We start from the raw sequence: 144,179 nt of genomic DNA, 5'->3' as shown, positions 1-144,179 counted from the left end.
ACACGAATAAATGAGCACCCTAACTTGTGACTGGCCTAAGATTGCGCCAATCGAGCAACAATTTTCCGAGATGCATACGAAAGTAGCGTACCGAGAAAAAAAAAAAGCAATCCGAAGGAGATTTGTTTTCCTAATCCTGAGCTAACAAGTCTAATGACAGGCTTGAAAGTTAATACGGAGGAAACTAAAGCAACAATTTATATACTTGCGAGGGAACAGGAGTTTTATTTTGATAGTCAACTTTGTTAAGTAGTGATCGAGATCAAGTAGTCATGGATGGCGGACACTATGCAAAGAAGAAACTGCGCAATAGAGAATACGTTGTATAGGGTCAGGGCCTTAGTCAGATGTCATGAAGACCTTTAGTTTTTATCTTTGAGTGTACTTGCACGCAATGCAGGGGAACCAATAATTGTAACTAAAAAAATAAAGATAACAAATAACGTTTGGGAAGTACAAAAACATGCTAAAGTCACAGGCCTCAACGTAAGCTGGAGGAGACGCTCCATATAGGAGCTCCATTTTCGGCATTACGCACTACAGGATCTTCGTGGCGAAGTCTCTTGACGTCGTTTTCACGAGAAGGATCTGAACTGTGCCACCGGCGTCGACGGCAAGCTGCAGCTTGCGCTGCGGCTGCTGTCTGCACAGTGGTCTGCTGAGCCCGATGTTGCCTGGTTGCAGCCGCGCGCGCAGCTGTACGATTCGCTTCTTCAGCAGCGGTTCGAACTTTGCGAGGAGGCGCCATAACGTGTATACCGAGGAGTTAGCACAGGTATCCAGACTACGTGGCGCACGTACCACATCCCTTGACCGGTGGCAAGGCACGTTGCTGTTGCCGTTGATGAAGGTGACAATGATGGTTCATTGGCATCCCCTACAGAACAGGTGGGTGAAAAAGAGCCACCTAGCCTGCTTTAGTTAACCAGGTCCAGCTACGCGGAACATGGAATTGCTATATGCAACTGCTACATTTCGAGACACCTGATGGAATATAACGCAACTGCAATGCAAACTTTGTATGTATCAACGCTACGCGGCGCGCATGTCACATGGCACGATACGATGCTAACGTTGTTGATGATTTAATGGTATTCCTATGATTTTTTATATTTATTTATTTATACAGTACTGCGGATTCATGTTCCAAGTAGGGTGGTCGATACAAATACAAGAAATACAAGAGAAACAGCAACGAAAAAAGCAACAATAACGAAGGCTCAGAAAGGTTATTTCAAACTTTGACCACTTGTTTTGATAAGGCAGTTCCATTCACTAATGGTTCTCGCGAAATAAGAAAACTTAAATAGGTCTGTGCGAGCAAAATATGTGGTTAGGGCGTTTTCATTGTTGTGTCGGTAGGGCCTGCTAGTTAAGGGTGACAAATATGTTGATGCATCTAGCGCTAGTTTGTTTTCCAAAAGTTGGGAAAGAAATTCTAATCTAAATTTTTGCCTTCGTGCCTGTAATACGGGAATGCCATTTGCTAATATTAAATCAGAAGGTGAATCAAATGCTGAAAATTTGTTAAAAATAAGACTTACGGCCTTTTTAAAACGGGATGGTCAGAAACAGTCACCTAGATTGCTTGCATTAATCAGGTATGCCACGCATGTTTTTCGTTACATCAATATTTATACAACTCCATAATCTTCCTTTTCTTCCAAGCTTCCCTATCTACCATGTGCGGTTACCTATGCAACTGTTACATGAAGTGCCTCCTGGTATAATAATACGCAACTGCAATGCAAAGCGCGCACGTATAGACGCTAAACCGCGCGCATCTCACATCACAAGGCAAGTGGCATGATGTGATGATAATGATGATGATGATTTATTGGCATCCCTATTGAAACTCGGTAGGGACATAGTCACCTAGCCAGCTTCATTTAATCAGTTGCGTTATATATTTTCTAGCCTTCTCGTATACATCTCCTTAAACTTCTTTTTCTTCGCTAAACCTCCTTAAATACCTTGTACCGCTACCTGTCCATCTGCTACATGGCATTCTACTTGGTGTAATAGTATGCAAGCGCAATGCAAAATATGCACGCATCGAGGCTACACGGCGCACATGTGACATCGCGCGTCTCCTCGCGCGCTAGGGCGCGTTTGTAGAGCATTTTCCCGTGGAATGCTAGCAAGCGCTTTTGGGGTGTGATGCGAAGAACCCTGAAAAAATAACTCCTCATAAACCCTATTGGCGTATACGCTACCTACCCGGGGACAATGAAAACGGAATTCCGTATTATGTGATCATACTTCTGGGCCTCCATGGTTTGTGGACAATATGTATTGCCGTCAGACACGCTGACGTTAACACTCGATCATCAAGGGAGAATTTTGGGGAAAGTGTGTTAGATTCGCCATGTGTATCGATCACAAGCTGAACCTCCTCACTGGATCAATCTATTTAATGAACCGTCACAAATGAAAGATATTTAACGGATTTTGTTCCCGCTTTATGTCCAGTTGTTGCAATAAATAGACTATAAAAAAACGCTGGCGTGACTCAGTGGTAGAGTAGCTGACTCCCACGCAGCAGGCCCGACTTCTATCTTGGCAGGAATTCGGTAGTTTTTTTCCCCGTTCGCGGCGATAGCTGTTACGGACACCGGCGGTGGCGGACACCATCGCCAACCAACCGGCTATTGGAATGAGCCCATAACAGTTTACGCTGTAAAATACGTCGAAGTGCTTTTGGAAGGACATACTGGAATGGCAAATGTCGTGTAACCAATACACTTGCAAAGTAAAGGGCATAATCGCTGTATTTCCCGGAGCTGACTTGCAGAAGTTGAAAGCTTGAAACAATGGCGACCACTACGCACTGAACGTAGTAGAGGAAAATGATTGGTGTATAGGTACGTTGGTAGACAGAAAGAATGCAGCATAGATTATGGATCAAACCCGAGTAGACAATACCTTACATGTGATTATGAGGTGTTTATCTCCGGGATAACTGCAATCTTCCGATTTAAATAAATGTCTAACAGACATGCTCCCATTAAACAAAAAAAGAAAAAACAGTTGAAGTGATCTGAATGAAAAATCCGGCCCCCCCAGTTCCCCTTCTTTTTCTTTACTGAATCAAATTTGTTGCACTTAAAAGAGAAACCCAAATTCTAATGACAGGCGGGACCTAATTATTTATTCCGTTCCTCACATCTGTTTACTTAGGCAGCTGCAGCTTGGTAAAATAAAAAAATAAAAAAATTCAATTAACAATTTTCTAATCATGTGCCCGTAAACAAATCTCAATTCTGTAAACTGCATTTGTTAGCAAATCTTTTGCGGATAAATATGATGTATGAATTTACAGCTTACACAATATAGTCCCGATCTTTACGGTGAAGTTTACTGTGAGGCATTTTGCGTGTCCATCCTTGAACAACGCTATATCGTTGTGGTTAGAGCATATTGCTTGTTTTTCTGGGCGTAAGTTCATCCATTAAAGGGTTAGATTCTCAAATCATAGCTCTCGTGGTACTTGACTGTTCCCTTTCACTACAACGGGCAATGCGTAGTGCTGAGATGCTGAAACTTTAAGGCACAGACCCTTCCAACAAAGGCTCCCTGGACTCAGCACTGGCCTGCACTCGAGGCCTCAGCACTGTTGTAAACACGTGTGAGCGTCTTCAAAAGACCTGTAGAGGCTTCAAAAGTAGCGTAGAGCTCATGCCTCTGTACTCACGCGCTACAACACATACAGGAGGTTCACATAGATTGCCGCACGACTGGTCGCTCGAGACACTTTGCGCGTATTCGCGCGCATCTTTCACGCTCGGAAAAACAGTTATACGTAGCACGTGTTGAGCAACAGAAAGCTGTATCGACAGTTTCTCATGTTGCTCTACAGTTTTGCCATTCACACTAATCATGTAGTTATAACAGTTTGGAAGGTGAATAATTAATTGAGACTAATTATCTAAATAGGCGGAATGCAAAAAATAATCTGTCTCCCGGCGGCGCCAAACAACATTACGTTGGTGCTATCCAGCGACGTAACACTTCCATATTTTAAAATTTTGGCCCAAGTTGAGTCAAGCATACTGTGCATGAAAACAAAGCGCAGCACTAGCGGACCTCTGTTTGCGTATTGCTGCTGTGAATCGCGCGCACGGGTCACCCTCGCATTGCATCTCGCGGTCTCCCAATTAACGAGGCAGTCGCCCCAAACTTCGCTCCGTTTGCAACGTGCCGCGCGAGACAGATTTGTCCGCGCCAGCCGATATACAGCGAAACAAAAACACGTATAGAGCTGCGCTCAAATTTCGCATGGCGGAATGTCGTAATCGTCCGTGAATTTTTTTTTACAGCGAAGCTGTTAAGGGCTAGTTCCCCCATGATCGTGTCCGTGTGTAGACAGAAAACTCCCCAGTCAGTCTCACTGCTGACGGGAGGATGAGAAAACGGGAGCGAGGTGCATTCCCACATTATGCGTGTGAGTGCCCCTGTTTGTCCGGTCCGGGGACGTCGACCGACAGCTTGAACTGGTGGAATGGGCGCAGAAGGCCAAGAAGGCCCAGCGCCTTACTTGAGCCCGATCCCTCAGCCGCCTCCCCCTTTCCCCTTCCCCCTTTCAGTAATGTTTACCACTCCCACGGCCACCACCACCACCACCACCACCACCACCAAAACTCCCCATACGCGAGCCGATCCCGAAGATAGTGCAATGCCGAGCCGACCCGCGGCGGTGTTGACGCGAGCGTTAGGCACTCCCCATACGTGGGCCGATTCCGAAGATAGTGTTTTCGTTTATCCATGACTTTAAAGTTTATAAGAGTCAACTATTTCATGTTGTACTGTCACATACTTTAGGCATTCTTTGAATTCTGTTACCTCACAAAGTCCGCAAGCTCGCTTTTAAAGCATATTGCACATTATATTTTAATGTAGAGGTGCAGGAAACGTGAACTGCTGTTTACGACCCTGGAAGGCTGGGTTTCAGAAACTGCGTACAAGGGTGGTGAGAGCTGAACAAAGCAGACGGTGGCGTAAACGTGCAGGGGTAAGGCCATGACTTCACGCCGAATCAAGGCTTCAAGCCAACCACTGCGTGCAATTACTTTCGCGTAACCTTGCTATACGCACAAGGTCGTCGAGTGGGTACGTGCGCAGGGCCATGGCTGAGGGCATCTTCGTGGCCTCCATTGTCTACGGAAAGAGTTGGATGCGCAGCTCAGGCAAATTCTAGTGTTTTTCCACGCTCTCACTTAGTAACTTTCATATTGTGACGTGCGGGACATATTGGCAAGTGGGTCAAAACCAATTGAGAGGTCTTTATGACTAAGTATCTCTGTTGCTTCAGCGTTTTAAACCTCATCAATTAAGCTATCAAGTGATCTTGCAGGATAATAAGTTCATTTGACTATGCCGTGGCGAGCTGGTGCACTGATGGAAGTCATTCAAGCAATGACTGAAATAAAATAAAACGATGTGGGTGTTCATTGGATAGTGTGTGTGTTTATGTGTGTGTTTGCGCGCGCGTGCGTGCGTGTTTGCAGTGTGCTATAATTTCCCGCAATATTTACCGAAAATGAGCAGTGGCTAATGTGTTTGAAGGACAGAGAACTTCTAACGTGAAGTCGGAAACACAAAAGGACAATGATCAGTTGCGAAGGTTGACCCGTGAAATTCGTGCTCAACATAAATAATCAGGGGCCGAATTTACAAAGCTTTGCGTTCGTAAGTGATGTTTGTGAGTAGATGACCATCTTTGCTGATATTATGTTCAACACCATGATTAGGTGGCATATGCAGTGAGCATGGGTCCAGAATTTCCGCACAAGAAAGTTTAGGTTGAAGTAATGCATATTTTGGGGCGGCTCTGTTCACTGTGTCGATCGGTGCGCTGCTGCCTCTATGAAAGGGTTTCTTTACCTACCCTCTTACGACAATAAGCTGGTCACGTGCTGTCGGAATTTTTTCGATGGTGGTGAAATTTTGTTGGAGTGTCGGCTACCACTGAGGCAGAATAGCTTGAAAATGAGACAGACGTTCCCGAAGCGCTGAGCAGCTCGCAGGAAACGGATCAATCGCGCACTTACCGAACTATTGCGGCAGCATGCACTATGTTCTTGTCATGCCACGTGCGACGCAAACGCGAGACTCGGTGGAGCCGCGCTCAAGCGAACGCACCCAGGTGGCGTGTCATCTTTTCTTTTTCCCTGTTTCGATTCCGGACACCACGCTCACGAAGCCTCGCAGAAGGCCAGGACGCATCATTAAGAGCGCGTGTTTTTCTCGAAGAAAGATGACGTCTCTTTCGTAACAGTTTGCGGCGCGCCACTTCTTCGGGGCGTAGTCCTAATTAAGTGGACAGCTTCGACCGATACTCCGCGCAAGTAATTGGTGATGGATATCTGGTTGCGGTTGTTTACAGCACGGCCACGAAGAAAGCTGGCCTTCTGCGAGCACGAAATTTTCCCATGAACCGAAACTGCGGTCGTTACGTTCATCGATTCGCTGCTCAGGGCAAATTGATGCCGTGGGCAGCTGCCAAGAAATCCTGAGATGCCTCGCGGCTAACTGCCCTTCGTGTTGCAAAGACTTGCTGAACGACGTTGTGGGCACGAGGAAGCGCGGTATCGTGAGGATCAAAGCGAGTACACGCGAGGCCTACACACGGCGTTCACGTGACGTATTGTGAGCAGACACTTCGAAACATGTACGGGCGTAGAAATCGCTGAAGCAAATGACACGTGGATGCTCGGGACAAGCGCACGTGGGCGTTCTTTGTTTCTTTCTTCTTTTTACCACGCGAGTTGTCATATGGCATATTATAATGCACACGTGTTTTCTTAATGTTCAAACACGCGGATGTCGAAACATTACGACACGACATTGTGGATAACCATAAGCGCGCATCGTCACACTATAGTCCACTTTGGCGTAGCCATTGGCATAGCGAGCGCGATCTAGTGGATGCCTACATACCCCACCCTTCATTCCCTCCCCATTCGGCGACCGCTTGTCCTTGCTCGCAAATGAAGGGCTTTATTACTATTAGTTTATCACTCCTCTCTGTAACGCCTCTGGTGTTCAGAGTGTTTTAAATAAATAAATAAATAAAAAAATACATAAATATGAAAGCGTGCCCGCCTTCTTGATAGACAAGCTGCATATGTGGCCTGTGAAGCTTCTTGTCCAAGAATAACTGTTCATCTGTTCAAGGATTTGCTCAAATACTGGTACATGCAGTTGCCAGGAACGCTTATCCTTGAACTATATATTTATATATATATATTAGCAATTAACAAAAACTGCACCACGCCTGTATCCCTTCTCGGGGCCTTATATATATATATATATATATATATATATATATATATATATATATATATATATATATATATATATATATATATATATATATATATATATATATATGCCGTGGCATGACCTTCTGACGAAGGCTGTGCCACGGCCGAAACGTTAAAATACTAAATGATGAAATTTTCGTAAGTGTGCTCCTTCGTTTCTTCAACTACCTATGCACCGGGCCTACATAACCTTTCCTTGAATGATATATATATATATATATATATATATATATATATATATATATATATATATATATATATATATATATATATATATATATATATATGTTCATATATATATATATATATATATATATATATATATATATATATATATATATATATATATATATATGAACGATAAGGCCCCGAGAAGGGATACAGGCGTGGTGCAGTTTTTGTTAATTGCAACCTTATGCAGCCGTAAGATAATTTAAAAATGAAGCCAAGGAAACCATAGGAGAAGTTACTTGTAGTCTTTGATTGACATATAGAATTAAAAAATAAATGAACTGTAAGTGGATGAAAAAAAAAAAAAAACTGACCGCAAGTGCGATGTGAAGCCACGTTCTTGCATTACGCGTGCGATGCTTTTGCCAGTTGAGCTACCGCGACGCCAATTTTTTTTTCTTTATTGCCATATTTAAGAAAACATCCGCCAGCCTGCATAAGGTCAGTTGCATTTACTTATGCACTTTCAACTCTGCAAGGGCATCCAATATTTGTAGCACTTCCTCTTCAGCTATCTGTTTTTTTTTTCTGAGTTCCGTGATATCCTCAGCTAAATGCGCATTAAGTGATCCTTCTTGGGGATCAGCATTTTAGAAATCCATAAGCGGCATCTATATGCTATAAAGACCGATCAGCATAAATGCATCACAAGGAACGCTATTTCTTGAAACAGGGAGAAATCTTATGCCGTGGGCATCTATTAGAAGATCCTTGTACAGTGTCCGTTGAAGGACGTCCCAGTGGAAGACAGTGTTCCAACAGTCAATGAAAACATGCTATACTATTTCTGGTTTCCTGTACAAAAGACAACTCCCCATGACCCAAACATACCTCGTTGTTCGAGCCAAGTTTTTACTGGCAGTGTGTCCGTCATAAGTTTAAAGAAAAATGTTTTGACCCCTGCAGGTACTAACATGTTTTTGACGTTTCAGAACATCGTTTCCTAATTTTGCCTGATAAGTCGATCTAGATAAGGGGACTGGAAAGACGGTGTCTGCCAGATCCCTCTCCTGGGTGCATTGCTTAAGCACACCACAGAAAACCTGCCGATCAGAAACATATAGGAGGATACAACGTCACATAGGTAACGGGATACCCTATACGGGCCGCTTTCTGTGGTGGAGACGACCAATTCTGGTATGGCTCCTGTTAGCATTACTGAGAACAGCTAACATTACGAACAAAAACCTGCTGGTTACCTGTTTTAGGAACAAGTGACTTAATCCCAAAGCCCCTTCCTTGACCTTACGGGAAAAAAATTTGTCGGCGATGTTCGCTCGTACTTGGAATTCCAGACAAATATTGCAAAATCTGTGTGCAATCGCTGGGTATTAGTTCTTGTGCAATACAGCACTTGCAGGACATACCATATTTTAGCTACTCTATCGGGTGTGTATGTATGGGCACTGGTGTTAACACTCATGATGGTGATGGTGTTTATTGGCATCCCCTTTGAAACGGGGCGTAGACAAAGGTTGGCGCTTTGCTTCAAACCTAGCCTGCCTGTTTTATTCAGGTTGTACTACATTTATTCCTATCTAGCCGTCTGTATATGTGATTTCGATCTTATATTTCGTATTTAGAGCCACTATCACTTCACTGCACCATTACCTACACTTGCAATGACTCCGGTTCTATTAATACTTTGCCTCCTTTTATCCCTACCAATACTTAAATCGCGCCTTGCTTATCTCGACTGCTCACCAGCTAATCCTTTCATCTTCGTTTAATCCTAATGATACTGGAAAAAGGACATTCCCTACAAGACTCGCTGGGGCGATATCTTAGCATTCTACTACGATGCGTCAAGTCGTTACCGGAGCATATTTGCTCCGGTATGTTTTTGTCCTGAGACAGTCAGCTCGGGCTTGTCAGGATTGGGGGCTCAATCCCATCGTCCGTGGTCCTTTGCCAAGATTGGATTACGGCATGAATTCGAAGGTAGCTGGCCCATGCCGTCGTCCAACTTATTTACGCTGAGATCGTTGATGAAGTGAAGAACTGTTTCTCATCGAGAACGAGGAAAAAGGGTTTATTTACAGAAATTAAATCAGTCTAACATGACTGCTTGAGAAAAAGAGTATCAGTCCAACATGACTGCATGAGAGAAGTGAATCAGTCTAACATGACTGCTCAAGAGAAGTGTTCTCAGCATTCGCACAAGCACAGTTTTTATACACTCGATCCGCCGGCCATACGAGGCGGCGACTGTTCGTTTACTCATCACCAACTCGCCGCTGCTCTGCAGATCAGTTTACAGACACAAAGACACACACATTCCGAAGCCCAAACGACGGCGTTGGAGGGGTGCCGTTCCGGGAACTATTGACGCCGATCGAGGGTCGCTCGTTGTTTTGCGTCATGCCGAAGCGTGAGAAGCCCCAAAATACGGCTTCCCCACGGCAGCTTGTCCATGCGTGTCAAATCAGGTCCACGTTGGGGAACTCCGAAACCACTGTTCACACACCGAACTCGTCCCGTCACAATGTCGATGGGGCGAGTGGAAGGCGGCGGATTCCAGCACAAAGGCCGCTTCTTCGAACGCCTACCAGCTGCAGCGACGGTGAGGGGGAGATGCGCGTCGTGTCGCCCTGTCGTAACTGTGTGGCAATCTTGTTTTGCAGCCCGCCATTCTTAACAGCGCCTCCATGGCCCGGAAAGTCTCGACTGTCTAGCGTTGACAACCGCTAGGCAGGAAGAGAACGGCTGCTGGTCAGGGGGGGGATTGATGTCTTGGCTCGCAGCGACCAGTTGTGCATTGATGTCACCGCCCCAGAACATCCAAGGACAGGCAACTGCAAAACGAACCCCACAACACGGCTCTGCGCCGAGATGACGTACATTGGCTCTCACTTTAGACTCGCTAGGCTTCAAAAAACATAAGTGCAGAAACAAAAAAAATGCTGCATTTCGCTATGCCAATTTCTGAAGCAAATTCCTGCTGACACATTCAGCAATCATGGAGGGAATCCTGCTAAATGAGAGGGGATCTTTTTCGCTTAATAAAATTAACACTAGTAACCCTAAAATTTAGGCGGGACCCCCAAACGCAGAATTCAAATTAGCCTGCTCAACCCATCCGCATTGCTATGCAACTTTCCCTTCTTATATCTAACGGAGAAGTTGTACTCTTGGAGAGTGAGGCTCCATCGGAGCAAGCGGCCGTTTTTGTGTGACATTTGATTGAGCCACGTCAGAAGACAGTGGTCGGTCTCGAAGATGAACTTCGCTCCGTACAAGTAACACGACAACTTCTGGGCGGCCCAAACCGAACAAGCGCATTCCTTCTCTGAAGCGCTGTAGGCTTCCTCCCTTACATTTAGTTTACGGCTGGCATAGAGGATAGGATGCTCCTCGTTATCGTCGCCGACCTGACTAAGTACCACGCCCATACCTCTGTCGCTTGCGTCGCATTGAACTATGAATTCCTTTGTGTAGTCTGGCGCGCGAAGCACAGGGCGAGAAACCAATAGCGTTTTCAAACTTTGGAAAGCGTTCTCTTTGTCCTTATCCCAGTGTACGTTACTCGGTGCTCCCTTTCGGAGGGCGTCTGTTAGTGGACTTGCCAATTGCGAGTATTTCGGAATGTGCCGTTGATAGCACCCCACAAGTCCCAAAAATGAACGAAGGTCCGTTTTCGGGCGCGGCTGAGAAAATTCTCCAATCGTAGCTATTTTCAGCTCAGCCGGCCGTCTCATGTCCTGACCGACAACATGGCCCAGATAAGTAACCTGTGAACAACCGAACCTACACTTTTCCGCTTTCATCGTTAAGCCGGCTTCAAACGTACGAAGCCTCGCATTCTTGTCGTAATAGACTTTGGCGTTCTTTTGAGCTATTGCCATGTTCTTTCCGACTAGTTCTTGGTTTGCGCTTAGCCGTTCCAGTAAATTTAGCACGTATTCAACTACGGTTGGACTCTCCCCTCTTTCCTCCCACATCTCTCTTAACATTCTCAGTGGAGACCGGAGTGTCCTCCCATACACTAGTTCTGCTGGTAAGAACCCTGTCGCCTCATGTGGAACCGTTCGCAAAGCAAACAAAGTTGCCGGAAGACAGTTCTCTCAGTCCTCCTTGTGCTCGTAACAGAGCGCACGCAAAACTCGCTTAAGCACCGAATGCCACCTCTCTACACTGTTTGACTGAGGGTGATAGACAGAACTGTGTATTAACTTTACCCCGCACTTTTGCAAGAATATGGAAGTCAGTGCGCTCGTGAATGACCCTTGATCTGCCTGAATTTCGGCTGGAAACCCAACTCGTGCAAACACTGTCAAAAGCGCGTCTACTACTTCGGTGGAGCTGAGCTCTTTCAAAGGGATTGCTTCTGGAAACTTGGTAGCCGGACACAGCATGGTAAACAAGTACCTGTAGCCGGATTTTGTTTTTGGAAGAGGCCCTACCGTGTCTATTACAAGTCGTCTGAAAGGCTCTGTTATTAAGGGCACTACCTTCAGTGGAGCTTTCCAAGTCTCTCCTGGTTTACCAGAACGCTGGCAGGCGTCGCATGATCTTACAAAGTTTTCTACATCTTTGAAACAGCCAGGCCAGTAGTATTCCATAAGCAATCTTTCCTTTGATTTGTTTATGCCTAGGTGGCCGGACCACCCATTTCCATGACAAAGATTCAAAAGGTCCTCCCGATACTTAGTAGGTATGACTAACTGATCTAAAATCCTACCCTTTCGATCTCTGTAATGCCGATACAACAATCCTCCTCTCTCATGTATCGTTACGTTGCACCTAGCAATGCCTTCTTTAGCTGTGTCACGTAATTTAGCTAAGCTCTCATCATTCTTCTGCTCAGCTGCCAGTGACTCTCTATCTACGCGTAAGAGTTGATCAAAGTTCTTTGAGGCCGGTGATAATAACGACCCTGTCTCGCTTGTGAGCGCGTCTGCTTGCTCTTCCTGCAGGCTAGAACTCTGACACTAGTGCTACGCTCTCATTGAGCTGGTCAACTGGCAGGCTTTCCTCAACTGTTCTTTTGTCCCTCGGGCCTAGGTCGGATTCGGGTATTGAAGTTATCCCCTTTTCTGCTTCCGCTGGAGGAGCTTGAGCATTTTCAGCCGAAAGCGCCGCGATCTTACGAGCTTGGCCTCGGGTCAATGCCTGTACTATGCCCTCTCCCAGTTTGAGCCCTCTGTCACGCAGTAACTGATTCGAGCGATTCGAAAAGATGTAGGGATACTGCAGTGACAAAAATTTGGAAACTGCAGCCTCAGTCTCTAGCTCCCCGAATGGTCCACTGATTTTGACTTTGGCCATGGGCAGACACGCTGTGTTCTTCTACAACCTGTTTTATCCATGCTACTTCTCCGGTGATGTCATCTACCATCACGTAAGACGGATGGACAATGTCCAGCGTGGCGGCACTGTCTCTTAGCACTCGGCATGGTTTTCCATTAACTTGCAGGTCGTGGAGATATGGACTAAAAAGTTCCATATTCTCATCTTTTTCCTCCACGTAGGAAAAAACTACGCTAGACTTCTCGCAGTTTACAGCTATATGTCCCAGTTTGTGGCATTTGTAACAGCGAATTGGTCTTACAGATTCGAATTTTCTTTTCTGTTCTTTTTGTGCGGTTTCTCCGTTAAGTTTCTCCTCGCTCTTTTCTGCGGGCTTTTCCGCCATGTCTGCAGGCTCTGATCGTCTAGTTTGCGCACCCTTTTTGAACGGAAATGGTTTCCGCGGTCCATTTCGACCGTCCCAGTTTCCCTCCTCGGCGTTCAACTTTCTACGGGTTGCGTACTCTTCGGCTAATTCAGCCACCCTTTCCACAGTGTTTACATTACCTCTGTCTTGCACCCACAGTTTCACAGCTTGGGCGATGGTTTTGTAAAACTGCTCTAGACACATGCATTCAATGATCATGTCTCTGCTGTCGTACGCTTCCGCGCTTTTAAGCCACTCGACTAGGTTCTCCGGATAACCCTCGCTATCTTTCTTGCCTGTGCTCCTAAACCTTTGCCGAAAAGCTTCGGCTGAAAGGTGGTATTTCTTCAAGAGACTAGCCTTAACTTTTGCATAATCATATGCATCCTGCACACTCAATCTGGCGATTACTTCCGCCGCCTCACACGGCAACATAGACAGCAACCGCTGCGGCCATGTACTCGGGCCGAAGTTCATCTTTTCGCAAGTCCTTTCAAAATTGCTTAGGAACAAGCCTATGTCGGTCCCGACCTCAAATGGCTTTAATAGCCTGTCCATGCGGTACGAGTCTGCCTCACTTGATCGACCCAGAGCGCCTTCACTTCCTTGAGACATCTCCAAACGTTTGCTTTCAAGTTCCAGTTGCATTTTTCTTAACTCGCGGTCTTTATCGCGTTCCTCTCTCTCTCGTTTTTCTCTGTCCCGTTCTTCTCTTTCTCTTTCCCGTTTCTCTCTTTTTTTGAGAAGTTCCATTCCCATTTCAATATCTGCCTCACTGGCCTGATTGGAAATTAGCTCCAATAATTCCGATTTGAGCATTTCCTTGCGTACATCTAGGCCCAGTTCCTCACCAACAATCAACAACTCGTCTCTCAGCAGTGTCCTTAACTCCATGACTGCTGTTTTACTGCCTTGATTCTGCTCTCTAAATCTAGCTAGGAAAACACAACCTAGCTAACACACAACAATCTAGCTTCCCTACTGTTCTAAACAGAACAACCACAAAATGAAGCCTAGAGAGTCAAAGCAAAAACCAAGCACTCACCGCAGATACAGCACCATGTCGCAAAGTCCATCTCACCGCTGTCAGCCAGTTGTCAGGATTGGGGGCTCAATCCCATCGTCCGTGGACCTTTGCCAAGATTGGATTACGGCATGAATTCGAAGGTAGCTGGCCCATGCCGTCGTCCAACTTATTTACGCTGAGATCGTTGATGAAGTGAAGAACTGTTCCTCATCGAGAACGAGGAAAAAGGGTTTATTTACAGAAATTAAATCAGTCTAACATGACTGCTTGAGAAAAAGAGTATCAGTCCAACATGACTGCATGAGAGAAGTGAATCAGTCTAACATGACTGCTCAAGAGAAGTGTCCTCAGCATTCGCACAACCACAGTTTTTATACACTCGATGCGCCGGCCATACGAGGCGGCGACTGTTCGTTTACTCATCACCAACTCGCCGCTGCTCTACAGATCAGTTTACAGACACAAAGACACACACATTCCGAAGCCCAAACGACGGCGTTGGAGGGGTGCCGTTCCGGGAACTATCGACGCCGATCGAGGGTCGCTCGTTGTTTTGCGTCATGCCGAAGCGTGAGTAGCCCCAAAATACGGCTTCCCCACGGCAGCTTGTCCATGCGTGTCAAATCAGGTCCACGTTGGGGAACTCCGAAACCATTGTTCACACACCGAACTCGTCCCGTCACAATGTCGATGGGGTGGGTGGAAGGCGGCGGATTCCAGCACAAAGGCCGCTTCTTCGAACGCCTCCCAGCTGCAGCGACGGTGAGGGGGAGATGCGCGTCGTGTCGCCCTGTCGTAACTGTGTGGCAATCTTGTTTTGCAGCCCGCCATTCTTAACAGGCTTCAAGTAACACGGCACGGCCCTTTGTGTTATACAGATTTTCCCTTCCGATTTCGTTCTTGCTGCTTTTGTAAATCTCCATGTTTTTTGTTTCTATCCTTTGCATGCAATTTACCGTCTCTGTATCTCTCAATTTCTTATGACTCCCGGTTGTATATTACCATTTCAATTACCGTGTACTTAATCACCAACTTTCTTGATATCTACCTCCGTTCCGCGCGTGTTCGAGCTTTTGAGGCACATAGTTTTGTACAATTCAGCCGGCCATTTTTTTTTCATCCACGTTCCTTATTAGTTTTTCTTAAAAAATAATTTTGCTCTCCGCGCTTCTCAGTCCTCAAAAGAAGCCCGACCAGCATCACCTTGCACAATTTCAGTTGTGGTTTTACCGCGAGCTTTCAAAGCCAGTCGGCTCACCACCCTTTGGTGAATCGCCAACCCCGACAAGACGTCTGGTTTCTAGCGTAGAACTGTCTCTACGACAGTCAGCACTGGTACCAGTACACTTTTCCAAACTCCTCGCACCACCTCGTATTTATTGTAGCCTCCAAGGGCCCCATGTTTCATTATTGCCGCATTCCGCTTCCCTATCATTTTTAGATTATCTTGGCGGGTGCTTGAGCAGGTATTTCCTTTGTTTCCTTATCCACCCGGATATTTATGTATCTTGACTGGGAATATGAATTCCTCTTGAATTGATACCACGTCATCACTCGTCTCTTCATTAAAGGTTATAACTCCCGATTTCTCTCTGCTAAATTTAAGGCGTAGATTCGGCGCTCCATTGCCACTTATATTCGCAAGTCTCTGTAAACTCCTCGCATTGTCCGCTAGTATAGCACTATGTCGTCCGCATGCATCAGCTGTACTATTGCACCTTTAGCCCCTTACAGATGTAAGGTAGATCAAAACCGAATTCGCTGCTTTCCAGTCGTCTTTCTATGCCCTTAACAATTGAGACAGCGGTCATCCTTGCTCCAGTCATCGGTTCACTTCCACTTCATTGCACTTCCGGCCTTTCCGTACGATTCGTACTCGGTTGTCCCTATACGAGGGGATCATTTTTCAGTTTTTTGGAATTTTAGGAAATCGCCTGGCGCAGTTAACGTAATTGTAGTTCTCGAGCTGGATTATTCAGAGAGGCGGACATCACTTGCATGAGAAATCGAAAGACATATCCAACTCATTAAAAAGTCCTTAATTAATTTACGCCACGTGTTGCAATTCATAAATTGTAGCCGGCGAACTTGCAAGACTTGGAATGAATTTTCAGAATGATACCAGTTTGGAGATATGCGTCATCAACCTCGCCCTAAAGATGCAATGTTATTCCGCTAACTCTTTTTAACAAAACGCTCGTTAATTCATTGAAGCACAAATGTGCCCTTGTATTTCCTTCCATACCTTGGGAAATATTATCTCGAAATTGGTGCCTTCCTGGAGGTTCACTTCAAGTGAATATGTCTAGCCAACTTACCGTTTAAAATTCGACACCTGCAATATGTGGCGTAAAATATTTAATTAGGAACTTAATTAGTGCATTTTGGTCAATTAATTTAATATATGTTTCAGTTTCCCTTTCTAGTAATGCCCGCCTCATCAAATAATTCAGCTCAAGCACAAGAATTGTGCTATCTGCTACAGGCAATTTTTAAAAATTCCGGAAAACTTAAAAATTATCACTCCGTGTATCTCCCTCAACAACTCCACGAAATCATCTATGCCCTGGTGCTTGGGAATATCCTATAGCAACTTCCTGATTAAGTTGCCATGAGTTCTCTTAATATCTAGATATGCTGCAAACAAAGGTATATCTTGAGCTATTGAAGTCTTTATGCATTGCGTTAGTACGCACAAGATATTATCCTCTAAGCCTTGTCTCAACCTATTATGTAGTTTCCTCAATATATCACAGGGCATAGATACTTTCCACTTGTATCATGATACGATACCAAAATACTCGGGCAACAAGTATTGGAGATACAGATACAAGATACTACCGCAATTATTGTATCCGATACGATACTTTCCATTTGTTTCTTAAGATATTTCGATACATTCGCAAATTTCTTATTAGACATGTATACAATGTAGTAGCAAACGCGTATTCACCAAAAAGGTTGCTTGGAAATTTCTATCACTCTGACCAAGCTTGTTTGATTTGAATGAAATGTCTGTTAGTGTCTTAATTTTTTTTTTGTCTTTCTTGCCCAAAGCATATTATTTTCATTCCAAAGCAATTCCTTGGGGTTTGCTATAGCTGCTTAACACGGGAGCTCTTTATACGCTGTGCTGTCAGCGGTTCTTGCTTGTCGCTTTTGTAGTTGACGGGAGTCGCTGCTCTGCTTGCCGACCATAACTTATAAACAAGTGCTAGTCCGTACGTCGTGTGCGGCCTTCGTAGCTTATTTGTATTTCGACGAATTCTTATCATGTAACGTATTCAAAAAATTGCTTCTGGTGCTTGCAGGCAAGGATCACGCACACAAAATAACCGCCTCATGTACAAAACACCCGGAAGCAGCACCATCAACACTTTGGTTCACAACAGCCAAACTTGCATCCAAGAGATCCTTCAAATCACTGATGTGCGCAAGCCATTCGATGCAAGGTAACCGCATTCTTGTATTGTTCAGACTTTGTAAAAAGCTTCACGCAAAAGAAATTTGCATAACGACACTACAGCGGCTTCAGAATTTGCGCTAAGGACGCCGCGCGCATTGGCGTTGCGCAGCCCAGTACGGTGGCTACGAGAAAGTGTCATGCACCGACGTAACTAAAGAAAAAAACAACAAAAAACCCCCAGAAAAATCAAGACAACAAATAGTAGGCTGCGCGCGGACGATCGCACGCTTGTTTTTGTCGAGACGGCGCGAGCGCCACCACGTGACTCTGCTCCACCAATAGGGATGCGCCGGCCTCATCGCGTGCCCTCGCTGGAAGGCTCTGGCGGAAAAATAAAAGAATGTCGCTGCCTTTTGTTTTATTAGGTGTTTAGTGGTAGCAATATCAGCTTGAGAAGCAGAGTTAAGCCAACATTTACAGCTTCGCACGGCGATGTTGTCATAGTAGTCTCTCGCATATCTTAAGATAAACAATACATTATTTAATGTATCGGAAATACAGCTACGTATACACGGCTTGCCATGTATCATGATACATACACAAGATACCCCAAAGGGTATCTAAGATAGTATTTAGGATACATGTGTCTTGGATACTGCCCAGCACTGGTATATCATTCTTCTCCATCCACTTCGACAGCTCCACTTGTATGGCTTGCATTGCCATTCTCAATGTTAACGGCGTTGCTGTAACTGGCTTCGAAAATTAGTTCTGTGGGATCCCACAAGGGGGAAGAAAGTTCACGAAAGAAAAAAAATTGCCATCCACCCGAATGTAGCACAAAGCTACGAAGGAAACCCATGCCGGTTTTTCAGAAAGAAAGATTCGCAGGTGAGAAAAAAATAGCCCTGGTCCAGGATTCGAACACACACACACACACACACACACACACACACACACACACACACACACACACACACACACACACACACACACACACACACACACACACACATATATATATATATATATATATATATATATATATATATATATATATATATATATATATATATATATATATATATATATATATATATATATATCGCAAGCTCCGTAATGTAGCGGTTGCGGGTTCGGCTCCCACCGGCAAGACGTTTTCTTTTCGTGACCCCCCCGCCCCATTTTCATTTCCTTTTCCTTTATTATTTTCCAAATTTCAATTTCAACTACTCTTCTCTCCGGCTTCATTGTCTGTTGGCTTCATATGCATGGTGATGATTATTGCAGTAGCTGCATCACCCTGTCGGCTGTCCCTACGCTGTCAGGGTAATGCATGTCCCTATGTTTTCATGACAGGATGATGCAGGTACTGCAATAATTACTTCGCGGAGTTATTGTCCATTTTAAAAAGCATGAAGCCCTCTGGTACACGGGGTGCTAGTCTGGCCTTTCTCAGCATGTTGTGGTTGATAGCCTGAGCCTCTGGACACAGTCACTGCAGTTGATGAGCACCCACCGTAGGCGGAAGAGCCAGGCACTTGGGACACGTTCCAGTGTTTTCGGCTGTCTTAGACAAGACCCTGGTTTTAGCAGGTGTCATGCCACCCCAGGATGGAGCCTATGAAGACAACGTTTGCCCAGGCGGGGATTGTTTCTGAAAAGTAAGCCGACCAATTCTCAGTGGGTCAAGGAGCGGGTCATTGGGCCGTGAGAAAAAGCAGAAAGAATTACGCTTAAACTAAAAAGGTATGTTAAAAGAAGAAAAGGAATGCTTACGAGAGTAATCAATATTGCAAGAGGAGAAGAATTTTGTAGGTTGGATATTCTATGGAGAATATACAACCTACAAAATTGAGAAAGGACGTGCTGTGTTGTCCTTGTGTGACGTGGCACATACTCGCTATGGGGCACTGACCTAGAAATGGGTTGTGGAGCAAAAGCTTGCTCTATAGAAAAAAAAAAACGGGGGAGAAAAGAAAGAAAAGTGATGATAATATAGGAACAGTAAAACGTGAATATAAAGGGCGAAATGCTTCCAGCGTTGAATCTGCTGAAATATAGGGGGCAAGTATTAAAAAAGCTTGAATGGCACCAACACATACGCTTTATCAATTTGACCACTTTGAATCAAAGGAAACAACAGCTCTATACAAAACTGCCAAAAAGCCCGTAGTACCAGAGCTGTGTCATTGGTGCTCCGTCTTTGTCATGTGCAACGCTGTTGGTTTCCTTTGCGCCGACATATACTAACCAGCTCCACTTAGCATTTTGTTATATATCTTTGAATTAAAGAGAAAATACTCAAAAGCTGCTCGAATATCTCTGCAGCAGTAATTCTAGTGCAGGTGCTCGGTATAGCTAGGGTTAGTTATGGTAGAGGTAGGAGTCGGCAAAGGGTAGATTATAATAACTGTTCTCGTCGGGAAGAAAAGCGGTCGCAGTACAAGAACAAGCGGCCAATCGTTTTAGTGCAAAAGCCAGGAAAAAGCCAATTCCGTATACTCGTGGGTTCCCGCCTATATCTAAGAACGTCTCGAAACGTTGCGGCGTAACAGGCGTTTTTGCAGCACCTAATAAACGGAGAAATATTAGTGGCATAACTGACAGGGCATAATCTAATATGTCGGACATAATGAGCATGCAAAAGGGCAAACTGAGGCACTCCTATGCTTTTGCAGGATGTAGGGTGGTCATTGTGTACTTATTGCAACTATATTGCAGCTATATATATGTACATAAAATCTAATATTATCAGGATAATGGAACACACGTGTTTATTAAAAGGCAAGGGGATCCCAGATGGCGCAACACTGCAGTCAGTGGGGATAATCGGCATCATTCAGTGATAACTGAAATCGTCTCCGAGTGCATCCATTATTTGACAAGAGAGATAGTTGAGGCATAAGTAGACTCACATGAAAAAAATAAAAACTTCAATTCAGTTAAGCCAGTAAAATGGGCTGGACGATGCTCAATTTACTTTCCTCAATTGCTCCAACGGGTAGTTTTATCGCTTCACGTGTAGCGAATTTTATGCTTAAAGGATGCTTCTTTGTTTTTCTGTTACCTTAGCATCATTCTCTTTAAATAAATGTACAAAATGAGCAGTTTGGCCGCAGATAGGTCTAGCTAGTACATAATCGCAGGCAGGAAAATCTATGGACAATAAGTTTAAAGAAAATGCAAAACATCGTGAAATGTCTATAATATAAAGGAAAACCACTAAGAGATCACGTCCGTGTGTCAAGGAGAAAACAACGAAAAAAAAAATAGGTTATAAGACCACAGAAACCACCCAAGATGGAACAGGTCATGTGAACATGAAGAGAATTCAAATAGCAAAATAACTACTGTTCACAAGGATTTATTCAATTCACTGTCTGCGAGAAAGATCTTGAAGAGGCTTCAGAGCTAGTCTCTCATTGTCGAGGCACGGTCAGGGTCCAAAAAAATTTTTTTTCCACAGATAAATAGCACTACGCCGACGCGCAACTGCGTGAGCATTGTGTTCTTTAGCGTCAACACTTGGTTGAAGCGCTCCTTTTTTTGTCCAAGAGACCAGGGAGGGTACTCTGTAAGAGTCTACTTAGTGGACTGTCCATTGCCGCTGCTACTGATTGGATGCAGCTGTACGAGCGAGGAAGATACGAGCGGCCCTAGCCAATCAGCAGCGGCCGAATTGGACAGACCACTAGGTGGACTCTCACAGAACAGCCTCCCAGGTGGGCCGATGCCAGAGATAGTGCAGTTCACGGTGTAATTGACCATTCGGGTGCTAACCACGCCCGTACCGCTAATTTTACCTGCGACTCATTCTAGCTTCTTGTCTCAGCGATATCTACTTTTTGATACCGTTTGCGACTGGCTACAACACCGCGAAGGTGCGAAATGGCTTTTTTACAGTGAAGCTGGTTACCTCTAACCGCCGTATGCATCCCCCGCATGCGCTCCAGGGGGAGGGGGGAGGGGGGGGGGCGTGGTTGGGGAGGCTACCCTGGCCGCGGCTTACGTCCGTATCACGGCGCGTGGACAGGAATACGCGGGCCGATCCCAGAGATAGTGCAATACCGAGCCGACCCGCGGTGAAGGTGAAGCAGGCTTGAAGCACTCCACCAACTTCCAATAATATCTTGGGTCCAAATAGAGCCTCATAGATTCGGCGTCGTAAGAGAAACACATGTATGCCTTCATGCGCTTTCTTTGTTTTAAATCCTGTTTGAAGAATAATGAGAGGGAGAAAGAGTGTGGCGACGGCGCCCGTGCACGTGGCCTGCGCTTCTGTGGTTATGACGTCACGTGCGTCGGAGGTGCCGGTGCGGCTGCAGCAGCGGTTGCGGCAGATGCATGGGAGGTGCCGTGACTGCGGCGGCGCTTGTGTCGGCGTAGTGTAGTGCCGTATGCAAAAAAAAAGTATGATTTCATAATGCATGCAGCCCATAGATGAAGCCTAAACAGCTTCGCTGGTAATGTGGTGCCATATGAATGTTACGGCCCCACGAATTTAGTCAACAAACGTTGTAACAACATATGTACGCCTAATTACAGATATCATAGCGAACTAACTAACTAACTAACTAACTAACTAACTAACTAACTAACTAACTAACTAACTAACTAACTAACTAACTAACTAACTAACTAACTAACTAACTAACTAACTAACTAACTAACTAACTAACTAACTAACTAACTAACTAACTAACTAACTAACTAACTAACTAACTAACTAACTAACTAACTAACTAACTAACTAACTAACTAAATGAATAAATAAACAAACAAACGAATAAATAAATACTGTGGCTAGCACCATTCTCTGGAAACGCGTGCTTAAATTGCGTCCCAGCATTTTTCCACTCGGCAACAAACTACGGTTCTGGCGAAATTTAGCTTGAATCGCAATCATTTATACCGTGCATTAGTAACTGTCACAAATATCCTGAAACTCGCTGCCGCGAATGACGTGTTTTTGAAATAATTACGTCATTTTTGATGTGTTGCACATAATGTTCACTTAGTTTTTGGTAAGGCACCGATATATACTATATTGGCATATAATTAGAAAGACAACATAACGCCGACCAATTGTTTTGTCGAAGGGCCTAATCGGTGGTCGTTCTCTTGACTATCTTTCTAATATGAATCTACTTCCCAACCGGACGAGATGTCGTTCAATTATTGATTTCATTTCGCTATATTGGCATGGCGGTAATTATTGCCGGATAGGTACGATGAGAAGGTACAAATAGCAAGCGTTGTAATATGAGCAAGTGGAGTAAAAACGTGCATACTTTAGACGTAACCCACCTTGACGTTACAATGCTGTGAGCTTTGCAGAGAGAAAGCGTTATTTAGGCACTGCGTGGAAGCCTGGACTTCAAGATTCAAACGGTTTGGCTTCATCGTTCTAGTTCCTGCCGTACGGGTTACGTAGCTGCCTTGAACCGCAATTTGCTACTTGGCCAGCTTATTCACTGACCTGTGTGGAGTATCACGACAAAACGTTCAGTGAGGTCACATGGGCGATAATTGAGACCGCTACGATCTTTCCTGCTGATTCGCTGATGTTTGGCCCCTTTACACGGTGCAGGAATCCCTATCTTATACGCAGGAGAAACACATCGCTATGTCGCCGCATTTTCGATATCATGAAGCACGCCACGAGTTGATGCGGCTCAGGAGGTCAATGCCGAAAATCTCACGTAATCAAGGAACCACGGCCCAAGTTCCCTAAGAGAAAGAATCAACGTTCGAAACTTATGCAACCACCCCGGCGCTTCTTCACCCGACGCATCCCACCGTGGCGCATCGTCATCTGTCTCGGCGCCAATTAACCGTTTGCCTTTTAACCCCCGCCGGTCGGTTATTGCTCGCGCTTGTAGCACGCTTTAACAGGTCGCCATTCTATAGTACAATTGAGCGCGCCCTGCTAGCGCGCCGGAGGTCTTTCCCAGCGTCGGTGATTGAGGCCTGCCAACCGAGCTTCGCCTTGACCCGGCGATGGCCAAGACGGGAAGAACGAAGGTGAAGCCAGCTGCATGCGTCCGCCTCTGTACAAGTGGTGCGCACCATATTCCCACACAAACAGGAGGTTGCACGCAAACGAGCAGCAGCTTTATAGGCACACACTTTTCCTTGCCGTTCTTTTTTCGCGCTCGTTCGCGCTAGCCTCGCGTTTACCACCAAGTGGCGGTTGAAGGTGAAGGCCACGCCGCGTCAGCACGGGACGCCGGCCCGAATGTATACGCGACTGGGCCGCTAAGGAAGCGCGCGCACACATTGGGGAGCGTGTAATTCGGGTCCGGCCGTGACTGTAACGCATGCATCTGCAGCCGATAGCTCTCACTGTTGAACCCGTTCGAAGGAAGGAAGAGACGCTAGCTACTACGTATACGGCGGCTACTACGTGCAAGCTAACAGCGGCCCTTCTTGGAGCGCGGCGACCGAGAGCGATGCGCTAGCGTCTCGGAGGAGGGACACCATTATGTCCTCCCTCCGTCTTCTTCCTGCACTCTCGCTCCTCGAAATGATGTTGTGGTCTTGGCCCCTCTCGCCGCGTCTTCACTGTCTCCTCCTCCACGGCATTCAGATCACACGCTGCACGAAACGGGGCTGTTCTTGTGTGCGCGCGCGTGTGCTGCTGCGAGTGTTAAGAATGACGTCTTCGCGGTCAGCGATGAAAGGGGGGGGGTGCAGAAAGAGAAAGTGGCAGTCTATATGTATAGGCTACCGGGGTGAACAGAAGGGGTTCGAATAGGAGATTCGGCGAGGGGGTGCATAGGACTTTCCCGGCTCCGTATAAAGGCCGGTGATCCTCCAGGGCACGGCGTCACTTTGTGCGAGCTCTGTACGCAGGTACGAGCAATCCCGGAAAGTCCCGTCGTGGTTACACTGCTTTGCTGTTTCGTCACGCGAAGCCGTTCAAGAGGAATATGGTGAGCATGCGACGTCCACGAGCATTGCACTGGATTATATCACGACGAGGGGCGGTACGCCTGCGGTTAAATTAGTAGGATGCATTGCTACAAGGATGTATGCCACTGAACGCTGTAACACGAGTGTGATGCACAGTTTTGTAGATCTATGAACTTCCTCCGGGCTCTGTCCGGCTACTATAGGAGAAAAGACAGCTCGCTGAGCAGCTGGGAGGCGATGGGGTATCGGAGTTCGAACAACAAACCAGTGATTTGGAATCTCTGTATTGGAGATTTGGACGTAGCTTAGTTTGCACCTCGATGGACGGAATAGCGTAGTGAGCTGCAAAAAACCGCCGCCAGGCTGCGGCGATTTTCGCTACTCTCTTCACTCGGCGCAGAGAATAGCAAAAAAGAAAGTTGGCGAATGAAACCGCAGGAAACAATGCAATCATCTGCAGATATGTAGATGTTTCGACAGCGTCCTACGTGTATCGCATGCACACACTAATGCGCGTCGACGGATGGATAATCGTACTCCTTTATCAATGGCGCAGTTTGCCGCGCTAAATTTACGGACGGGAGTTTCATCCTTATGAAAGCCCGGTGGTTTGTTTAAAGGCATATTTCCTTACACGCCGCAGTTACCTGACTTGTTTTGAAACAATACCTTAACTATCACACAATAAATGGATCGGGATTTTCACGGGGCAGTAATTGAGAGAACGCGAAGCAACTTGAGCCAAATGTACAGAGTGTGACTCACCAGAGCGTTTATTGTAGGAAAAGTCGGCAGCAGTTCACAGATTTCATTTAAAGTAAGAAAGAACCGGCATACTGTATTTACAATTAGCATATTGTGTATAGGAACATATGATAAATGAGGTGTAAAAATTGTATGCGATTTTTCTTTCATTTGTTTAAACAATACTTTCAAAAATCAGTATCGCGTAAAGCGTTATTTGTCGGGGGCCAAGGTGGAGCACAATGTGCAGTGTTAGTACAGTTATCAGCACAATTACGTGAGTGCATGGTTAATTGTTGAAGTCAGTGCGTCGTGGAAATTAAAGAGTGAAGAAAATACGTTCCGTATCTAAGTGTCAACAAATGAAAAAAATTCCATTAGGCGGCAGTTGCGGAAACTATCTTGTAATGTGTTCGACTCCGTAGCTCCATTTTAGGTGCCGCTACACTATGCCGGCCGTCTTCGCAGTGACGACAGTCCTTCTACGCGAATGAAATTTTACGTCGGATCTAGATATAACGCTTACGATGAGTCCGACCAACTCGGCATTGTTTGCTTAGCGAAATATTGATCTTTCACGTAATTCAGTGCCAAATTTTTTATATCTCCTTCCGAAGCCAAACCTTTGTATTTGTGTCCAATATGCGGTTTGTACTTGTGCCGTCCAACACAACTTATTTTCGCCTTGATCCTGTGCGAAGGTCGGATAAATTGAAAGCGACTCGTGCACTAGTACAATACTTGAAGTGCGCCGGCTTAAGAGAACGTTTATAGCGTCCCTGTGTATAGTGCCCATCCCACACGCACTCAGTGCTTACTCTCTCCCTTTTCCCCTTTCTATTCCCCTTTCCCTCCCTCCAAGTGTAGGGTAGCAAACCGGGTGCTCGTCTGGTTCACCTCCCTGCCTTTCCAGTCCTTGCTCTCTCTCTCTCCTTCTCGTATAAATTGAAGTCGTTTAACCATTGCAATAAGACTATATGATACGCTCCCGCTGCACGGCATGAAGTGTACTATGCAATTGGGTAATTTTCAAAAATATCAGAGAATTCTCTACTTGACCTTGCGCCAAGAATTATTGAACGTACGCTGGGAGAACTTCCTATTTGGCACAATTTTATAAACGGTACTGGCAATAAGAATTTCTTTTTATATACAGCGTAAGCAAGACAACTGAGTAGTGTGAACAGCGTTCTTGAGTTAATGTAGATAATTAGAAAGTCTACAGTGGATCTATAAATAAAGGGGCGGAAGTTTATTGCTTCACAACGCTTGAAAGAGCGAACGTTATTGTTTTTTGGATTTGCAGGAGAATATGATTATGACGATGTCAACAGTAGCATAATAACAGTTGAGCCAGCATGAGGATGCACGTAAACATTTATCCGAAATCATGCCAAACTAAAATATACCCATATTAACGTAAGAATAACATTGTTCTGTGCGTTGGTCTTCAAAATGTGGGTAGCGCGAGGGCTCGGCGTTACGAAACTGCTCAACCGCCAGAGTGCAGGTACAAAATCAAAAGAAAAGATGAAAAGAAAAAGAAGGCTCACATATTGATCGGCATCTATACCTTACAATTGCGTTGTTCCTGAATCAAGAGCTGGAAGTTCGTATAATTTTCTTCCTAACTTTTTTCAGGAATGAAAGTGTCTCACGTCACGTCATATGCGACGAGGATTATAAAAATAAATCATTTTTTCCCCATTGCGTCCATTTATTTTGGATGACCTGAAAGCTTGAGGAAATTAGCTATTATGATTCATGCCGTCTTTTAGCGTCAACGGCGGAACGGACGACTGTAGATATGGATAAAGAAGCACGTGCGCTTTTGTGCGCTTGTTTTTCGGTTTGTGCCTCACAAGCTTCCTATGCCAAAATGCGTCACGAGCTTCTTGCGTCGTCACTGTAGCACGCCATTGCAGCGTTTTCGGTCATATTGCGCTCATGCTCTTCACCCGCTCGGTACATATTTGCTAACGCGTTTTGCTGGTGGGCGCGAGGTCGTCGGTTCGGTAACTTGTTTCGGGCATGAACGTTCGTGCACTTAGCCACTGTGCTCGTTAAGAAGCCCCGGATGGTCAAACTCCAACACGACGTAAGCCTCCTAGCCCGTACAGTATATAGGCCGATTAGGGGGAGGTGAGGCCCCATCAGTTCAATGCTGCACACTTGACTCACGGCAGCTACGACAGCGAGTTAACGAAGATTCGCCTACTCTTCACCCCTGCACTTCCTGAACTTCCACCCTACTCTGGCAGACGCTTGCAGCCATTTCTGTTAGCAGTTCTTTCCTTCACTATAGCGTTTCATGACTAGGTACCCCAATCACAGACTTACTTTTCAAATAATCAACGACACTTCGTCGCTGTCAGAAATTGGTATCGTTTTTTTTTGTTGCATTTAGCGTTTTGCGTTCGAATTACTTGTACGTGTACACAGACTGCTGATGAAGTTCGAACCTCCTGAGTTCATCGACGTGTTTGGATGCCTCAGGGCAACGGAAGTACAGGCTTTCAGGAATACCATAGCGCAAGTATCCGGAATAACGAATACATTTAGAGGCGTGCTTGCGTCTACATGCCCAAGTGTTTTTTTTTCGTTTCGTATAATTTATCTTGGTAGGAAGGCGGTCGCTGTGAATGTGTATTCAACCCGAGTCCTCGTACTCTGCAGGATGGCGAAGGCACTCAGCGACGACAATACGTTGCACATCGCGAGTTCATTTACCCCGGAATTAGATTGTCTTATACAGTTTTATTCTACTAAGAAACAAGGGTATAAATGTGCATTTAGTGTTTTGTGTAGTAAAGATTGCGCGACCAGACATCCATTCGAAATGTTTTCAACGCATGTAAATCCTCATCTTTTGTCAGTGTGGTTTAGACGTTGGTGCCAGCAGGAGCAGGCACAAGCTATTCGCGCCCAGAGTTACCATATTGGGCTTATGGATAGCCAGATTGGGCTACTTCTGGTCCGAGTTGGCGCAAAACATTTTCTTTTGGCTGTGTGGATAATTTTGGGATGCATCTGTTTTTTTAAATAATAACCCACTACCTTTTGCAACTCGTCTCTCCTAGAGCGACTAAATAAGCTATGTCGAGGAAAGGGCGGACGCCAGATCATGATTTTAGCGGATGATCATTCGAAGTTGTCCCTCGCCTACGAAATTCGGTGGCACCAAAAATGTAGCGACTCATCAATGGGGCTGCAAATCACCAAGTGCACTGCGTTGCTGACGAATTTAGCATAGTATTGCAGTTGCGAGTGTGTTAATATTTCTATTTATGAGGTGCAGTAGCCGTCTATTTTACTGCGTTTTGTCCTGTAATTTATTGTATTGCTTCGTGTAATGTGATGCATTGTGTTTTTCTTAAATTGTCCCTATCCATAACTATCAAATTGTCATTAGCTGTAAAAAACAAACATCAAGTCTGGCAATTTTGGGTCTATTTATCAATTTCGCTTTTGGCTATATTGTTGGCCTGCTACGCATGCCAATTTGGGGATCTGGGATTTGAGTAGTCCGGCAACCCTGTTCGAGTCTGTGACATGCCAAGCGAAAGCAAAGACCACAGAATATCAAACAGAAAAAAAAAGTTGAAACTTATTTTTTCTTTTGCCTAACGTTATAACTGTTGTTGCAGGGCCCCCTGGTGAAACTGTTTCTTCTAGCCGTTGTGGCGGTGGCGTACGCACAACAGGTAAGACCGATGACAGCAACCACGAAGGACAATGCTGTCGACAGGTGGTTAATAATACAGCATACAGTCATGAGAACTGGTTGAAGGCAGCTTATCTAGCAGTTGTCCGCTTTAAGTAGTAACATACGTTTCCTCATGAGCACTTGCCCTGATAAGCCACAAATCACGCTTTAGAAAAACGCTTGTGTTTACTTATAAGCGCAGAAAAGTACATAAATGTATGTCGATCAAGAAATATTATCTAAAGAACAGTAATAACGCAATAGCCTTAAGGACCTTGTGTCGCTGAAAATCCGGCGTCGGCGTCCCACGTCAACAGTCGTTTCGGCAAAAATTATTCCGAACCATGCAGACCCAACCACACATACCGAACCACGCAGACTCTCTGCCTAGTGCAAAGAAGTTACTGAATTAATTGAATTCTTCAAAGTAAAATACTTCAGAAAAATCGTGAAGTACGACTTACACGCAGCCTACAGACATGATAGCATCGGATTGTAATCTCAATATACGAGAAATCGTAATTCTGTTACGCGAAAACAAAAAAAAAAACCTTTTCCACCGTTCCTACCATTCATATACCGGCCACGGCATCCGATATTTGCGCTCAAATCTCGGACGCCACAGAGTGGCGCGCCCGGTTCCTTTCAACATATCCAGATGGCGCTGGCCTCAGCTGCATCGCAGACAAGGGAACGCAGTCTCCCTTCGTGACAGGAGAGATCATGTCAACAAAGCACGTGGAACGCGCGCAACGTTGGAAGGGGGAAGCGGGAAAGAGCTGTACCTACCTTGATGCGGCCCAAAGGAAAAGCAGGAACGCAGGGGCCAATGCCCCTTGTAAAGTCCAGATCACATAGAAAAGCATGACAAAGGGAAGCAGGGAGAGGCCTCGGCAATAGGGGAAGGCGAAAGGGAGATTTCCGCCGGCGGCTCAAACCTGGCTAGGTGCTCAGAGGCAATAGTGAAGAGGGTGAAAGGTGAAGAATGAGTTGCAGTAGGGACATTCCAGGGCGGACATTGGGCACTGTCATGGAGCGAGCAAAAGCAAAGCTCGCGGAAAGTGCCAACGGAAGCAAGCTTGTCGTAGTAGCAGATGGGCTAAACGACGTCCTAAACTGAGGAGGGACAGGATTAGCCCAGCACTTAACGAAGGGAGTAGACGACTTGAGCGAGCTGTCCCCTCGGGTGCAGCTCGTGGTGCGCACGGTGCCGGTGGTGCCTGTACGTGATAGTTAGGTACAAAAAGCCTTAGTGACTGCTAATGTGGCTATATGGACAATGAGCCGAGAGAGACATTTCGAGGTTGTAGAAGTAAACGGGGAAGTGAGAAGCTGTGGTGGTTTCCAACGAGACGGGATCCACTTCAATCACAGCCTTGTACGAGAAGTGGGCTAACGACTTGCTAGTCGAGTGGTTGCTTTTTCTGGAGGCCCACGGGTGGGGTGATCAGCAAGCCATTGTAGGCAGTGATGAAGAAGGTCCTCTAAGGCAACATCGGAATAGCATCGCTGTCAATAAGATAAAAAGGAGGAAAACAAGAAAGGGAGCTCGCCATGCTATAGGCTATATAAACATGCAGGGCGGCAGAAGAAAGGAAAAGTGGGTAGAGATTGAGGGGCAGAGAAATAGAGAACAAATAGGGGTTATGCGATTACAGAAACCGCACCTTAGAGACTCGGAAGACCCATCAGTAATTGAGAATTATGCTTGGAAAGGGTGCAACAAAACTAGATCGCAAAGAAAGGGAGGGGCAGTCGGAATGCTCATCTATCAGGGAGCCAAGTGAAAAAGTAAATTCAGAATGTCAAGAGCATCTTTGGTTATCATGTGCAATGAGTGTAAAGAAAATTTGTCTGGGCGTAACGTATTTGTGAACTGAAGATAATTGCAGAAAGAACAATCAAGAGTTCGTGGAATGTCTAAGTGCCGCTATTAAGGGTTTCGAAAATGGTGCTGAAATTATCCTATTAGGTGACATGAATGCCCACATATAGGATCTAGATGGCTATACCGACAACGACGGGAAATCAGTGCTAGATCTTTGTGAGCAACATAAGCTCGTTATCGTGAATACAGGGCCTAAGTTTGACACGCAGACCACGTGGGCCGTGGGAAACCGGCAATGGACCATTGATTACTGTCTGATGACATAAGGAATTCATGTAAAGTTGAGAGAAATGGTCATTAACGAGGAAGGGTATAGCGGCATGGGGAGTGAATGGAAACAACTTTATTGAAAATCCTGCGAAGTATAAACCGGGCTCAGGTCTCCAATGGGGGGACTTCGAGACCTTGCCTCGTCGTGGCCTCTCGGGCCGCTGTCCTGCCCACTCTTGTGTCTTGAGGTTGGCGCTGCACAGAGCGGCGGCCGACTTCGAAGCAAGAGCCTCCGGAGCTACTGTCATTTTAGCTGCTATGACGGGGCACTCCCACAACATGTGCGAGAGAGTCGCTCTAGTTGCCTAACATAACTTGTAAAGAGCACTCGGGTAAAGCGCGGGGAAAATGTGCCACAATCGCACCGGACTGGGGAAGGTGTGTGTCGCAGTTGTCTCCAGACGACTGCCTGGCGATGTTTCAGTTTGGGGTGAGGTGGGGACAATATCAGCCTGCCTAACTGGTAGTGCTTGGTGATGTCGTGACCATAAACGCAATATTTTGAAAATGCGATATGTAGTTGGGAAAGAGAGCAAGAAGCAAAAAATGGCCAGCCCAAATGTGAACGCCGTGCAGATAACAAATATAGTCACAAGAGTAGAGGAAGAACTTGGTAAACGGTCAAGCAGAGAGTGGTACGTAATATAGTGAGCTTTTAAGTGTAATAACGACAGAAATACGGAAAGAGCAGCAACATGCTCGTCAGAAAGGGGAAAAAAAAAGAAACCGAAAAGGTGGTGGAACAGAGACATACGAGAAGCGATCACCGAACGACAAAAAGAATCCCAAGAGCATAGGCAGGCAAGCAAAGCGCGGTTGCCGCAGGATGAACGGTCCAGAAAACCGGAATTATACTGGAAGTAAAAATGTATGGTTCAAATACTGATTCAAGCTAGGCTAAAAGGTGAAAGTGAACGTTGGTCGTCAGAAATACGTGAGAGAAAGAAGGCAGCACCTAGAATATTGTGGCACCACGTAAACTTATTTGGCAGGAAGTCTGGAACAATAGAACAACATATCCTAGACGAAGATGGAAACAAATTCGAAGGCAACGCGGCGGTAAACTACATCCGGAAAATAACAGCCGAATTTTTCCAAGGCAATGACGAGGTCGTACTGGAGGAAAAAAAAGGGCTTCAAAGAGAACCAGATGGAAAAAGAGCTAATACTCACAAATTTCAACTAGAATAAAGCCAAAGAGAAAATTACCGTTAGGCTGATTAATCAGCCTAACGGTGATTAATCAGCCTAATGGTTACCGTTAGGCTGATTAATGAACTTGGACCAAAAGCGAGCAAGCTCTGTTGAACGCAGTAGAAAAAAAAAACTTAAACAATAGACGAATACCAGAGAGTTGGGGTCAAAGTAGAATGATTTCAGTTTGTAGAGGTAAGGGGGAGAAAGATAGAATTCACTCATATAGACCATTGACCATTACGTCGGTAATGTACAGGTTAGCAATGTAGGCAATTAAAGCTGCAAGCATGCGCAAAGAATAATGGCATTTTGTTGAGAATTTCAGAATGGCTTCAGAATAGGTCGGTGTCTGGATGATAACTTATTTGTCCTTACTCAGTGTGTTCAAGTACCCATAGTAGAAATGAGACCGTTATATGTGGCCTTTTTAGACATTACATGAGCGCATGACAAGGTAGACGGTAACATTTTGAGAGATATTCTAGAAGGGGAAGGCTTGAGCGACGATTGTATACACATTTTGGGAAAGATTTACGTAGAAAATATAGTTTACACTGAATAGGAAGGGATGACTAGCGAGGAATAAGTTAATACCAACAAGGGACTGAGGCAGGGGTGCCCTTTAACCCCACTGCTGTTTATTACGTACATGGTGAGGAAGGAAAGGGTGCTAGAGGGGCGTAATATTGGGTTTAATCTCTCATAGAGACAGCCGGGTACAGTGGTAGAGCAGCAGCATGCAGGTTTGTTTTATGCGAAAGACATTGTGTTGCTAGCTAACAAGCAAAGTGATATGCAACATCTGGCTAATATCTGTGGAGCGGAAGGTGAGAATATAGGTCTGAAATTTAACATTGAAAATTCATGTGTCATGGTATTCAATAAAAACAGTGAACAGACAGTGTTAATACAGGGCCAGGAAACACCTCGGCTAAAAGAAAATAAATACCTTGGTATAAGAATAAACGTGGGCAAGAGGTATATGGAAATACAGGAAAAAAACAATAACAGCGAAGGGGAACACAAATGCGGCCGTAGTGAAACACGGAGCGCTATGGAGATGCAGTGGGTACGAGGTGTTCAGGGGTATGTGGAAAGGTGTAATGATTCCAGGACTTACATTTAGAAATGCGGTTGTTCGCTTGAAGTCAGGTGGCACAATCAGGACTCGATGTGAACAAAAGGTCAGTGGAACGCCTTCCAGTGGGCGCTCAAACGAAGACTACAAATTAAGCTGTGCAGGGGGATAACGGCTGGACAAGCTTTGAAGTGAGAGAAGCGCACAGTAAAATTGATTATGAAGAACCACTGCGGAATATTGGAGAAAGCAAATGGACTGGGAGAGTTTTCAGGTATTTGCACCGGAAAAACATTGATTCACAATGGCGGAAAAGAACTAGGAAGCTTACCAGCAAGTATGCGACCTGTATGGGGAGCAACATGGCAACAAAGAACGTCAAGCGGAGAAGCAGGGAGGCTGAGATAATCTCATGCATGGCGGCAATGGAAAAGGAACCTGCTATGAGTAACTAGTTAAGAGGAAAAAACGAAATCAGGAAAGAAACAATTTGTGAAAACTGGAAGGGAAGCTCATTACTTTTCAAAGCGAGATCAGGATGCCTTAGAACACGCACTTATAGATATATGAAGGAAAAAAAAGCGTGTGCTTGCTGCGGTAAAGCTAGGGAAACGATGTAGTATGTTTTGTTGGAATGTGAAGATATCTGCCCAGCGTTCGATTTAGTCATCTCTGGCTTCCTTGAAGCCCCTGGGTTCACCGAGCGTAGAGGGAAAGTAAACATGTCCGCCGTAGAGATTAGTAAGTGGCGATTGGAATATTGGTGGAAGAAAACTAGGGAAACGACAAACAACGGAGGCGTGCAAAAACAAAGTTCACAATAGGGGTTCAGAAAGTTTGGTTAATGGGAATCCATCGTTGGTTTCTTTTGTTCCTTTTCTTTTGCTTTTCTTTTTATCATAGCTAAGGCACTAGGCAATATGGTAACAAAAGCTTGGTGGAGTAACCCACCATCCAGTTCCAAGAGGAAAATCTGGCGCTGCTGCGCTGTGGTATGCATGGGAATGCTGGTATGTTGGGACCTTGGATTAACATCGTTCTCGTAGAGCCAGGCAAGCACCGTTGCGTCTGGTACAGTGATTAAATTTATACTAAAACAGCACCTAAAAGCTGTTTTAGCTTGATTATTACACAATACCGTGTTTTGTTTAACTATGAGAACTTGTTATTACATGTACAATTATATGAAACGTGAAAAGTATCAGCGGGCCGCTAAAGTTGAAGGACAGGCGACAAGATTCGTGGTCGCTTTTAAACGGTTTGTCGTTTGTTCTTGCTTTTCTTTGCTTGGTTATGCATGGTAAGTGAGTAAACTTCACTCGAATATGTAATATGCGCGAATGGAAAAGTTTTATGAAGATTTTACATTAAGAAAGTGTTATGTGTGTAGCCTTATCCACGTTTTAGACGAAGCCTCTTACAACACCAGCCAACACAAGCCTTGCAGACACATATACCGCCGTTCCCATGATGGCACAGGGCCCCTTAGGAAACTCCCATAGATGGTGGGGCCAGATTTCCCTCTGGGTGTTATAGTGAGAAACTTTATGATCGCGGCCCACGCAAGAGGCCACGTTAATTAACAGAAAGATCGCCTTCGTGCATAGCGTTCGCCGCCAGCGCTTCCAGCTAAACATTACGGTTACGTAAGCTGCAGTTGCCGGGAAGCGTGAGAAGCAATCAGGAATCTTTGAATGCTATCGCGTTCCACTCTAACGAAGCTTAAGTGTCCTTCGGAATTTTTTCTTATGGTATCTTCGACTGGTCGCCTCCATCCCCCGAAGCAGAGTCGAGCATATCCGGCTTTCCCCGAACTCAGAGGTAGAGGACAAGCGCGCAAACCTAACGTGCTGCTCGCCATCGGAGGAGGAAATAGCAGATGCGTAACCGCGTGACTACTGCCAACGTCCGACGTTTCGCCTATATATTCAGTGCTCCCGGCGCTGCCGGGGAAACCGGCCGACGCGCCGGCGGGACGAGCGTTCGTCGAGCCGCCAGCAAGCAGTGGCATAGGTTGCCTAAGTTACGGTGGACCGTCGCCAACAGCGGTGACGCTGTGCTTTGATGTCGTTGCGGGAAACGCTTCAGTCTCGACGACTGCTCCGACGACAGGGCTCGGAGCGCCTCAGAGCACTCGAAGGTGGAGGAGAGCGATCGAAAGAACCGGCCGAACGCAAGGCGCGCACCCTCTTTCAACGAGCCGAAGACAACGCCGCTCGCGAGAGCGGTCTAGAGCGCTCCGAAACGGCTCAGCCGAAGATGCCATTAGTTTCTTCGCTCAGGGCACGAAATCTACATTTGGAATACCTAGGCGAGGAAGACAGAGACAACATCTGTAGCCTTGCGCCGCTTCTACAGAAAAATACTCAGCGAGCTTAGATTTGCTTAATCATTAAATAAATAAATAAATAACAAAATAAATAGAAACCTAATTTCATGAATCCTCACATGAGCAAGGGGCCGTAATTCGAAGCAAAATCGGTGAATATATTTTGACAAGAAAGATGCCATAATGGTGCAATGGCATCGCATTCGGATTCTTATTTTATGCTTTATTCAACATACTCATCAATGCAAGAGGCATAAAGGCGCGTATTTGTGATGACTTATTGTGCCGCCTCTGTTTTTTATCTTGCGCATATACCAGCGAAACGTGAACGCATACAAGAGGAAGTTCTGCGCCGTCATTACGGGCCTTGATAGCATGGAATAATACCGAAAGGATGCCCGTTGTTATTGCGGGATGTGCCACGCGATGCCGCAGGCGAATGCCGCAGGTACACTTGAGTTGGCTCAATTACCGTCCCATCGCGGTACAGAAATTACGGCGTTGTGGGAGTACTTATCATGGGATACTAGAAAGCCTAGAAATTACATCTATTTTTATCACCCGAAAGCGCTAGTTTTGCTTTATTATCGATTTCACTTTTGTTCTTTTTATATATTCTCTATTGCCTCATCTATAATATAATGGTATGTCTTTCAATTTCTTAGAGGGCCTTGCTTTGTTCTTGGTTGGCAGTGGGACAAAGAAGTGTGTTAATGTCTTCTGAAGTGTTGTTTTTTCAGCAGGTTTCATAACCTCCTGCCGATGAATCAATATGCATTATTTTGGGAATATGAATAGCTCTCGTAGCTTTTGATCGCGACGTTCGCTCGCAACGTCAACTGATAAAGGGAGCTCGTGGGTTCAGTGGGTAACGCTGTATATCATTACTTTATTACTTTGTTTTTTCTCATGGCATTCGTATTTCTTTAAAATTATGGGGTCTTGCATGCCAAAACCACGATCTGATTGCGAGGCACGCCGTAGCGCGGGACTTTAGAATAATTTGGATCACCTGGGTTTCCTTAACGTGCACCTAAATCTAAGTACTCGGGTGTTTTCACATTTCGCCTCCACCCAAATGCAACCGTCATGGCCATTCCTATTCTTCATTCAGTTCATAGTCGTGGAAGGGGTGCCAGGAAATCTACTGTATTTTGAGCCTAAGTACAGAAACGACCGATTAATTACGCAGTCGATAAACAAATAAATAAATAAATAAATAAATAAATAAATAAATAAGTAAATAAATAAATAAATAAATAAATAAATAAATGGAATGCCACTGTTAGAGCAAGAACTTCTCGCGAAATGTTACCGTATTTACCAAAATGTCATATTTTTGCTGATGACATATGAGCTCTAGTGCTCCTAGTTTTGCTTATTTTGCTGCTTGCCTGGAGTCCGTACGTTTCCACTGTTCATTTGAGGATTTCTCCTTTTATCTTTCGAGTCTTCACATTTTTTCAAACTTGATTGCTTTCGTTTTGTTGCCCTTCCCTGGCATGTTCAGTGCTGTGTTGCTATTTATTTATTTGAAATACCTTACACGGCCGCAGGACATTGTGTGAGGTGGCGCCAAAATCCAGTGTATACAAAGACAAAAAACAGTGTCAGAAACAGTGTCAAAACAGCGTCATTGTCAAACAGCGTCAAAAAACAGTGCATACACAACCAGAATAATAATAAAAGTTAAAACAAAGTGCAATATATGGTAAACAAAATTTGAACACATAATCGCAGTATAGAACAGAAGACCAAGCAATGCGAAAATAACAGGAATAAATATGCAATACCAGTTAGAGTACACGAGTAAAAAGAAAGAAAAACAGGAGAGAGAAAAAAAGGAAAAAGCTCAGGTAGCATGGATCAATGCGCAATCCATCGAAGCACGACATAGCACGAGCAGGGCAAACAAAAAGATGGCCAGAAAAGGAAACGAAATGCGTAAAAGAAAATCGGAAGTAAAAAAAAAATTGGGCTGCTCTATTTGCAAGTACAACGCAAACGTGGGGTGATACAGCAATTTTTTTCCCTTTCCCACGTGGATGTTTTCCTCAATGCGGCGATGAAGTGATACGCCAGACAATACCAAAGGCCGCAACACCACACTTGAGGAGCGGGGAAAAAAGTACTTAGTTTGGCTATTAAAAAAGTTAAAATCAGCAAGCACCATAGTAAACAATTACATAAGTACACATAAAACATATAACTATATAAGGTGTACTCCTGCATGCTGGCGGTAATAATTTGATAACCCTAGAAGCTTGTTTGTCATTTATTTACATATTTTAGTTTTGCTTAGAAGGCAAGGGTACATCACTGGTGCCTTTTTGAGGGTTCTTTTCAATGAAGCGTTTGGTGAGAAGTAATCATCTTTGAAAGTGAGAATGAATGAACTCCCATATTCAAGTTACTTTTGAAGTACGAACGATTGTGGGTATACTTGTAACGAATAATCACAGTCCGCGGAGCAAATGCGTTCGCAATAACGTTGAATGTACTTGTGCGCGCTAAGGTAGTAAGCTACTCTCCAACAGCCTTTAGATCGGGCACCGCTTAAGCTAAGCTAACGGCACAGCGTTCCGTTTATAATCAATTTTCGTCACAGTTAGCACGCCGCAGTCTGCCCAAGTTGGAGGGTGTTTATCTTTCCTGGTGACATCGTAAAGTGTTATAGCATTGCAAGCAGAAAGGGATAAACAAGGAGGCACACAACGGCGCACGCCACTCCTTTTTTTGCCTTTCTGTGTCTTTTCTACGTCCTTTTCCAGCTTGTGCAGGTATCGTGCCTTATATGACGTCGTGCTCCCCCCTTTGAACCGCAGGACTACGACAACTCTCCGCCCGAGCCGTACGAGTTCAAGTACGACGTGCAGGACGAAGAAGGCAACACGCAGATGCACCAGCAGTCCAGCGACGGCTCGGGCACGGTTCGCGGCTCGTACGGCTACACGGACAAGGACGGGCTGTTCCGCATCGTCGAGTACATCGCCGACGCCAACGGGTTCCGAGCCATGATCAAGACCAACGAGCCCGGAACCAAGTCCGGAGGATCGGCCGACGCGCCCGTGGAGTCGTCCGCGCCCCAGCAGTAACAAGCCTACGCGCTGACAAGGCGCCGTGGAGTAGAATGAAGGCGTCGAGGGTAGAGGAGGAGAGTATAGGGTAGGGAGTTAGGAATTAGAATCAAACAAGGGGGCGGTTCATTTCGTCACTCCGCCTGCACACCGCGGCGTGACGCAGACTGAGTTGCCTTCAATCTGAAAAACCAGCGCAGTTCTCTTTGTTGCGGCCGCTGTAGGGAGCCTGCAAGCGCTTGCATGTTCAGTCGACCAAAAAAGATTGCGGACCAAGAGATCTGACGAAAATTCGAATATCTCCGCAGCCTCAAAACGCAGCCTGGTATTCCCGTTTACAGCCTTTACTGGTATATGTGAACAACATTGTGATGTATGGCTTTACTGGCTGTTTCTAAAGGCTGCTCGTATATTTCGCATTTTCTGAGACCCTATGGTCCGTAAACATTTTTGGTCGACTGTACGCTCGCATGTATAGGCTCCCTACCGCCGCCGGCCTTTTCTGCGCTAACTGACGGGAATGAAGCGTAGTTTACCGCTTTTTGTTTCGCCCAGGTAAACACACGGAGAGATGCTCAAGTTTTGGGTGGGCGTGGGCTAAGCCTAACGCATGACGTTCGGGGGACTGGTTGCGCTCGCGTGCGGTTCGCCGTGCGTCAATCCGGACTGCGGGAACTCGTTCCGATGCTTCGCCACCCAGCTGAGGTGGCGGGGCGCCCGGTGGCATCCGGTCCGTGTCTCGGTAATAAATGCTTGAGAGTACGCGTGTTGGGCACCGAAATGGCCGAGCGATACCTCGTGCCTGATACGTTCGGAGCCTGCAGCATTTATCACCGACACACAATAAAAACTAGGTAGCAAATTTGAGCGCTTTAGGGGCACTCAGGTCTATAGCGTTTGAGGGCTGGACTCGTTTCCTTCCCGGCGTTCAACCACAGTGCGTTGTGTCGCGTCTGGCGTTTCGCTTCCAAACATGAACGATGCATTCTTATTTTACAGCCGGAGCTGCGTCGACTTGCGCATAGGTTAAAATTTTCGTAAATGCATGAAAGTGCGTTGGCTCTGTCTTTTTGCTCGTGTCGTGCTCCTTAACAATGAGGCAGGTTTTGAAGCAGCCTGCTGCGAAGAGCTGGCGGAGGCAATTGTAGTTCAGGGATAAGGTCGGGCAGCGTCAGAATACCTGTATTCGAAACGCTTCTCTGATCACGAAATGCAAATGCTTTTCAAGTTGGCAGGTTCCATTTAACTGCTAGAGCGTTACATTTGAAAAAAAAAACGGTTACTTGTTCAGCTTCCTGTCTCTGCTTGTAAAATTTAAGCACTGCTCCTAAACGGGTTTTATTTCTCTTATTTTTGTGCAACACGGCGCGCACAGGAAGAGGAATTGTTATGTGATACACGAAGTTTGCCGTTGCGTGTGATCGCGACTGATATTTTTTTTTGCTTCTATTGCTTTTATTTTCCTTTAACGTTCCGCGCGCATTAACGCATGTTTTCTACTGCCAAATGCGACTAACCGGGACAAAGTGCAAGCTTTGTAGCTTTTCGTGCGCGTGATGTGTGTCGCCCTGTACGCAGTGTGGTTGTCGTCAAGAGAAATTTATTTATTTATTAGCGCTTCTGTGATGTCAATGGGAGTATACTATGTCGCTTACATATCTGTGATGTGCGTGCTTTTAACTAGGAAAAAGAAAGCAGTTCCTGTAGTAAGGGTTTATATTGTTTGCCTACGTACTGGTTGTCGCTGTTGTGGTACGCGGTAAACGGGTTCTTGTGGGCACAACTTTTTTCTTCTCCGGGATCCATGAGCGTTATCTCGCCTAACGCTTCTGTTTGCTACAACAGTTTGCTTGCTCATTCATTACGACCGGCACTGCTGCAACATTCCAGCAGATGCCTTCTATGTGGTGATTAACATTGCTTTCGTTCTTTTTGTCGCGGTAGTTACTTTTCAGCTCACCTTTGGTGAAGCAGTGTTCTGTTCTTGGGCCTGTTAGTACGGTTAATAAACTTCTATTTTCGGAAGGTTTCTTTGCCTTTCTGTGTCTGAATCACCGTATACCGACTGGTCCCTGCCACGAACGAGCGCAGAAGCCCGAAGAACGGCGTCGTGCTGTCAATAGGTGACAATGGACATCTTGCTTAAGAAAAATAAAATATAGTAAGAAATGAGTTAATTTTACAGCTAACACAGCAAACGAGTAATTTATATTTAATGCTGGCTTAAAGGATAAAGGTTAGTTGTGACTGAAAAGCATTTACATACATCACTGTCTTTTTCTTTATTAGGGGAACTTAACGAGATATCGGAGCCTACAGGGAACTATCGTGTGCTTTTGCACTGCACAAAGCGCTGCGACCATTAGAAAAATAAAGCGAGATCACTTCCATAGTTCAAGAATTACTAATTTCCTTGGTCAGATTGCAAATGAGGCCTCCGCATATGAGTTCCACATTTCTGACAGAACACTGGTGAATGCGGAAGCAAGACCCTGTCGAGCAAGAAATGCATCATCCGGGTACCCTGAAGATAGTCGTGCATCGGATGCGTACGTTTCACTTTAAAAGTTAAGAAAAACTTCGAAATTTCCATTAAAGGATTGTTCGAAACCATGCTATCGCAAGCACAACTCTGAAAACAAACATGGTATTGCTATGCGAACGAGGGATTAAACACTGAAGGTTATTTACAATGTATATTTACAAAAACAACTACAGCGCCGGCCAGTTCAGCCGGCAGCTCGAGGCCTACGAGCAGTTAGTCTGCTTTGTCGGGCCAACCGCGCGCATCGTCCAAAAGAAAATAAGCACGCAGTATGCATGTAGCAATAGCCCCGTGGCAGACGCATCGTCCTGGTATGTTTAAACATCGGTGCTAAGAGAATAATAACCGCACATGGAGGCACGCGACACGGACAACGTCAGTGGAATGCGGGGCATATGAGGCACTGGCATTGACTGGGGAGGCTTCACACGTGACTGGAGCAACGGCACGCAGCACTCGGTGTGGGCCTGTGTCCCGAGACAGGAGTTTTTCTGACAGCCCAACGTGTAGGGTCGAGGACCACAGCGGTACCGGCGATCCAGGTAAAAAGTGCACGTTTCTGCGTAGTCGATCGTACAAACGCCATTGGTTCTCTTGGGAGGTCAGGAGGCGAGCGTGGGCAATTTCGCGTGCTTAGGCTGCTGCCCTGGTGATGGCGTCAAGTGCATATTCGCTGGCTTCTGCAGTGGCGTATCGAAGGGATGTGCCCAGTGGCGATGTTGGCTCTCGGCCGAACTACAGAAAAAACGGTGAATAAGGGTTAGACCAATTTAATGATGGCGAAACAATTCGCAGTCCTGCCTTCTCTCCACGGACAGAAGCATTTGTGACTATTACTGTACTTATAGGGAGGTTCCCAAGGTGATCATCTAACAAACTTCTTAGGCATCTAATAGGCGGAAGCTTAGCGTTATTAGGAAATATACTATCGATTTCAGCGCTTACCGTCGCCGTAGGTAAATTTGGGAAAACCACACCACTGATTGATACTTGCAATGGTTCTAATAGCTTCTGCACCAAAATCACCTGGAGAAGATGCAGTCGAGACCATTGATTCGCAAAAGAATGCAGTCGGCTCTCGAATGAACACGCAAGTGGAGCGTCCCTGGGGAGCAGCAAAAATATTCAGTAATGTCTGGACAGTCAGTATTCGAAATCGTGTTTGAAGAGAAGGAAGGTGAGTTTCACGATAGAGAATATTACTCGCTACAAATTTTGGAAGGCCAAGACAGAGACACAATGATCCACGTTTTAAAAGAACGAGAGGGCGTAATTTATAGGCAGGACCGTCAGAAAGTAATACGCAACTAAACTCTAAAATGAGGTGGACATACATACAATAAGTCATCAGCAGAGTCTCCCTGCGCATTCCGAATTGACTGTTGCTAACTCTTTTGTTGCAGCGGTGGCGTAGAGGTAGAACACCCGCCTCGCGTGGAAGAGGTCCGTGGTTCGAATCCCGGTGCCGGCAATTTTCCACCGGATTAAAAAAAAAAAATCCGCGTGTTGATAAAATTGCATAAACAGGCCTGGAGTGTGGCCTGATCCCGGTGACCAGAACCGGTAACGCACTCCCTCACCAGAGCAGGATTGGCCACCCTGGTGCAGTACTTGGCCACAACCTCCTATATGAACAACACAATCAAACCCCGGCCCTCAGTCCCCAGCAGCTGCGAAGCAACTGACCACGGCGGCGGTCAGACCTGCGACGCTGCAGAGGGTGCTAAGAATCACTGGCTCCGGACAGGCCGCCATTGGAATATGAACCTGGCAACGTTTAACGCTAGAACGTTATCTAGTGAGGTGAGTCTAGCAGTGCTATTGGAGGAATTAGAGGGCAGTAAATGGGATATAATAGGGCTCAGTGAAGTTAGGAGGCCAAAAGAAGCATATACAGTGCTAAAAAGCGGGCACGTCCTGTGCTACCGGGGCTTAGCAGAGAGAAGGGAACTAGGCGTCGGATTCCTGATTAATAAGGATATAGCTGGTAACATACAGGAATTCTATAGCATTAACGAGAGGGTGGCAGGTCTTGTTGTGAAACTTAATAAGAGGTACAAAATGAAGATTGTACAGGTCTGCGCCCCTAAATCCAGTCATGATGACCAGGAAGTCGAAAGCTTCTATGAAGACGTGGAATCGGCGATGGGTAGAGTGAAAACTAAATACACTATACTTATGGGTGACTTTAATGCCAAGGTAGGCAAAAAGCAGGCTGGAGACAAGGCAGTGGGGGAATATGGCATAGGCACTAGGAATATCACGGGGGAGTTATTAGTAGAGTTTGCGGAACAGAATAATATGAGGATAATGAATACCTTCTTCCGCAAGCGGGTCAGCCGAAAGTGGACGTGGAGGGGCACGAACGGCGAGACTAGAAATGAAATAGACTTCATACTCTGCGCTAACCCTGGCATCATACAAGATGTGGACGTGCTCGGCAAGGTGCGCTGCAGTGACCACAGGATGGTAAGAACTCGAATTAGCCTAGACCTGAGAAGGGAACGGAAGAAACTGGTACATAAGAAGCCGATCAATGAGTTAGCGGTAAGAGGGAAAATAGAGGAATTCCAGATCAAGCTTAAGAACAGGTATTCGGCTTTAACTCAGGAAGAGGACCTTAGTGTTGAAGCAATGAACGACAATCTTGTGGAAATCATTAAGGAGTGTGCAATGGAAGTCGGTGGTAACTCCGTTAGGCAGGATACCAGTAAACTATCGCAGGAGACGAAAGATCTCATCAAGAAACGCCAATGTATAAAAGCCTCTAACCCTACAGCTAGAATAGAACTGGCAGAACTTTCGAAGTTAATCAACAAGCGTAAGACAGCTGACATAAGGAAGTATAATATGGATAGAATTGAACATGCTCTCAGGAACGGAGGAAGCCTAAAAACAGTGAAGAAGAAACTAGGAATTGGCAAGAATCAGATGTATGCGTTAAGAGACAAAGCCGGCAATATCATTACTAATATGGATGAGATAGTACAAGTGGCTGAGGAGTTCTATAGAGATTTATACAGTAACAGTGGCACCCACGACGATAATGAAAGAGAAAATAGTCTAGAGGAATTCGAAATCCCACAGGTAACGCCGGAAGAAGTAAAGAAAGCCTTGGGAGATATGCAACGGGGGAAGGCAGCTGGAGAGGATCAGGTAACAACAGATTTACTGAAGGATGGTGGGCAGAGTGTTCTAGAGAAACTGGCCACCCTGTATACGCAATGCCTCATAACGTCGAGCGTACCGGAATCTTGGAAAAACGCTAACATAATCCTAATCCATAAGAAAGGGGACGCCAAAGACTTGAAAAATTATAGACCGATCAGCTTACTGTCCGTTGCCTACAAACTATTTACTAAGGTAATCGCAAATAGAATCAGGAACACCTTAGACTTCTGTCAAGCAAAGGACCAGGCAGGATTCCGTAAAGGCTACTCAACAATAGATCATATTCACACTATCAATCAGGTGATAGAGAAATGTGCGGAATATAACCAACCCTTATATATAGCTTTCATTGACTACGAGAAAGCATTTGATTCTGTCGAAACCTCAGCAGTCATGGAGGCATTACGGAATCAGGGTGTAGACGAGCCATATGTAAAGGTACTGAAAAATATCTATAGCGGCTCCACAGCCACCGTAGTCCTCCATAAAGAAAGCAACAAAATCCCAATAAAGAAAGGCGTCAGGCAGGGAGATACGATCTCTCCAATGCTGTTCACAGCGTGTTTACAGGAGGTATTCAGAGACCTGGATTGGGAAGAAATGGGGATAAAAGTTAATGGAGAATACCTTAGTAACTTGCGATTCGCTGATGATATTGCCTTGCTTAGTAACTCAGGGGACCAACTGCAATGCATGCTCACTGACCTGGAAAGGCAAAGCAGAAGAGTGGGTCTAAAAATTAATCTGGAGAAAACTAAAGTAATGTTTAACAGTCTCGGAAGAGAACAGCAGTTTACAATAGGCAGCGAGGCCCTGGAAGTAGTAAGGGAATACATCTACTTAGGGCAGGTAGTGACTGCGGATCCGGATCATGAGACAGAAATAATCAGAAGAATAAGAATGGGCTGGGGTGCGTTTGGCAGGCATTCTCAGATCATGAACAGTAGGTTGCCGTTATCACTCAAGAGAAAAGTGTATAATAGCTGTGTCTTACCTGTACTCACCTACGGGGCAGAAACCTGGAGGCTTACGAAAAGGGCTCTACTCAAATTGAGGACGACGCAACGAGCTATGGAAAGAAGAATGATAGGTGTAACGTTAAGGGATAAGAAAAGAGCAGATTGGGTGAGGGAACAAACACGAGTTAATGACATCTTAGTTGAAATCAAGAAAAAGAAATGGGCATGGGCAGGACATGTAATGAGGAGGGAAGATAACCGATGGTCATTAAGGGTTACGGACTGGATTCCAAGGGAAGGGAAGCGTAGCAGGGGACGGCAGAAAGTTAGGTGGGCGGATGAGATTAAGAAATTTGCAGGGACGGCATGGCCACAATTAGTACATGACCGGGGTTGTTGGAGAAATATGGGAGAGGCCTTTGCCCTGCAGTGGGCGTAACCAGGCTGCTGCTGCTGCTGCTGCTGCTGCTGATGATGATGATGATGAACTCTTCGTAATAAACCAACAGCCCGTGCTCCTTCAAACACGATGTATTTTAGGCGTGTCCACCAATTAAGATTTTCTGTATAAATCATTCCCAGATATGTTAATGATTGTGCCTGTGTAATTTTCCCCTGATCGTACTCCAGTGTTACCCTGACGGAAAAAGTTAAGTGGTAAACTACTATGGTACTTTTGTTGACATTTAGCGACAGTTGTATTACCCTAAGCCACATTTCAATCTGATTCAAATACGACTGTAATGCGTTATAAATGCTATGTATATTGCTTGACACACAAAAAAGCGATATCATCAGTGTATACGTTAACCTGCACATCACGGTGTGTAGGAATATGACTTAGTAAAATAATAAATAAAATGGGGGAGAGTATACTGCACATTGAGGAACACCCTTTGTATGTTTGCAACATTGAGGAGAAACATCGTTTTGATAGTAATAGATGTTCGTACCCTCACGTCCGATTACGTCCATGGAATGATATGCTATGACAGATTCACACTTTCAAGTCTGTCGATGAAGATGGTGTGCTCGACACTGGCATACGCCTTCGCAACGTCTAATGTCACTAAGGCCGCGTACTGGTTGTTGCGGCGAGCGAGTTGAATTCGACTCTCCAGGTCAACCTGAGCACACCAAATCGAGCACCCAGGCCTGAATCCTTTTTGAGAGTCAATGTTAGGTTGTCGCCTATCCATCTTTCGATATGAACATATAATTTTCTCACAATTAACTTTACAAGATTTGAAGTCAGAGAAATAGGCCTAATGTTATCTATTGTATACAGGCATGTCCATCGCCCTGCTTTTTAAGTATAGCGGAATTACTTTGGCAATTTTCTAGTCTGGAGAAATCCATGAATTCTGAATTGAAAAATTTATAAACCTAAGCAAATCCTGTGGACACAATTCAAATGTTATTTTTATCGTTGCTGTAATTGTGTGGCCAAACCTAGAGGTGAAGCTGTGGCCAGTTCAGCCGACAGCTAGAGGCCCTGGAGAATATATTCTTCTTCATCGAGGCGCGCACGCGCACTGTGTAAAAGAAACACTTTATGTGAATGTAGCAATATGTATAGGGTTGTGGTCTTATCAATATATGGGGACATCAATAAGTGCGTGTATGTGTGCGTGCGTGCGTGCGTCCTTGTGTATGTGGTGTGTTCCTATGAGTGTGTGTGTACTTTCGGCCAAAAAAAGTAAACAGGTGGCCGGAATGGCTGCAGGGCCACACCGGGGCGCTGCCTTGGGATCGAGGGCGCCGCCGCTATAGCTTCGGACGTCCGCGCAGCGCTTCCCATTCTCTAACCTATCGCGCCGACGCGAAAGAGCGGGCATCACCGTAGCCGCCATTGCGGCTACTTGCGTGATGTTGCCTAAAATTGAGAAGCGGTGGAAGCCGGCGACATGCACTAATATGAAAAATAACGTGAACATAAACAAAACAACAATCAGAACGGGTCTTCGTTCCTTCTCAGTGCCGCGGTTTCATGACCTGCCGCCACCCGCTGCTTCACGACAGCGCCATGTGCTGGACTACCGGCAATGCACGGTCCACTTCGTCGCGACAATCAGCAGCAGCGCAACCGAACGGTGCACTAGAAATTTATCATGCGTGATGAGGCCCCGCGTGAGATTGAGGGCGAAGTCTGGCGACACTCGGGGAACTCTCGTCGTCAGCGCGCGAAGCGAGATAGCAGCGCTCCGGTGTGGCCCCGCCGCTACTCCGGCCACCTAAGCCGTGGTTCGCTTACTTTTTTGGCCGACAGTACGTGCATGCGTCTTTGTGTGTAACACGTGGTAACAGCGTTAACAAAACGCCCAAAATTAGCGAGTGAGCATGCGACCAGCACCCCTGACCACCACCGCAGCGGCCATACTGATCACTGCGCAATGTTAATATTAGTTTTGATTTTCATTTTATATCTTGACAGTGCCATCCTTTGGTCGCATACTTTAGTTCCCGACGCTACCGGCATTCTTAATTGGGTTGCACTGTGGAAGGCACAGCTTTCCGTTTCTAGGTTTGTTGGTTGTAGAGGACTTTTTTGAGTGTATGGTCATGGCCCCCGAGATTTTGTGCACCGGCATGTTTTGCTCCGGCTATCCCATTCGCATAGAGAGAGCATAAGTTGTGTGTGCAGCTGGCTCCTTCTGCGCACCGCGGCCCTCGAAGCCGAGGGCTTTTCGTGCGTCTGGAAGGCTTTCTGGCGCTCTTGTACCATTTCTGCGTCTTGGATGAAACGAGAAAGAAAAATCCTGGCTCTTCCATAATCGAGAGTAGATGTAAGCATGAAATCGGTACCGGCCAAGCAGATTGGTTGGAGATCATACTAGCCAAGATCATAAAATGGGTGTAGCGCATGTTGGCGACGGAATACCCCACCACACTACACCCCACCACACCTCACCACACCCCACCGCACCATCCTGTGCACTGCTCCATATGAACGCAATAGTTTCCAGTCACAGGCAGAGCCTCATTGCAAATATCGTCTCGGCCAAACAGTCATTCCCGGCGCATCGGACGCGCTGGATGCGCCGCGGGTCACACGGATCGCTGGCGTTGAAAAGAGCACTCAGCGCCGAAAGATGACAATAAAGTGTATAGTGCCTTGTATCTGCCTTTAGAAAGTCGCTATTGGAAATGGACAAATAATGTTTCAGCGTCCGAAAAGGTACAGCTAGAGTGATATTATTGTGAACAAACATTAGGAAGAACTCGGAAGCAATATTTTGTGTAACATGTTTGGGAAGTAAGTAACGTATGTAATGCGGTCTTGTCTGGTTGCCCAGATCATCTCGTTTTGATCTCGCAACTTGCCCGGAAGTTCTCGCTTGAGTGCCCGGATAACGGCTCTGGCTCTCGGCTCAAGGTCACTTGAACGTCGCCGACAATGCTTAAATGTCATGCTTAAATATGCTATAGCGCTGCTGTGTGGTCCCTTACTGATGTGGAAATGACCGCTGGAGGTCTGGAGAGATAAAGTGCATGCCGGCGCCTATTTATTCTCAAACGCGTACTTTTTAAAACGCGTGAGCATTTCTACGCCTACCCAACGAGGAAACTCGTCCGTCCGTCACGTAAGGTGATCGCTTTCAAGGTAGGGCCAGCGGCAGCGAGCCAATTGACCTTCGAGCCAACGGACCTTCGGCGGCGGCCGCCGCCGCCGTAGTACGGTTGATCACGGTTGGTAATGGTTCGACGCGGGTGGATAAGGCGCCGAAGACTGCTAACGTCTTATAATGATTCATCAGCGCACCTGGCGCTGCCACTTGCAGTAGTTTGCTTGCGTCATCAATTCACATTGTGTCGCGCTCCGCTGCAGTTCGTGTCGCCGCAGCGCTGTCGTTTATACGGGTCGGATCAAGTTTTATAGCATTGACTGGGCTGGGTTGCGCGGAGATGAGCAAGTGGCACAATACTTACGCATGCTTAGACAACTCCCAAAGGAGCTTATGCGTAAAATTTTCTTCTTTCCACGCACATGCTTTCACTGCATTCACGTTGCACTTGTAGAAGTGGATTGTATCCGAGCTCGTCATGTGCCGGAAACGTGCTGTACAGACACTTTGCAGGTTATATGTATGCTTATCGTTTTGTGGGTGGTTTTAAAAGATCTGAATGATCCACCGCGGTGGCTCAGCGGCTACGGTGTTGCACTGCTGCAGGCACGAGGTCGCGGGATCGAATCTCGGCCGCATTTGGATGGGGGCGAAACGCAAAAACGCCCGTATCCCGTGCATTGGGGGCACGGTAAAGATCCCCTGGTGGTCAAAATTATACTAGAGTTCCCCACTACAGCGTGCCACATAATTAAATACTGGTTTTAGTGCGTAAAACCTCACAAGAATTCAAAACTTTCACTGAGTCACCTGCTGGTGTCGGCGCTTGCTTTCGTCTGTGCAGTTCGCCATCTTGATAGTGCGTGAAGCAACACATAGCATGATCCGCCCACAGAAATTAACCTGCTGCAGTCGCTCGTGTACTTTGATTTAGATGCACGTTAGAAAACCCCAGTGGGTCAAAATTAATCCGGACCCTCCCATTACGGCGTGCCTCATGATTATATCGTGTTTTCTGCCAAGTTTTGTTTCTCGTTTCTTTGTTTTTTCTCTCCGCTGTTCTTTCCGTCTTTAATTTACTCTTCCCCTTCCTCCACAGCAGGGTAGCATATCAGAATCCTATCCGGTTAACCTCCCAGCCTTTCCCATCCCGTTTATATCTCTCTTATGACACGTACACCCAAAATTCCCTCCTCCCCTCCCCCCCGCCCCGCCAATCGCAACAGTAACACTTCGTCGTGCTATTGGAGCAAAAAAATCGCCTGAGTAAAACTTCGTTGTGCTGCTGTATACACGCTCCTTCTCCCTTTTCTCTCCTCCCTTTTCTTCCTTCCCCAGCATAGGGTAGCCAACCAGACTTGACTGGTTAACATCCCCGCCTTCGTTATATCCTTCCCTCTCTCTCTCGTCATGCTAAGTCATCAATATTAATAGGGGCAAGTAAGTATTTTTATTCTAAAAAATTGAACCCTGTTTACAGCCAGGAACCAGTGTTGCACGTATGGACATGCATTAGCTCACAAGCAAAGTAGTTAAATATTATTTACAAAAGTACAGAAAGAAGCCTTGCATACTTCTGTATCTGTCTAGTGTTTCCTTTTTGAGAAGGAAGGAACGGAGGAAGGAAAAAGTGGAGAAGGAAAGGCAGGGAGATAAACCAGCTTAGTTTAACCGGTTTGCTACCCTACACATGGGAGCGGGATGGGGGGGATGAAAGATGGGGAAGGGAGAGAGAGAGAGAGCACATAGCGCAGCACACACACATCGTCCGTTATCACTCTGGTGTGGTACGTGATATCAGTGTCACAGCCGCTTGTCCAATCCAGTCTCTTTCAAAAACCGAAGTAGTCCTTTCGTCGCCTTCAGCTGCGATGTCTTCTGTCAGCGGCATGTGAAAATCGGGTCGAGGGACAATGGTCTATTGTCAAGGTGCGCTAGAACGGATGCCAGGGACTGCCTCTGAACATTATATTCAGGACAGTCGCAAAGAATGTGTTCTAGCGTCTCCTCTCAAAGACGGGCATTGCAGAGAGCGTTGTCGGCCATTCCAATGCGAAATGAGTAAGATTTCGTGAAAGCCACCCCTAGCCATAAGCGATAAAGCAGAGTCGCCTCTCTTCGGCGGAGTCTAGTTGGCATATAGAGATGCATCAAAGAGGGCAGGTGGTATTGACGGTTGCTCCGGTTGGTCTGGCTGTTTGGTGTGCACCATAGAGAGAGCGTGATCTCCAGTGCAAGCACTCGAAGTCTGCTAGCTGCGTCGGACCGTTAAAGTGGTATGGCCTATTGTTGTGCATCTTCAAGAGCTGCCCGAGCGGCATTATCGGCGTTTTCGTTTCCTATGACACCGCAATGACTTGGCAGCCACTGAAACGTCACGTGGTGTCCTTTCTCCTGTGATGTATGCATTAGGCATCTAATATCAAATTCGAGCTGCTTGAATGGCCCCCGACGCAGAGCTGATAGCACAGATTGTAGGGCTGCCTTTGAGTCGCTGAAGATAGACCATTGTCGAGGTGGCTCCCGATTAACGAAACAAAGTGCAGCGCGAAGAGCAGCTAGTTCAGCAGATGTTGATGATGTTGGGTGGTCAGTCCTAAAGGTGATGGTAATAGCTCTTGCTGGGAAAACCACAGCACCCGACGAACACTGGATGTTTGTGGAATCATCTGTATAAATGTGTTCCCTGTCCGCGTACCTCTCGTGCAGAAGAAACAGACACAGTTGTTTCAGCACAGGCGACGACAGTTCAGACTTTTTCCCGATTCCTGGTACACTGAGATGGACTGTGGGGCTGATAAGACACCAAGAGGGTATCGATGGTTTAGATGCAGCGGTGAAGCCCGGGGGAAGTTTGTCGTTGTACTTGACGATAGTTTTAGAGAATGATGCTTGGTGCCTGTCTGAAGGTAGTGCTGCAAGGTGGTGATAGGGGGCACAGGCAAAATGTCGGATGTGCGTTCTCAGGGTTTCCACCGTAATGTGAGTTCACATTGGATGGTTCCGAGCAATCGCAATAGTTGCCTCAGTTGACGTGCATCTGGGTAAACCAAGACAAACTCTGAGTGCTTGAGCTTGTGCTGCCTGCAGAACACGAATATTTGTCTTGCAGGTGTTGTTCAGTACAGGTAGACTATATCTTAAAAATCCGAGAAAAAGAGCTCTGTAGAGTCTCAGCAGTGCGTCTACTGACATCCCCCACGTCTTTCCTGTCAAGTAGTTAAACAACTGGGAGGTTGCTGTCAGGCGCCGTTTCATGTAGGCCACGTGCGGACTCCAACAGAGGTCTTGGTCGATAATTACGCCAAGAAATCTGTGGGTTTGGACATAAGAAATGGTCCGCCCATTGACTGAGATGACATAAGGCGTCATCGGTTTGCGAGCAAATGCCACTAGTGCGCATTTTTCTGGTGATATGCTGAGACCCCATTTACACAAGTAGTTCGCTGTCAAAGTGGCCGCTCTTTGAAGCCGTGCGCGTACCTGAGGAAGTGTGACTGCCGAAGACCAGACACAGATGTCGTCAGCGTATACTGAAATTTTGATGGTAGTTGGCAAATATTCAGCAAGTCCAAAAGAGCGAGGTTGAATAGCGTCGGGCTGAGAGCACCGCGTTGAGGAACGCCCCTGCTGGTATAGCGTCGCGTTTACTTATACGCTATAGTTGGGCCATCGTCGGTTGACACATAGAATGATCTTGCAGATAGGTAACTTGCAATCCACAAAAAGACTCGACCACCTAGGCAACCGTCGCAAGAGCGTCGAGAATGGCCTCATGTAATACGTTATCGTATGCCCCTTTCACATCTAAGAATAAAGCTGCAAATAAACGCTTATGGGACCTTTCGTGCTAACGTACGAAACGAGATCAACTAAATTGTCGATGGAAGAGCGGTCACGTCGAAAACCAGCCATGGAAATCGGATAAATCTTATTGTATTCAAGGTAGAATTCCAGGCGGCCAAGGATCATTCGTTCCATTATCTTTCCTACACAGCTGGCCAGCGCTATTGGGCGGTAAGAGGTGAGCTCTAGTGGGGATGGGGATTTGCCCTGCTTTAAGAGTGGCACGAGGCGGCTTACTTTCCAATTTTCAGGAACATTGCCCTCCTGCCATGAGGAGTTGTAAAGGCTCAACAATTCTATACGCGCGAATTCGCCGAGATAGCACAAGGCCCGGTATGATATACCATCTGGACCCGGAGATGATGAGCGCCTGCAGAGAGCTAGTGCCGCTTCGAACTCCTCCATTGTAGAAGGAAGGTCCATGCGGCAATCACGGGAATGGGGGACGTCAGCTCGGGCTGGAGGATCTGGACGCATCGCTTGGTCTGCGATCCGCGCACAAAAGTCTTCTGCGACATCGATGTCTTGCCGCCCTTGGAAAAGCTCTTGCGCCTTGAATGGAAAACGCCGTTCCGGAAGGCAACGCAGACCTTGCACCGTTTTCCAAACGTGAGACAGTGGCTTGCGGGGGTCGAGTGTGTGGCAAAAGGTTGCGCAACCTTCCGACGCTAATCTATCCATACGACGCTGAATCTTCTTTTGCATCCTCCTGGCTGCCCTAAGCTCATGGATTGATTTTATACGCCGATATCGACGTTCCGCCCGGCGACGAAGTGCTCGAAGTCGCTCTAATTCTATGTCGAAGTCATTTCGCGTGGGAGAGATCGTCATCATGCGAGTGGCGTTTTGCACCGTAATTTAAATCGTTTGCTCTAACCCAGAGGGTAGGCCCTCGCGGCAGGCATCTTCCATCTCAGATTTGAAGTCGGCCCATTGAATCGTCCGAATGGTATTCCGTGGGCCTGATATATACGACAAGCCTTTGATGTTCAGATACGTGGGAATGTGATCACTCCCATGTGTCTCAATATCTCGAAACCACTTCACACATCTGGCGAGAGAGTTGGAGACGAACGCAAGGTCGAGACAGCTGCTGTATGTCCCGCCTCGAAGAAAGGTGGAGCTACCATCGTTCAAGAGCGTAAGACCATAGTTGTAGGCGATGCTTGCTAATCTTCGTCCTCTCGCATTTGTCTTTGTACTTCCCCATGCTGGATGGTGTGCATTGAAATCTCCTATGATGACTCATGGGGCGGGACAAACACTCAAGATATCCGCAAATCTTTTGGTATCGAAATTGCTGGAAGGCGATATATATACACGCCTATGAGAGTAAACAAGAGTTTGTTCTTTTTAACTGTGATGCATATATATTGATTGTCGTCGTGGGGCGCAATTGGTTGCAAAACATAGGTGAGTTCACGACGAACAAAAAAGATGATTTTGCTGCATGCACCATTTGTTGGTGACATGAAACATTCGTACCCTCACAGTCTGATTGGTTTCGACAAGTGGGGCTCACAAATGACGATGAGTGGAAACACATTGGTGTACACATACTGACGGAAATCTGAAATTCGTGATTTTGGCCCTCTGGCGTTCCACTGGATGACGGACGCTGCCTTGACTTCTTTCCGGAAAAATGAGGTATGGGTAGCCATCTTTCTAGCTGAGGGAAGCAAGCACTGGGCTTAAGGCATCCAGCACTTTAAGTGCGCTTCGAGCAGACGGTGTCCCCATGTCCACTAAAAGCGCTCGAATGGCCTCCATGAGAGAACGTAGCACCGAGATGACTTGACGGTCTGTTTAAGGTGAATCATCTATGGCCGGAGAAGGATCCGGTGGGGCCTCGACCTTCTGAGGTTCCTTAGCAAGGGAGCAGCACAGTAGCGTAGGCCATTCCTCTAAAGAAAGAGTCTTTTCTGCTTCCTTCGTGGAAGTGGTGGGCCTTTTCGCGGCGCGACTAACTGGCACCGCAGTGGAGTGGGTACTGTCACTTCGCGCATGCGCCTTCTTCGAAGACGTACGATAGTGTCGACTTCGACGCCGACGCCGGACTATTTCGGCTGCCTCCCTGTGGGCCGAATCGTCTCTGGGCATTTGCTTGAGAACCGCGCGCTCCCTCTTGATGCGGGGACAGTCTTTCGACGAGGCCGCGTGAGGGCCGCTACAGTTGGCGCACTTCAGGACCTTGGCACCGCAGGTTTGTTCTGCATGAGGTTCAGCGCAACGGAGACACAGTAGCCAGTTGGAATACACGCCCTTGACGTGTCCTAGCCTGAAACACTGATGGCCTGGAAAGGGCTTCTCGATGAATGGTCGAACCGGATGTCGGTAATGACCGACTTTAACGTGGAATGGGATACAATCCCCCTTGAATGTTACTTTTACGCAGCGCGAACTCGCAAGGCGGCGCACTTGGGTAATGATCGTGCCCTCGTATGCCGGCTTGATGAGGCTATGTAAGTCATCATTGGGAATGGCAATGTCAATGTCATAAATCACACCGGCTATGGATGTGTCATCAATCGGGATGTTTTCCAAGCACACTTGCGTTGTACACGTCTATGGCGAGTATATTCTTGCGTGGATTTATTCTTATGTCTTTAATTTGATCCAGCACCGCACATTCCAGAATAATGGATAGGGCTTGCCTGTTCTGCAATCGTTGGTTGCCTGACGGTTCTCCCGGCATAAAGATGATGACGTGTGACCAGCGCGCAGGCCTTGACTTCATAGTCCTTGCACTTGCAGTAGTTGACGGCGCTGTGTTGAGGATTTTCTTTTCGCCCTCTTACTCCGGACGGGTATGAAGCCGTCGTCGGATGAGTCGTCTTCCGACATATAGTACAGCGCGGTGTCTTCGGTGTCACTGGGGGGCCAACTCGCTTCCTTGCTGTTGACGGCCCTGATGACTTCTGGCCAGGCGGGCCTCTGGCATGCTCCGCGTCCATGGCCGCAAGACGGGAAGGCGAGACACCTCGAAATTCGAAGATTTCACCAAAAATTCACAGAGCACAGAAATAAGTGTTCTGCCAAGAAGGCACTTCGTCGTCTTCCCCGCTTTGTGAGAAAACGAACAAACCTAATACGGTTCCACACGGCGCACTTTGATCGGGAGGGAGCCAGTTGCGGTCTAAAATTTCGATCCAGATCGAGCTGGATAGTGATCTAATGTGGTCATGTGATATCAGTTAACTCGCATAATTTAGTATGCCAGTACAAAGACAAATATTGAAGTGTTCCTAAAATGTGTAAACGCACAAATATTTGCTTCAGCTTAGAGGCAGCAAACTTGAAGAACAATTTTAAGCATGAAATACTTTTAGTTCCCGTTGTTGGCGACTTTCCAATGACCTTGAGCCAAAAGCCAGAGCCGTTATCCGGGCACTCAAAGGAGTACATCAAGTCAAGTTGCGAGAGCAAAACGATATCATCCAGCATGCGTGCTTTAGCATATGGAAGAAGTGGCTCTCCTTCACGCTCGTCGCAAGCTGCATTTCCCCATCAAGTCGCTTAGACTGCAAAAAGGCTTGAAAATGTTCTGACGACGACTTTCCGTCCTTGGATAATCACAGGAGATTTTAATGCTCATCGCCCACTTTGAAGAAGTGGAAGAACCCATTTAAGAGTCAGGGCTCTCGTATCTTTTGCTTCGGGGCTACCTTTGTATTTGGAGCTACCTGACCCGAAGGAGCTCCTTTGTGTTCATTGAGGATGGTCAAACTACCGACCACTACACCCACCGTGGAGTTCCACAAGGTGGTTTAATTTGAGCCCAGTTTAGTTCAACCTAGCTCTGATTGGGCTGGCGGAGTTCCTGTCACAGTTGGTGAGTCTGCCAATTTACGCAGATGACATTTGCATCTCGGCTTCAGATGTAATTCACTCGCAGGTTCCTCCAAGATTACAAAAGGCTGCAACGCTGACGTCTGCTTATCCTCAGGAACAAGCTCTCACCGTCTGAACAGCAAAATGCGCATTATAGTGGCCGTCACCCGCAAATCAATCACTGGATACCCGGTGTCTATTATTGGCCAGCGTATCTTGTATGCGAGAACTCATCAATTGTTAGGGATCGTTGTCGACCGCGACCTCTCGTGGAGCCCCCATGTATCCTAGTTAAGGAAGAGACTCATCTCGATCGGTCAATTGTGGAAAGCCATCACTGGAAATGCATGGGAACCGTCGGTGAATTTTATGCTAGGTCTGTACAAAGCGCTTTTCATGGGTTTCATGCCTTACAGCACTCTGGTGCTGTCAAGCACCCGGAGGACAAATAAAGTGCTTGAGAGCGTGCAAGTACGTCACAACGTAGACAGGGTCCGAACTTTCTGTCCTCCGTAGCGCAGTGCTATATGTGCCGCAACAGTCACCAAATGACGGGGCTATATTCTGCGATTCAAGGGCAACCTTAAATCACTCTTTTCAGTTCTGCGCCGCAGCCCAGATGAACAATTGATAGCAGTGATACGATTACGCTACCGTCAAGTGGTGGACAGAGGCTACGATATTGTATATCAGTGGCTACCTGGGCAATGCAAAGTTACTGGCGATGAAAGTGCTGACCAAGCTGCCCGTGAGGCACATAGTGAATGTGACAGCACCTCGTTACCATTGTCGAGAAGGGATGCAGCCCGGCACCTGGGTGGTCTTGTCGATATTATTACTCTAAGGAAATAGAACGCACCCGACCTCACTAAACGGCAGCTATATACCATGCATGCACACATGGGATTACAACCTTTATCTGGTTTTAACCGATGGGAAAAGACATTACTGTGCCGCCTTCGAGCAGGAGTTTCTTTCGCAAACGCCTACTCACTCCTAAGTGGAATAGCGGAGAGCCCAAATTGCATTGCATGCGGCGTCGAAGAAACGACCAAATATCTCGTGTGTGACTGCCTCATATACGAAGATAAGACGAGTGCCCTTCGGACAACTTTGGGGCACTTAGACGACTGGCCTTTGACAGAGGAGGAGATCTTAGGCGCACGGCCTCGTGCGCCTACTATGTGCAAGGCCATAAAGGTGCTCGTGCGTTTCTTTAAATGCACCAGCTTGAATGACCGCTTGTGATTGACTCGGCGATGAACGCTTGAGTGTGTGAGGATGCAAACTGTGAATTTCTTTCTTCCTTCTCCTCTTTCGATCCCCTCTCCCCCTTCCCCTGAGCAGGGTGGCGTATCGGACTCAGCCTGGTTAACCTCGCTGCCTTTCCCTTATGACTTCTCCGTCTCTCTTTGACCTTGAACATGGTCACCACCGATGATGCATACCCGCTGCAGACGCTGCGACAAAGTATTTTGGGAGCGTGTCGCAAGGCCTTCAGATGCTGGTCCTTAGGCCCAAGTAACCGACGCTCTTGAAACTCTGCGCGTACACAACGCATAAGATGCACCCCACGCCCTTGATATGCAACTTGAGGGGCATGTTGTTTCAGGATATTGCGTAAACCCTGTACGTTGTTCGCAAAAGAAGGTCATCGCTTAGAAACGTTTGTAAAACTACGGCAAAAGCCATAATTCCGCCAAAACCTTTGAATTTTGGCTACGAGTCACCGATATTGTTCTCCTTATTTCAGCAAATATAAACAATGCGGCTTGTTTTGTTCTCTTAGTGCAACGGGCAAAATAAGTACGGGCTTCATATGAAGGCTCTTTAGAGGAAGACAACGATCATTTAGTAATTATTTACATAAGCCTTAATAAACTTACGCCTGTTAAAAATTCTGGCGGACATCAGCCATAAAGTTTCTCCAATTTGCTTGAAAACGTAAGACTGCTGCTAGGTTTGGTCATCCCAGAGAAGCGGTCAAACATTGTAAGCCTTTAACATAACGCCCACTAACAAACGTCGAAATCAAACAGTGCGAAAAGGAGGGACAATGGACTCAGACAACACGGGCGCTGACTCAAAGCCAAATGACCTGCGATACTGACGAGATTTTGTGCACACATACAAAGGCACGTGGTGTATGAAAGTTGTACAAGGCTCATCAGGGAATCGTGCCACTCACGAATTGTACTTGGTTGTCCGGCAAGGCGACAGAGGCTTAGCTTACGCACGAGTCAGAATGTTTATGCATCAGGTGTGCCTCGACTAATTCGCGGTGTTTTGGTTCTTATAACGAAACAGAAACTTAGTTCCCTGAAACATGGTTTCGCTCAGCTAATGATTAAAATGTCTGGCTAGATTTGAGCGCGCCGATTTATTTACAGCAGTCGTAGTGCACTCTTAGGTGAACATTAAGACAACGCCTCGCTTGTCGGCGCCACACTTTTCCGCACGATATCAGCATGGCGCATATAACGCCCACAGAACAGGAAACAAACAGCCAAGCGTGTGCGGCAGTTCGGCGGCATTACACGACGAAGCAACCGCTAAAAAAAGTTATGCTTGCGTTTGCAGACGTGCACTGTTGTGGATCACTCGGTGGAAAATTGAAGTGTGCAGCTAGCCAAGGTTAGCTGCGTCATGGCTGGTCGCACGTGGCAGTTCATCTCCGCTGGCTAACGACGGGGGAACGCCCACGCGTATAAGGAATACGTCGGAGGCAAACTACATAAAGGGTCCAACAGAGCGCGCATTCGTCGGCAGTTAGGCGGCAGTGAACGCCTGAACAACAACGAAAGATTCTGTGCTTGCTTTTGCAGGTAAGGGGACTTTTTTTTATTGCTATAAGAAAATTGCGGCAGATCGAACGCACCTTTTCTTTTTTTGAATCTACATACAGCGGGGCTCTTTTTAAAGGCAAGAAGGGTGCTAAAATCTTTGTTAATTTCTGCGTTATTGCAATGTCAGAGGAGAGTCATACCGAAGGTTCTAGCTCACACCACGTTATCCACATAACGAGCTGTCCCAATGCAGCCCTTCCGGGTCTCTGCTCGAGTGCGTGCGCATGAGTTTACGCTCACCTGTGCTGTACAATGTGGCACGCGGTGATAATCTCAAATAGCTTGTTTGTGTCATGACGATATAAGCGTACGTACGGTTGTGGCCTAAAAGCAATAGTAAAAAAAAAAGTTTTTCGCCTCGCCTAGTGGTTAGACCGTCGGGCTGGTGTGCTGGGCTACCGAGATTCAATCCTGCCATCAGACACGCAATCCAAAACTTCTCTAGGCGTGAGTTATGCGGGAAGACAGCAGCAGCACATAGCAGCATGATGACATGCATGCTATTTTTGTAAACACAAGAAACGTAGAAATGCTGTCTGAGCGGAAGAAATGTAGTAACCAAGCGAACAAGGTAAAATTCGTGAAAAAGAAAGCACTGAGAGGTCGTGTTAATAAGGTAAACAAAAATAACACCAAAAAGCTATGGGAGGAAGTAAAAATTTAACGTCACAGAAAAGCCAGGTTTCTCAGGTGAACATAGTAAGAAGTCCAGGTGACGTATCAGGTTTCGGAGCAGCAACCCCATTGAACGAGTATGTTGTGACCGCAGTGATAACTGCACTGATACTAACGCACCAATACCTTCCCGGGGCCTGAACGGGCTCAATTTGTGTGCATACCTATGTATGCCAACACGACTTTTCCTAAGCAATGAAAACACGAAGACATAACGAGAAGTAGCTGAAGCCTATTGAATATAGAAAGCCACAGATAAGTCTTTGGCGCTGCATGAAAATTCCGGCAGCCACAACCCAAGATAAACGTGACGTGATGCGAAGCACTGGTGTATGTTTAGAAGAAGGGTTCTAACAAATTAGGTTAATTTGCTGAAACGAAACGGTGACCGCATTTGTAACGTGTGTGTGTGAAATGGATGTGCAGCGGGAAATATACAGTGGTTGCTCAAGATGGAATGTTTGATTACATTGAAGTGTTAAAGATGATTATGTAGATTATGTTACAACATTATACATATGTACAATGCCGATATCTACGTACTGTGTTCTGTCTGTAAGGTAAGGCTTAAAGAGCGCATGAGCTGTCCCACATACGCCGTATTTCTTGACCTTGGAAAAAATAATGGGGTGTATAATAAGGTCAAATACTTTCGAAAAGTCGATGTAAACACCTATTACGATTTCCTTGCTACCAGACGCTTCTATCCAATGTCCACTGGTTCACAGGTTTAATTGGTTTCGTTGATTTGTATACCGTTGACATCGGCGATCCGTTTTCGTTCCAGCAGAGCAACGCAGGCCTCGGATGTCTGATCCGCATGACGACGACAAGCAGCCTCGGCGCGCGTTAACGCTTACGTTCCTCGACCTCGGTTGGGGCATGAAGCTTCTCGGGGCGAAGCATTCTGGCGAGAATGGTCCTGTAAGGCGACGTGTAGACCACTGTGGGTGGAAGCTCTACACAGATGCTATAGGGCGCAATCAAACGGGAAGGAGCGAGCATTTTTTTTTATTGACAGTCCTGACATCACTTACACGCGACTAGGACGTCTAGCGTCAATCGTCACATAGGCTAACGTCAACAATCATCCCTAGTGGAAGCACACTGGCGTGCTTTTATGGGAACTCGAGAGCGGCTGTGTCCAACCACAATTGATTGCACGCTGTTTGACTGACATTTATGGCGCTCTCGAGGCGTTCTATAACTCTAGCGGCTTTCCGAAACCGGTCAGGCAAGATGGCAGAGAAAATCGGGCTACACTCGACAAGAATGAATCCCATTAAAAATGGCTTTCGTTTTTTGTGATACATATGCAGATACGTCAGTTTATCGAATCATGCAGTATTTCGAGTGATGATGTGTGCCTTGTGTGCTGTAGAGGATCCGATTCCGGCGCCGCCGCCGTGAACGTCTGCACAACGAGCGGATGTTTATGTTTTCGGCGCCGGCCTCCTCGGCGTGGAAGGCACGTACTACAAAGTTTCAGTTTCACCGCCGCTCGGCTGCTCGCCGGTCGCTCTCAAAGTTCGTTCTCTTCTTTCTGCGCGCGTCTGTCTGTAGCGGACGCATTTCACACCCCTATATGCGCAGTGTCTATAATACAGGCAATCATGTGCAATAAACAGTAGTTGTAAGTTTAGCGCCCGTCCCGTTGTATGTGTTCTTTTCGTTCTTGTACTTAGCGTTGTTATGGTACGAACGCTGGCTTTCGAGGCGCTACGTCATAATATTTAAATGAGCACACTTAGAGAGTGTGGTGTGGATGGCGCGGTATTAAAATTACTGATGAAACGCTTTGCCCCTATCAGTATGTTAGCATAAATAATAGCGCATATCTTAAAGCTAAAATAAAAACAGTATGCCGCTCTACTCAAGCGTAGGACCGGTGTGTATTTTAGCTTATACAAATGACCTATGTGATATTGCAGCACCTCCTAAGCTAGTAATATTATAGACAATACAAATATTCTCTTCAGCGGCCTATGTGTTCAAGACCTTGAACATCAGGTGACTAATTACCGAATGAAAGTGTCATGTTGGATATAGTGTATTCATGTGCAAAGGAATGTTAGTCAAGCTAAATATGCATTTTTTTGCTGCTACAAGTAAGATAACAAACTTCGGTACAACTGTTGTGTTTTAGGGCAAAAAAGTGGAACAGGTAGAAAGTAAAAAAAAATTCTTACCTGCGTGGTTTCGTGACGGTTTAACGTGGATACATAGAAAAGTTCGCGACAGAACTTTTCAAAACTGTTACAGGTATGTAAAAAAAAACCTAACTGATTGAAAGATGTGTTATACCACGTGCTCTTCTACTCTAGGCCAACATATTCCACTTTGGTACTAGGCATGACTAGGAATTACCGGAAAATATTAGTTGTGCAGAAGAGGATGTGCACTTGAACTATATATAACGGCCTTTTAGAGGCGTACATACAGGAGCACTTTGTAAATATATCAGCATGTAGGGTGTTTTTGTTAGTTGCATGAATTTGTTAAAAATTGCCCATGGCAGAAAGCACAATTCTCACCCTTGAGCTAAATTACTCGGTGAAGCGGCCCATTACATCGACGCAAAATCGATCCTTAACTGAAGCAGTAACATATTTCCAATAATTAGGTTTTAATTAATTACCTTATAGCACGTATCTTAATCTACAAATATTAGCGAGTGGGTTAGCAAGGCATAGCTATTCTGAACGAATTTTGTACATCAGTGGTTTCGAGATTAGCAAAGCAGAATCTTATCTGGTTAACCACCCTGCCTTTCCCACCTCGTTTATATATATATATATATATATATATATATATATATATATATATATATATATATATATATATATATATATATATATATATATATATATATATATATATATATATATATATACTGCCATCAAACCAGTGGTAAGATATGCTTTTTTAAGAGAACGCTGTTTAATCCACTGAAGCACAAAAGTACCTGGAGCACCGATGCATTTCGTCGGGCACTTCGAAAATTAGTATTCAAAACACGTGCAGTCTTGACAACTCATTCCAAGTGAATACGCCTTCCCGTCTCACCGGCTACATTTCCTAAATTGATAAATAAGCGGTAAAGTACTTAATTAAATATGTAGTTAGTGTGGTTACTTATTTGCTCAATGAGCGATTTTCATTCCTCAAAGAAGTGATGGCCGCCTCTTGAAGTAATCTTGTTGAAGGTGCCATCTGCCGCCAGTTTAGTGTATCTGCCACAGGCAATTTGAAAAAGGAAAATTGGTGCGGCTAAAAGAAGAAACACCTGGCGGAGGATATTCAAAACTAAGGACTAATTATGGTAAACAGTGTATAGAGTACCAAATATGTACACTGCTAATTGGTCTAAACAGCTTCGCTGGTACCAGTACCAGGTATACAAATGCCGCCTTCAAGTATACTTTGATAGAACACAACAGCGGGTTTGTATAATCGCAGTTGTTTTACATCGAAGCAGTTAGTGCGATCGGAAATGGTGAGAAACAATATATGCCTGCATTGACAGTTTTCACGAAACAAAACTAAATTACTGACGTAGTTTATACCTTGAGGAAATTTGGTAAATGTTAAGGGTGATATAAGAACAAGTTCGAAATGGCCCATTAATTATGGGCTGAATGAAAGTTGACGCACCTTCGTATTCGACCTGTTTTAAGCTGCTTAATAAAAGTATTACAGTCTCCCAGCTGCCCTGGAAGGAGCAAGTACGGTAGAAAGTCCAAATTTATATGGAAAGGGGATTATGATATGGATGACATGTGCTGAATGTTTGAAGGGTGTAGCGTAATTCTCTGCTTGAAAAAAAATTACTGAGTACTCATTTTCTCGCTATCCATGCGCGATACGAGGCGTGTAGAGTGTTCTGTAGTTGTTAATATTTCCTTGAAGTAGGAGGCATGTTGTGGATGACGTTCAACAAATGCTTACCGTACTTAGTTTAATTACATATTCTGATAAGAAAGAAAATGAAAATGTACGAAGTATGCTTAAACACCTCATAACTGTGATGAGTTAACTTTTCTGCGGAATACAGACGCCGGTTGCTGAGACCGCGCTACATGATCTAGATGCTTTGGAACCGCTCCTCATGGCTCTACAACAAGGCATGATGGCGCTATATTTTGAAAACCAATTACGAAGACCTGCAATAATGCAGTGGAATGCCATTGGCCTACGAGGCCGCCTCGCAGACTTTCGGCAATGGATGTTCAAATACCAGTTTCCCGTGGCTGTAATATTTGAACCAAACGTGGCGCCTTTACTTTGCATATCTGGATATGCGCCATTGTGGTCAAGGAATGACCACAATTTGAGCAAAGTTCCCACTCTTGTTCGCCGGAGTTAAACGTGCCTTTGTAAAGACATTGCTCCATATGCTTCCACGAGTACGTTTGCATAACGCTGAAGTACAAGCTGCGCACATTCTCAGTAATAGGAGGATATATACCCTCAATATCAAGCATAAAGTATTTATACTTGCTGTCCATACTGAAAACTGGTCCGGTTCCCCACATAGTCATCGGCGACTTTAATGCCCACCATCCCAGTGGGGTTCTGCTTCGACGAACGCCCGCGGTAGAGACTTGGCTGACTTCATGCTCAGTCAAGGCTTGATGGTGATCAATGATGGCCCGGCAACATACCTTCGAGGCTCTTACTAAAGCAGTTGTCTTTACATTGCGTTTGTTTCAAAGAGCCTGCTGACTGCTGCACGATGGTGTACTGATCTCGACACCCATGGACGTGACAAGCTATCAACATATATTCAGTTGAAATGGTTACATCCCCCAGCTCCGCACCCTGTGCGTTCTATCGATTGGCCAACATATCGAGAATTTGTGAACACCGCATGTCAAGCCATCCAATCACCATCCAATATTGAAGATGTAATCGCGACAACATTACGCGACACAACAAAACACCTCGGCGCACCTTCACCTAGATCACCTATTGATGACCAGTACGAGCGACTTCGCCCGATACGGCGTTGAGCAGAACGGAAATACAGAAGGACCGAATCACCATTAGACGTCACTGCATCACGCCGGGCTCAGCGCCACGTCCTGCGCCACCTTGACAAGCTCGAAAAACAACGCTGGAGATCATTCTGTAGCTCTCTGGATCCGAGAAAACCTCTCTCTAGAATTTGGAAAATTATGCAAAGCCTTCGATTGGCTCCACAACAGCAGCACCCGTTCAGCGCTGTGGGCATATGGCAAGGCTGGCGTGAAGTTGAGGTCGCCTATGACTTCTGCAAATTACTTGTGAGTTTCTCTAATGATATACCAACGCAATCACGACAGACGTTTCCACCATCTAGTGATCACCATCTCGATGCGCATTTTACTATGCACGAGCACGAAGCTGCGATATCTACTTCCCGCCGGTCATATTATACAGGGCCAGATGGACTTACATGCTCCGCTATTTGTGATTTTGGAGTAGAAGCAGGAGAAATGCTCCTGACGCTCTACAACTCTACGTGGGACACAGCAACTGTGCCTGGCCACTGGCAGTGCAGTCGTCTTGTGGCTTTGCTAAAACCCGGGAAATGCCCACATGATCTCTCACATTATCGGCCAATAGCTTTGGCAAGCTGTGTCGGTAAAGTGATCGAGCGGATGGTACTGAGCAGACTGGAATGGCTACTCGAGAAAAGAGGTGGACTTCCTGATTTTATCAATGGATTCAGAAAAGGCCGATCGTCCATTGACGGTGTGATCGACCTACTATCTTCTGTTTAACAGGAAAAGAGACGCCGTCGTCCGGTATGTGCAATATTTCTGGATATTAAAGGTGCCTGCGACAACGTCTTCTACCATTCGCTTTTTCGACCGCTTGAGGATATTGGAGTTGGTGGCCGGATGTATGCGTGGCTGCACAGTTACCTAAGTGGCTGCACCATTTTCATGTCCACATCGGATGGCGATGCTGATAGACATGACGTTCGCCGGGGTGTTCCGCAAGGTGGCGTACTTAGCCCAGTATTGTTCGATGTCATACTGGCGGGCTTTGCATACGAGCAGCCTGAAACAACGCATATCAGCACGTACGCGGACGATAACTGTATCTGGTAATCTGTGGTCACATGTCCACAAGTGCGTGCAAGGCTTCACCGTGTGGCTACCATCACGGCGAATTACTTGCGCCGTAGAGGCCTACAGCTCTCAGGAATTAAGTGTGCACTGTTGGCATTTATGCGCAAATCAATGTCCCAATATTCAATCGTTGTCGGCGGAACGGCGCCCCCTTTAGTCAACAGCCACAGATTTCTTGGCGTGATAATAGACCACAATCTTGCTTGGACCAAACATGTTCCTGCGCTTAGGGCTAAACTGACCAACTTCATACACGTTCTTCGTGTAATATCTGGACTGAGATGGGGCCCCTTTGAGCGAAGTTTGCTCCAAGTGTACCAGGCACTTTTTGTGGGCTACATACGCTACAGCATGCCTGTGCTATATAACATAGGATCATCTTGTATACGCATGCTGGAGAGCCTTCCGGCACAAGCACTGCGGATATGCCTTGGCTTGCCACACTACACGTCTACTCAAGGCACAATAGTGGAAGCACGGGCTTTTCCAATCGACATATACAGGTCTTGTGAGCCTGTGCGTACCTATCTTCACCTGCTGAACAGACACTCACACCATCCTCTGTCAACACTTCCAAGAACAAACAGTGACCATGGTTTTTCTAAAGCAGTTGCATGTACCGCAAGCATTAAACCTGCCAGGTTCCAGGCCACCAACATCCCCGAGACAGCTCCATCGACATTGCCAAGACCACTAGTGAGGCTTCAGATACACGGAATTATGAATAAATCCCACGTTTCCTCCATTGGCTTGAAACAGCTCACTCTGTCCCATATATTTAAATTATATATAGTGGGACTGTACAAGTATATAGCGATGGTTTGGTCACACCATCTGCCACAACGGCCGCATTTGTCATCCCACAACTTGGAATTACTCGGCGATTTCAATTAGACCACAAATCCACATATACGGCTAGGCACTTGCGGGAATATGGGACGCTGTCCGTTTTATGAGAACGCAGACACCTCATAAATGGACAGTATTCTGCGATGGCAAATCAGTGATGCAAGCGCTAAAATACTGTTTAAAGAAAGGATCATAATGCCTGCTCGTGCTGGAAATAGCCGAACTTCATCACATTGCCGAGTTAAGTGGCCACGTGATCACTTTTCAATGGGTGCCTAGTCATTGTGGTGTGATTGGCAATGAACTCGCTGACGGTGAGGGAAGATCGGCCTTCTCTTCCTCTGATGAAGTGCGGATTGCCCACTCGCGACATGACACCACCTCCATGATCAAGGCACTCATGCAGGATCTTATAAAGGCATACAGAGCCCACGATAACATTCAGAGATGCCTAAATATGATCGACCCAGACAATAAATTCAGTTTGCCCCCGAAGGTTACGCGGAGCAAAACGTCATTGCTACACAGGATTTGGCTGGGCGTTGCTTTCACCCGTCGCTACGCGCACCTCATCAGCCAATCAAACAGCCCTGATTGTGAACACTTCCAGGTGCCTGAAACACTGGAACGCATACTGTGCCAGTGCCCAGCATATATGCTGGAGTGAAGGACGTCAGAAAGTTTCCTAGCCAGCGTTGGCAGGCAACCACTATCGGAGGACGCTATCCTCGGCCCATGGCCTGACACTGCAACTTCAGTGCGTGCAACTAAAATGTTGTTGAAGTTTCTGCAGGAGACCAAGCTAGATGAGAGCGGCTCTAGCACGGCAACTGTCTCACATACATAAGCACTGACCGCTTCTCTTATCATCGTCATCCATCCCAGTACTTGCACTCCCCTTCCCTCTTTCCTAGTGCAGAGCAGCAAACTAGACCATACTATCTCAAGTCGACCCCTCTGCCTTTTCTGTCAATAAATTCTATTCTATTCTTATATATTCCGTAGAAAATGAGTGGAAAGAAAACTTGACTGGGCGTAATGTATTTGTGGACTGGAAATAATTGCAGAGAGAAGAATGAAGAGTGAGGGGAATTCCTAAGTGCTGAGATTAGGGGTTGCGGGATTGACGCCGAAAGTATCCTGTTAGGTGACGCGAATGCCCACATAGAGGGTATAGATGGCTATACCAAAAATTACGGGAAGACAATGTTAGATATTTGTGAGCAACATAACCTCGTTTTCATGAATAAACGGCCTAAGTGTGATGGGCAGACTACGTGGAAAGTGGAAAACCGGCAATCAACCATTGATTACTGCTTGATGACAGAAGAAATTCAGGATAAGTTCACAGAAATGATCATTCACGAGGATATCAGCTTAATGAGTGACTACAAAAGCATTATTTTGAACATGGGATAAGTGGTTGGGAAAGAGAGCAAGGAGCGATGAATGGCCAGCCCAAATTTTAACGCTGAACAAATAACATATATTGTCACAAGAGTCAAGGAATAACTTGGCAAATGGCCAAGCGCAGAGTGGGAATATAGTCAGCTTGCAAGTGTAATTACGGCAGAAATACGCAAAGGTAATCAACATGCTCGTTGGAAAGGAAAAAAATAAGAAAATGAGAAGTTGGTAGAACAGGGAGATACGAGAAGTGATTGCCGAACGACAGAAAGCATCCCGAGACCACAAGCAGGCAAAAAAAGCGCAGTTGCCGCAGGATGAAGCAGCCAGGAAATGGGAAATATACTGTGAAAAAAAAAAGCTCTCTGGTTCAAATACTGGTTCAAGCAAAGATAAGAGGTGAAAGTGAACGTTGGTTGTCAGAAATACGCGAGAAAAAGAAGGCCGCACCTTGAATATTTTACAACCATATAAGCTTATTAGGCAGGAAGTCTGGAACAGTACAACATATTCTAGACGAAGATGGAAACAAACTGGAAAGTGACGCGGCAGTAAATACCATCCGAAAAATAACATCCGAATGTTTCCAAGGCAATGACGAGGTCGTACTTGAGGGGAAAAAAAGAGCATGAGAGAGAATAAGATGGAAAAGGAGCTGGTGCTGACAAATTTCAACTAGAAGAAAGCCAAAGAGAAAGTTTCTAAGCGCACTGCCACAGGTCTAAATGAGGTTCCCGTTAGGCTGAATAACGAACTAGGACCAAAAAGTGGAGAAGCTCTGTTGAAAGCAGTAGAAAAATCTTAGAAGATAGACGAATACCAGGCAGTCGGCGGCAAAGAAAAATGAAATAAATTTATAAAGCTGCGGGTGAAAAAGGTAGAATTAACTCATATAGACCACTGACCATTACTTCGGTAATATACTGGGCAGCAATGCAGGCGATCACATTAAAGCTACAAGCTTCGCCAGAGAACAACGGCATATTGGGAAAACTTCAGAATCGCTTCACAATTGTGGGCGTCTGGATAATAACGCATTTGTCCTTACTCAGCGTATTGAAATATCTAGATAAGAAAGACGAATATGTGGCTTTTTTAGACATTAACGGAGCGTATGACAACGTAAACCGCAACATATTGTGGGCTATCCTAGAAGAGGAAGGCATAGGGAACGACTGTTTGCATTGATTGGGAAGGGATGAGGAGCGAGGGGCAAGTTGACATCAACAAGAGACTGAGACAGGATTGCCCTCAATCCCCTCTGCTGTTTATGATGTGAATGGTAAGGATGGAAACGGTGCTAGAGGGAAGCAATATCGGGTTTAATCTCTCATACAAACAGGCGGGTACAATATTAGAGCCGCAGCAGCTTCAAAGTTCTTTTACACGTATGGCATCGCATTGGTAGCTAACAGGCAAAGTGGCATGCAACGTCTGGCTAATATTTGTGGACAGAAAGGCAATAACTTACGTCTGAAATTTAGCGTTAAAAATTCAGGTGTCTGGGTATTCAATGAAAACACTGAACAGACAGTGTTAATACAGGGGCAGGAAATACTTCGGGTAAAAGAAGAGAAATACCTTGGTATATGGATAAACGTAGGCAATAGATATGCGGAAACACAGGAAAAAACAGTAACAGCAAAGGGGAACAGAAATGCGGCCGTAGTGAAACACAGAGCGCTAAGGGGATGCAGTAGGTACGAGGTGTTTCGGGGTTTGTGGAAAGGTGTAATAGTTCCGGCACTAACATTTGGAAATGCGGTTGTTTGCTTGAAGTCAGGCGGCACAATCAGGACTCGACGGCAACCAAAGGTCAGTGGGACGCCTCGAATTGGGCGCTCACCGGAAGACTACAAATGAAGCTGTGCCGGCTCATATTGGCAGGACAATTTAGAAGTGAGGGAAGCTCAGAGTAAAATCGATTACCAAGAACGACTGAGGAATATGGAATTAAATAAATTGGTTCGGAGTGTGTTCACATACTTGAACGAAATAAAACATTGATTTACAGTGGCGGAAAAGAGCTGGGAAGTTTACGAGCAAGTATGCGACCGGTATGGTGAGCAACATGAAAACAAAGAACGTCAAGCGGAAAGTCAGAGATGCTGAGATAATCTCACGGATGGCGGCAATGGAAAAGGATCCTGCTATGAGTAACTACTTAATAAGAAAGAAACGAAATCCAGAAGAGTGGAGTTCAGCGTTGTTTTTGCGGGCGGCTGCGCGTAAAGGTCACGCGGAGTGGCCAGAAGAGACGCGTGGTTCGACACCAAGACGGCGGCGGAGATTTATAGCCATCGGGGGTGGCGCCATGGTTTACGAAGAGCGCGTAAGCGAGGAAACTGTGAGTCGGGGCTTTCGCCCGACGGTTCGCAGAAGCAGTGCCATGGCTTTGTAGTCAACCCCTCGCCGCTGAAACGCACCATGCCGAGACATTCCGCAAACGGACCAGATGCCTCAATGGGGCGTGCAAGTGTTTTCTGCGGGGGAGTGTGTCTTGTTTGTGAGGCAAGAGACTCGCTGCACTGTATAGGACGTGTGGCAACGGCCTTGACATATTGGAACTCCGGATAGTGTCACCCTAGAGCCCCGTTGTGTGCACACTGCGCGCACCGCAGTGTGATTGGACAAACGATGGGGCGAGGAGGGTGTTGAGAATGCTTTTAGGTATGTGCGGGGCCGTTGGAGAGGATTCGGCTAAGAAAGAAGACGAAAAATTCTAACCTTTGACTCGTAGTTTGATGTCCATGTAAATACTTTCCATTCGATCGCTTGCATATTCTATCTTAATAAACAGTTAACCTCATAGCAATCAGCGTCACTGGCTTGCCTACTGTAATGTGACTTCGCGACATCCGCAACATCTTCAAGTTTCACTCAGTGACATCGAGGTGAACATCAACTGGAAGGAAACAATTTATGATAACTGAAAAGGAAGCTCATAATTTTTCGAAGCGAGATCAGTATGCCTTGGAGCATGTACTTATAAATCGAGATACAACAAGGAAGACGAAGGATGTGCTTGCTGCGGTGAAGCTAGGGAAATCATGGAGCATGTTTTATTAGGATGTGAAGACTTCTGCCCAGCGATCCATTTAGGCACTTCTGGCCTCTTTGAAGCCTTTGGATTCAGCGAGAGCGGGACAATAAACATGTCTGCAACGGAGATTAGTAAGATGCGATTGGAAGATTGGTGGAAGAAAAGTAGGGAAACGACAAACAATGGAGGCATACAAAAACATAGTTCCCCATAGGGGTTCAGAAAGTTTGGTGATTGGAATTCTTCGTGTCGTTTTTTTCCCTTTAGTTTTGCTTCTTGTCTTTAACGTAAGTAGGACATTAGGCAATATAATATAAGGAGCTTGGTGGCGCAACCCACCGCCCCGTTCCTAAGGGGATGCTCAAAGCAGCCATCAATGCATCCAGTGCCTTCGTAATGGAGGCCCGACCTGTCTGCCTGAGCACAAGAATCGCAGCGAAAATTCGCAACAGGTTGAGGTATATGCCTGCAGCAGCAAAAGTGTGGAGATGACTCCGCACATTGTAACAGAACGCCAAAATTTACACTCAGCAAGAATCGCGTAGTGAACGTACACACTCCATAATCGTTGTGATTCAAAGCGCATGCATACATTAACTGCTCAGTGGTCGAGATAAAGTAGATAGAGTTAGAGTACCCGTGGAAAAAGACTTAAGCAGACTCAATTCCAGGTGACATCTATGTAACGCGAAACATTCACGGTTCGATAGAGAACGGTACTTATGAATCATATTACTGTTCCGCAGTGAGCGGTTAATGCCCTTGCGACGTCACGTTGCGAAATGACGTGGGCCGCAGCGAGTGATGTTGTTTGTTGATGTTTTTATGCCCAGTGACGCAAATAGGCCTCAACGAGGTTCATTAAAGAGGGCACAGAACCAGCGTCCCGAGGGGGGCACACATATCGTTTGGGATGGGCGGCACGATATATGAAGGAGAACTACGCTATCCGCCACATGTGATTTATAAAAATTCTAGAACGGTTAAGAATCATCACCCCATAGATAAAACATTTGTAGCCAAGTTAAAGTAAGATTTTGGTGCAATTCTTCCTATATGTGGCATTTAATTCTATTTCATTCAGAGTGCGCTGGTTAGAATGGACGTCGAGATCTCGAGCGAGGCAGACTTAGGGTCAGAGCTCTCAGGGGACGCGCACCTACCAAAGGAAGTGTTCTGCAGACCCCCCCATGTAAATATTCTTAGGCGTGCACTGAACGTTGAATTGCGTTTCTTGGCTACTCACAAGTCCATTGAACCCGAGAGTGAGCTGTATACAAATATTGTGCCACCTACGCGAACGAAATGTTTCTATCACTTGCATCCTCCTGAGCGGCGCGTTGTCTTCGACTTTCAGCCGTCCTCAACGCGCACACAGGAAGACATAGCGCACAGGGAGTTGTGGCCATCGCGAATTACCTCGCCGCCGAGGCCAACTGCCCCAAGCGCGCTGAGGATGGCATCGTTAGTGACCTCCTCACAAGTCCCTTTGAATAAACAAATGAACAAACTAGCGGAATGTTGTTTTCCGGCTCTTGTTTGTGTCGCGTTTCTGCGGCCAGAACATGACGCTGTTTACGCAACTACAAATGTGCGAGGATGAGCTGCTGTACTCGTTCGCTCATAAAACCAGATAATGATTTCCGACGCACCAATAATGTAGCCAGATCACATGAGCCGAGAAGGCAGGCGATCGACTACTCGTGCACTGATGAACCATGCCTTCTTGCCTCACTCGCACCTGAGGGCTTTCTGAGATAATGACACTGGTGAATGATATGAGTCGACCCTTTCTTCGAAATAAACTGGGCGAAGCACTAGGTCGTTCGGAGCAACTACAGCTGTAGATGTGTTGCTAGCAGTCATGCAGTATGAACGCGTGGGTGCGGCGACAGAAAGGGCTTTTTTTTTCTACGTACCGCGAGGCGTTGGTTCTGGTTGATGTAAGGGCCTAGTTTGGCGATTTGTGCCTACTTGAGATCAACGTTTGGCGTCTCTTGTACGGTCGCTTATCTATTTCCGGGAGGCGTAGCACGCGCTGGTGGGTAGCCATAATATGCTCCACCTGTTCTGCGGCTTATATAGGCGGATGAATCATAACGCTGGCACTGCTGACTACTTGTGTAAATATGCAAATGTATACGAGTGGTCGTTGTTCTTGTTCACAAAGGCTGAGGTCGGAGGAACCAGTTGAAGGTGGCCAGTAAGACGTGGACCATTTGACATGGTGGCCGTCCAGAGGAGCGACAGGCGGGGGTCGACTTGAGTATCGACCTAACGTGTGACGTCAAACTGGGAAATGTATCTGATTACACTATATAGCTATCGCTTCACTCTAGCTTCACTATAAGATCGTTATCTTTCTTGTCAGTTCTGCCAACGCCAATCAATGGGGGCTTATAGGTGGGTTGGTTTTAATGCGAATCACTATTTGCTTCTTACACAGCACATAGTGGTAGGCCTTCTTGCCACCTCGCCTTCTTTGCCACCCAATAAATAATAATAAAGAAATGTGCAGGAAACTATCGACGATGAGTGTAATGTAAGAAATTAGTCGAACGCTTCTAGAAAACTATTCGCTTGATTAAAGGATGGTGTGCTTGAAGGCTTATATTTATATTTATCATGATACCAGATGTAAATGCTGCTTCTTCTGTAGTTGAGGTGGTTGAAGCCAGTGACGGCATACGAATGCAGTTGTCGTAGTGCTTTTGTATCCGGGAGACCTTAAGTGCCTTTCCAGTAATTTGCGTATTTCCCTGACCCCAAAATTGTTGCCATGCTATGCACTTTGCGTGTTCTTTCGTACGCGCGTCTTTTTCGTTGGTTTTCATGTTAGCCGACGATGCGCCGATTCGTCTAGCACTTAACCTCGTTGTACTGAGAAAACACGGCGGGAGGAGGAGGGAAAATTTGGTTTCTCGTTCTGCCCTCCTTTCGCCGAGTTTTCTAAATAACCTGCGTGGAGAGAAAGGGAGAGAGAGACGACGACTTCATTCGTCAAAGTGGGGAGCTAAATCATGGGCTCGTCAGGAAGGCCAGATGGCCGCCAGGCGATGCGTGACGGCGAACTTTTCGGCTAGCTCCAGGGCTTGGAGTTGCACGTCAGGGCTGTAGCTAAGCAGCACTTTTTCCCACGATGAAGGTGATGAAGAGGTCAGGAGATCGGGCTAAGGGGCTCTTCCTCACAGTCCCAGAGGATGTGACTGAGCGTATCTAGCTCGCCGCACAGGTGACACTACGGACCTACTCTGTCTGGGTTAATGTGCGAGTTTACGTAGGAGTTCGGGTATCAGTGTATCTGTAACTTGCACCAGGTGATCTTCTCATGGTTGTTTAGTTTACTGTGTGATCCGGGCCTAGTGTGTCGTGTAAGACGGTAATATTGGGTTATGTCATGATATGAGTGCAGGACTTCGTTTGAGGTCTCCGGTTCCAGCCGGCCCTCTGCTCGGCTGATGAAATCCTCGAGCATGTTGGTCAGCCGCTTCGTTCCCTGGATTCTCCGCGTTAGCCGGGACCCATATCAACTTTATTGAGCGTGGTTCTTCTCTGTTGTATAGGGACTGTAGGAGCTTTAGTGTGGTCTGTTCCAGTATACCTCGCACAAAGTTTGTTATGGCAGTTTTGGAGTCGCTCATAACTATAGAGACGTCTGTTGAGGCCACGGCCAACGCAATGGCGGCCTCCTCTGCTTCAGCAGGAGTCGCAGCGCGTAGAGGGCTCGAAGCTGTCTGTGCCTTGAGTCCTGAGCCTGGAATGGCACAAATGGCGTAGGTGTGGGCCCGACCAGAGTAATGGGCTGCGGCGACGTACGCCATGGCGGAGTGGTCCCGTACGTCTTGCGTAGGGCCTGGGCCCTCGCTCTTCTTCTTCAAGCACCTTGTCCTTTCTTTGTTCCTTCTTAGTGTGCTGTCAATGGTGGCGCTTCATCTTTTGAAAGCTCTTCTTCTGCCATCGTGGTGGCCGGCGAGTGTGTTTTTGGGCAGCGATTTGATGACAAACATTGCCCTTATGTCTGGTGGGATGTTGGCGGTGTCACTGCCTGTCGGGGATGCTCTGTGCCCCTTTCAGCGAGGATCAAGGGGCCCGTCTTGCTACCTGTGATGTGCGGTGGACTTCAATGAATTCGTCGATGGTGTTGTAAACTCGCAGTTGAAGAATTTTCTCGGTCGATGTGATCTTCGTAAGCTGAGGGCTTCCTTGTATGCGTGTCGTATAATGCAGTCAAGGTGAGCTCGTTCTGTCTTCTGTAACTGTAGGTGTGGTAGTGCATAGATGAGACGGCTGACGACAAAAGTCTGGACTAGTTGGAGCAGGTTCTTCTCCTTCACGCCTTGGTTACGCACGCTCACTCTGTGTAGTAGTCTCGCGGTCTGGTTCACCGTCATGTGGAGCCAGTCAACGGCGATGCCGTTCCGCCGGTTCTGCTGTAGTATCATGCCCAGTACTCGCATGTGCTCGACGTGGGTTACTGGCTGCTGGTTTATCCGTGTCGTGACGGAACGTGGAGGTGACTTGTCCTTGCTTCGGTTAGGCGGCCGGATCAGGAGGATTTCCGACTAGTGTTGGGAGCACTCTAGTCTTGCTGCGTTCACGTGTTGCACGACGATGTCGGTGGCATGTTGGAGCGTTTCTTCAACTGTGCCACCCGACCCTTCAAACGTCCAGAGCGTGATGTCATCGGCTTAGAGCATGTGTCATGTGTCTAAGCGTGGTTGTAACCCCATCGGGGCCCGGAGCTTACGTTGTGCGCAGCTTGTGCCGCGCAGCGCGGACCTCTGCCTCCGAAATGTCAACGTCCAGCTGTTTACTGGGAGCTCAGACGTAGTGTGGCATGCGCGTGTCGCTCTGTCGCGAGGCGTTAAGGTACTGGCTGGCGAGCTCCGCCAGCAGCTCCTCGTCGGTGCCAGGGTATTGGTGTATTAGTTGCGTCAGCTTCTTGCGTGCCGCCGACTTGGTGTTGCCGGGATCCAGCAGGTATCGAAGCAGGTGCCATGTATTCTTGCAGCCCAGCAGGCCGTTCAGTCGCAGACCTGGCCCCACTGCTGACCTTCCAATGTGAAGGTGTGAGCCTCTATCTCCCGATCGAGCTTCTCTATGCGCGGCCGCAATTGGTTGTTGAGACGTTGGCGCTGCCACCTGCGCGTGATGCTTTCGCACGCTTCCCACATGTGCAGGAAGCGGGAATTCGTCGATGGCTGTTAGCGATGCCTGTGTAGCGTCGCTTGCAAGGAGCCGGTGTTAGAAGCCCATAATAGGCGTACACGTAAATTTGCACGTACGACCTTACACTGATGTTGAGTAGAGTAAATGTGCGTACACATAATTTACATGCGCTGCTGTATATTACGTCGCGCAAGAAAATGAAAACCTACGCCGCGTTGTGGTCACCGTGCTGACAAATCCAAGATGTGCACAACCATGGCAGTTCAACTGCCGGTTGGTGACTCGCACAGCCGCAGCTCCTCCTCCTCTTAAAGTCCGTTGTATATTTCGCAGCTCATGCATACAGCTGACTGCCAAAGTTTTCAGAGCCCGCATCCTCGCTACTGAAACTGGTGTACTGAGGTGCAGTGTGGAGGTCTAACTCTTACGCGCTAAGCTGACGCATCTGGAGAATGCACTGTCCGTGATGAAAAATGATTTGTTTACGGATCGCGTGTTCCGAGAACTTTAGCGATTAGAGCTACATAGATCATTTTGTGGCCTCACAGGCAGCCGGGTGAACGTGACAAAGGTGTGTGCGCATTAGCGATCATTTTCTCTCTTCTTTTCTCTCTATGTTATTGTGCGAAGACTATTATGACCGGGGCTTCAGGATGTTGTAGAACTTTGGAAGACAGCCAATGTTATTCACCCAAATATTCCTGAGTCGACTACAGCTAGGTCTGTTTATAGGGAAGTGCTATTAAACTGATGACTCAGATTGAGTCTCTCTATTAATTTGTTTTTCGTGGAATTCGTTAAAGTAGCAATTTCTCCAAACATGGTCATCCACGTGCACAACTCCGCTTCAAGCATCCCACTGACAAGGCGAAGCTTTAATGCATATGCGTACCTACAGCTGTGGTGGGACAAACCACGAAAAGAAAAAAACATGGATGGGAACGTTTGGGCTGCTATTTCTCCATTCATTTTCCTGGAGGAGCGGGCGATGTAGACAAGGTGGCCTGCACTCTAAACGCAGAAATTACGCAAAGCTGGCCAAACGAAGGAGTCAGTACGCTTGGCTATGAGGAAAGCCGCTATGCCTGGCGAATGACGTCTATAATGTCCCCGCGTGAAAAGACTTCCGACCAAATTGGTGAACTCAGCGCATTGGAAGCTGCTATTATGGCATTTACCCGTCCCCTAGCAAGCTCATACAGCCAGGGAGGGGCCGGGTGTAAAAAAAAAATAAAAAATAAAATGTGTCTTCTTATTCTTTTCGCTTGTGATGATGCACAAGGCGGTTAGCAGGTGTTTGTCCGCACGCATGCTCGAACGGCAAAACGAGAAGTGGAGAAAACGCTGTTCGCATATTGTGACAGGGCTGAGAGGAGGTACAGGTTATATAGCTGCGGATATGGTTGCGTGCAAGATCTGTCGTTGTATAAGGTGCGCTGTTGTGGAATAGCAAACAAACATATTAAGCGTCTAGTGTAGATACAGGGAGGAAGAAATCGTAATTGGAATGAAAATTGTTTCTGAATTTCTGATGAGCTCCAAAGTATCTCCTCATGAGTCATCAGAAATACATGAGGAAGTCAATACGAGGTGCGCTACAGCATTATCTTCACAATGCGCACTCATTCGGTAATACCGGCAAGTTCTTTCTCGAGGAAAACTAAGGAGATTTTCGCGTGGTGCCTTGTGGGTATTGGCTTTTGCATTAGCCTAACGATATGCGTCTTCTTGAGAATACAAAGAAGGTTTTCCTTGTGGAAAGCTAAGGAGACCATATCTGTGGTCCCTTTTGAGTGAAGTTATATCTGTATGCGTTTTAGCATAAGCTTCAGAACAGGCTTTCACTTTAGTATACACATAAGCTTCTTTTGGTGGCGAACTGGGAGAATTTATGTGCTGTGCCCTGCGAGCACAGTAACATACCAGGTGTTTTTTTTTTAGCTGCACCAAAGTTGTTAAAGATTAGTTGTCTATGGCAAATAATACAATTCTAACCCTTGTTCAAAATTACTCCATGAGCTAACGCAATTACGCTAATTACCTTTTTAATTCATTAATAGAGGCCACATATTTTAATCTACGAATTATAGGTACTGAGTTCGCACGGCGCATCCACTTGGAACGAATTCTCTGGACAGCACCAGTTCCAAGATATTAATTTTCAAAGTGTCCGACGAAATGTATTGGCGTTTCACTTACTTTTCTGAGAAACGGCTGTTTTATGCATTGAAGCACAAAGGTAACTGAAACGCGAATGCATTTTGATGGACACTATGAAAATTATTATCTCGGAACTGGCGCTGTCCAGAGAATTCGCTCCAAGTGGATGCGCCGTGCGATCTCAGCAGCTATAATTCTTAGATTGAAATATGTGGCCTAAAATAATTGAGTAATAGTTAATTAGCGTAATTACATTACTTATTCAATTGAAGGTTTTGATATCTCGCAGCAGTAATGGTCGCCTCATCGAGTAATCTATATCAAGGGTTGGAGAAAGAGAGAGAGAGAGAGCGAGAGAGAGAGAGGAAAGGCAGGGAGGGTAACCAGAGGCGAGTTTCTAGTTTGCTACCTGGTACTGAGGGGGATATAGGGGTTGTAAAGACGACAAAGAGCAAGAGGTAAAAAGAAAAAAAAGAGGAAAAAAGGAAGCGGGTAACAAAAAAGGGCGTTCCAATGCCAGGCGTTCACAGAGGGCGGTCGACCTCAAGGAGCGCTGTAGAGCTCCCACGGCCTTCTGATAAGATCTTCAGTCGCGTCGATGTTTCAGGATTATTTCTTTCAACAGAGTCTGGTCGTCCAACTGGTTCAGCACGACAGAAAGTGGTTGTCTCTGCACACTGTACTGGGGGCACCGACAAAGAACATAACGAATTGTTTCCTCACCGTCGCAATCGCCATCGGCTGTGGTGTCGGCCATCCCTATGCGGAACACGTAGGCATTGGTAAACGCGACGCCTAGCCATAATTTACACAAAATATTCGCGTCTCTTCGTAGACGTCTTGATGAAAGGCGAATTAAGAAGATCAGATCCGGGGGGTATAAATGGGCGTGCATAAAATGTGGTTCATTCCACTCTGATGTAGTGCATTGGCGTGCAAGCAGGCGAAGCATCCTTGCAGCATCTGTCCTAGACAGCGGGATGGATAGGCGGTTGTTTTCTGCATGAGATGAACGAGCAGCTTTATCAGCACGTTCATTGCCGATGATGCCACAGTGACTTGGCAGCCGCTGAAAAATTATTTCATGTCCTTTCTTAGTCAAGTGGTGTATGGCTTCTGTGATTTCAAATACCAACTATTAACTATTGCAGCCTTATCCGGGGAGCTACAACACAGGCAAACCTGAACAAATTACTTGTATTATAAAAAAAAGCAATGTGGATTGTTAAGAAATTACCGAGGTTGCATCATACAAGAGAACTATTTTTAGAACACAAAATAGTTCCAGTAACAAAAATCTATGACTATGGCCTCAGCCGAACACTTAAACAAGAACATTTACTTAAAACATCTTTTATTCAAACTCTTTCAGGCCTGAGAAGGCGTGAACAAAACTACAACACAAGAAATAAGGATATGTGGGAAATTAAAACATTTCGAACAACATATGGGCTACAAACGTTAGAACACCGGCTTCCACAACTTCTTGTGACCTATCGAGACAGGATTCTCTAAGTCTAGAAAAGTTTGCGACCGCCACCTATTTATCTTCTTTGCGTCGAGTTTATATTTTCGCGAGTATTTGCGCCTATGCGAGTAGAATTAACACCCGTGTAATGCGAAAACACGGGTGTGCCGAGCAATGGGCGCACGTTAAAAAACCAGAGGCAGTCAAAAATTGACCTGGGGTCTCCCACTGCGGCGTGCCTCACAATCGTATCGTAGTACGTAAAAGACCAGAACTTAATTTAATTTAATTTAAATATTTACCCGCATGAATGTGCAGCAGTGCTGTTCAAGCCGTTGACCGCGTAGTCGAATCAAACGAGCTAACGTCCGCTTGCAATGCGTGACTCATCTATGCCCTGGCCGAGGACATACAACGGAAATGCTCGTGCCCTTTTACCGCGCCGCATGAGAAGCGCAAGAGCCGCCAACGTTGGTTCCTCAATGGTTCTGCACATAACCGTTCTTCCCCGGTTTCTTTTCGAGAAACCGGGGAAGCAACCGACGTCTCTGGCGTGGGAGCGCCCGACAATGTTGTGACTATTGCTAAAGTCTTAATCTCGTACTGAGTAACTTCCACCGGATAAGCGGAAATTTTCGCAGATATGTTGGATTTAGTTGGTTGAACCCCTAGCGAAACAACATTAAGATGTTCCCCTTATTGAAACTGAAGTCGTGCAATATTAAGGGCAATTAGTGATTACGTGATTAAGGGTGACAGTAGCAGCGGTGAGACGGACGACAGAAGGAAGGTCAGCGCTCAGGGGCACTCGTCTTACAGGCGTTTCGCTTTGTAATAGGAACGTTTTGAAACAATCTTTCCCATGACTATCTTTTTTCGTATTTAGGCCGTGTTGGCTGAGCAAACGTTTCTGAAAATCACTATGTTGAAGCCATGGCTTCTTTAGAGTACAATGTAGTCTACCTTCACCGCAAATTGATTATCTAGGCCCGAGAAGACGCTGCCAAAATTCGTGACGTCACAGCGAGATGGTGCGGTAAGTTCAAATTGGCGTCGCCACCCGTCTTTTGATATTGCGCTTTTTCTGGCTTCCAATCCATGAGCCTTATCGGGGTAAGAGTGGCGTTCCTGATACTGCGGAAGGTTAATTTCCTCGTACCGAAGAAATCATTTCTTTCTCTTTAGGTCCTAATACATGGCGCATGTCCTTTTCTGTAGTTCGTCTGACGATTGCTTGTGAGCGCAGCCAGGGCTATTAACCTCTGCACGATGTTTGGTACAGTGCAGGAAAAAAGAAACACAGATGAAATTATAACTTTCTCGGCAATGCGCGTTCATCTTTGTGCCTATATATTTATGGGCGTGGTGTACTTTGATGACCTTATCCCAATAAGTCTTGTTCCGTAAGAAGAAGATTGAACAACAGCGAACCGAATTTATTTAAGTTTGTTGCATTTAAAAGAAGGAAGTTTAAGTCTGGGGACTGAGTGAATCGTGTTTCTTATTTAGGCCATCAATGTCTTACAAAATTTTTTGAAACATTCAAGATTTAAAAAACAAAACAAAACAAGAACATTAACATAGGAACAGTAATGTACCAAGGCTTGAGCTCTGTAACTCCGTGAACGAATAACGATATCACGATTCTTTCAACTACATATTAGGACATGAAGTTCACGTATCCTATGTACATTTCAAGGATACCACTATATTATGAGTTGGCCTTTTGGAAAACACTCGTGAACATCTAAAGTGCGCTTCGCAGCTTAGTTCTCAGGAACATCGGATCATCTTTAGGGCAGACTCGTGCTCTATAGAGCCATAGAGTATACTCACTGAACAACCCTAGCTTTAGTTTCTTTCGCCATACCCGCACCGTCATCCGAGAACGAAACAGTTCATCACTTTGATAATCCATCATCAGACGAACTTAGGTTAAAGCCATCACATGTGCGACGACGAGTCACCTGTGAGTTCAACGAAACACGGGAAAATCTCACGTGCGCCAACTGAAGTCTAAAACCACGGCTAAAACAAAACAGCTTACCACCACAAGTTGCGGGTCGTATTACAGTCGTTTGAGACAAGCCGCTATCAAATAAAAACAATCTATTTAAGTTATAAACTCTTGCCACACGACCAAGGAATGCACAGCGAGCTATTGCTATCAGACTATATGATTCTCACACGCAGCAACTCTTTAAACGGTTTAAGGTTTTAAATATCCATGATTTTTATAATTATCGTTTACTCCAGACATACTGTTCGGCCACAAAAAAGAACAACTCTTTTTACAGCGAGATTTCAGAATTAAGAGAAAATATTGCCGTATACCCTACGCGTCACCATAATATTTGGCACATACCTACACCTCAAAACAACTATGCGAAACAATCGATCACTTTTACTCTCCCAGCTCTGCTCAATAATTTTGCCAACAAATCTGTAGATGTGTCACAGTTGTCTAAAAAAACAATGCGAGATCAGTTCCTGTGAACTATGATGCATTTATTTATGTTTTCGTATATTTTGCTCATTAATGTGAAGTTTTCTTTTGTATTTTGCAAAATGCTTATGTTCCGTTGTTATGTTCCATTGTGCAATCATTGTCCGTGCATATGTATGAAAGCAGTCATTTGCACGAAAATTGTTTCATAACTACTGCTGCTGCTGCTGCTGCTGTGTAAAGGGGCAGCCACCTCGTCAAGCTACTAATCTCAGTAGCTTTTTGTGGCTGCTCCTTCCTTGTGTTTTTGTTTCAAGGAGAATAAAATTCAATTCAATTCAATTCAATTCAATTCAAAGACTGACACGCAGCTTCCTTATTTTCTTGTCGTTGTTCTTGTTGTGCCTTCTACACATGGCCTCACTGGAGGTAACGAGTACAACAAAACAAAAACAAAAATAAAGAGCAAAAATAAACAAGGAACAAAATTCGATATTGTGCAACTTAAGCATAAAAAAATTTGTCGGCCAGGGCCAAGGTAGCAGCGAAGGCCAGAGGGTTCCTGGAATGAGGAGACCTCCCACTGAGAGTAGAACCAGGGCTTATCCCGGAATACTGCTTCCAAAATAAAAGTTTATTCCTCCTCCTCTTCGGCTGCTTGCCTCCGCTACGCGGCCACCCTTCGCCTAGGTTAAAAGCCATGGTTTGTTATCCAAATTTCGGCAGCGCGTGGTGCTTTGAAATCTGTGCTAGCAGCCCGGAGGAGAGGAACGGAGAAGTACTAGCGCGAAGAGGCCCCTTGCAGGAGAGGGACGCCAGCAGAGGTCGAGAGCACGGCGGCGTGATGTTCCCGCTGAGAGGCATTCGTTGAATCCGTAAGGGCGCAGAGCAAGCGTACCTGTGAGTGCTGGAGTCGGTGCTCTTGCATATCTTACTGCGTCGTTTTACAAGTGCTTGAATAAGTGGGGGTAAAAAGGTATTTAATAAAAAAAACAAAAAAAAATAAAGAACACAAGAGCAAAAGAGAAAGAAAAATAAATAAACGAAATACTGGCCTTCGGGCTTAGGTTGGTCTTCCATCTCCTGCATCAGGAAATCCAGGCCGGAATAAATGATATAAGAGAGGGGGTGTCAAAAAGTGGGGGCCGTGAACGCCAGCCCGCAGGCCATTCGGGTCAGTAGATGATATCAGTCCTCTAGGAACGTGCCTTCTTGGGAGGTCTTCTTGTGCAGCAGCGCTTCCAGAGGAGGTGGGGCGCGTCGACCCCTTTTTATTGGAATAGGGGAAGCGTAGTCAGCCCCTACCTTGAGCTTCCTCTTCATACGTCGTTTTCGACCAGTGCACATATATATATATATATATATATATATATGTGTGTGTGTGTGTGTGTGTGTGTGTGTGTGTGTGTGTGTGTGTGTGTGTGTATACACGTACACGAGATACCCAGAAAGAAAAAATGGTATATTATTTCTGAACCAAGCTATGTGACCGCCGAAGCTGAGACTGATGAATGCTGCAGGAGCAGCCCAAGTAATAACGAAGAGGCATGTTAGTACCACGTGGCGGAGAATGGTGCCCAGTCTAGGTACGCGAACATAGCGCGGTCACGACAATTCTTGCTCGTTTCGAAGGTCTTCCGCCTGACGCTTCTTGTACCTGACTCACTTCATTGAACTGTTTCCCCTTGATGCCGCGCTTCCTCCCGACTCCATAAGACGAAAAACAAAAGCTGCAATAACCACCGAAGGTAATTCTTAATGCAAGCGAATATGCGAACACGGACGTTCGCGTTCGAGGCCATATATCCTGTGTTCTTAATCGACACGGCGTTGTCATGCTTCGTAGAAATCTTCTTGAGTTAGGACTCATTTTGGAGGCCTTTTATAGCACCTAGGAAAGCGAAGTTCAGCGCATTATACCGGTTGTTTTTTATATAAATAAGTGATAAAGCTGCAATCAGCTAGATCACGAGAGGGGTAACCGGAGCTCGCAGGGAGAGGCCTCCGTCCTGGAGCGGGCTCTCTGGCTGCAGCTGCTGCTGATAATTGTGATGATTGTACCGATGATGAAGCGATGGAGGACTGGTGAAGCGAAGGGCCATGCGTCAAGGCGAAGGGCAAAGCTTGCAGAAAGCTATCGGCTTTTTAAAAAGAAGTCGCAGTGAGCATATTTAGGTATACCGCTTGTTGTTATGTTGCCTATTTCACCGGAAAACAGAGCCGACAACCAATACATCTGCAGCGATAGTATAGGCAGCTATTTAAGACCGGTATTCTGTATGAGCGTTATCTTCAGCGGTGCGAGCGGCTGCCTGAAAAACGACTGTCTTCCAGCCATCAGAGTGGGAGAGGGAGGGAGGATGGCGGGAGAGGAGACCTCTGTCGAGAGCGCTCCGGCATTGCGGAGGCAAAATACCACCTGCGGAAAAAACGCGCACGAAAGCCGAAGAAAGCTATTTGCAATAAAACAAGGATGTACGCACTCTGGTGGCTGGAGCATTTCGACGAATGACTGCGTTTACCAACGCCGTCAGAAACGCGAACGGCTGCGTGCGCTCCACACGAGAGACATCACAGGTCCGGAGTTCGAAACCCTGTGAGGCCCTGCGATTGCCTTCTTTTTTCTAAAGTCTCGCAAAATACATCGGGATTCCTACGAAAAACACCGGTGGACATCAAAACGACTCGGTGAGTGAGCCCGTGGCAACTACCACTGCAAGAGCGAGCTCGTTAACGCGCCCTGTACTCCAGACAACCGCGCTGCTTTTGGCGCGCGTTTCGAACTGATCGCATTGAAGCAGGATTCAACTAATTATTTGTCTCACCGTCGAAGAATTCTGGCGCCATATTGTCGCGGACTCGGTAGCTAATTCCGAAGGAAGAAAAGCAAGGTGAACGTTTTCTGTCTGCGTACCCTTTTGAGATAAACGACCACTGTGGATCGTAGCTTCAGGCCATGCTTGGGCAAGATTGGCTCGTTCGTGACATACCATCGATGAATCGGGCGTTTGTAGGGGTTGCGAAGGCGAGTGTGTAAGTGTCGTAATTAGGCTGCTATGGTGCTGTGTTCGCGCGGCGTTTCATTGCCAGAAGAGGCTCTGGAAAAGGAGACAGATGTCAAGGCCACGCTCGTTCGCGGTTTTTTTATAAATACAGCATATACTGCAAATATTGTAAACAGCCCCTGTCAACTTCTCTCCGCTGTTCTCCCTAAATCGTCCCCGAGCCCTCCTCCACTTTCTCCATTGGCCGTCTGCTTCTTGCCTCATTACCATTCCTCCCTGCTGGCCGATGTTCATGTGTCACCGTCATCTATGCAGTTGCGTATGCGGTCAGCAGAACTCTCCGCACCATTTCGTTCCTGGAACTCTAGATAAGAAAAGCAAGAGACAGAAAAAAAGAAGAAAAACGCAGACGAGTGGAAAACGGTGACGGGAAGCCGCATATATAAGCGGGAACGCATGCGGACTCTTCCGCGAGTTTACCTTGTACGGGGTCTGTGGGGTTCTTGTCTTCTTTGTTGATAAACGGAAGCGTGCTTCGAGCTTTCGGCTGCTGTACCGGGTTCAAACAAGGTGAGGAGTCCACCTCCGCTGGTGGTTTTTGGTGGTATTCGTATACGATAGTCGCGTGCTTTCTCACACTATACCAATGAAATCGATACTTGGGACAGCTTTGCGTATGCCAGTATCGTATAGGAGCAGTATAATCCCGTTCCTTCCAGCAGTTAAAAAGGGGGGTTCATTCGATCCGCCTGCAGTTTCTGAACCATATACTCGCGGACAACTTTCTGGGGCAATGAAGGCTCCAACTTCAGTCCATGTGTTACCCCGACAAGTAGTCTGGCTGCGTTTGACAGCGCTATCGATTGCTGAATCCGCGCACCTTCCACCTGCGGCGGTTTCGCATTTGCGCAATCGCGGAAGTAAGAAGTTGCGAAATAAGTCAAATTCAACACTCACTGGGTGTGTTATGTCTTATTTGGCTGCCGTGAATAAGACGTTTACGGCGTATCTTTCCCAGCATATGCTAACGTGAATCGAAACGTGGGGCTCCAGTGTTCACAGATCGAGCAGTGTCGCTTGTGTGCGCTTTGCCTCCGCAGCTTTATTTACATTGCCACGGAAGCTTGTCCGCGAGTATATTTCACGAGGTTCCGAATTTCGCGATTCGTTTCGCCAGTTTTAACGGGGGGGCATCCGCACGGCGCCGTTCGTTTCACCCACTGCAGGCGTCGTGCAGGGCAAGCTCCCGGCATTTCTTGCACTCGTCAGAGGGGCTGTGCGGCGTTCTTACAAGAGGCGCCGCGCCGATACCGGACTAGCAGGAACTGGCACTGAGCTGGCGGGAACAGGATCACTAAGCGGAGGGCGAATCGAATGGACCTGAGTGTAAATTAGGTTGCTTAACGGCCGAAGCAAGCTAACGTGCTAAGAGGAGATACGCCTTGTTGGTTGTACGGGTCTGCGCGTCGACCAACTCAGGTACGTACTTTAAAAAAAATATACCTCTTACGCTACCACTGTTTCTCAGAGAAAAATTCTAGCCAGTCCTGCTGTTGGACATATTACCAGCGCAGGCGGAAGACGAATGGCAAATAGTACCTAGGAAGGCCAAGTTTTTTTAATACAGGCCCGGGTTCCATTACCTTCCAGCCAAAGTATATATATATGTGTATCAATTATATATATATATATATATATATATATATATATATATATATATATATATGTATGTATATATATGTATATACACACATATATGCGCTGCAAACGATGATTTTTGTATTCCGATCCCATCGAAAGGACAGCCGCTGCGGTAGGGAAAGAAATCCACAGTGCCGTGAAATACTGAGTGATTAACCACGGCAGGTAAAGGCCTGTCTTGCCTTTCTTTTATTAAATGTTTTGCTAACAGCGAACGGTAGGGTTGCTGAATCGGGGGCGTGACGTCAAGGAGGGTGTATGAGAACAAACAATTTAGGTGTAAAAGCAGGATGAAGGAATCAATTCTGTCGTTTTGAATGCGTTGAAACTTGCCGGGACAGCAGCAGAGACCGCCAGGAGCTGCTCGCGCGCAGGCTGAAGTCTCAAAGCGCTTTTCATTCGTGCATTCTTTACCATTTATTGGCCGATTTTGCTAATGATTCGTTTAATATTGCGATTGGTCGGCAGCTGGTCTTAAAAACAGTTCTAGCTTACGCTGACACTTTTTCTGACTACATGTCTTGATTACCCTCCGGTGAAAACTAGCTCTTTAATTTAAGCTTACAGTAAATAAGCCGTCACGATAAAAAAATCATTATCGCTGGTGGTTTATATTAAAGTTTCGCATCCATCCATCCATCGCTGGTGGTTTCAAAGCATTGAATATTAAAAAAAAAGGCAGGCAGACATGTTCTCTTTGTTATGTCATATGGCTGGAACAAGGCTGATCAGTGTTCATATTAATACATGTTTTCCTGCAATCATCTCGTCCTTCAATCTGAACACACGTTCGAATGACGCGGTAGTATAGTTGCCGTGCATTCAATTTTATGTTTACTTTAGCGCGCATGTTTTGACACATGACCCGCCGCGGTGGCTTAGCGGCTATGACATTGCATTGCTAAGCACGATGTCATGGGATCAAATCTCGGTCGCAGCGCCGCATTTAGATGGGGGCGAAAAGTGAAAACGCCCATGTCCTGCATAGTGGGGGTACGGTAAAGACCCCTGGTGGTCAAAATTGATTCGGAGCCTGCTCCCCAACCCCTTTTCGTACACAGAGCTGTCACAATATACGCCACATTCGCAAAGGTAAGCGCGTCACCGCATTTGGCTCAAGCGGCCGTGGTGTGTGGATCCGCAATGCACTTTGATTGCGACTTTCTGGAATCGAACGAAACTGTGATATTGAGACAGAATATAAGTTCTGTGCTTACAGCACGATATATATATATTGTGCTGTAAGCGCCAGCAAGTGTATGAATTGACAGAGCCTCCCTATATTCAAATAACATAATGCCCTCATGAACAGTATATGCACTGAAAACTTAACACAGGTCACTCTTCAAGGCATGTTCAACTAAAAGAAAGGAAGGACCGTGAGCCCCAGCAAAAGCCCCAAAGAAGCTGGGGCGGAATTCCACACCAAGCAAACTTACGCAGAAATTTTGGCGTAAGAAAACATTGTACAAAAAAGCGTATTCACGAAGCTTAAACTATTCGCAAGATTAGGTTGCTTTCCATGCCCGCCGCTGCAATGAGGATCATTTAATACAATACATATATTCTCTTTTTTTTATATTCTACATAATCCACGATTTGCTCGGCGATATATATATAAATATATATATATATATATATATATATATATATATATATATATATATATATATATATATATATATATATATACTTGGTAGAGCATCGCACGCGAAATGCGAAGGTCGTGGGCTCGGTTCCCACCTGCGGCAAGTTGTCTTTTCATCCACTTTAATTTCCATTAATTTATCGTTTCTTCATTTCACTTATTAAGCACATTGGATTGGATTGGAGACAACTTTATTTATGCCTGCAGTTGGGCGCGCGCGCGCCCCGACGAGGGCCTACGTCATCCTCAAAGTCGCCGTTACTCGGTGCGGGTCTCCGCTCGCCGTAGCCGGCTCGCTGGGTCCGTGCCTTTCGAGCGCCTCGAGGACCTGCTGGACGGCCCAGAGCTGATCGTCTCGGTCGTAGCTCTTCGCGGCTGCCTCGAGCCGTGGTGGGAGTGTTCTTGATTTTGAGGCTTCTGGATATTTGACGCAGTCCCACAATATGTGCGTGTAGTTTGCAGTCTCCCTGCGGTAGACTCTGCACATATCTGTCGGATATGTCTCGGGGTACATACGATTAATCAGTCTCGGGCTCGGTAGTGATCCGGTCTGGAGCTGTCTCAGTACTACCGCCTCCGCTCGACTCAGTCTCGGGTGCGGGCGTGGGAGAGTCCTGCGAGCCAGGCGGTAGGCCTTCGTGATTTCCCTGTAATCTGTCATGCGGTCCTTGGTTCTGAACCACGTCGGACGGTCTGTCGCCGGGGCGCGGTTGGTTAGCGCTCGCGCCGCTGCGTGTGCCGTCTCATTATGGTTCTCATTGCGCCCCGATGCGTCGCCCGCGTGCGCCGGGAACCACTTGAGTCGTACTTTTAGTTCCTTTAGTTTGACCGCTCGCAGTAAGCGCTCAGGCTCCCTGCAGATTTGGCCTTTGGCGGAGTTTCGCACCGCCTGTCTTGAGTCACTCAGCACCGTGTGGCACTCTGCGTCGGAGATGGCCAGGGCGATGGCTACCTCCTCCGCTTGTTCCGCTCCAGCGCTTCTCACGCTCGCTGCCGTCCTCGTGGCGCCGGTTGACGCCTCTATGACGACCGCTGCGAAGGCGTTCCGTTGGTATTCGGCCGCGTCCACGTACCGCCCGTGTTCGTCGTTGGCATGCTGGTCAACGAGAGCCTTGGCCCTCGCCGCTCTTCTTCCCTTGTTGAACTCGGGATTCATGTTCTTAGGCATGGGGTCGATTCTGGTCTGGCGTTGGACCTCTTCGGGGACGGGGAGCTTCATCTCCACCTCGTTCGAGCGTCTAATTCCCAGATCATCCAGTATCTTCCTCCCGGCTTTGGTCATGGACAGCCGCTCCAGTTGAGAAGTCCGTTGCGCTTCGGCTATTTCTTCGAGCGTATTGTGTGATCCGAGTTGTAACAAGCGGTACGTGCTCATGGACTCGAACAGGCCCAGCGCCGTCTTGTACTCTCTTCTGATGAGCACGTTGATTTTGTTTCGCTCGTGTTGCAGCCACCTGTGGTAGGCTGCAACGTACGCGACGTGGCTGATGATGAAGAATTGGACGAGCCTAAGTAGGCTCTCCTCTCTCATGCCAGCCTTTCGGGAAGTGACTCGTTTTAGGAGTCGAGTCGCGTTGGCTGCTTTTGCCCTGACACGGGTGATAGTTTCGCCGTTTCTTCCGTGCTTTTCGATGACCATGCCTAGGATCCTAATTTTGCCGACCTCGGGGATCACGTTGCCGGATTTGGTGACGATTCTGATTTTTTTCGTTTTCGCGTTGTCTGGTCTTGCCTCTGCTGTTTTTGGTTGGTGAGAGTATGAGAAGCTCCGATTTGCTCGGCGAACACCTCAGTCCGGTGCCTTCCAGCTGGTCTTCTATTGCGTCGATGGCGGCTTGCAGCGCACCCTCGATGTGGGCGTCGCTGCCACCGGTTACCCATAACGTGATATCGTCCACGTAGATGGTGTGCCTGACGTCTTCGATGTGCCCGAGCTTCTCGGCCACTCCGATCATTACTAGGTTGAACAGCATCGGCGAAATGACCGGTCCCTGCGGTGTGCCGGTGCTCCCGAGCTTCTTCTCTTGAGTCTGTAGGTCGCCTGCTCATAGCTCGACGGTCCTGTCCGTGAGGAAGTCCTTGATATAGTTATAGGATCTTTCGCCCATGTTGAGCTTGGAGACTTGGGACAGAATCGCCGAGTGTTTCACCTTATCGAAGGCGCTCTGCAGGTCGAGCCCTAGGATTGCTTTGTTGACGCGGGTGCTGCCGCCATCATCAATGATTTGGTGTTTGAGCTGCAGCATCGCGTCCTGCGTGCTGAGGTGCTGTCTGAAGCCGATCAAAGTGGCCGGGTACAGCCCTTCTCGTTCCAGGTAGTCTTGCCACCTGTTGAGCAGGACGTGCTCCAGCACCTTGCTTACGCAGGGCGTGAGCGAGATGGGCCGGAGGTTATCCGTGTCCGGCGGCTTCCCCGGCTTGGGGATCAGGATGGTCTTGGCTGTCTTCCACAGCTTTGGCAGCGCGCCCGCTCTCCAGCACTTGTAGTAGTATTTTGCGAGCTTTTCAATCGAGCCGTCATCGAGATTCTTGAGAGCCTTGTTCGTGACGAGGTCCGGGCCGGCTGCCGACCGGCTGTTGAGGTCGTGCAGGGCCGCGCGTACCTCCTCGACGTCGATGTCATGATCGAGCTTCGCGTTAGGTAGGCCGCTGTACGGCGCGTGCTGTTTGGTAGGTGTAGTCGGCAGGTATTTGTCATTAATGCGCCTGGTGACTTCGTCGACGCCGTGTGCTGAGACCGCCTGTTGTATGAGCCTGTCGAGTCTGTCCCTTTGGTGTGACTTGGTCTTGGTTTCGTCAAGCAGGTGCCGCAGCAGGTTCCACGTCTTCCCGCTGTGCGTCTGCCGGTCTGCCGCGTTGCAGATCTCGTTCCACTGTTGCGTGCAGAGAGCGCGGCAGTGATCCTCGATCGCTCGGTTCAGCTCCGCCACCTTTTTTCTCAGTCTGCGGTTAAGACGTTGTCTCTTCCAGCGATTGAGTATCGACTGTTTCGCTTCGATGAGATGCGCAAGCCGGCTGTCTACTTTGTCGATCTCCGCGCCCTTTTCAATCTCTTTAGTCGTGTCGCGTACGCTCTTGGTGATTTCGGCCATCCACGAGTCGATGTCTTTGATCTCGGCGTTACCGTCGCTCTTCTGGCTTCTGGCGTCTCGAAATGCATCCCAGTCTATCCATCTGTGTGTTTTGATGCTGGTGTCGTTGTGTTCCGGTATGCCGATTTCAACGATGGTGTGGTCGCTACCTAGGTCGGTCCCCGTGTTTTTCCAGGTGATCGCGCCCCGGATGTCGTTCTTGACGAACGGGAGGTCCGGAGTGGTGTCCCGAGGCACGGAGTTACCAATTCTCATCGGATGGGTCAGGTCCGTGATGAGGGTGAAGTCGAGTTCCGTGGCGTCTTGGTACAGGTCGCGGCCCTTTGCTGTGTACTTGTTGTAGCCCCAGGCAGGGTTCGTCGCGCTGAAGTCTCCGCACGTGATCAACGTGATGCGGCCCGCTGCGGTGCTGGCTCTGTGCAGTAATGTCTTGAATCTCTGTTTACTCTGCGATGGGTTGCTGTAGACATTGAGCAGAAATATGCTTCCTTTTCTCTTCATGCCCGGGATGATTTCGGTGAGTGTGTGCTCGATCTTGATATTGCTGTGCAGCTCGTGTTCGACGAACGTGAGTCCCTTCCTGACCAGGGTGCAAAGCCCTCTGCTGTCGGGCGGTCCCTTGTGCACTCTGTAGCCGGGGAGGGATGGTGCGTCGGTTAGTGTTTCTTGTAGTAGTATAACGTCTGGTTTGCGCGCGGCATGTACGATGTGCTGTTGGATGACTGCCTTCTTCCTTGTGAAACCAGGACAGTTCCACTGCCACGCGGTTACACCTGCTGCTGCTGGTGTTGCGTTGGCGGCCATGATTGCGTTGGCGTGTACGGGGCTCCCTGGTTGGGTGGATGTTGCACGAAGAGGGGCGCAAACGTCGGGTGGCTTACCATCGGCTGTAGGTTCCTTTCGATGTATGCGAATCTGTTCATGTTCTCGGCTTGGTAGGTCTCCATTGTTTGTTTCAGTGCTGTCACTGCTGCGATGTTTGTCGTGATTAGCTGTTCGAGTTTGCTGAATGCCGCTTCGAATTTCGCTTCAAGGCTGTCGATGCGATCGTTTTCTGTTTGCGTGCGCATGGCCTCGATGGCTCGCTTCTTCGGTGCCGGTTCCTCTACGGCTTTCTCCTGGATGTTCGTTGTCGTTTCCTCGGTCTTGCTTGTGCTTGGCGTGGGTTTCTGTAGAGGCTCGTTGTTGCATAGCAGCAACTGACGGATCTCGGCGATCTCTTTCGTGAGGTTGTTGATGGTCGCTCGCAACGCCGCGTTTTCTTGTCTTAGGAGCTCATTTGCCTCCCGGACCTTATTCATATCTTCTTTCTTCGTGGTTTCAGTGATTTTCTTCGCGTTCCTTATGTTGTTTCCTTTCGCTGCGTCGACCCAGCTCACTCGCTCACGTGATGGTGACGTTTTCCTGCTGAGGCTTCTCTTGCAGCAGCTGCTGTCTCTGGATTCGGGCCCGCGGTTTTCCGAAGGGGTCCTTGACTTTCGCGCAGCTGGCGGCTTGTCGAGTGGCGGGAAATCGCTCTCCGACAGCAGCTGGCGTTCGGCCTGCCGGCGCTCCCGTTGTCGTTTGCGCACTACGTAAGGGATCTTGTATTTCGCCTTGCATGTTCGGTCTCCGGTCGGGTGTTCGTCTCCGCACAACTTACATTTTGGGGTACAGCAATGGTCTTCTGTAGGGTTCTCGAGTCCGCAGGCCAGGCGCGTCTTGATTGTGGGGGTCGGGCACACGTCCTTGCGGTGTCCCACTCGGCCGCACTGCTGGCAGACATCGATCTTTTTCTTGTAGAGCTGGCACGCTATCAGGGTGACTCCGTATCGGACGAAGTTCGGTACCTTGGGTCCCTGGAACACCCCAATCGTAGTGGTCGTGCTTCCAATCCTTTTTGCGGCCACTGCTAGCGGGTTCATCTCGTTGACGATGTTTCTATCTAGCTCTTCGGCGCTCGCGTCGATGGGGATGCCTCTGATGACGCCCTTCACGGTGTCGTGAGGTGCCGTGCGATATGCGCTGACCTCGTAGGGTTTGCCTTGAATAGATATTTGCTGGATTTTAGCGTACCTTGCCGCGTTGTCTTCGTTCGGTGTACTTACGACCATGATGTTCTGTTGTGTGTTGGGGCAGATGGTGTCCGCGGCGCTTTGCTCGCTCGTGATCTTGGCCGCAGCGAGTATGGCCGCAGCGACGGTGGTGGTGCCAGTCTTGACGATGTCCAGTCCCCTTCTGGGTCTGACAACTATCTTGGTTTCTTCTAGTGGCATGGCTGGCATGCGGGCTGCCTTGATGGCCGAGGCTCTGTCGTTCTTGTAGAATTTTGACCTCGTGCTTGTTTGACTCCCGCCGGGTCCGTCGGACTTGCCGCTGGCGGGGGTCCGCTGGCGCAGCCTCGACATGCGTTCCCCCGCGAGCGTCCATCCGGCGTCGCTGTGGTATTCATCGGGTGATATCTCTGTTCCCTGAACTTGAACGCACATGTCATTGTCCACGATCATTGTTGTTTTAGAGGGTGCCTCCATCTCGGAGCTGACGAGCGGCAGCCGCCGGGATTTACGGCAGGCAGCTGTCGGTGCCACGGTGTTGTTGGGCCTAGTGTCCGCGGAACACGCCTAAACCTAGCAATCCTCCGCACGGCGGCAGTGGAAGCAGTCACGAAATGTGGCAAAGAAAAACGCACCTCTGGGGTGAGCTGGTATCGGTCGATGCCGCTCGCATTCACGGACACATTGGTGCAAACAAAACTTTGGTTCGAGGTAATTAGCACTGCGTAATTGGCTAGCAATCATGGAGCCGATCTCTGACTAGGGACGAGCGCTTCTTCGTCGTCAGGTTTCCGTGCCATATTAAGCACAAGTAATTTCCCCTGTGTTGTCCTTGGTGTCAGTGTTTCTTCGCTTATTATGATATGATTAATAAAAACCGGGACCCTCGGTTAACCCCCTCTCTTCTCGTTTATTACGTAACGAGGGTCTCGAATCCGGCAACATTGATGCCTGCATGTAGCACGTGTGGGGTTTATTGACCAGTTGCCCTCACCCAAAAAGATCATGTTCTCGTGACGCCTGCGGCAAAAAGGGCGTTCCATGTCCGCCGCCAAGGTCTGTGAGTGGTGGCGCTGGCTAACACTCCCAGGGTTCTACTAGTACACATAAATACCCAAGAAAGTGGAGGGGGAAACAGTGCCGCGGTAGCTCAATTGGTAGAGAATCGCACGCGAAACGCGAATGTTGTGGGTTCGGTTCCCACCTGCGGCAAGTTGTTTTTTCATCCACTTTAATTTCCATTAATTTATCGTTTCTTTATTTCATTTATTAAGCACAAGCAATTTCCCCTATGTTGTCCTTGGTGTCAGTGTTTGTTGGCTTCATACGATATATATATATATATATATATATATATATATATATATATATATATATATATATATATACACATATATATATATATATATATATATATATATACATATAATGTATATGTGTTTATATATATATATATATATATATATATATGTATGTATGTATGTATGTATGTATGTGACGACTTCAGACGAAACTTCTACGATAGAGGTGCAGCAGTGTTGCTAGCCTAACTATGTTCACCTGCGCCGCCCGGGCGGACGCGCTGCTGCGGCTTATTGGCCAGTGGCCACAACTGATAGCCGAGGATGGCGCGTGCTTATATCTTTATGGCGCGCTCTGATTCGTCATCTCAAAGTGCATTGGGCTTTTTCAGTGCATAATTGTATTGAGCGTGCGCTGTCGTAGATGGCAGTAACATCAATGCTGTGCGGCGAACTTCTGCCCAATATCTGATAGGCTGTTTCTGCTTGCACGCAACAGCCTGAATTTTCATAATCGTCATCACACTATAATGAGCGTTAGCAAATAAAACTGTAGTGTCCGTGCGTGGCAACCATCCAGTTTATCACTGATGCCTTTTGAGCAGTTCTATTGTTTTGTTTTTTTATCTCTAGTTTGAGTTTTTTTCTTGCTCATAGGGCAGCGGATGATAATTTTTTCCAACGCTTTGAGGCCATATTTCTTTGTGCGGCATGAAACAATGAAAAGAAACGCCCCCCTAAAGGTTTCCGATTACTCGCAATTCTATTGTTTACACTAATATTGTTCTGTAGTTGAGTGTGCTTTTGCTGTTACCTACAATTATGAGATAGAGGGCTCTTCGGTGTGACGGCAAATTTCCATAATTTCATACATAACAAATAAACAACAACTAGCTGAGGACCATTCCGTGCGCTGGATTGGCCTTCCGGGTAATAGGACGCAAAGCTTTCTTTCAGCACTGTGCGAAAGGGCTATAGTGGTGGTACCCCGTAGATTTATTCGCTCACTGAAGGGCAAACGCTTCAAAAGAAGGGATGGGTTTGGGACTCCTTCTGAGCAGCCATGGCCTCCAGCATTGGCTGTCGTAGTTGAAGATTGTAATACGCTCGCTGAAGTTATTGAAAAGGCGGTAATTAACAAATTATAGGAATTATGAGGGTTGATTTACAATTATTTCACTATTTAAATGTCTCCTCCAGCCCTGAAATCTGGCGAGAATAAATTGCACTTTTTAATCAAGTGTCAAATTTCAATAGCTGCTGAGAATCGCCGCAAGAACGCATCATACATTCAAAAGCTACAGCGTCAACTGAACCCGTAAAGCGCTCCTCCGTTTCTTAAGCTGATCCTCTTTTAGAATTGCCTCAAGTTTTTCGAAGACAGTTTGTGATCTTGCAAATTTAGGGATTTCTTCCAGGTGCTATAGTAGCTCGATGTACTCGAGGCGCGCGACCAAAAAAAAAAAATTGGAAGCATTATTTCGCGCCAATTCTATACGCTAACCATCGAAAGGATATCAACAGGGGCTTGTTCTCGAGAGTTCTTTAGTCTATGCAGTTAAAAATGATTCGCCGGCTCCCTTTATGTATGTTTCAAACCATGCTGTATTGCTCATGTAAATCTGTCGAGTGGCACTACTCCAGCTGCTTTGCGTTCAAGCACGATGACGCAAACGACAGGCTGCTGGGCCAAACTTGTGGTAAGTTCCCCTCGCCGACTGTGTGTACTTGCAAACTGGCGATACTGCACCAGCTGTAATTCCTCCGCTACAATAGACTCTATGTGAATCGAACTGTGTATACGCAAAAACCAGACATAGCTGCTCATAAACAGATGGCTTAGTCGAGCGTAAATCTGTAGCAAAACGAAGCTTATTGGACTCCTAAATCGTCCGAGCTGATGCTCTATACCTTCCGTTATTGTCGTGGGGGGGGGGGGGGGGGACGTACTGCATTCAGTGGAATCGAGCGCCACCACGTTCGAATTCCGCCACATTTGGTTTTCGTCACTTCTTCTCTCGATTCGCTCCGTACCACGCCGGAACATTTCCCAATTCTGAGCATATTCTCAAAAAAAGTCGTCGTTTGACAAATCGCGGCTTTCGTAGAGGAAAGCCGAAGGAGAAGCCTCATGAATTGTTTCTGCGTCTTCAGGCATGAGGTAAATGTGGTGTATGCATTGGTTTCGAAGATCAGCTATACCTGTCTGCTTTACAACAATGAACTCGACCGAGACGGCCAGTGCGAAAATTCGTACCTATGGGCGGTAGGTTTCCCGGTTCTATGATATTCTCTCGAGAGATGCGGAACTTCCATTTGACAATGTGTCGTTGCAGCGCAACAGCCCATCCCGGGGCGAGGCAGTTGGCAACATGGTGCCCGCCTTTTATGTTATGCAGTTTTACGTGCCAAAACCACTTTCTGATTATGAGGCACGCCATAGTGGAGGCCTCCGGAAATTTCGACCACCTGGGGTTCTTTAATGTGCACCTAAATCCAAGTACACGGGTGTTTTAGCATTTCGCCCCCATCGAAATGCGGCCGCCGTGGCCGGGATTTGATCCCGCGACCTCGTGCTCAGCCCAAAACCATAGCCACTGAGCAACCATGGCGGGTTGCCCGCCTTTTATAGCTCGCTAAACGTGTATGGAACTGAAAGTGACTGCTGCCGTTTCGACTGCCTTCGGCTCCGTCATGGCAAAACGCACAACACGCTTGTTCACTTCTTTACGGCTGTTCTGGTTGCTTGCGTGTCTTTATACCCGTGTACCTGTCATGAAAATGCATTTCGTTTTGCTTTTCTGCGGAGAGTTAACTACATTTAACGAGCGCAACTACTCACGAGAAAGACCCATGTGTATGAAAAGTCGACAGGCAGCATTTTTTTCTTTTTTTGCAGATGCCGTAAGTAAGAGGACGCGGCAATAAATTAGGTTTGCGTGTGATGCACTTTTTTGCTGCTTTAGTGTTTCCTACTGTACCCTTTATGACCCATGTCAATATTTTGCCTATTATTGCTTTCGAGGAGGTAATAAAAACGTCGTTAAAGAACGCGGTTTATGGGAGATATAGCCCTGGTACTATGTCCCTGTTTGGTGAAAGCCAGCGTGGAAAAACCGCTGCGTAGTCATTTCCACGCCCAGCAAATTTTAATCACGCCAGCCTACAGAAAAAAAAAAACACGTTGCCAACCGATCTTTTTTCCAACCCGCTCCCCCCCAACTTTTCCCTGCGACCAACTTCGCTCTCTCCCATCGGGGCCTGTACACAGTCAATCGCGCAGAAAGTGCATTGCTTCCTGGCTACGCAGGTACCTTAGTCTCACAACAAGACTGGGACATTCAGCTAACTGAATGACACTGGGCTATTAGAAGGAAGGCAGGCAAAAAAAAAATCTAATTTAGGCAAAATCTTCAGAGGCGTGCCCTAAAGGCTGCGTCAACGCTGCAGTTGGACCATATACATTTATAGATGGAAACACCTTTTTTCCATATTTTCGCAGTGACATAGAACATTGGTTGTATTGAAAATTTTTTTTCCTGCATGGTGAGAGTAATTCCAATAGGAGCTGAGGAGTGGAAATGGAAAAACTTTAATTCTCTATATCTCAGAGAGATTGGCGGTGGGCCGGTGTCTTCATGTTTTGAGTCCTGGCCGCTTCACAAGGTCGGCGCCCCTATTCCAGGGCACCGCTGAGTCTTGCTGCTTCGCAGGCGTGCTGCACAATTGCCCGTTGGGCTGAGAGCTCGCTGCTGGTGAGCAGACCCTCCCATTGTTCCGCACTTGGGTTATTTACTTTATGGAATGCGAAATTACGCTTGCATTCCCACGTGATGTGATATAACGGGGGGGTTGTTCCGCACCACGGACATGTATCCCTGTACTGGGTAGGGAACATTTTGTGTAATGTGTGCAGGTTGAAGAACGTACCTGCTTGCAGTCTTCGCCAGCTTACTGCCTCATGTTGTGTGAGCGATGTGTGGGGTGGGGCGTATTTAAGTCTCCTTCCTCTGTAATGGTTAAGTATTTCTGCATACGTCGGCTCCACCGTTAAGGGGGCCTCTAGGGTTTCCGACTGCCCTGCTCGGTGCGTGAGTTCGCGAACTAGGCGGTCCACCCTTGAGTTGCGCTCTATATCGGTGTGTGCCGGTATCCAGAAAATCCTATGTTTTATCTTTTTGTTAGGAGGCTCTGTTTTGAGGAGGATTCTCAGTGCTTCCTTACTAACTCTGCCTTGTGTGTAGTTCCTGCATGTTGCTTTGGAGTCCGTTAGAATTATCAGAGATTTGTTCCTGCGGTAACCTTCAGCCGCCGCTACAGCTACGGCGACTTCCTCCCCCTCCGTTACAGCGCAGTTTCTCAGGGTCGCGCAGCTAATTGGTTCTCCCGTGTGGTTTACCACTGCTGCCGCGACTCTAAACATTCTAGTGTTGCGGTCCCATGGGTATACGGCCGCGTCTGTGTATACGGTGTTTTCTAGTGCGGCTAGGTTTCGTTCCACGAAATCTGCTCGTGCCTGCCTTCTGGCGGCGTGGAGATTCGGGTCCATGTTTCTCGGTAGGGGGCTAACCTCCAGTGTCTGGCGAACGCTGTCTGGGATGCTAGCAGCCCGATCATCTAGTCCGTCTGTGTTATGCCCTATTCTTTTTAGGAGCTTGCGGCCGGTGGCAGTCTGCTGGAGCCTGGCGATCTGTGCAACGAGCTGCGCTTCCGCGAGTTCTTCGAAGGTGTTGCTCAGGCCCATCTGTAACAGTTTATCGTTGGGCGTGTTTCTAGGCAGATGTAGTGAGGAGTAGAAAAACTTAAGGAATGAAACTGCGCCGCACTGCTCTGCCAGTTGAGCCTAATGTGCAAATGCTATGAACACACACGCGTGACTACCTTTGTAAATGGAAATGAAGACGGTTCCCCCCGTGGTACTTCAGTTCGGAAGCGTTGGGACAGCGGCGTTCCGCGAATGGGAGGTGTGGTTGAAAACCCTCTCCCTCAGCGCCCGAAAGGCGCTCGCGCCCGGGCCCACCGGGTTGTACGGAGAACGAGAAACGGAAGCGTTTAAGTGTGTTAGCACTCTGTCGGCCACTGCAGCGTGTCCACAAACGTAGCTCATGAGTGCTCTTGTAAAAAATAAATTTTCGTTTCTTCATTGGAAGCAGAAACGTTTTGTGGTGTACAACTAGTGGCTATCAGTCGATCTACACGACTTTTTTTAACGCCAGGGTAATAGAAAAATTCCGTAAGTTATTTCTGACTACAAATGCATTGAATATGCCCTATTGCAGATTCCTAGAAATAAATATCTTTGAGAGGCCGCTAAGCGTGGCAAAGTAAAAATGAAAGGTAAAGACACAACGTATTCTGAACCACAATGCGTCATAGGAGTGGTTGCGAAGTGATATTCATGTTCAGGTTAGTTTAAGGAAACCCATGCGGCAATCATCGGAAAACACGAAGTCGCTCGTAAACACACGGTAAGCAAACCATATTCAGCGATCTAAGAAAAATGCACCCTATATAGAACACACAAATAGGAAGAGAATGTCTTCACACAAATGTTCAATGAAGGCAGTTGCTGAAACGAAAGTGTCACCAGTAAATTGCGCACAACGTCAAGTCCAAGCGAGGGGCGTCTAAGTTGTCGGTGGGTGGTCGAAGCACCGTATACATAGGGCACGGTTCAGGTAATGTCTATGGTTGGATGTCCTGTCGGCTTTGCTGGAGCTGGGCCGGGCAGCTGGACACAAGGAACTTGACCCAGCACCTGTGCCCATGCAGCCTGAGCACTGCGACTACGGCATTTGAGCTCGAGCTGCTACCCCGCCCTGGCCTCGGACATCATGTTCCTTGTCGGCTCACCGAGTGTCCTCCGGGCTCCTTCACTTCCTTCGAACGCTCTACCTTGTTTTTTGTTTCTTTTAGTCTTGCCGTGGATACTTGGTCGTTGGTCAAGAGTGTTCCCAGTCGCGCATCGTCTTCGTCGTCGATGGATCTCATTGGTGCGCTCATGTCGACAGTCCCTGTCGTCGTTCTGTCCCCTTCGCATGGTCTGCACTAGACGAACTGTGCACATCTGAACTATGCGCCCATCGTCACAGAAGTGCGCCTTCACTCGGCACTATTGACGCGCAACGATTTTCACAATCTGCGTCGACTAGGCACACGTGCCGCTCCCCTGCTCATTCGATACACGGCTGCCACATCTGGACATCAATCTCTAATCTACAAGCCCATAGGCACCGTTCACATTGGCTTATTGCAGGAGGAAAGCTGAAAGCGTACAGTCTTCAGAGCGCAGCTCTTAGGCGCCCGCTCCTGTGCTGAGCGACGGCGTCGGAGTCCTCGTAGTAACCGAGCGAACGAGCACAGCGAAACCTTAAAGTGCGAACGCCTAGCACGTATTGAAGACGGCGATAGCAAAGAGAGCGCGAGGACGAAAGCGGAGGCGGAGGGTGCCGCGGAACGATGAGGCGCACAGCGGATGAATAGGCCATTGCGGAAGCATGAGAAGAAAAGCGTAGTGCCGCGCAAGACGGGCACTGCAGTGAGGGCCGCTACCAGATGGCGCCAGAGTAGCGCGCGTCGTCTGATCATCGAGGGAAACAAAAGCACGGAAACAAAGCGCTGCATGAGCAAAGGTTTGTCGGCTCCGGCTTCTTCGAATCGCACCCACGCTCACCCACGCGCTGCCTCTCGCCATTCCCCGATTAGTGAGGCAGTCGCGCCACACTTCGCTTCATTTGCAACGTGCTGCACGAGACAGAATGTCGCCAAATGAAAACACGTATACAGCTGCGCTAAAATTTCGTGTTAGGGGACATCTTAAATGTCAGTAGATTTTGTTGTACAATGCTTGTCGAGGTGGGAATGGTGATGACCACGTGTAGGCACAATAAAGTACGACACAGACAGTCAACATGCAATGATTCTGTATGTCATGTGCCACCGTGGCACATAGTCATACTGCAGGATTGGCCAAAAATCGGCACTCCCGCAGTGACGCATGTCTAGTGACTAAGTAAAATAAAACAAAGTAAATAAATGTATTCATTGAATATGTAGCGCTAATTTATCAAGCGGCGTGTGAGCTTTCGATATACCTATGAGCTGACATCATATGTATATATTTTTTACCTAGGGATTCATATTTTTACCATGCAGAACAGGAGGTGCGCCCAGCGGTACAACTTTTTCACCCACCATGCCGGGCTGTTATGAGCCCGTCTGCGGGAGTTGGCTTTCGGAGCACATATCACCTTCATATCTATATCCACGGACACGTACGAGGAGATGCTGACCGACTCAGCAGCCGCCAGCCGAAGTAGCAGCCACGCCGCACACGTAGTGGTAGGGAAATAAAATGTCTCTTCAATTATAATTCTTCAATTATGGGCCGATATCCCGTATTGATATCCCGTATATCCGTATAGATGTACGCGATATCCCGTATAGATATTGGCGCTGCCGTCGCCATCCGCGTTGTTTTGGAAAGCACTAGCGAAAACCCCCTTACCACGTTTTTGTTTTGGCGAAACCACACAAATGACGCGACGGGTAAAGTAGCCAACGTGCTGTCTCATCTGTTTCAGCCATGACATCGCCTGTGCTGTCTCTTCATAATCAACGTAAAGCATGTAGCCAAGCTGAGGAACCTCTATGCGTCGAACGTAATGTTATTCCGCATATAATAAACTTCACGGGTTTCATTTGTAAATCGTCGGTGTGAAAAGCACAGGTTTTATTGAGTATCACTGTAGTTATCTTTTCTTGTTGCGCTGTAGGAGATAAAAATAATGAAGGGATATACGATATAAGGATGGCAACTGGATTGTGACTCCGGGAACTGACTGACGAAACGATTATTGACCAGGTTTGCTAACGACGTTCCAGACATGACACCTTACTTTTATGACATGACATTACACATATGACACCTTAGCAGAAGGGATGACTTACGACTGACCAAGGGCAAAATTTGTTGGTATATTCTGGGTTGGGATGGCTTCATTTGTATTCTTTTTGAAGATACGTCAATGTGATTCATGCTCCCCCCCCCCTTCTCTTTTCAGCATTCCAACGCTCACGCAATGTGCTTAAACTGTGCATTCTCGTCCTCTATTGTGAAAAGAATTTATGGCTTCACACGTAATTTCTCGTCGACCGAATGCCATGTAATGCTACGCATCATAATGCATTCTTGAGGGAAGATTGCGTCACAGAAGCAGGAACTAACATGCACACAGCAGAATCGATGGTTGGTGACAAGTGTGCCAAGGTGCCGCTGCTGCTAGCTATTATGTCGGGAGTTATTGGGTATTGTGTTGCAGCGTGTAATCATCATCGGTTAAGGTTGGGTTAGCATTTTTTCTCATTGTATGGTAAACGGGTACATAAATTTGAATGAAGATAGAGAACTTGCCAGTGATGTGGACAATGACGCGTGGCTCTATGTACCACTGTTTCTCCAATAACGGCACATTTCCCACCCTCAGTTGGGAAAGTTGGGAAAGGTATATATATTTCTGCCATATATGCAAAGAAGAGGCTGTACTGCACAGTCGCCAAAGTTACTCAGACAATGTCTTATATTCTTGCGTGAATTGTTTCTCAGGATTTCCGAGACTGGCATCGAGTAAAAAAATTAACGAAACAATACATGAGCAGCGCACGCCTTTTATGTTTATTCTTCCCACACTATTAAAAAGTAAAAAAAAAAAATGTCAGCGCTCCCGATCGGAAGGTGATTTAATTTCACTGGCGCTGCTTTTTACCAACAGCGCCGTTGTGTCCGTACGATGCCATTATTCAGGTCGTACACTGCATGTTAAAGCCTTTGAGGGTGCCAAAAATGTTGGCGCCACCACGTATGTTGCATCCGTGTGTAGTTAGAACACCGTCCGAGGAGTTCCAAAGTAACACTAAACGTTGCCATCGCTGTAAGTGCTTCGCCATTGTGCCGAAACTGCCAATTTTTATTTCCGTACAATATGTCTTGTGAGCATTTAATACGTTCACTTAACGACTCTGACACTTAAGGCATAGAGGCGATTTGTTTACCTATGCATGACTTCATAGGTGCGTGCACAACATTTGTTCAAGTACTGCTTTATTATTTTTCGTGTTCTGATTACTATCTCATGGTTATATTGCTGGTGCTGTAGGTATTCCTGGTGGTGCTGTTTTCATTCTCTTTATGTTATTTGGATGAACAACAATTGCGTCGTGTGTGCCACTGCTGGCACACACGACACAATTGCTGTGGCCTTGTGGGTAGTGAGGGCGAGTCAAGCTTCCTTAAAGCTTTTCCTTCAGTCCCTACAGGTTTAAGGATATCACTTCCTTTTCAATTGCTTTCTCACTAATTGCTATGGCGGTGAAAAAAATAAAATCAATACACATCAAAGTAAATATAGTGTGAGGAGTTGACAAATGAACAGTTACTACTTCTTTCCTATCCATAATGTGCGAAACGTGCCAGCCTTAAGGCCCTCGCAAAGACAGCTATATACAAGAGCCCGTTACACCACCTGCTTGTTACGTATTAGAGTAAGCCTGTGCCTCTACCGAAGGAGATTCAAGATGTGGGGGGTTAACTAGCTGAGAATTAACTCTAATATTCCTCTTCAAGTACATGTAAAACGCGGAGATACTTTCATGAGACTACCGCTCAACTGGTTTGAACGAACTTTGTCGCATTTGACATAAGAATTGAAATTCTCTTGAAAGCAGGAAGCATATCTTTGTTTAGGCATGAAATTGCTTTCAAAAATGGCCAAAGGATTGTTAAGCTTAAAAAAAACTAGAAGCCTGAGGTTTACATTTCCGTAACCTTGCACAAAAAGCATCTGTCACAGTTTTGTAAACAGCATCTGTGAGAGCATATGAAGCGGAAAAAGTTGAAATTATGAATTTACTTTTTACGTAAAATTCTTATGATGCTTACGAAGATTTTGCAATATTCTACGCCCCAACTAGTGGTAGATTTTTGAGGAGTGAAATTACATCATTTGTACACCTTGGGTGTATTTTTTGTTCCTATGTATTTAGATAAGAATCTCCGAGCTAAAGTTTCGAGTTAAAGCTGTGTGTTAAGAACCTCCGAGCTAAAGCTGTCCAATAAGTCAAAGACTCGATCTCTGTAGTAGTAAAGGACACGTTAGTTTCAGAAAGTGAACGACAAGATGCCCTAGCTCGGTGCCGTTCGTTATATTCAGCTTTGAGAAAAGGCCGCAAATGTGAGCCGGAAAAATAAATCAACCATTTCGTTCTGATATCAGCAGTGATATGTTGTTTCTTAATGGCAATTAACTTCTTACTCGTTTCTCATTTTTGCAGTTGACCGGCAAGTTCTAGTCTATTACTTGAAGTGGAAGTTCGGCAAGCTGGAGAAGAGGCTTAAGGTTTTCTTGAGTGACAACATTCAGCAGAAGAGGCGGATGGAGACAACCAACCGTGTCGACTACAGTTAACGAACATTGGGCATGCCATAGCAGAGGGAATAGGTTGCACACTTTTTGCTATAGCAGTGTGCAGACGGATGCGTTTGTGTTACTTTCCAAGCCTTCGAAGTCGCAATACCTCTCATCGCATAATCGTTTCTCCAAAATTTTTTTGCACACGAAGCACAACACGTTAAAGTATGAAGAAAGACTAATGGCGTGTCGTGGCCAAACGATGAAATCAAATGGCACAAATGTGAACAAAACGCTGATCACAAAAGACAGAATACCTCTTGTAGATGAAAACTAACAAACAAAAGTAAACAAGAAAAGCAGCAAAAACGTGGACGTCACTTCGTTCCATAATCGTAACGGAGGCATTGGCGTGCACACATTCGGCACCCTACACCTACTTATGAGAGTGTAGAAAGTGTCAACTCGCACAGAAAAGCGGTCAAAGCAAGCAAAAATCCTTTATATGACTATAAAAAAGCTGTTTTGACCTACACAGCACGCCAGGCAAGTCAAGCAGTGCAATAGTTTCTATTTACTGGCTAGGTTACGCCCGATATATGTAAGTAGTCGTTGTACAGATGTAGGCTACAGTTCGTGGGAACAATGACAAGCAAGATAAAGTGTACAGTAGAGGCCGCGTTGAGCAGCAAAGAACGAGCAGGAAAACAGTCGCTCGTGGCCTATGTGCTATGTTATTGCAGAAGTCAGTGAAGAGGCAGACAAACAAACAAACAAGCAAAAAACAAGTACGCGTATTTCTACCCAAATCGTCGGTCTTGGAACTCACAAGTGCGGACTACCAATTGTGCACGTGCTAAGTAGTGTCGTCAGACTAACTTATCGGCGTGAATATGTCATTTCAATGGCGGTGCATTCCTGACATGGGACCTCTTCGATAACCGAAGCAGACGGGACTGTATTAGGGTAACAAGAAAGACGGCGGTTATTTCAGGCCAATTGGGTCACTAGCGAAACGCTGTCGAAAGAAGAAGTTGGAGCAAGAGAAGAGAGCAAGATGGCAGCGCACACCTTCGTCGCATTGGACTACCTAGTGCTCATTTCTTTACTCGTGATGTCGAGTGGGATCGGCGTCTACTTCGCCTGGCACGACCGCCGAAAGAACTCAAACAGACAGTTCCTGGTAGCCAACAGAGAGATGAGCTGGTTGCCGGTGTCTATGTCGATGATGGCGAGCTTCCTCTCGACAACCACGGTCCTTGGCGTGCCCTCAGAGGTGTTTGTGCGCGGTGTAACATTCTGGATGGCTGCCATATCTACCACTTTAGCGATTCTTATGGCTGCGTTCATTTTCATGCCCATGTACTACAAGATGAACATCACCAGCATTAACGAGGTACGGTCTCTCTTTTGCCTCGCCTTTAGGTGTCGTTCTGTGGTTGACTTACAAGTGTTTTGTAACGCTGTCGGCAGTGAGGAAACATGTGCATTGGATAAGTTTGGACATTTCAAGCGTCTCAGAGCAAAAAACAAGGGTATTCACTCCGCGCCTGACACACTAGCAATTAATTTGTTTCTGACGCAGTTCTGCTGCAAATGAGAAATTGAGCCACGCGTATTACTAAGGGCTTTAGGAGGAAGCTTTAGCTAGGGTGCTAATATCTAAATAGATGTAAAAGTAGAATTAATTTTTCTCGGCAACCACCACACTACATTTGACGGGGTTTGTTGCGTATAAAAGTAAAACTTAAAATATAGTGGCTGTTTGCTTCGAATTTTCGTTTTAGGTCATCGATGCTTTGTAGAGACTAGGCGAAAATCACTAATTTTCCGAAAACGAAACTATTCGTTTACAACTCTGTAACTCCGCAATGAAAAATGATATCACAATTGTGTAAACGGCATCTAACAGTACATCTAAAGCGGACAAAATCGATGTGTTACACATGAATCTGAAAAGATTTAGTAATATGGAAATACGGCTTTTGCAGAATCTTTGTGCACCACGTAACAAATTCACGTAAGATATAAATTGACATATCATGTTTGTTCGCTTTGTATGATCTAGTGGATTTTGTTTGCCGACCCGCGATATCTGTTCTTGATGCAGAGCTATTCATTTGTAAACTTCGTGCTTCTATATTTTTCGAACTTTTGAATTTTTGAAAATTCTTGTAACAAAATTCAGGCCTTAAGTGGGAATTCCGCTTCTAACAGTTACTAGGATTTAACTTTCCCTCCCAAATGCAACATATTTCAGTAAAACCGGTTCAAGGGTTATCTTAGAATAGAGTTTCTGCGTTTTACATGCCTTGAATAGGATGCGTCGGAGTTGGGCCCTAGCTAAAGCTTCCTCCTAAGGAACACTTCTATGAAAGTTGGACTAGCTGATACTACTTGCAAAAAGCGATGTCCACATCATGTTTGATAAAATCAGCTAAAAAGATAGGTATGGCTTAGGTTTCAAAAAGAAAAAAAACTTATCGTCTACCGAAGAAGCTTTAAGCAACCTATAGCCTCCAAGCTCTAACCTACAATCAATGCAAATATATTACATGACCAGAGTGTTACTTTTACTAATTCTGCAGCGTTGATGCCATTGTACATAAACATAAGCAGTTCCGATGCGGTATATGTTTCTGGAACAATTCCCACCTTATTTATTGCGATAGATCATGGAACCTTCTCACACAATGTTTTTCTCTGTAATGCGTAACGATTACATTATGGTACGATGATGCTTCGGTGCATGTGCAACATAAGATGACTGCTGGAAGAAAGTGTTCTGTTATGCAGTGTACTGCTGATCATGGCCACGCTAATTACACGAACAAGGTTTACCTTCCTTCTCTTTACGTGTATAAAATTAATAAAAAACTTAGAACACATACGTTCAGAGATAAAAGTATGGTGCAAAAGTGCAGACTGACGCAATGCTGAGTGTTATCTCTTCCAGTATCTTGAGAAGAGGTACACGTCACGGGCCATCCGAAAGATCGGGTCAATAATCTTCATTGTGCACACGGTAAGAGAGATTTGCTTCTTAGATGTCACCACGAAAGATGCATGCAAATGACGTATGCAAAGAATGCATGCAAATGATATATTTACAATTTTGACACCCTATTACAAGTGTGGTCCAATCTGCATGTGCAGATTATAAATAGTGTGCGCGTGTTCGTAGTTATTTTGCGAAGTTAACCGTTGTCTCTGTTCCGTGCTCTCGAGGCACCACACACAAGCATTAATTTTAGAGCGTACTGGAGGTCATTCCTTCGTAGGCTTCTGGCATATTTACTGTTATATCTAATCGCATCCATCAGCCTTCACCTTTTCTGACACTTAGACGTCTTACTATTGATAAAATGTTCACGATCACTATTTTTCTAAACGGGCTGTAAGCTCAGCATCTGACATTTATGAGAGGCACTTTGTGGCTTGAAATTATATTCTCGTAGTCGTGCGCTTACAAAAACGTCTCTACCATAGCAGTGCGGAGTTAACATCTCTGTAACCTGGGTATGCTTTCAATACATTTTCTTGTTTCGTTCTTAAGCGCGCAAAAAAAAACGAAGTTTGTTTTATGTTGCAGATGTTCTACCTGGGTGTTGCGTTATACGGTCCTTCACTGGCTCTGGGATCTAGTAAGTTCGAGTCTGATCCGTTTTTATCGAGTTTTTACAATTTTTACCATTAGCAGTTCCACTCAGATCTGTATATAGCACCTGGCACCAAGCATCTAAGAATGGTGTTTTCCAAGTTTGCTTGCCCGTAGCAAACAAGAAGAAATGCAAAGATTTTGGGATTGTGCCCCACCTGGGGAAAGTTCTTTTTTCTTCCACTTTCATTTCCATTAATTTATCGTTGCTTTATTTCATTTATCAAGCACAAGTAATTTCCCATATGTTGTCCTTGGTGTCATAGTTTGTTGGCTTCTTATCATGTGACTAATAAAAATCGGGCTCCTTATTTAACTCCCTTTGGTCTCGTTTATTACATAACGAGGGTCTGGAATCCGGCGACATTGATGCCTTCAGGTAGCTTGTGTGGGTTTATTGACCATCTGCCTTCACCCAAAAAGATCACGTTCTCGTGACGCTTGCGGGAGAGAGGACTTTCCCCGTCAGCCGCCAAGGTCTGTGAGTGGTGGCGCTGGTGAACACTCCCAGGGTTCTGCTAGGAATCATAAATATCCAAGAAAGTGGACGGGGAAACGGCGCCGCGGTAGCTCAATTGGTAGAGCATCGCACGCGAAATGTGAAGGTTGTGGGATCATTCCCCACGTGCGGAAAGTAGGTTTTTCATCATCTTTCATTTCCATTAATTTATCGTTTCTTTATTTCATTTATTAAGCACAAGTAATTTCCCCTGTGTTGTCCTTGGTGTCAGTGTTTGTTGGCTTCTTATGACTTGCCCTCAGCAGTGCATCATGATTATTAATCCAGTATCCCTCGAATCTGCTCTCATCACCACTGATTACATCTTTCCTGGTCCCTTTCCTTTTCCCTCGTGCGTAGTAGGCAGGCTACAGAGCACGCAAGCTCAGGCCAACCTCTGTGCTCTTATTGAAATAAAATCTATATCTGTTTTTCTTGCTTTTAATTCTAAGCAAATGCGTGTACATTACGTAAAAAATTAAGCGAGACTCGGAGAGGCACGCGTATGGGTGCAACTGTCTGTATGTTGCATGCATTCTTATTTATTACGAAGAAAAAGAAGCACAACTGTCTCTTAGTGAAGTGTTTTAACGATAATGAATTAAGGAGAAAACATGGTTCTACGCGCCACGCTAAGCGTGCATTTATTGTTGTCTTGATAACGTGATATGCCACTCTGACGGACAAATTAAGCACCAATTTAACTGAGTGCACTTCATGTTGGTGTCATTCGCAGGCTGTAATGCACACATATTCAGTGACATTTGCTCCACTTCCTTTTCATCCTTCTTATCTCTGATCTTTCCCTCTCTTTTCCACCTTCCCCACTTTGTTAATCTGTATTAAGGTGTAAGCTGCGCGCTAGACAGTTACAGTGTGGTCAGTAGGTTTTGTTCTTCTCTGCCAACCAATACCAATATTTATCTCTTGCTCTGTCTCTCTCTCTCACATTCTCAGTACATTGCATTCGTCGAACTCACTTCGCTGCGTCGGAGTGTGTAGCTTCGATAGTAGCACTTCAAAAAAGTTCTGCAGCGTGTTGCCCTCCTTTGACACGTGAAGGCGAAAGCCTGCTGCGCACTTGGTAATGCATTAAGTTATGCGATCGGAGGTGTCAGTCTTGGGGCAACGAGCTGCTGTGTGAAGTAAACGTGTGGCAAGCCGTTGTCTGCGGGCTTCAGCCTCCTCTGTACGTTGCAGTCTCGCATCGTCGGGTTGCTGATGTGGCAGTTCGGCTTCTTCGGCTTGTTTTCCATGCTTCGAGCTGCAGCTTATAGCGGGGCCACACTCGCGCCAACGACGTTTCTCTTCGACTTCACGTTGCATCAGGAGAAAGCAGCACTCGCGGCCTAACGCCTTGGTTCAGACGCTTCTGACGTTGCCCCACGTTTGTTGTTTGGCGAGCATGCTAGGCTGTAGCGTACTTCCGAGGGGGGTATGCAATGCTTTATTGAGGGTTCGGATGCTTGTTTTGAGCTTGTTCTTTATTGAAACATACACTGTTCTGTGTGGTGCATGTTTGAATTCAATTAATGTATGCATTGCTCACTTTGCTGATGCGCTTGTAGCCTATACCTCAAGGGGGTAAGAGCCATTGCACTTTTTGCTTCCTTACGGGGGTATGAGCCATTAAGTAAGAGGGCGTGAGCCATTAACTAAGGGGGTATGAACCATTGCATCTTTGCTTGCTTACGGAATTACCAACGGGCAATGGAACCCAATATGTCAAAATTGCACAAATCAAACATTGGCTACCCAAAATCACATTCTTTGGGGGTGCGAGGGCTTACCCCCTCCCAGGTCGCTCCTGCCAGCTCTCTCACAACAGACGTGGGAAGAGCTGCTCAGAATGCCGGATGAAAAAGTACAAAAAGCCCTCGTTGCCTGGCCCGAAAGGGTCGCTCCTCGTGAGGGGCCATCCTAGGACTCGGGCCTGCCAGAACATAACTGAGCAGAATCTCAATGAAGTTGTTACCACCACCACCTACGGGGGTACTAGCCATTGCTGATGATGACATTTTTTAGCGCCCTGCTAGACGCCGCGTTCTTTAGGCATAAGCCACTGCAACGAGCCACTTAAGGCTATCGCCTTAATAAACTATAAAACACTCGTTGCAGAATCGGCACTCATTCTAAAAGCTATTGTTCGTAACTTCAAAAAGTTTTAAGTGTCTGCACTTATGCGAACCACCATTATTCCTTTGCCAGTGAAAACAGCCTCGTCCTTTGGGCGCTGACTCTTCGCCATTTTAGGCTCTATCAAACGCTCAGTGCGTGTGTAGGATGTCACACGCTTGCCGTCTGGTCTTCGCTCGTGATGGTTGACCATGTTGATATGATTGTTCAAATACTGCCTAAATTAGCCTATGTATATGATGTGCCGACTTGTTTACGCACCAGCGCTGCTATCAATTTTAAGGGATTGCTTTTCTTTATCATTGAGCAGCGCACCGCCAGAGCCACACTCGTTGCGGCTAAGTGCACTGGCCCAAAGTTTCCCTAAATTTGCCCGTATGACTAGGGTACAAGCTCCATATTTCAGCGATGACCCTCTGTTGCAGCGAAATGGTGATTCGCGCCGTTGAGCCATGTTCATGTTGAAGTTTCAGTGCAACTGCTATGTGTGTTCATATTTGTGCTTCGTAAAACCTGGACATGGATGGTCACCAACTGTTAGGAACAGGTAATGTGAGACAACATGAGAGTTCTTTTTTCTGGCCAGGATTTAAACCAGAAATACATGTAAAAAATTTGTGCCAGCATTGCTAATAAAATTGGTAATATTTTGGTATGTTTTGCCCATATGTTGTCGTTCAGGTAGTAAAGCACGTCTAAGCTTCATATGTGCCCACTGTGAAGACGCTCTAGGCCCGTACTTACAAAAAAGAAAACTTACTATACAGTGGTTTGTAAGCGAAAATTCTAGCCAGAGCTGACACTGCACTTATCATTAGCGACAGCGGACGAAAAATTTTAGGAATTAGCAGACACCAAACAGCTCATACGAACATCAAGCTTTGTGAATACAGGCCCTGAAAAGTGGTATGACGTTTCGGAAGCCGCTACCTAAATTCAACAGAAAAATACACTGGTGCTCTACGTAGCTTTTCATAATTAGACTGTGCAAGGCTATGCTAAAAATTGTAAATACTCTGCCAATGAATTTCGCCGCAAGTACTGGATGCAGTTTTTCGAATATGGGGTTGAATTCACAATGGCTTTGGTTCATCAGTGTTCGCTGCCACCAGGCGGATATCTTGGATAGCAGTATGTCCAGCCTTGAGCATGACTGTCATCTGCTATTATGAACAGTTTTAGCGTGAGAACACTTCTGTGAATAGGAGCTACGGTGTTGTCAAAGCGCGCACGAAGTTGACGCATTCTGTCCTCTTTCTGTGTTGCCCACGAGAGAATTTCATGGGCCTTTAATGCAAGAATCACAGTTTAGACACTGCAGGGTGTAATATCTGGCAAGGCCTAGTCTAGACTGCATTTAGCCCAGACCAATCGCTATTGCACCGATTGGGTCCCATTATTCAGAACAGGGGTAGCACTCACAAATCTTGTCATTCATAAGGGCTCTTTGGCACTGGTGAGACTCTTTCGCTTACATTATGTCCAGCATCAGGATTGTCTGGCACGTCATTTTACGAACACCTCTACCGTAGGAGCTTTTTGGAAATACGAGCCCGGCTTTGAAGCAGCGCGATAATTTTTTTGGACGAAGATCCGTAGCATAGGTGAGAAGCAAAATATGCATGAGAATCACCAATTCACCGGTAAAATCAATAACAAGATTTTACTCATTGCGATTTTAACGAGTATACGATTGCATGTTATCTCACGGCAGTGCATGTCATGGATGGTGTAAATTTCGTAAGGCTCAGCCGAGCTGTGCCGACCATTGATCCGTCTTGGATTACAAGTACTGTCGCTAACAAGATAATAGAAATATTCTTATCCGACAGATTGCAAGATTACCTTGCTGGAATTGTGAATAAGTGGGTCATATTCAGAGCAAATATAGGAGGAAGTCCGGAAAGGTTCAACAACTGGTGAAGGATGTGCGGCTTTCACACTCCGCCTGCACTTTCCTGCCTTTATTGAATTTTGAAGCTCCTTCACGTTTGAATGCAATTATAGCATCAAAGAGAAAACTACAAGAAAATGTTTAAAAGAAGCATAAAAACGCAAATACTTGTTCGAAATCTTCGAATTATGAGCGACATCAGCGGTTCTTCATTAAGGGTGAGGCAATGAGCATAAATTGTATCAAGCAAGAATGCAGCGTTGGATTAGACATGCAGTGGCGTTTTGAATCAATAGTATTGCATATTAAATTCTTATAGGTGTTTCAATTTACATACTTTCACATTTGTTCAGCAGGTTGGAAAGGTAAGGTGCATGAAGGCCACTCGCAATAAAAGGAAGTTCAGTTTAAGTTTAACTGTAGCGACCGTAACGTGCACGATTATGATCTGATTAGCGTTGGTCTCCTGGCATGCAGAGCATGGTGTTCCAAGAGCAAAGGCAGTTTTTGAGCGAAGCTTCCTGTGTGAGCCCTCCTAAGCTTTCTTGACCGTATCTACTGGCTGGGCGCTGGTGTCCTGACAGAATATATTTGTGGGTATATGTCTACAAAGGTTATATGAAGGTACTGACGAAGTACCTCTTACAGATTCTGTATGCTGACCACCGATGTTTTTTTTTTGCGCAACAATAAAATGAATTCCCGCATAAAACCTCTACATATCATGTCGACTCACAAACATATCCAAAACACACAGATCTGTTAAATGGAATCGTGGAATCATGGGATAATGGTTCTAGGCCAATCTTCGGCATTGGCCCATCCCACTACGTAATGTTCCTACACAAAACATGAAGATATAACATCTACTCGCAGATATATCTAAAGCACACCGATCTGTTATTAGAATGACCAATTATATTTTGCGAATATTTTCATTCACATTCGTGATTTAGCCAGTCGATATGTGCCTCTGAAAATGTGGCCGTTGCTTTCTAATACTCCCGAATGGGCATGTCTCACTGCGACACAGGAGGTACAGAATCCTTAGATGCAGTTTGATACGTGTCGTACTTTTCTGTGCACGCACCTGTTATTACCAAACTGTGCGCATCGTCGTTGGTTGTAAAGAATTCAATTACCCTCTTTACTTAAGTTTTGCTTCTAACAGATTTCAACATTTGCATTCGATCTGCACGAGTTTTACTCTGTTAAACTATTTTTCAATTGCAGTGACCGGTCTCCCGGTGTGGTCTTCCATACTCTTGAATGGCGCCGTCTGCACGTTCTATACCTCCATAGTAAGCATTTGCTATTCATTAATACGAGAGCTATGATGTTAATCAGTCGAATTTTTTTTTCATGCACCCGCGTTTCTTCATTTCGAAGTAAATGTTTGGAGTATTGGGAAGGAGAGGCAAATATTTATGAACACGCGTAATTAGGAATAACATTCTTTTAGGCAGCACGTCAGTCTTGTCGGTTAACATCAGCGTACAAGTGAAATATAAAAAAAATGTGCATTCATTACCTTAAATTTGCCAATTGACGTTTGAATCAGGAACTTCGAGTACGTTGTACCTTGACATTTTAGGCGCGTTAGTACCCAACGCATTAACAAAATAGAAAGCAGTGACTAGCGTCTGTCTTGCGAACAGTGTACGCCAAAATATATTGGTGTTCTGGTTGACATTTTAAGCACTCTACCCCCCCCCCCCCCCCCCAACTCTTAGGAAATACACGATGCATGTTCTTACAACATACACATGATTCCATCTCAATTACGTCTAGATCCTCCACATATACCAGATTCTTTTATGAGCCTCCTAAGAAATTGCTACCGCATCAATGAATAGGCGGCCGGTAGGGAGGGCAGTTTTTAGGAATACGCGGAATTACGAGTATTATTGTCTTTAGTGCATGCTTAAGAATGAATTAACTATACAATAAAATATACAAAAGAACCCTATTGCCATTATGCAAGTCCTATTTTGCTTCATATTTTATGTTTTATCCAGGATATTATGACTGCTGTCATGTCACCTGCGTGGTAATTTGAGCAATATATATGTGACATATTTCTTGCTAGCAATGTTACAGTTCAAATAAACTTATTTACCAGTAAATTTGTATTGCTGCTATCAATTAGCGGCAACCATGGCACAAATCTGTAATTAGTAATTAACAACCCGAAACGCCAACTCCTGAACTGATGTACGATCAATAGTGTACATTAGCGTCGTAACTCTGACGTTCCCTATGGTCTTAGACAAATGTACACCCTTTGGAGTGCATATTTGCCAGACAAGAATAATCCTCATCTACCTTGCTTGCGTTTCCTTTGCTGAAAACACTGCCCTCGCTACTTTACTGTCGAGAATGCTCTGTCATGCTGATGATGTGCATGCCGTTCGTGACTTCGAAGTACCGTGCTTGCAGCGTTAAAACAAGCAAATGCAGGCAAGATGGATGACGACTATTGTTGTGTGGCAAGATACGACCCTAACGCTATCATTTTGTTTAAGAGTGTAGCACAGCCTATCAGTGACATGCCGCGTGTTCTTTTTTTACTTAGAGCACCTAGAAATACTTAAGAAATAAACTTGAATTACATCGCTTCAGACGAAATATCTGGCAAGGCCTAGGTTATTTGCCCCAAAAGACAATAGTAAACCATTGAATAAATAAACTACCCACATTTATGAGCCTATTACAATGCGGTATATTTTTTTTATAGGCGAATGTTGAAAAGAATCGTCATAGAAGTCTACTTGCAAGTCTGTACACCTCCACATAGCCATGCTGATGGAAATACCAGGCGTAAAGTCATTTAATCACTCTACGAGACGACGCACGCGCCACCGCGAAGCACGCATAACCGCACAACCCTTCTATGGCGTACATCGGTGGCGTAAAACGAAGCTGCCGTTGTGCTTCTGTCTTCGAACAGGCTAATGCCGACTGGCGCTTTTTGAAGCTACGGATTGAACGCACAGCCACTACAGCAGCAGGGGCGAGACCGATAGTTTTTATCGCGTGGTATGGTCAAGGTCTGAACCTGGCAACGTTTAACGCTAGACCGTTATCTACTGAGGCGAGTCTAGCAGTGCTCTTGGAGGAATTAGCGGGCATTAAATGTGATATAACAGGGCTCGGTATGGTTGGGAGGACAAATGAAGCATATGCAGTGCTAAAAAGTGGGGCACGTCACTTAGCGGAGAGACGAGAACTAGGAATCAGATTCCTGGTTAATAAGGATATAGCTGGCAACATACAGTAATTCTATAGCATTAACGAGAGGGTGGCAGGTCTTGCTGTGAAACTTAATAAGAGGTACAAAATGAACGTCGTACAGGTCTACGCCCGTACATCCAGTCATGAAAACCAGGAAGTCGAAAGCTTCTATGAAGACGTGGAATCCACGATAGGCAATGTCAAAACAAAATACACTATACTGATGGGCGACTTGAATGCCAAGGTAGGCAAGAAGCAGGCTGGAGACAAGTCAGTGGGGGAATATGGCATAGGCTCTAGGTATATTAGGGGAGAGTTATTGGTAGAATTTGCAGAACAGAATAATATTCGGATGATCAATACCTTCTTCCGCAAGCGGTATAGCCGAAAGTGGACGTGGAGGAGCCCAAATGGCGAGACTAGAAATGAAATACACTTCATACGCTGTGCTAACCCTGGCATCATGCAAGATGTCGACGTGCTCGGCAAGGTGCGCTGCAGTGACCATAGGATGGTAAGCACTCGAATTATCCTAGACTTGAGGAGGGAACGGAAGAAACTGGTACATAAAAAACCAATCAATGAGTTAGGGGTAAGAGGGAAACTAGAGAAATTCCGGATCAAGCTACAGAGCAGGTATTCAGCTTTAACTCAGGAAGATGACCTTAGTGATGAAGCAATGAACGACAATCTAATGGGCATCATTAAGGAGTGTGCATTAGAAGTCCGTGGTAACTCCGTTAGACAGGATACCAGAAAGCTATCGCAGGAGGCGAAAGATCTGATTAAGGGACGCCAATATATGAATGCCTCTAACCCTATAGCTAGAATAGAACTGGCAGAACTTTCGAAGTTAATCGACAAGCGCGAGACAGCTGACATAAGGAAGTCTCATATGGATAGAATTGAACATGCTCTCAGGAACGGATGAAGCCTAAAAGCAGTGCAGAATAAACTAGGAATAGGCAAGAATCAGATGTATGCGTTAAGAGACAAAGCCGGCAATGTCATTACTCATATGGATAAAATAGTTCGAGTGGCTGAGGAGTTCTAAAGAGACTTATACAGTAACAGTGGCACCCACGACGATAATGAAAGAGGAAATAGTCTAGACGAATTTGACATCTCAGAAGTAACGCTGGAAGAAATAAAGAAAGCCTTGGCAGCTATGCAAAGGGGGAAGGCAGCTGGGGAGGATCAGGTAACAGCAGATTTGTTGAAGGATGGTCGGCAGATTGTTCTAGAAAAACTGGCCACCCTGTATACGCAATGCCTCATGACCTCGAGCGCACCGGAATCGTGGAAGAACGCCAACATAATCTTGATCCATAAGAAAGCGGATGCCAAAGACTTGAAAACTTATAGACCGATCAGCTTAATGTATGTTGCCTACAAAGTATTTACCAAGGTAATCGCAAATAGAATCAGGAACACCTTAGACTTCTGTCAACCAAAGGAGCAGCAGGATTTTGTAAAGGCTACTCACCAATAGACGATATTCATACTATCAATCAGGTGATAGAGAAATGTGTGGAATATAACGAACCCTTATATATAGCTTTCATTGATTACGAGAAAGCATTTGATTGAGTCGAAACCTCAGCAGTCATGCAACCTTTGCGGAATCAGGGTGTAGAAGAGCCGTATGTAAATATACTGAAAGATATATGTGGCTCCAGAGTCACCGCAGTCCTGCATAAAGAAATTAACAAAATCCCGACAAAGAAGGGCATTAGGTAGAGAGATACGATCTCTCGAATGCTATTCACAGCGTGTGTACGGCAGGTATTCAGAGACCTGAATAGGGAAGAATTGGGGGTAAGAGCTAATGGAGAATACCTTAGCAATTTGCGATTCGCTGATGATATTGCCTTGCTTAGTAACTCAGGGGACCAATTGCAATGCATACTCACTGACCTAGACAGGTAAAACAGAAGGGTGGGTCTAAAAATGAATCTCCAGAAAACTAAAGTACTGTTTAACAGTCTCGGAAGAGAACAGCAGTTTACGATATGTAGCGAGGCACTGGAACTGGTTAGGGAATACATCTACTTAGGGCAGATAGCGGCAGCGAATCCGGATCGTGAGATGGAAATAATCAGAAGACAAAGAATGGGTTGGGGTGCGTTTGGCAGAAATTATCAGATCATGAACAGGAGGTTGCCATTACCCCTCAAGAGAAAAGTGTACAGCAGCTGTGTCTTACCAGCACTCACCTACGGGGCAGAAACCAGGAGACTTACGAAAAGGATTTTACTTAAATTGAGGATGACGCAACGATCTATGGAAAGAAGAATGGTGGGTGTAACGTTAAAGGATAAGAAGAGAGCAGATTGGGTGAGGGAACAAACGCGAGTTAATGACATCTTAGCTGAAATCAAAAAAAAAAGAAATGGGCATGGGCAGGACATGTAATGAGGAGGGAAGATAACCGATTTATCTTCAACTGCGAGGCTTTCCTATCGAGGAACCCGTATGGGTTTCCTTTTTAGCAAAATGCTACGATTGGGTGGATGGCTCATTTTCCCTTAATTAATTACTTCTCTCCCCTTTGCGGGTTTCCCCAGAGCTATTACGTGAATTGCAATATAGAGCATGTGCCTTAAGTTTCTCACGATGAAAGTGAATAATGTTATTGACATATTTAGGAAATGTCATTTGATTTATGATATGTGGGATACAAAACAGCGATGTTTCTTTTTTGATAAAGGTGTTCAATACATTTCGTACCGGCACGAGCGCCTGCTGCATAACTTTGTGAGTGCTTCCCCTTTCCCTCCCCCCAGTGTGGGGTAGCAAACCGGATGCTCGTTTGGTCGAGTTCCCTGCCGTTCCTGTGTTTGCTCTCTCGCTCTCCGGCTAATTTTCACGTTTACGCTTCTGTTCAGGGTGGTATAAAGGCCGTGGTGTGGACTGACGTCGTCCAAGCATTTCTGATATACATCGCATACATCATGGTCATCGCGTGTGTGAGTACAACATAGCATCAGAAATATAATGCCCTCAATACCTTTGGAGGTTTGAGAAACAGCAAAAACTTTTGACGCGTCCTGCGAAGCTATCAGAGCATCGGATTGATTTAGTTGCATGATTTGCAGCGTCCCTTTTGAATGTCCTGCTTTGTTTTCTTTTTTATATTTTTACAGAAATATGCCACTTTCGCTCTGCTCAGGGAGCTGTAGTGAGCCAACTGGCTTTTGGCCTAACAAAGTAAATGCGAGCGAGATGTGTACGTTATTCATTCTTGACCGTGAGAATGGAGAAGTCTTAGAAGGGACTTGGCGTAAAGACAATGCCACCTCTAAGTTAAGGCTCTGCGCAATACTTTTGCAACAATGGTAGGGAGCTGGAAAGGCGAAATTAAACTGCGCATACGTTGAGTAATTATTGAAATCGGAGTGATAAGTTGAATAGCGCAAGGAGGCATTCTTGGTTATGTTTTTATCTCTTATTCGCACGGTGCACAGCGAGTTATCTGCACCTGCGCGTATTCGGACGCGCCGGGCCGACTACGAAATTATTAATGACTACGAAGCCATATTCCCACGGGCTGCCCTAAGAACATAACGACATTTTCGTCCTAGTCACCCTTATAACTGTTCATGTTTATTCGCTCTATCTGCTGTGATTATCTCGCACGAATATATGTGCAAGGGAGTTATGCTTACTTTTCTTATCACGTCACTTATGTAATATTCGAAACAGAGATCTTCCGGGTGATATGAAATTTAACTAAAGCGAAAAGGCTAAATCTCAACCATAATTATAGGCAATAAAGAAGTCAGCAGTTTACGTAGATAGAGACTGAGCTTCGTGGCGCCGAAACGCTTATTCATAACACTAGAGTACAGGAACGCGCTGCACTTAGATGGAATTTAAACTCGCTTATTACATTTGGCTTGGTCGGCGGTGTAACTGAAAGCGCCCTTTGCAGTGTCGCTTGCGCAATATCACATGTTCGCGCTTGTCTTTTATCGTTGGAGTATACGGGAGGCGAAAACCAATTTCACGTTCATTGCAAATTAAGAAGAAGGGTTATATAGTAAAGCGAAAATTGTCATGTTGTTCTAACAGAAAAAAATGTATTTTTGTAGAAATAACTACAACATTGAAAACAACGTAATAAATTAATTACGAAATACGTAATTATCACTACGTAATTAATCAAATTAGGTAGTGCTTCTATGGTACGATGCTATTTGCTTCAAAATACAAAAAAGACAACAGACGGCTGGCCCCAAATTCTGGCTCCCTGTCACCGCGATGACTGATATTGCCTTTCATAAATTCATGCCATCAGAACTTCATTAGGGTGTGCTATCATAGGCTTGTTTTATGTGTGCTAAGGAGTGCCTCAAAAAACTCTGAAAAAGAGAAGAGTGTCATTTCAACCTTAATTTCTTCTCTTTAACCCTGACATCAATTGGCATATTTAACAGGGGTAAGCGGGCTAGTTGGTGGTCGTTATTGGAATGCATCATGAACCGCACAAAAACAAGGGACAAAGAAGGAACACCGTGCCTGTCCGCTCCTGTCCTGTGTGTTCCTTCTTTGTCCATTGTTTTTGTGCGGTTTCATGATGCATTCCAATAACATCAATTGGCCATGGTAGTCTCCCAATGCGCCTTATTGTTACATGCAGCATATTATTTCTAGTAGAAGGCTGCTGTGTGGGAACCGACGGAGACAACGGAAGCACACAAAGTGCACAGACACAGCGCTGCGTTTGTGTACCTTCCATCAAAAACAAAAGAGGCACACTTTGTGTGCCTCCTTTGTGTCCGTCGACTTCGGCGCGGCAGTCTTTTACTACGTTCAACCAAAAGGCCCAACTGGTTATTCTGCTCAACTTCATATTATTTCTACGCTGGGTGTTTTAAAATTCGATGTGAACTGTTTCTTCGGCTATGCTTCAGGGCCTGCATCACCTGGGAGGCTTCGGCGTCATGTGGCAGAATGCGAAGAATGGAGGCCGCTTAACACTCAAGTAGGTTGATGTGGCTCCGATACCTTGATTAGTTAACTTAAAATTTTTGTTTACAGATGCTCATTTTCGGGCGATAATCATCTGTCGGGGTGAAAGCGCTGTTTGCATTTGAGATCGTTTGCGAAATGGGGAACTGGCACTGCCGTTGTTCAGCGGCAAGGAAGCTGCCTGAGGAACAAATTTCACTTACTTGTCAGAAGCAACGAACAATGCCCGAAAATGGAAATAAAATGTTGCTTTGGCCGCATATACACGGCCTTCCTTTCAATTTCATCATTCCTATTGCACTCGAAGCCGTGCCACCGTTCTGTGCTCCAGGATACCTTCTACAATGGAAACAACGTCCGCGAGGTATTCTGCCATCTAGCGGAAGTGGTTGAAGTCACTGTGGACCGCATTCACAAAGCTGTTGATGGAGGATGTCCCGTTGAGGCACCAGACTACCACGGCCTTGCCAGCACCCAAGATTAGAGACACTAACAGTTGCGATGCGACCGTTTGTTTTGGTCTGTCGTGTTTGAGAATGTGGGGGAGGGAGGGTGCCTGAATACGGCCGTGCACCAGTCATGCTGGAAATTTCCCGCTGCACTATACCTTGTCGTAAGCGCCGAGGAGGTGCCGCCGTTCTAGAAGGTCCCGCACACGCCAAGCTCCAGGCAGCGCTGCTTCTCATGGGATGGGCAAAGGCACGTGCAAACTTGCAATTACGCTTGCAGCATCGCCGATTGACAGTCTGGCCATCAAGCGAGGACTTCTTTATCATCATCAGGATGCTACGATCCCGAGGTACCTTCAACCGCAGCCGTTGCCGAACAAAGCGTTCTCGCACTCGTATCACGCACTTGTCCCTAAGCTAAGGATTGTCAGTGTGCGCACCATCGAAAGGCTGTACCAACAGGGCAGGGCGAGCAAATGCAAACGGTTTAGCTTCTTTTCAGATGGAACCCTCTCACATGTTCGTCTGAAACGCGCAGCAGAAAACAGCGATAGCTCCCCATGCCGTGCGCCTTCAGGTGTTTAATCCTCCAGACCTCGAGCCTCGATGATCTGCTACTTTCACCTGGGCCACAGGCACTATGCAATAGGGCACTGCTTCTTTTGTTAGACTTTGACGAGGGCACTGATCTCCCCACTCGAGTATCCACATGAGCATCAGATTCACGAGAAAGTGAGGTGACGGACGAACCTTGACTCCCTGATTTCTCCTCGTCGCATAACTGGCAATACGTTGCGTTCCACGATTTGCTCTTCTTATTCCAGGCGAATTGCCCCGTCATCGCCGCCATGATGTTCTGTATAAAAGTACAACTGCGGTACTGTCGCGACCATGCGTCTTATGCTCTAGGGCAATGGAAAGCACGCGAGGTTCAGCCAAGAATGGTGGCTTGGTGCGGTGGCGTCTTCTGGTGCGTGCAAGTGGAGAAGGGGGGTATGGTGCGCGCCGACGTTTCATGCGCACATGGAAGGGGGAGCGGAGATATGTGCGCGCGCTAGGCGGGGGAGGACGGGGCAGGGTAGCGCACGTCTGTGCTTTTAACCCGGCCGCGGCTATGCATAGCGTGGCCGAGCGCAGTTACGCGTGTCCTATCTTGAAGGGGTAATCTGCGGGGGGTTAGAAGGCTAGCCGACCTGTGATAGTTTAAGGCTTTGTGTACGCTGGGTTCTCATACGCCTAGTTCGTGTTGAAGCGAGACGCATCAAAAAAGGATGATTCTCTCACTGCTGCCGCCGCTGTTCATCACACCAGGGTTATGAGTGTCCGCGTTCATCGAGTGAGATGTGTTTATGTATGCCTGTGCGTGCGTGACACTGTGCTTGTTAAATTAGTTAGTAAGCGAATGTTTACAGGAGCTTGTGCAGGTGACAAAACTGCTAACCCTACTGCGCATAGCTGTTTAATTATTCGCTATCGCGATGAATGCTTCGCATCGTGCGAAACTGCGACTTTCTTCCTTACCTCTGCTTCGTTTGTCTTCCATTCGCACCCGCCATGTCAGCATGGCATGTAACAGGCGGAGGAATCACGGACTTGTCCAATTAAAGTTTACGTGTTTTCTGAGCCTCTTCGTGTTCAACTTCGACTGCTGACTAGACACGCACACCATCTTCTGTCTTCAAGCAAATCGTCCAGACTGCACCTATTCAAGATATATCGCTACTCACAGGCATGCTGTTCATTCAGGCTTTGCATGTAGCCTCATTACAGAAGTGCTACCGTGGCGACTGTATAAATAGAATAGTGCTCCTTGAAAGGCCTTCCATTTGCCAAGAAATCACGTGTACCATGTGGTGGCCTCAAATAACTCACCTTGGCACATTTGACTGCTCGCTCTATACGGTGGCCTTTTGCACAAATACCCAGACAGATCCACTATTTCATGCGCCTCGACTGCAGTCCTTGCGACTCCTCAACTGGGCACCTCCCGCCAATATAATTTGAACCACAAGTCGTCTTCAACGGTTTCAACAACCACACTTGAAGCTGGTTGATTTCTCTCCTGCCTTGCTCGGCGTGAATGGACTGTACTACCTTATGTTAAATCAGCACTGCAAGCCATTGATTGCTTGTCGAGGAGAGGCCTGTATTATGTGTGAACCTTAGACGTCATAGACGTGTTTGATTTTGCACAGAGAAATGGAAACTTTGCTGGCTTCAACCGGGTACCAGAACAGTGAGAATTGACGGGCCACTATCTGACTGACGAGGAAGCAAAAACCACTGTTTCTAAACCCATTGACTTAAATATACCGTATGGCTAAGCAATGTAACCTTTTTGTTGACTTCGCTCCTGCGAAATTGCACAGCAGCTTACTGTGCTCAACCAAATACCCACCAGAGGCACCTGCTGGATGTACACCATGGCAGAACTTTTCGCCTCCCAGCTTAAGTCAAGTGAAATCAAGCATGTTTCACCTAAATGCGTTTTTTTCCTTCCTTTTCCTCTATATGTTTTCAGACATGTTGGCCTGTACGTGGGATGCTATTCTTCGCGAATGCATTTGGCATGCATTCCTTTTCCTGTATATGTTTTGAGACATGTTGGTCTGTACGTGGGATGCTATTGTACGCGAATACATTTGTATTGCTTTTTTCTGTGAGATGCAACACGTATATGTAAACAATATGCATTTACAATGAGTGTAAAACCTTTGCGCTGCCAGTCAAACAGGGGCAAGGGCATCGTCAAGCTGCTTCTAGCAGCTTTATTGCTCTTGTCCTAGCATTCTTTTTTTTCATGCATGGAAGAATGCTGAATAAAGATTTGATTTGATTTGATTTGAGTTTCCTCGGCGCTGCCTTAACTCAACGCTACGCCCATCAGCGTTCGGACAGCCCAAACTGTAAACATTGCTAAGTGCCTGAGACTTTTCAACACGTGTTTTGCGAATTCCCTCACTACGTGTCACAGCGGAAGACGCTTGCTTCTACGCAGGCATTGGAAGGCAAACATTGCCGGAAAGTACTAATTTAGCCGCAATGTGTGACCACAAAGTGGCAACAGCAGCTGCAAGGGCTCTTACGGACTACTTGCAGAGCACTGGAGCAGACTCAATATTTTAAGGAAACCACTATGTTACGCATTCATTGTTATTCTTATCATTTCTTTTTGTTTTCATCATCATCTTTCATTACACTTTTTTGTCCCCTTTTCATTGTTCCTCCTTGCATAGCAGCAGGCCTGAGTATGCTACTTCAGGCCGATCTCGGCCGCTCTTGTAAGAAATTATTGTCTCATTGTGTTGAGAACGTAGCATCATCTTCATTGTCGAGCGTAGTCATGCGGCTGCTTAGGCGATCCAGTTTCTCCGCTACTGAGACGAGAGAACAATTCGTGTGCTCGTCAATGACCGATCTAGACTACGCCACCACGCCTCCGCTCAGCCTTTGCCTTCCCTAATGAATGCATAGGACGACGGCATGTTGCGTCGGCCGCCTGCAGGTTGAGCTTAAAGCACAACGGTGTATTTCTTGTAATTATATAGCGCCAGCACCTGAGTAGTGATGGTAACACTCAATCAGTGACTGCGTGAATTGCGGGGAAAAGAAGCTAGAAGAAGGTTCATGTAAAGTTAAAAGCTAAGAGAACTAAATTCGGTTGTAGTTTATGCTGTCTTAGTGGGCATGACAATTTTTTGTTTTGTGTCTTGAAGGTGAAATTTATAGGCCTTTATTCTGCTCGTACGTGCGATGTTCACTGTGCATCAATGCTCCTTGTTCGCAGTTTCGACACAAGCCCGTACGAGACGTACACGACGTGGACCATGGTTATCGGCTTTACCGTCACCTGGATGGGCATGTACTGCGCCAGTCAGACACAGGCGCAGCGCTACACTAGTATCGGATCACTGAAGGGCGCCCGCAAGTGAGCCATCCACTGTTTTCGTATTTAAGACTCTACGCTTATGAAGTTTCCTATTCTAAATATGTCTGTCTCACTTTTTCATCTTCTTCCATTTCAATTACGTATACCAAAGTGGTTGATTGAGCCCATTGATGATGACAGGAGATTGACGAGGAATATATTTGCACGAATGAAAAGGAAAGCCATTATTTGTACAACGCATTTACAGGTGTATGGAATGCCGGACAAAAGCAGTCAGTTGCCCCGATTCCGTGTTTCGGTGGCCGACTGCACAAAAAGAGGTCAAAACATACTTTCATCAATATAAACGGAGTTTCGCCCGATTATATTAAAATGCTGATCAGTATGTCGGAATATGCGGCTCCCTATATAACGTACCTTTACCACGCCGCTTGTTGCATGTTTGCGAGGACACCTGATAGTTGGCATTTTATACAATTACTAAAAAAAGAGACGGGATAGAAATTACGAAATACGGCACCAAAGCCATGTTCTCGCCCTTCTGGGAATAAAGAAAAGAAGCTCTATTCAATCGCGTATAATACAGCTATATAAAGGAGAAGTGAGCGCATTAGTGAATTAAAACTATAGAGAAAGGAAAAACAGCAAAAAGATAATGAAGAACATCTGTTTTGTCACGTACCTAAATATTTTATTTTGATCAAAACGTGTATCTTACTTACAGTACGCAATAACTGTGGTACTCGCTGCACATCATAAATCGCACGAACCTGTACTTCGACAAATTCAGGACAGCAACTACAGTTCGAATTGTATCACGGGAAGGGATTCTTTAGCTAATAAAAATTATCTCTAAGGTTGCAAATAACTAACAAAAAACTCTGATTCTATAAATGAAAAAACCCTCTGATATAGGGACCCTCTTGTACGACTTCCCGAAGTTATATAGCGCCACCCTTGTAAAATGCCATTTTTGTTTAACTTTATGTAATAGTAACAAAGTCTTCTGAGTTATTGACAGGAGCATATGGATGTTAGCTGTGCATCACATATATAGTTCACGTTTGAAAGGTATCACGAAATTGCTTTTGTTTTTCAGTGTTATAAGCACGGAAACACCATCGCTCCGATCTAGACTTACTGTATTTTTTTCACAGTGACGCTTAAAGGTTTGCAATTTCGCAGAGCTCTTATGCTGAACATTCCGGGCATGGCGCTTAACGTGACCATGGCTGTGCTGTCGGGGCTGACCATATACGCCGTGTACGGGAGTTGCGATCCCAGGCTCACGGGCGAAATCCACAAGGCAGATCAGGTAAACCATGGCGATTTATTCAAATTGCTACTCGAACGCTGTTATCTAAAATGGAACGCTATAGCGTTTGCAATGGGTCACTGGTTTCTAAATGCCTCTTGTCTGAAACCCCTTGCTCGTCATTTGTGCATCTAAGTATCAAAGTTGTAAAGGTATGGCAGAGAATTTCGGAGGCAACCACAGTAATTCGTTTACGGCATGCTATGACTGAAGTGAAAATAAAGCAATTGCAGGGGCCTCCCCACAACCCTTATAGCATCCGCGCCTTGCCAGCGCAAGTTTGTTTCAGGTACACGTTTGTTCGTTAACGTGTACCTTATGTGAAGATTGATAAGCAACAGGTCCTGCGTCAATGCTATTGAATGAAAGGGAAAGCTGTCCTTGCAAGTGCATGTTTTTCAGTGGCAGAGTTAGTTTTCATCACTGCGATCGAGCGAATGTACAAGAGATGACATTGCCCCCCAGACTAACAGCGAAAATGTTAAAGGAAGATAAGTGTCCCGTGAGGTGCTCTTTGACAAGCGCGCTGTTTCGGCACTATGTATATATGAATCGTGCCCATATTGCACGTACCGTTTGGAGGTGGAGAACGGCAAAGTAGAAAAACAGATTATCAGCTCCGTGGGAGTTGTCTCTTTACGACTCAACTGATGACCCGATTTCAGAAGCCAGGCCCGCAAGAACACTAGCTGTGTAAATCGGCCACTGAAGTATACATGTATCGAGAAAACGTCGTAGGCACGGGGTAGTTGCAAAATTTTCCACTAGAGACCACACAGGCTGCAGCGGCAAGGGGACGCTTACTCGCACGCCTTAAACGGGAAACGGCCATGGGAGTTTTGTGTCGGTGGGTTGCTGTGCTTCGAATTCCACAGTGCAGTGGGAGAGTTCTGTGGTCAGCCACATTGTACTCCCTGTACAGTTTTCGCTATCCTAAGCCCGCGACAGGGCCTTAACTCTCAGTGCGCAAGTTGGAGCCCGAAACGCTTGCTGCTGAATGAGAAAGTTTAACGAGCACAGCCATATACAAATGTGCTATTCTTTTACACTCGCGTCACTCCATTTTGTTGAAGAAGAAAAAAGTTGTCACCAACCCTTTGCATTTCTAGTTGTCTAGAATAATATACGCAGAATAATATTAGATTTGTTGCCGTGTTTTACAGCTCATGCCGTATATAGTACAAGACCTGCTCCACGAGTACCCCGGCCTCTCCGGTTTGATGGCGGCTGCTGTCTACAGCAGCTCTCTCAGGTGAGGTTTCGAGTAGATGTGGGCAAATGTCAGTTATTTTCGAATACAAATCGAATACCCATAATAAGTATCGAGCCCCGAATATTTAAACGCAGACGCATATGGTTACAGCAGGACCGTTTATTTCGTTATATTTAGAGACCACGCCTACAGGTATATTGTCTATTGCAAGAAAGTCAGTTAACTGTCGCATAAAAAGGACCAGTTTTAACCCCAAGATCAGTTTTTGTCAGCAATAACACTCCAGCATCTGTAGAGCCTGGTTGCAAACAAGGTTTACAGTAAGGAATGGCTGCTCTATGACAAGCTTTCAAAAACACCGAATAAATTGTCACCAAAAAACAACCAGAAGTTACAGAAATAGAAACAAAGAAGCTGGTGAAGGACATGTATATCGTAGAGTAATGTAAAAGGGCTCGTTGTCAAGAAAAATCACTGGTTGAAGTGCAAACTATCAAGCTGCTGCTCGACTAGACTGCACGAAACACTAAATGACAGAATGGAAGTACATATCACAGGTGTTCATGTGCTCCTGCCGCAAAACCTAAATGAAAGCATGCATTGGCCATTCGGTACCGGCATTGCCTCGAAATATTTTGTCGTTGCCTCGCTTCTGATACTTGGCGAAACTTTGCGTTTAGCAGACAAAGTACAATGACAAGATTTAACAGTCGGTTGTTACGAAATATTTGGTTAGATTCAAATATTCGAATATATTGAATATTCAGCCCGCCGAATAGTTTCAGTTCGAATAGGAATACGAAGAGTAAGGGTGTAATATTCAATTCGTGTTCGAGAATTCGAATATTCGCTTACCTTTATTTTCTAGCGGTCGCGTTTTTTCAGCATTAAACAAGGAGGTAGCTTCGAACTGGCTCGTTCAAGGCTGGATGCATGCGCGTGATAGGTTTCTGAAGAGGGCGATGCTAGATATTTCTTTTCCCGTTCCAGAAATTTTCACTGGAAGTGTTGTCTATTGCTGCAAGAATAATTTGAATCACCAAAACAGAGAGTCGCAGTATCGACGGAATAACACACCTTATGTCTGGCCTTTTTTTTACTGTGATGTTATGAATATTTGAACACACTCGATCTGAAATGCACAAAAAAATTACGAAAAAAAAGAAGTTTATACGTATGATTAAATGGCATCGTAGCTTGCTGCTCCGATGTCCCGTTGAGTTTTCCTGCGCGTTCTACAGGGGGTGCTGTAAAAGTTGCTACTTCAGGACATGACTCTTGACGTGGAGGCGACAATAGTGTTGGCGGAAGCAGGTAGAAAGTAAGAATGAATGACAATTTAGCCCCTCTTCGAGCTGTGCCACACTACGTGTAACAGTGTGTTTGCTCCCGTTGCTGATGCCAGGAACGATTACAGAAGGGCCCCAGAATGGGACTTAGCTTGACACGTTCTGAAGGGTTACGCTGCTCGCTGCGCAAGAGCAAGACGTTTTTCTTGATAAGTTCTTTGGGCTGCTGCACCATTTTGTGTTATGATGATATGTCTGGCTGAATCCAATCCGCGACTCTCCGGACATATTTTTTTTTTCACAGCCTAAGCTGTTGTGGGCTCATTCAATTAGCCGTTTCGGCTGGCGATGTTGTTCGCCGTCGCTGCCGGTGTCTGTTGCACCTATCGCCAGGAAGGATAAAAAAAACCCAGTTCTTGCCGACATCAAACCCAGGCCCTCTGCACGGGAGTCAGCTACTCTATTACTATGCCACGCCAACGCTGGCTAGCTGCTACGGAAACATGCCCTATGCACGCGTCCTAGCGCGGGAGGTTGCATGCGATTAGAGTTACTGTATATAGCTACCAATATCTGACTCCCTGCGGGAACCATATAGAGTAGCTCTACATGCGATGTGACGTGCTCGCCGCGTAGCGTCTATGCGTGCACATATTGCATTGCAGTTCCATGTTATTGTACCGGGTGGCACACCATGTAGTAGTTGCTTAGGTAGCGGCACAAAGTAGATAGATAAGGTTTGAGGAAGAAAAAGAAGAGTGAGGAAATGTATGCAGAAAATGCTAAAATGAAAAGCATGTATAGCACACCTCAAGAAATCAAGCTGGATAGATGGCTATCTATAGCAACATCATATATGAGCTCTAAAGCTACGGCTACTTGTTAGGTCCACAGGCCAAAGGATGACGACAAGGTTTGTTGCAAAGACGAAAGAACTGGGACTAACGTAGAAAAAATGTTTTCGCTTACAGCTTACTTTTTATGGACTCGGCAATATTACGGCACCCGGCAATAAAGAACCAAATAGAACGTGCAGGCCTCTGTTTCTGCAATCGCTAATGAGATAATGAATTATTCAGTTGAATGCAGTAGTTGCGCCTCTAAGAAATGACATCACCTCGAAGCAACTCCATTGTTAATTTTTTTTTCAGCACGCTTTCATCCGGGTACAACGCCCTAGCGGCTGTGACGTGGGAGGACTTCCTGCGCCCTTGGCTAAAAACCTCTGAATCATCTGCTCTGCGGATAACTAAGTTGACAGGTACGTCGTAGTTAGAAAGAATTTCATACAACAAAGAAATTTACCTTCGGTAAACTCTTATTTCCAGCTGCCACGTACGGAATTCTTTCGATGTCTATCGCATTTCTTGTCGGAACTATGGAATCCATCATGCAGGTAAGCGCGCGTCCGATTCGATTTACTTAATCGGTAAAAATATTCTGCACGCGCTTTGATATGAATTTAGTTTCAATATTGAGAGCTATGTTTCAACTTTGTTGCTCATTGTATGTGGTCACAGTACATTTCTGATCAAATGAATCGTCGCACGATAAGTGGGAGTACGCTTTTGTATTGCTTATCTTACCTCTGCTTCTAAACGAAATTTATCCTCACATGCGTTCCCGCCTGCACACATTAGGTTACATGTTACAAGTAAGAACATTTAGAGTTAGCGCAAGTTTTAGCAGTCACATTTTTTTATTTTAGTCATGTGCATCTCATGTAAATGAGAGATGTACATGAGATGCTTTTACTCATGTTCATCTGGCACTGTATCAAATTTGTAAAGAAAAGTGCAGTTGTTCGTATTCGAAGCATAGAAACGTTTGCTGGCGCTGAAATGTTTGGCCTAATGTTAAAAGCGCTAGCAGGTCAAATAATCGAGGTTGGTGACAGAAAGCCAGGAATACTCGCCGTCCGCGAGTGGGGCTCATCTTTTTTTTTACGAACGCAGGCTGTCTCATCCCTTGGAGGAGCCCTGACTGGTCCGCAGGTGGCCATCTTTCTCTTGGGCTTGCTTTTTCCCTGCGTCAAGAAAAAGGTAAGGGGAACCTAACACCACACGCAACACTGACGAAATGCTCATAAAACAATGCGCCTCAAATGTGCTGTGCCTTTATAGTGGAAAGATCTGTGCGTATATAACCATCACTACTGGGCTGCTACAGTTGATTTCGCAGCTTTATCGTCTTTCTGGTGCTAAAGTTTAACGATATAGTAAGCAATACTTTCCTTTTCGTTGTGAAGAGCTACTCGGCAATGAGCATGACAGAGCCTGGGAACTTGCTTATCCTCAAGCATTTTTGATGTCGTGGGGAATATCCGGAAAGTCAATTTTCATGTGTCGTGTAACGCACGAAACCACATTGGACCTTCGTTGTTCGCGAAGGAACAATAACAGGAGCTATAATCCTCGATGGGCAAAGGCTCTGAATAAAGACTGTGCAGTAGGGAAGAGCCCGGAGTCTAACGCTCTGTATAAATCTGCGTCCCTACCGCAAGTCGAGAACTGCAAGAAGCGTGGACCAGCTGGTTTCAGACAACTATTTCTATTTGCTCGAAAAACTTGTGATGGCTACGCAATATTCACACATTAGTGACATCGTTTACTTTAGAAATCTGGGGTCATATTCGCAAAGCTTCTTATTCGTGAGTGCTCTTAGCCAGTGGCTGAAAGCCTTCTCTCATCGTCATGACTGACTCTACTTTCCTCTAATCAACAGTTCTAGCATAATAACGTTTTGTGAATGCAAGCCCTTGGCCCGTATACACGTTTGCAAGACAGGAGACCGAATTCGGAAGGTTCCTTGTTCATAAGCGATCTCCGCCAATGACTGACCACATTCGCTAATGTTACGTCCTGCATCAGGATTCGCCGGAATTCGCCCTTACCAGCAATTCTATAGCGTAAGAACTTTTTGAGAATACGGACCCTGTTTATTACGTATAGTCAAGAGCTAATTTTTTGCGATGTTTAGCAGACAAATATGCTGATCAGACTATAGTTTGCTTGCAGAAAGTTGCATATTTGCATATTTTAAGGAGTACGTCGCTTCCACTCGAATGACTTGCGACAAAAGAAATTCTTGCTATTTCTAACCCTCTACAATAAGGCCGTGCAGTGCAGGTGCAGTGCAGGTGCTAAATAAATAAATAACAAAATAAAAAATAAACATAATGAAAGGTCTGTAGTGTAACTACAACAATGCAGCTTCGAGATCGGTACAGAGCTGCGATACCTCTTACAGGGCGTCTTCGCTGGAACCGTGGCAGCGCTAATGTTTACCGGCTGGATGGCCCTGGGATCCATACTGTACCCGCATAAACACCAAAATCTTCCGACGACAACGGCGGGATGCTCGCATTTCAACGAGACCATCACATCTGGATCGTACGACCCACTTCCCCGGCCGAGGTCGGTAGGCCAGCTGGCATTCACCCTGAGGTGTATAACTTGCGGCGCGTGATGACGAGACAAACCGAGAGACAACCACAATCACAAAGCGAGCTCCACGTACAGGAACGATGTATGTCTGTGTGATTGTATCTCGTTTTGTCTTGTTATTGTGCACCGCAAGTTATTTGTTACGGATCTCCCGACAACCTACTCTTCTGAACAGCGAGCTGCTTTTGTAAGGAGTACACAGTGCACCGTGTCGTTACAGAATACGTATGAGCCAATCGTACGTGTGATTCACGTATGAAGCAATCGTGCTTTTTCATGAGTCATCATTCCACAAGCTTTCTTTAAGTATCCCTGTTCTACCTTTCTAGGGGAAGTTCAGCTGCATGGGTCTGTTATCAGTCTGACAAGTTCCAATCTCCCAGTAGCGAATCGAAAAATTCTAAATAACCTTTTAATTACTCCATTATTACAGATGTTGCAATTGCGATATTGAAGCCGAGGAATTATGACCATGCCTGCGTAGCTCAGATCGAAAGAATAGCACCGCTTCCGATATATTCGTCCTCAGTATCTGCCAAAAAAGTGCAGATGATATCGCCATGAACTGCCAGACGGAGGCTTAGGGGAAGCTACTGCCGTCATTATTAACGTCAAGGTACTTCGCGGTACATTTGAGAGACGGAAACCTTCAAAGTAGTGGTGGTAACGTTAATATACCTGCTAAGCAGACATCAACAGCTGTCGGCTTTAATTAGGCAATGACATGTACAGTAACGTAAAAATAAAAACATAATTAGCGAATGTTTTTGTTTACTTACCTGGACATTGCAATTTATCATGCAATGCCACCTAATTTGACAGCACACCTTAACAAGAGGAATTACAGTATACGATCGATGCAGTTTTATAAAAGATTCAAATCAAATCATCATTTATCATTTAAAAGTAACACACAAGCTACGATATAAAGAACAGAGCCCCGTAGACAGTGACTGCATTCAGGAGCTCAGGGACCTTCTGACAGAACTATGCAGTCAGGAAATAAGTATAATAGGAGGAAAAAAACTCAAAAACTGATAAACAAGTATCACAATATCACGCACACCCACCTACCCACGCGCATGCTCACACATATACATACACAAACACACATGCCCGCGACCAGTGTAAACTGAGAACGTGTCGCAGCAATTGACATACTTTTATCACAAGGTTGCCTAGCAATTTTACAGCCGTGTTTCAAAGCACACAACTGTAAACTCATGGCTGAATTATATTGTGCGAATATCTGATCGAAGGAGACGCTCATGTAAAAGAAGCGCTCCACTTCCAGTACAGTAAGCCGCCCTGTACCTAACGTTAAAGACACATTAAAGAGAAACTTATTTTGATTGGCATTAGTATATTACTATTTTGCATTACCAACAGAGTCATTGTTACCATAATAAGTGATTTGAAAAACAAGAAAAGACGCAAGAACGAAAGATGGGTATCAACGCCCATCTAGTAATAGGCTTTGACGAAGTCTGCACGGCCCTAGCCTATCTATTTATTTTAAATGATGATATACATTGTATTCTCCAGGAGCATAATACTGAAATAAATATTTCGAGAGGTTTAGTTTGGCATATTGGCCGGAATACGCAAAAAATACTTTGAAACTCACGACATCACACTGGCGTACCGCTGGTGCGGGATAAAAAAAAGAAGGAACAAATAAAAGATACGCCTTCACGTTCTATTTTAGTAATCAATCTCTTTCTGCGAAACTAGCGAACAAAAAATGGTTTTTAAAGAATACTTTGTCAGCGTAAACGGATTTAGTGTTTCGCTTCGCTGTGACTCTAATGCGCTTAGTGTGGGCTACGTCGCGAACCGATATTTAATCTTTTCTTCTTCGCAAACACCCTCCCTATTTCCCCCTACAGTGGAGTCTACCAGTTCTACCACGTCTCTTTCATGTGGTTTGGCTTCATTGGATTCACTGTGCATGTGACCGTCTCTGTGACTGTAAGCCTACTTTTCGGTAAGTGTCTGTAATAAATGTTTCGCAGTATTTCTTCTTTAAATTGAAGAACAGCAATCGCGCTGTAACACTGTGAAATTCTCGGATGAAAAACACTAAAGCTGCACAGCATAGCTTTCTTTAGTAGATAATGTGTCACGCAATTGTCCGTACCATTAAGGAAAATGCTGAGCTTCTTTTGCTTGTGTTCAGAAGTTTGGGCCCTTTTTCCACCGATGGGATTACGTTTGCCGTTGCACTTTACCATGTGCACGTGATTAGCTGGTTTCTGCTTAAAAAAAAAAAAAAACAGGGGGGGGGGGTAGATATTTGGCGGCACCTCCCAGTTCACACAGTATCTGGAACAGCGTTTCTTTATGAGCGCACTTGACCTTGTCCGAGGCGCGTGAAGTGCCAGATCATTTTGTAATTCCCTGTGCAAGCACAATTGCTCGCATAGAACAAACCAGCCGGTGTGTTTTTATGCTTTGGGACACCAGAGTACTTTTCTGTGCCGTATTTGTAGGGAAAGTGAACGACGATTTTCAGACCACAAACCAGCAGCCCTTAACCTGACCTGAGCCTCCCAGTGTCCCTTACAACTTTTACGCAAGTATTTAGGTAATGCCGAATGTTCATGTGGCAGATTGCATCTTTAAAGCTATCGGATGAAATTGAGTTTTAGTCATTTCAGAGACAAGAGCCTCATTCTATGAGTTTGTCCAGTGCTCGTCGTTGACTTTGAACGCGAATGTTTGAGCGAAATGTCATTGCGACTCTGTCAAGGTGCCGCCAAAATTAAGGACAATGTTTTGATCAGAATATACAGGGTGTCCCTGCTAACATAAGCCACGCTCTTAAAAAGAAAAAGCTCGTAAAATATGCGATTGTGAGACCTGTGGCGTTCGCTCGGTCGTAAGTCCTCTTTCGTCACCATGATATTTATTGGGAACTAAGTGCATGACTTGTTTTGGAGCGATAATAAATCAACTCTAATATTTTTGAGTTAATGGCGTGACTTCCAATTGGAAAGCTATCGCGGTGCACAGAAAGATCCGTTCCGGTTGTTTTCAACGCGTTATGTCACGTGTAAATTTTTTTCGCACTTTTCTAGTATGGTGCGAAGTACAATAAAAGAGCCGCATGATTATGCGCTAACGCGCCGCGACTCCAGTGACCTGAAAAGTGGAACGCCACCTGGCCATCGCGGCTGCTGTGATCGTCAGGCCCAACACCGCAGCTCGCAATAAGACAAACAAACAAACCCAGAACCAACGACGACTGCATGTCGTCTTTCAGGTGGTTTTCTGATTCAGGCAATGAGCGCAATTAGTTCCTTCAGATCACTTCAGGGGACGTTGGTGTCGTGGCGGGTGCACTGCGGTGCTCGTTATTCGCAACTAGATGAGGCATGGGTATGCTGCAGCAAAAATCCGGGGACCACTCGGCCCATCCAAATGGAATATTGTTACTAGGAAGACGCAGACGAAAAGCTATCTACAAGTATATTTACAAGAAAATACACCGCGCTTGGTCAAGAGGCAACAGCCCGCGCTAGCCTCTAATCGTCGTCGCCGTCTTCATCCTGCTTGCCTCTTTGTGATCGCAAATACTGTTCTCTAGCACTGACCCCGGCGGCAAAAGCGCCGTCCCGGACCGACTAAACGCCGGACTCGGAAGCAGTGTCAGCAGGCTCAAGGCCCACTGACATGCACGACATCACTAGATGCCAGAGTAGAGGATGAGGTCGAACGCACAGGATCAATTTCGTACGTCACAGGCGTCACCTGGCGCAGCACGGGGTAGGGTCCTGTGTATCGCGAAACAAGCTTCTCTGAAAGTCCGACGTGACGAGAGGGCGACCGCAGGAGCACGGGCAAGCTGGGGTGCATGGTCGGCGAGGGCGATGGCGTCACGCGTATACTGGCTTGTTGAGATCGCAGCAGGAGGAAGTGCCGTGTCAAGGGGTAATGTCAATTCGCGACCGTACAGTAGATAAAATGGAGAAAATCCGGCGGTGTGATGCCGGGAAGAATTATATGCAAATGTGACCTAAGGAAGGGCAATGTCCCAGTAGTGGCGGTCCTTGGAAACGTACTTGCACAGCATATCGGTAAGAGTACGGTTTAACCGCTCTGTCAGGCCATTGGTTTTAGGATGGTATGAGGTAGTCAGCTTGCGTTGAATGGAGCAGGAACGCACAATGTCGGCGATAACTTTCGAGAGGAAGTTACGACCAAGGTCAGCAAGCAGCTGTCGCGGGGTGCCATGAAGCAAGATAATGTCACGCAAGAGAAAGTCCGTGACGTCAGTGGCTCAACTGGTAGGGAGAGCCCGCGTGATAGCGTAGCGGGGGGCGTAATCAGTTGCGACGGCTACCCATTTGTTCCCAGAGGATGACTTGGGAAAGGGACCGAGGAGGTCTAATCCAACACGAAAGAATGGTTCCACACGGACGGTGATTGGCTGGAGATGACCGGCAGGTAGCACCTGAGGTGTTTTCCGACGGGCAGGGATCACAGGCAGCAACATAGCGTCGGGCGGAGTCAGTGAGACCAGGCCAATAGAAGCGGCAGCGGACGCAGTCTTACGTGCGGGTTACCCCAAGATGTCCAGCAGTGGGTGCGTCATGCATCTCAAGGAGCACAGTCAGTCGTAGATGTTTTGTCACGAATGCGAAGGCATTCACCAAGCGATACCCGTAGGTAAACGTAAATCTTCCAGAAGCGCTTGAACTGAAAGTGGACGGAAGAATCAACCAGTCATCAGTCGAGATAAGCACGAGATGTTTAGAGTATTGGTGGAAAAAGAAGCAGGGAAGAGGTGGATACCAAATGATCCGCAACAATCATACATAGGTACAAGGTCGATAGATAATTGTTTAGGAAGAGAGAAAGAGATTAGGCAGATGTATACGAAAATGCGAGAATAAGAGGTTTGTATAGCATGCACTCAAGCAGGCTAGGTGACTGTCAACGCCCCGTTTCAGAGGGGACGCCACCATCAGCATTGAGGAACGCATAATCACGCGGATCTTTTCATATCGTTACAAGCACGAAAAAAAAAAGCAACTACGTACGACATAGCGTGCTGAGAACCACTTGAATAGAGAGGTTTTAGGACTCAGCAACAGCTTTTCTATTCGAAGTGACACCCTTCATTTGAAAATTTAAGAAGGTGATGAAATAATATTTCATATTTAGTCAGCGTTCAATTTAGCGCATATAAACATGCCGGTGGTGGAAGAGGACATATGACCGGACAACGCAGGTGTCCGAATGGTATATGGCACCACTTTATTTAAGAGCTTGGCTAATGTGAGCTGGGACATCCTGTACAAAGATTTTCTACGAACTGGAAGCAGTTTGATGAAGTTCAGGTGAAAAGAAAGTGTGCACTTCGGTAAAATATTCTACCGTCTATTCTCGCTTGCATGAATTTCGCCCTCGTTCTGAGTAGAAGTTCACTCTCACGAGAGGCATTAATTGAGATCCTCTTGCCTTGTTCAAGAGTGCTTTTCTGATAGTCAGGTGAAGGCTGGGCGGTGAACCACTGGTTGCAGCCGTCGAGGTAACCAAACTGGAAATCGTTCTTCTTCGCAGAATGGAGTGAAGCGGACGACGTAGACCCCGAGTACGTCTTTCCGCTCGTTCGGAAGTTCATGCGAAACAAGGTACTCAAGAGGAGCGACGACCCCATCCAGTTCAAGGAGCCCTTGCCTGTGGTCAGTTCACTAAACATTGGTCCAACCGATCGAAGCTGTGCATAAGCGCGCACCGCCAATGGTATTTACCAGATGGTGATGCGACAGGAGGATTTTTAGATGTTCCAGCTCTACTTATCCGTGCTTCCATGCATGCAGTGTTCTACTGTACATGAGCGGCTTTAATTCTAAGATAAGTAATCTGTAACTGTGATGGCGCGCATCAACAATAATCGCTACCTCAGGGAGCCATGGAACTCGGCAGCAAGTTATAGCTAGCAAATCTGATGCTATCAGGTGTATTTACCGTAGCATGTGTAGCTTCGCGACTTCTACGCATCAAGCTAAACTCCCGAGCTCTCAACATAAATAGTCCTTCTAAAAGTTATGCTCAGTTATCGCTGCACAAAAGTTACACACAGGCCTGGGGATGTCGTCCAGTGTACTCTAGCTAGTTCTTTAGCTGCGGTGGCGGACTTGTTTTCGTCTCGTGTTCATAAGCCAGCATGCGTTCGCAGTGTTAATGCCGATGAAACCTAATTTATTTTTGTTTGTATTGAGGTTCCTTGACAGGGTACACATTGAACCAGAGTATTTTATAGTGGTGATGGAGTAGTACTAGTTGGCGTATAAATAAAAGTACAGCATAAAAAAAGGAAAAAGGAATGGCTCATGAGGAAACATGCCTGATCCGCAAATTACATTTCTTCAATGTCCTGCTACATGCTAAACTTTATAACACATGAATAGCTGTGGAAACTAGCAGAACACACATAAAATTAAAAAAAAAACTCAGTGCCCCTTCCACTCTGTGAAGAAGGATGACCAGCGAAGATGTCTACGCGGGCGAACTGCACCTCTGCCACGGGTGGGCCAGGCATTGCACAAACTTCGGGACCGGCTCACGTGCGGAGAGTGCTTAACGCCTGCTTCACCTCCATCGCGGGTCGGGCCAGTATTGCACTTTCTAGGCGATTGACCCACGTATGAGGAGTGCATAACGCATGCTTCGCCTACGCTGTGGGTCGGGCCGTCATGGCACTTTCTTGGGGATCGGTCCACGTATGAGGAGTCCTTAACGCCTGCTTCGCCTCCACCACGGGTCGGCCCGGCATTGCACTATCTTCAGGATCGGCCCACGTTTTTTGCTACGACACAAAATTTCCTTGGATGGTAGAGGTATACAGCTTCGCTGTAATAATTTTTCAATACAAGTGACGGCTCAGAGCGTTATAATATTGTTCGTGAAATAAGTCATTCAGGTTAAAAGCAATGTGTTTTGGAAAATAGAACAACATTTATTAATGTTATCAAACACAATTATATATCAAACTCCGTTTGTATTCGTCGCTGAATTACAGTGTCTGACAGTTTTGTATATATTCTTCTTCCACAGAATGAAGCGTCACCGAAGGAGCTCATAGCCCTGATTTCGGAGGCCAGTCATCACACTTAAGCAGCACCTAGTAAGAAGGTCACCTTGGAAAGCCACATTTCACCTCAGTTCGAGGCAAGAAGTGGACTAATCAGGAGGCTGAAAAAAATTCTAGTCATTGGGGCAGTTGAATCTATATTCAGACGTATGTTTCACAAACGGAGTTCGAAGAATGTAAAAACGCAACGAACAAGCTAAATCCTTTTGTATTGTGGACATTGCATGCAAATTGAACGATGCAATAGCCCTTTCGTACCGGCGGGCTTAGCTTGACAGTCTAAGCCACCATTTGGTGTGCTTGTAGAGCCTCTTTCACAACATATATCTTGTCAGCGCACGTAGGAAAAGCCACTATGCGAAGAAACGCAAGAAGAGGGCGGAATGTTTTTCTTCTACATATATGATGACCTCCAGGAAACACTTAAGGACGTTGTACACAATCTCATGAAGATATTCTCAAGGACATCAAGCAATACGTTCCGCTTCGCATTACAGCCGCCATCAGGACCATTTCATGTGCTCCGTGTTGCCACACTCGCCGCTGTCTGCACAAAGCGGGAAAGTTGCGCACCATCTTCAGTGAGCAAGCTGGCGTGTATTCTGAGCCCATTTTAGTTACAAGAAGTAGTTGAGCCTCCAGGCGGTGTAGCCTGTTGATCTGGCAGGACTAACTAGGGAGTATTGAAAGCTTCCGAAAATGGCAGCGAATAGACTGCTTTGTCAGTTGGGAACCCTTAGGCAGGCTATGTCGTGCTGCATCAACACGAAGATGTGCTTGTGTCCCCGGTCTGCTGTCCCGCCACAGAAGTGGCATCTCATGTGACTGGACCGCTGTGATGTCCATGGCCAGCTGTCCTGCTGCTCAATGCGATCGGGCTGGTGGGGAGGTCGTGCTACCCGCGATGTGATAAATGTGTTTTGCCGAGCTTGTACTGAAACGATGACCGACCGTTTTCTGAAGGCCAGCGTCTTTCCAAGGAACAGCTTGCATGACAACGAGCACCACCATGGCCGCTGGCACAAAGCACGGCAGTGAGCCTTCGGTGCCAATGACGACAAAGGCGTGCATAAAATGCATGCGCCAAGCTCGTATTGGGAACGTGCTACAGAACACAGTGCCACTCGTTTATACTTTTATAGTTATACAGTTTATAATTCTTATCTCGTCCATGTCTCGTATTTTAGTCGTTCACTCGATAAAGTTGTGTTTGTTTCCTCGTGTTTCCTGTGTCTCCTCTCTGCACCTGAGTCGAACCACCACATTTATTAATGAGCTCCAGAGGATGCCATCAGGCAATCATAGCAGCTGGCGGTTCAACCACGCTCTCCAGGTGCGTTATTCTTCTCTGCTTCGCGTCATGAAAAAAACTGTGGAAAACTTATTTCTGGGTCATTCCACGCCACCTGTCCCAACCGTGGCGCTCGAGAAAAATTATTTCTCTAAAAAAATTAAAATAAAGGTTACACGTACGTAAGCACTAGCTGCACAGTATTTTCGCAAAATATATTGAGCAGAAAAAAAAGTTGGCCAATGTGAGGGCCATTTAAATTTCACGAGATGGTGGAAAACCAGGTGGAAAAAGGAAATTCGCGAACAATCGTCTGTTTTGCGCAATCTTTCAGAATTTTGCGTTCTTGCCTTGTATGAACATTCTTATTTCAATATAGAACAGTTTCATAAAACAACTTTGTTTTTTTTTATTCCTTAGCACTGAGGTGAAAATGCGCAAATTATAGCGTTTTGGGAAATTTTCTTCGCAAAAAGCGGTCAAAGCAGCACACCTGGGATTACCTTTAGAAAACTTTCCCTAAAATGTACTATCTTGCAAAACTTTATTTTAGCCTATGTGCTGCGCAAGAATTACTAAAAGCCTGAATTTGGTAAACGAGCTATTTTTGCCTATGTTTAGACGTTCGTAACACACTGAGGTGTTCCCTAAAAAAATATACGGAAAAGCGGATGTAATTGAGAAGCACGACAGCTTTCTCCACAGAAATTTTATTAAATGTAATTGGCGTCTTTATTTAAAAAAAATGTTTCAATTTTAGTTCCACCATTACATTATTTTGGTTCGTGCTTCGGCTTAACCCGATAGCATGTTGGCGGGAAGTACAAACCAATTGAATGTGGTGGTGTACCCATAGTATATGGTTTTCGGTTGCTGCTTCCGTACTGTATTTTTTGTATATTACAAATAAACGCGATTGCAAACGTAAGTAAAAAAAACTAACAGTATCATTGGCTTAAATACCCCAAAGCCCCCAATAACAGAAAAGCTGTACAATAATTATTGAATGCTGCTCTGACAATCAGTTCGCTCAAATAGAAATTAAGTCTCAACCACGATGTTCTGGTGGCTAGATGGCAAGGTGTGTCGACCGACCGTAGTTCACCACTTCTCATCATGATGCAACGGTCAGTACGATTGTTCTCCTGCGCGCGTCGTCTCTGTACGCAGGGAAAAGAAAAAACGTGCCTGAGGATATATGCGCCGCTGATTTCAGCTATGATGTATCTTTCAAATACAATTTTGGGAAATGCAAGCAAAGCTGTATGAGTAATTGTGCTATTTCCAGAAAACACGAAGTGCTGGTAATATTTTTTTTTAGCTTCTAGGCGAGAATCTCGCAGCTTTAGCGGTTTTGAACGAGTGCGGAGTTAATTTATTTATGAACAAGAGAGTAGCCTTTTCGTAGGTTTGGTGCCGCCAAGTATCGTTTGAAACGAATAATGTGCTTCAATATCCAAAAACATACGGGCTAGCTATGAGAGACGCTGCAATGGGGACTCCCGGGATACTTTTTGCACCAACTGAGAGTCGTTAGTGTGGGCCTAAACCTAAGTACACGAGCGTTTTGTATTCCGACCTTATCAGAACGAGGCCGTCATGGCACGAACCCATGACCTCATAATCAGAAACACAACGATAACCGCCCAGCC

The 144,179-nt window shown here is 46.0% G+C and overlaps 3 protein-coding genes across 4 annotated transcripts; 2 read left to right on the top strand and 1 right to left on the bottom strand.

The window, feature by feature from the left end:
* Positions 1 to 24,435: 24,435 nt before the first annotated feature.
* On the top strand, positions 24,436 to 40,877 carry LOC135906842 (cuticle protein 10.9-like). The gene is made up of 3 exons (XM_070538505.1): positions 24,436 to 24,583; positions 28,955 to 29,011; positions 38,601 to 40,877. Exons 1-3 carry the CDS (start codon positions 24,581 to 24,583, stop codon positions 38,868 to 38,870), a joined length of 330 nt encoding a protein of 109 aa, XP_070394606.1. The 5' UTR covers positions 24,436 to 24,580; the 3' UTR covers positions 38,871 to 40,877.
* An 874-nt stretch (positions 40,878 to 41,751) lies between these two features.
* Positions 41,752 to 142,453, top strand: LOC135906841 (sodium-coupled monocarboxylate transporter 1-like). Of its 2 annotated transcripts, none has more exons than XM_065438434.2 (17): positions 41,752 to 41,939; positions 106,062 to 107,534; positions 109,095 to 109,163; positions 109,731 to 109,782; positions 115,559 to 115,626; positions 120,448 to 120,528; positions 122,476 to 122,546; positions 126,770 to 126,910; positions 128,057 to 128,186; positions 129,350 to 129,438; positions 131,840 to 131,949; positions 132,017 to 132,084; positions 132,644 to 132,730; positions 133,938 to 134,104; positions 136,024 to 136,121; positions 139,703 to 139,824; positions 141,200 to 142,453. In XM_065438434.2, exons 2-17 carry the CDS (start codon positions 107,196 to 107,198, stop codon positions 141,257 to 141,259), a joined length of 1,752 nt encoding a protein of 583 aa, XP_065294506.2. In that variant the 5' UTR covers positions 41,752 to 41,939; positions 106,062 to 107,195; the 3' UTR covers positions 141,260 to 142,453. The 2 variants fall into 2 exon arrangements, with proteins under 2 accessions (XP_065294506.2, XP_065294507.2); XM_065438435.2 differs by lacking the exon at positions 41,752 to 41,939 and adding an exon at positions 59,404 to 59,595.
* On the bottom strand, positions 93,214 to 94,866 carry LOC139060320 (uncharacterized; the record flags this gene model as incomplete). Its single annotated transcript, XM_070539424.1, has 1 exon — positions 93,214 to 94,866. A coding segment is annotated over exon 1 (1,653 nt), but the record flags the coding sequence as incomplete, so codon positions are not given.
* Positions 142,454 to 144,179: the final 1,726 nt, after the last annotated feature.

The sequence above is a fragment of the Dermacentor albipictus genome, chromosome 5, assembly GCF_038994185.2.
Source record: "Dermacentor albipictus isolate Rhodes 1998 colony chromosome 5, USDA_Dalb.pri_finalv2, whole genome shotgun sequence".
NCBI classification, from domain to species: domain Eukaryota; kingdom Metazoa; phylum Arthropoda; class Arachnida; order Ixodida; family Ixodidae; genus Dermacentor; species Dermacentor albipictus.
The sequence above is the reverse complement of the archived record's forward strand: the minus strand, read 5'-3'. Positions and strand labels throughout refer to the sequence as shown.

Bases quoted from the DNA above. Each gene is read 5' to 3' on its own strand.
- LOC135906842 (XM_070538505.1), top strand. The intron at 29,012-38,600 runs GTAAGACCGATG...TTTGAACCGCAG, and splicing joins CGGTGGCGTACGCACAACAG to GACTACGACAACTCTCCGCC.
- LOC135906841 (XM_065438434.2), top strand. From the start codon at position 107,196: ATGGCAGCGCACACCTTCGTCGCATTGGACTACCTAGTGCTCATTTCT. The intron at 134,105-136,023 runs GTCGGTAGGCCA...TTCCCCCTACAG, and splicing joins GACCCACTTCCCCGGCCGAG to TGGAGTCTACCAGTTCTACC. The intron at 139,825-141,199 runs GTCAGTTCACTA...CTTCTTCCACAG, and splicing joins TCAAGGAGCCCTTGCCTGTG to AATGAAGCGTCACCGAAGGA.